This window comes from Malus domestica, chromosome 09 (genome assembly GCF_042453785.1).
Source record: "Malus domestica chromosome 09, GDT2T_hap1".
NCBI classification, from domain to species: Eukaryota; Viridiplantae; Streptophyta; class Magnoliopsida; order Rosales; family Rosaceae; genus Malus; species Malus domestica.
In genome coordinates this window covers 5261544-5367641 of record NC_091669.1, presented here as the reverse complement: position 1 = coordinate 5367641, position 106098 = coordinate 5261544, and the positions used below count along the sequence as shown (strand labels likewise).

Here is a 106098-nt window from a genome sequence, read left to right as displayed (position 1 = left end):
TTCATCATGGGTTGGACCATATACCAACAATCTCCCCCTCCAGTCCATGAGGGAGGAATTCCGATCATGACTCCAAGTTACCTGGAGTTCATCCCAACAGTAGCATGCCCAAAGGAAACCTCAGAAGTGCTCAACCAAAATAAACAAAAAACATCCAATATTGTCTTCTCTCTTCCTTCCTTCCATCTCTTAATCGCTTCTATGTACAACAGTTAAGGTTGAGCTAGGGTTGAGATTTTGGGTTCTATCACACACTATTATTCCTCGTAAAATCTCCCTCGAACATTCTCTCTCTCTCTCTCTCTCTCTCTCTCTCTCTCTCTCTCTTACGTGCCACCAAACTTTTGTTGCATGCATTTCCAATGCGGCAAGCATTGGAGAGATTTTTCAGTGTGACCGGTATACGGGATGGTACATCACGTGTTACTAAACAAATGGTAGGATATGTGTGCTAAAAAGTTAATAACTTAAAAAATAAAATTTCTCACAATTCCTATTAAAACACGTGGTATATTACTTGTGTTCCCGTCACAACTAAAAATTTCTCCAAGCATTGATCCTGTGGCAACAAGATCGTCATCTCCATATGTTAACCCCATCAATGCAGCTGAGTAGTACACATTCAGTGCCTCGCTTGTGCTCTCTTGATTACGCCCGTCCCAGAATTCAGTTAACCTCTCATGCCCATGAGTGTAACGTAAACATATCAAAGCATCTCAAACGTGGATAATTTGAGCTAGATTGCTTGCTTCCCAAGTTAATGTTGTGCCTTGACCCGTTTGTTAGTGCGGAAACGAGATTCAGATTACAACCTCACCAAATCACACTCAGTTCAATAGAATAAAATACAAGAAATAAAAACACCGAGTGACACGCCCCGACCCTGATATTCTCCGAATACCAGGACCGACACGTGCTGGCCGACACCCGGGGTGACGAAAGCCATTAATTGATACAAAAGCTAAGAATAAGAAATAAATACGGGTTATGAATTTAAAATACTATGAATTAATAATTTTAGGAACGTGCTCAGAGCATACAACTAAACCTAATCACTAAAAAGAATTAAGATATAATTGAATGAATAAAGAAGTAAGTCCTACATCGAGAGGATCCGAAGATGCTGCTGCGGAAGTGCCTTGACGCCGGGATTAGGTGCCTTGATTCTAAGTCCTGAATGGGGGCGCAAAACAAAGGTGAGTGGACCAAGTTTATGTATATAATAATAATAAAACAGTTATCAAGATACTAACCCCCACAATTTAAATAAATGAAAACTACTAGCATAATAAGTGATGGATTTAATAAAAATCTTAGCATGCCAAAAATATCTTAAAAGCCATATATCGCTGAAAAGCATCGCCGAAATCGAAATATCAAACGTCTCATAAATCGTCTCGTAAACGCGGTGTGCTGCTAGTAAGATCACCGAATAAATATAACTCCCGACCCAATGCCTGCACCTAAGTCTCTGCGCCCGTGGCCAGAGATAACTACCACCTGGCCCAATGCCTCTTCATGTCCCTCAGCCCGTAGCTAGGGATTATTTCTCCCGGCCTACATGCCAACACCAGTTCCTCGCCCCAGGCGGCATAGTGTCTACTAGGTACGCACAAATATTTACGCATCTCATAAATAACCACTTCATAGCATAGATTACCGATCATCGTCTACACTATAAAGAAGGGTTCAAAAACATGTTCTAGCATCCTATCGTCATCTATCAGATAGTCTACCAATTCATGGTTTTTATAGAAAATATGATATATATTAAAATATAGCTCAAAATAGGCTAACAATTAATTCCTCACCAAAACACGAGACAATAATCAATAAATTCAATAAACAGGATTGATATAAATCAATTCACAAAATTCGTAGGCATGCTAATCATTTATGCAATTACTATAAAATCATGTAATTTTAGAAGGGGTCCACTCACAGTACTTAGTTGCCAAAAGCTGCGCCACTAGCGAAGAAGGAAACGTCACAATAATTGCCCCTAAGCACAATAATATAATAAATAAATAAAAGGATTTTCTAAAAGATTTGGGCTTGAATTAAATAAAATAGGGGATTTGGGATTGGATGAGTTTAGGGTTTTCTAAGGTTTTAGGAACCTAAGATTTTGGGTTAAAAGGCTTTAGGGTGAGAATGGGGGTTTGGGCTTTAGCCCAAACACACACACACATACGGCATGCATGTGCATGCATAAGTACATACACACACACACACGGCCACAAAATCACAAAGGCCTTAAGGCCTAAAAAAAAAATAAAGAAAAATAGGGCTTTAAGCCCCTTTTAAAAGCCACCGGCCCAAGGCCATTTAAATAAGGCCCGAGGCCTTTCTTGGGGTTTTAAAATAAACTAACAAAAATAAAAGAAATGGGCTGGGGTTTAACGGGCTTAAGGCCCGAAGGGGAAAGGGGAAGGCCGGATGGCCTGGTGCCGAGGAAGAAGAAGGCCGGAGCTGCTACAGCTCCGGTCACCGGAAAACATGGGTTTGGGCTCCGATCTAAGTACAACCATGAAGAACAGGGAGAGAGGAAGAGGTTTCTACCTTCCAAAATCCGTGACTCGGTCGGAGGTGACCGGAAAAAGCTTCCAAAGTCCACAGTTCGCCGGAAAACGGGTGTGCTCACCCACAACGATTTACGAAGCAAAACCTACGTAGAAAGGGAAGGTTCAAGCTCCTAAAACACAACCAAGCAACAATCTAACAACGAGAATGAGAGATTCGACTTACTTAACGGAAAAAGAGGGAGGGAGGGAGTTCACCGGAGCTTTGCTCCGTGCCGTCGAACTGGCAGAAATAGAGAGTCCTGGGCTTATGGCGAGCCTCTCCTGAGGCTGATAGGGTCTTCGTGAGTCCAGGGGGAGAGAGATGCGAGAGGTTGAGGGAAAGAGGTTCGGGAGAATTGAGAGAGAGCTACGGGGAGAGATAGAGAAAAGAAGAGAGAGAGAGAGAGACCGGGAAAACACACAAAAAATAAAATAAAATAAAACAAGGTGGGCCCCACGGGCTCACCAATTAAGAATTAAAACTATTTTTAAAATAAAATGGGGTTGGGGTGTTTCACTGAGAAATTTACGAGGTTCAGCAAAAACATGCCTACGTCATCGGAGAGATATTGCTCTTCACTATAAGAATAACAGTACAAGTACACATGAGTTAAATCAACATAACTCAATCCCGAATCCCTTGCACACCCACTCATAGAATTTTTCCAAGAGTTTCACCCTACCCCAAGAGTTCTTTCACTAGAATACTTTTCACTCTAACTCTCTTGATTTTCTCTCAACACATGTTCAACCTTTCCCATGGGAGAGCCCGATGCTCCCCCCTTGGATGCTTCTATGATGCTTACTCTCTCACTTTCTAAGCATTACTAAATGCACAAATATTGCGTCTAGTTATAGGCATACACTAGCAACTATGCCAACAAACAAGAACAAAAAGTCTTAAGTTCACATGACATAATTATTACCTAGCCTACCTAGCATGCACCAAAGTCTATACCTAGTCTATAAAGTACGATTTTTCTCCATTTGTCATTTAATGCATAGAAGAGAAAACATGCACAATTGTGTGCAAGCAAACACAAAGTCAAGTCTTGCTTGCTTCCAACTTTGCTTGTGGCAGTCACCATATCTTCAATTGTTGTCAACACATGACTCATAATTACTCACAAATATATGAGCCAAACACAACAATCTCCACCTTGGCGAATACACCATGCAAAAATCCTTGCACCCATCACCAAAGCTCATTGGCCTTACGTACCAGCATACATACCCTGAATCAACCTCATTGGTCCTGTTCCGATTCAGTCACTGCCAATGCATGTGTAGTTGCTGCAAGCTAAAATTCACCATTTAGCTTCAGACAGGATCTCAACACACCCTCGTCTCTTCCAACATGTTTTCCTTTTCTTCATTGTCTGCAACCTGGAAATTCGTCAACGCGCCCGTTTCCAGCAACAACCCATCGAGCCAGACAAAATTCCCACATTTCCTCCTACCTCAGGACCATCTCATCACCTGTGAATCCCATAGCTCCACCTGCTGCAAAACCGCTACAACACTTGAGACTATAGATCACCAGGAGAAGTGTTGCTTCTAGTACCTAGAGGGCATACTCGAAGCCTTATGTCACAAACTTGCTACGACCCGACCTTGCACCGTAGCACTGTGGACCTTTGCCTCCGAAACCGGATTTGAACATGTTGTCTCTCTCAGATCCTCTTTCCAATTTTCTTCCACAATTCCAACCTTGAATAACTTAAGCAGTCTCGTGCCCACCATCATCCATGGTCTCCTTTGTGTATTATTCCACACCAAAGAAGTTTGCACCTGCTCCAAACTTACTGTATCTTTCCATGCAGTAAAGTTTCACAAGGTTCTCGTATGAATCTGAAAGTGAGGTAAGAAGAAAAATGCATTTTTCTTCTTCCTCAACATCAACTTTCACAGTTGATCCAAGCATCCCTGAACACGGCTTCCATTTCTTCAGGCTTCCATTACTCTCCTTTACCAAAAGTAAAATCGCCTCTCCCATTAAACTGCTCAACTGAAAATTCCATGGTGAACAACAAATCTGGACCTGTAACGAATCAAGCGCCCAACGATGCTCTGATACCAATTATTGTGCCTTGGCCCGTTTGTTAGTGAGGAAACGAGATTCATATTACGACCTCACCAAATCACACTCAGTTCAACAGAATAAAATATAAGAAATAAAGACACTGAGAAATTTACGAGGTTCAGCAAAACATGCCTACGTCATCGGAGAGATATTGCTCTTCACTATGAGAATAACAGTACAAGTACACATGAGTTAAATCAACATAACTCAATCCCGAATCCCTTGCACACCCACTCATAGAATTTTCCTAAGAACCTCACTCTACCCCAAGAGTTCTTTCACTATAATACTTTTCACTCTAACTCTCTTGATTTTCTCTCAACCCATGTTCAACCTTTCCCATGGGAGAGCCTGATGCTCCCCCCTTGGATGCTTCTATGATGCTTACTCTCTCACTTTCTAAGCATTACTAAATGCACAAATATTGCATCTAATTATAAGCATACACTAGTAACTATGCCAACAAACAAGACCAAAAAATCTTAAGTTCACATGACATAATTATTACCTAGCCTACCTAGCATGCACCAAAGTCTATACCTAGTCTATAAAGTACGACTTTTCTCCATTTGTCATTTAAAGCATAGAAGAGAAAACATGCACAATTGTGTGCAAGCAAACACAAAGCCAAGTCTTGCTTGCTTCCAACTTTGCTTGTGGCAGTCACCATGTCTTTAATTGTTGTCAATACATGACTCATAATTACTCACAAATGTATGAGCCAAACACAACAGTTAATGAAATCCATCGCCATTGAATAAGCTTGAGGTCTATACTTACTCCCCCATTCTGGATCAATCTTCGCGAGCACCGAAATGGCATAAACAAAGTACCCTAGATGAATTGAGAGAGCTAATTGATGAGTCAATTTCATATTATATATTTTACCTCGTTCTTAGTATGTTTTGGTAGAATTTTGATACTTTGCTTTATATTTTCAATGTACGACATTCGACTTCTTCTTGAGCAAAAAGTGGCCAAATGGATGAATTTTGGAGTGATTCCAATTGGAGGATGTTTGTGTGTCCCTTGGCTTGTTCGTGCAAAAATTTGAGATTTTTATCTAACATTTTTACGTAGTGCAGAAATGATTTCGGTATACGAATCCTCATTGACACCTCTGATTGAATGCCAAGTGATCCAAAAAGAACTTGGATTCAAAACCCACGAATTGCCGACAACGCCTACAAGATCACCATCAATGCTTTTGTACTTCAAATCATTCAAACCAGTTGCAGTACTTTCATCAACAGAGACAAGCTGCAGGTGGAGGGTATGAGCAAGCATATTATCAGATCCCCACACCCCTTCTTTTCCCACTTATACTCCAAACAAAACTGTTTTGTGAAAGCTCCATCGCCGGAAACCGGGTAGCAAGAACTGAACTTGTCCAGAAATGACTCGGATTTTGGATTAGAACTCGGCAACATAGCTATCCGGATGATCCCAGAAAACCCACCAGAAGTTACGAGTTTGTGTCGCTGGTAAGTTTCAAGTTGATTGTTGAGCAGGCATATAGAAGTCATGTTTGGCGTTTCTTTTTGGGCTGATTTGGTATTGCTATGCTTTGAAAAAATGCTGCTGTGAGAATAAGCGGTTGTGCATTGAGAATAAGCGGCTGTGCTGTGAGAATAAGCGGCTGTGAAATAAATCAGCAGAGTGTTTGGTAAACATTTTTGTAAAAGTGCTTTTGGAAAAAAAAGCAGTGGGTCTTTTTATTAAAGGAGCACTGTAGCTCCGTGTGTTTTGAAAAAAAAGCAAAAAGCAAGTTTTCCTTTGATATCAGCTTATTCTCATAGCAGCTTCCAAAATAAGCCTTTTTTTTTTCAGTTTACCAAACAATTAAAACCCTCACAACTTTTTTTCATGGGTGTTTTTTTTTAAGCACCTCACTCCCAAACCACCCCTTCATGTGGTGTCTATACAGCTTCTTCCGGAGCTTTTTAATTTTCCAATTGCCGGCAATTTTTGTTTCAATTTTTTTCATGCTCAACTTTGGTTCTACCATAAAACCGATTGAAAATATAAGAAATAATTCAACAATTATTTATTAGCACATATGAGTCCCTTATTTCTCCAAAGTGGGATTCACTGACAAACACCGTGAATTTCGGTGAAGATTTGTTTAGGTTTTCAACGAGAGATTGAAAGGAAGATGAAGCTAGGATTTCAGAGAATGCACAAGGATGAAAATGGAGTTCGTTGCTCCTTGGATCTCATTGGATTCGCGGCTACAAAGCGGTGTTAAACCAGAACACTACACTTGGATTCTTTAAACTTCTCTGGGATTAGGACCTGCAGCAATGCTTATACTTCAACAATAGCAGTGTTAGGAATCATGGAGGAGGACCAAGATTCAGAAGATGACTCAGATTCGGAAGATGACCCAGATTCGGAAGATGATCAAGATGACTTATCACAGAGTGAAGAGTTCTGGTTCTTTTTTTTAGTGGTATGCAATTTTTCTCTTAATAAGGTCTTGATTCTTGTCAGGCATTTAATTAACCCTACTGCTCATCTATGTAATGGAGTATATAGCGGCGAAGAATGGGTTAGGGTGGCGTTTGTAGGGCGATTCTCATCCGAGTCCTTGTTCAGGTTCTGTGGGTTTCTATTGGCTTTTGTGTTCGGTTCTGTTCATGCTGTGAAAGAAAAAACCTTGTAGTTCTCGATCTTCAAAATTTTAGAATTCGACTCCCCTTGTCGCGTCAATGTTTCTTGACATTAAAGTCATCAAAAATATGATATATGGTTTCAACAACAACAGGTAAATACAACGGGATCGAAATAGATAGAAAGCTTATAATTCAGTAGAAAAAACAGATGTATGTCAATCGAAACACAACAGTAAATACAACAGAGAAGGAAATCACAATCACAAATTGTAATGCAACCAAATTTAATGATAGTGCCTAGACCAGCAAATGTTATGTCCAAGTCCGAATTCCGCTGCTTCCTCTCCTCTGCTGTGGATCCACCACAAAAGATTCGTAAGCGAGTTACCATCATCGTAACCATTCAAGTTCCTTATCTTCCCCAAAGCGCCTTCTTTGTCATAAATCCCTTCCAAGGAATAGACAAATCCTTTCCATCCTTCTCCTACTCCCTCCCTACTCAAAGCCGGTAGTGTCCACTTCACAAGATCCCTAACAAAGCCAACATCTGAAAACAAGGCCTCAGTGATCGGCAATAGCGGTAGCAACTGAATTCCAAGCCTGCACTCTTTCCACTCCGGAGGAGCGAACCAAAGTCCGCTGTCCCTCTTGTTATTCCATAAAACTCCAACCAAACGATTTTCCCTTGTGAAATCCTCCTCATACATGTTACCCCCCTCTTTTACGTGCCACCACATTTGCGCTGCCCGAATCTCCAAAGCTGCAAGAATTGATCCTGTGGCCACAAGATGGGTGTCTCCATAAGCTAAGCCCAACAATGCAGCTGAATAGTAGGCATTCACTGCCTCACTCGTGCTCTCCTGATTACGACCATCTGCAAACTCAGTTAACCCGCCTGCCCACGAGTGTAATTTGTAAAAATCAAAGCACCGTAAGCGTGGATAATGCGAATGTGATCGCCTGCCTACCGTCAAATAATCAGCAGCAAGCGAATAAGCTTGAGCCCGATACTTCCTCCCCCAAGCAGGATCAATTTTCACAAGCACTGAAATCCCATAAACAAAGTACCCCAGATGATAATGGTGATCATTATAAATTCCAAACCCAAAATCTGCACCAGAATCGGTTGCTCCTTGTTTCGTGACAATGCCACCCCATTTCTTGTCATACAAGAAACCATTCCCCCCGAAAGTTCCAACCAGCCACGGCTCAATCGTTTCCTTCAGGAACTTCCTAATCGTCGGAATCACATCGAGATAATCCACCTCCTCTGCGATCAAAGCCAGCCTTGCCGCCCTTGCTATCAATTTTCCATAAAAGTACGAAGATGTTGTAGCTATCCCACTCGAATTCAGCTCCCCTACATCCTTAACTAGTGCAGAAACAACTTCAGCATACGAATCTTCTCCAACACCTCGACTCGAATGCCAGGTGATCGAAACAGGGTCGGGTTTCAGCGCCCACGAATCGCCAACAACGCCAACAAGATCCCCATCAATGCTCTTGAACTTGAAATCCTCCAAAACGGTGACGTCAGAATCCTCGCTGGAGAGAAGCTGGAGGTGCAGAGGATGAGCAAGCATGAGCAATTCGCCCCATCCTTTTTTCTCCCATTTGTACTCCAAAGCAAACGGCTTAGTGAAAACCGCTTCGCCGGAAACCGGGTAGCAAGAGCTGAACCGGTCGAGGATCGCCTCAAATTTCGGATCCGAATTGGGCAATATCGCAATCCGAACAATACCAGAAAACCCATTGGAGGTGATCAGTGACAGGCCGCTGGTTGTCAAATCGATCGGGGAAGAAGTGTATACAAGCCATGTCTGATTGCTATTGAGCTTGATGGTGTATTTGGTCTTTGAGCCGTTTGATGAACACGAGAGGATTGCGTGGATGGTGGAGATTGAAAGAGAGGTCGAGTTGGAAACAGAGCAGGTGATGAATGGGCTGCCGCGGACGAGGAAGAAGCTGAGGTTGGAGGAGGGGAAATCCAATGTGACGCTGAGGTCGTTGAAGGAGGAGATTTTGTGGGGTTGTGGGGAACCGGGGTTTTGAGCGGCGGAGATGGTGAGATCGGCGATGAAGATTTGGTATATGAAGGCGGAGGTGGAGAAGCGAGATGGGTACGAGATGGTTAGGGCGGCGGAGGAGGATTTGACGGCGTAGGGGTGGAAGTATTCGGGTTGGTCGCCGTTTTTAAGGACGAAATTTTGGAAGAAAGAGTTGGTGGGGAGAGGGGATGAGAGGAGGTTTGGGGAGAAGAAGTTTGACGGGTCGGGGAGGACGGTGGATTGGGTTTGGGGAAAGAGGAATGGGTCAGCGGTGGCGGGTGGCCGGAAAGTTTGTTGCGTCGGTGGCGACATGGTTTGGGATTCTTCTTCCGGAGGTGGTAATGATGGAAATGAAGATGGAGGGGGTGGTGGTTTATAGGGATTTTTCTTGGGTTTTACCAAGGTTTTGACTTTCCTTTTCACTTTTTTCAACATTGTATGGTATGATAGTAAGTTAAAGATTTAAATGATGAACGCGTAAGAAATAAATTTTAAATTAAAAATGTCGATAATAACGCAAACCTGAGCGAAGTTAAGTTGACTGTAGCATGTGTGTTTATTTATAACCAAAGTTTAGATCACTGTGCCGACAATATAGATTAGATCGAAAAATCCTTTGAATTAAAAAATTACAAGAAAATAAAAGGATTTTGGATGATTTGGTGGGAATTGGGTAGGAGCCAAGAGGAGGAAGGTAGGAGGAAATGGTGGGGTTTTTTCCTAGCAGTTAGTTACCAAACAAGAAGGAAGAACTTTAAATATATTGGGAAATTTGGAATCCGGATGGGGGACTTGGGAGGATTGCAAGATATCCAAATGTACTTTGATTTGAAGGAAGGGATACCCAAAATAAATATAGGATTTCAGAATACTTCATAGGCAAGCAAATATATGACTTGTTGGGTGGTTTTGAGCCTCGATTTTTGTTTGTTGTAAACTTTGCATAACTCCGAAAATTGTAATTCAAAAGTGAAAAGAATGTTCTCTTTTTTATTTTCTTGGGTAACAAAACTAAATGTACCGTCACGTTAATTCGCAAAAAAGACGATCATGGATAGAGCCAATGAAGGCTCACACAGGGCAGATGCTCTCACTCAAGTAATTCGTTTGTTTAGTTGCATACTACAATTATATAATATACATGGATTATCTTTAAAGAAAATATATGTATATAATATCCAACACATATTCATTCTACTTATACTTCATATCAAATATTATATGAGCAATAGTGCTCTTGTTCTGTCATATATTCAAACCGAAAAAACTCTCTCCCGCCTATCATGTACTTATATTTTTCTCATCACTTTGCCACTTTCCACTACTATATTGAAATTTTTGTAACATTAGAATTGTGATACATCATCATTTGAAACCATCTTTAATATCATATTGCGTATAACCATACTATAATAATGTTTTCTTAGTTGTTTTTTGTTGCCCCATTAGAAGAAATTTCTGACTCTGTTCTTGAAGATGATCAAGTGTCTAAGCTGCCTTGCACGAGAGTGGCAAATAAGAACACGACAATCTTACGTGGTTTAGTTACATTAAGAATGTTTGAAAAATAATTTCAGCACACATTCTCTCACTTTTTGCAAAATCTTATCTTTTTTCTAGCCATTGAACTCAAAGATTGATAAAGGTGAAAAAAAAATTGTATGCAAAAATCACTCGCTTTTCTCTGTCAATCAAATTATCAAAGAGTATAAATTCGGATAAAAGAAATACAACTAAACTAAAGTAATATTGTCTAATCAAAATGAGATTTTGGCTTACCAAAGACAAATTCAAACAAAATTATTATGACTAACTCATTCCGAACTCATTCCCGTTCAAGAGAAAAAAATTATAATAACATAGTGATTAGGCCATCTCCAACCGAAGGGTCCAGAGGGCCGAAAATAGCCCTAAAACCGTCTCTAACCGAGGGTTAGGCCAGAGGGCTCGGGAATTTTCATATAACTTCTATTTTTTCCTATAACTTCTATTTCACAAAATTTGTTTCATATTTTTTTTTTAAATTCCATTTTTTTCCTATAACTTCTATGTCACAAAATTTGTTTCATATTTTTTTTAAAATTCTATTTTTTTCCTATAAATTCCTAAGCCATTATACAACATTAAATTAAATTAAGTAACATGAAACAACATTAAACAATATGAAACAACATTAAATAACATTAACCAACATAAAAATTATACAACATGAAACTTAAACAACATTTTTAAATAATAAATTATGTTTGACCCTATGGCCCTTTGGCCCTCGGTTGAAGACGGTTTTTTGTGAAAGGTCTAAAACGAGCCTTCTGGCCCTCTGGACCTCGGTTTGAGACAGAGGCAAATATGACCATGCACTGTTCATTAAAATATTAATATCTTGAATAATCTTGAAGGGCCAGAGGGCTAAAACGAGCCATCTGGGCAACCATCGGTTGGAGATGGCCTTAGACTCATAGTTTCAACTTTCAAGTCCGACGGCCTATAAAGGAAAGATAAGGTACAAAATACATAATTATATTCTAGATAATGAAAGCAAAGGTGTGACAAATGACTTGATATATTTTTCATTAAATGATTAAAAATCAGAAGTATGAGTCAAGAAAACCCAAATTTGAAGCTATCCAGAAATTGACAAACTACTTTTTTTATTTTTTATTTTTAAGATTAGATTTTTGTTAGATTAAATATTAGAGATTGAACTCATATTCATGCAAAGACTCATCATCTTTCCACTATTGTTTATAATTGGCAAACTACTCCCAACCCGGTTCGTTTTCGGTTCAATTCTCAAAACACGCAAAGGTCCAAAAACCTTTCTTAGGGCTGGTTTGGTATTGTTGTGCTTTGAAAAAAAACTGCTTCTGTTGTACTGTGAGAATAAGCTAATTTTTACTGCTTCACGTTTTCAACTTTTTTTCACCTAAAGCTATGAAAATAAGCTGTTTTTAAGTGTTTACCAAACACCTTTTTGAGCTCAGCTTTTTTTTGATACCCACTTTTTATAAAAACACTTCAGTACCAAACCAGTACTTACAAGACAAACTCTCATGAGATGGTCTTGGTTTAATTGTATTTTTTATTTTTTTATTGTGTTAGTGGCTGGACTCGCCTGTGGAATTAAATTGGAAGCGGATTCTCTCAAGGGAACGGATCCCCTCATGAGCCTAGGAGGCTGAGCCTTTTGAGCAAATCACACATACGGTTGGATTTTGATCCGATGGCTATAATTATTATAACTTTTAGAGGGGCCTCATGTTTGTAGCCGTCGGATCAAAATCCAACGACCTGTGTGATTTGCTCAGGAGGCCTCCTAAGCTCAGGAGGGATCCGTTCCTTTCTCTCCAAATCTATTTCGTGAAAATCTTAGGAATTTTCACATTTTAACCGTTCAACGTACATCGTGCGATTAGTTTCTTATCATATACTATTTGTGTTTCATTTTAAATAAAAAAGTCAAATGATTTATAACTGCACGATATACGATGAATAATTAAGACATAAGGATCAATAGGATCTCCACAAAATAGATTCGGATGGAATTCAATTCCAATTAATTTATAAAAGAAGAGGCATACGTGGATTGAGAGTCCGGCGTAGCATTAACAATCGACGACTACCAGTGCGAGGGTTCGAAGCCTACACTCCAAACCAAGAGAAAAGAAAAAAGCAGAATATTCGAATTCGAAAACTCGGCGGCGAGGCATGAATAATGCAGTGGAGGAGGAGGTGGAAGTTGAACCTCCACTTGCGGTGCTATTGGCTCCAAAACGCGGGAAAACAACCAAGACCAAGCGAAAATCCCAACCAGCAACAACATCCAATCAGCAGAACCCAGAGCCGGAGCCAGTTCGAATCGAGCCGGAGCCTGTTCGAATTGAGCCGGAGCCGGTTGGAGTTGAGCCGGAGGGAGTTCGAATTGAGGCGGAGCCAGTTCGAATTGGGGAAGAAGGCTCGAGGAATGGGTCTACGGTTAGAGTTTCGATGTTCGACGACTCGGTGGAGAATCACTTCAGAGTTATGGACACCATTGCCAAACTCTGCGGCGAGGCGGAGGAGGATCGCGGCGTCGAAGACGGCGAGATTCAACCCTTATCGTCCTCAATTACTTTTCTAAGGTAATAACAAATTAAATCCCTATCTATTCATAGTGTTTTTGTTGCTCAATTTTGTAAAGAAACGTTTTTTTTCTTGTTTTGTTTGTTCATTGTAAAGAAACGTTTTTTTTTCTTGTTCTGATGATTGCAAAGAAACGTTTTTGTTGAAGGGAATGGGCAGATTTTAAGTACGAACCTCGAGATGTTCGATTTGCTTGTGGAGTTGGAAGTCCTGAGGGGGAGGATGTCGTCGGTGGGATAAACTTGCGGCAATTTTCTTCTGCAACAGTTCCTAAGGTTATATATTCGAATTTGAATTTATGGTCGGTTTGCCTGTAATAGTTTTGCAAAGGATGAGCTGTAGTGATGTCTCTCATTATCATATGAGGAAACAAAGTTGGCATTTGATCTAATTTGCGGTTTACATGTTAATGCAGAACGAGGCACTTTCTGGGGTCGCACAATCTCCGGAGTTGAGGTACGTGAATTGGCATTAGCAATGAGGCATTTTGTGATGATTTAGAGCTCGTTTGGATGTACTTCTTAAATAACTGAAAGCGCTTTTGGTAAAAATGTTTTTAGAACCAATCTTTAGTAAAAATGCAAGTAAATCTTGGAAAAACACTAAGTGCTTTTGGAACTCAAAAATATTTTCTCTAAAAGCGCTTTCAGTCATTTTAAAAGCACATCCAAACGAGTCCTTAGTTGTTTCGTGCTTGTGTTTTTGCATTTCATTCACTATTCTACTTATCAAATTTCTCGGAGATTGTTGCTTTTGTTGACCAAAAAATTCAAATTTAAACTTGATGTTAGTCTTGTATATTGGATTTTTGCTGCCACCTAAACAAGCACTGATATATATCTCCAAATGTCCTTTATACATTTTTGCAGCCAAGACTTTTTGATGTATGTTGGAGGGCCTGTTTGGGCGTTAGATTGGTGTCCTAGAGTTCATCAAAGTAGCGATGGTCATCCAAAATGCGAGGTACATGATCTTTTTGAGGCCCTTCCTTCTTTCATTCTTGTCAAAGTCTATTAATTTAAGGGTCTACAACTTTCGCTACTTCTCATAGAAGGAAATGTGATATGATAACTTTTGCTATTTACGAAGTTATTTTTGTAATATTTGACTTTAACATTCTTGATCATTAGTGGTTAGCTACTTCAACAGATTCCTTGAGAATGTTAAGGGCCTTAAATAGTGAACTCTGAAATATTAGTTTTGAGCAATGTAAGAAACTTCCCTTGACTAGTTTTCTCTCAAATGGACGAGAAGTCTCCTTTTAGGTGGTTCTTAGTATGGTTTTCCATCTTCTTGCTTTCTTGGGGTTCAGATTCTTATGTTTACGTCATTAAATTCACATTATTTTAATAATAATGCTAGTAAGTTTGCACATACACATACATTTGGCAATAGTTGTCTAACTTTGATGTTGGACCATAGTGATAATTCGTTTTCCTTTTTGTGAAAAGATACAACTAGATTTCAAATATTTATGCTACTTCTTGTGTTATTGTCAGTAACATCTGTAAAATTGGTGAGGTTTATACAAGTTAGTGAACTTTTATCATGTTAAAGTAGTTCTCGTCTTCTATTTTATGACAACGTTATCATCACCATACTTTGCAGTTTATTGCCGTAGCTGCTCATCCTCCTGGATCTTCTTATCACAAATTAGGCGAGCCACTGACTGGGAGAGGTGCCATTCAGATATGGTGTCTTTTAAATGCTGGTGTAAATAAGGAAGACGAACATTCAATAGCGGAAAAGCAAAAGCAGGGCCGTAAGAACAGTGGAGCTAGACAGGAAAATTCAACTGAACCAAAGAAGCCTTTAGGGAGGCCTAGAAAGAAGCCAATAGAAGAAAAATCAACTGAACCAAAGAGGCCTAGAGGAAGACCTAGAAAGAAGCCAATTGAAGAATCTGCTGACAAAGAGGCCACAGAAGAAAAATCAACTCGACCAAAGAGGCCTAGAGGAAGACCTAAAAAGTATGCAGTAGAAGATTATGTTGACAACTTGGATGAGAGCAATGATTATGTTGAGGTTCTTGCCATCGAATATCCAGAGGGATCACTAGAGTTGCCTTCTATGGATTGTGTTCCTGCAAATACTCATGTGCATGTTGTACAAGAAGATCATGGTAAAAAACGAAAGAGTTACAAACATGCAGCATCTGCATCTGATCCAGCTAGCAAATCACATGTTCAGAGGAGAAAATTGAATAATATGGAAAGTGCAGGGAGTAATAACAGTTATGCATGTCCACCGTTGTCAAATCAAGATGGGGAGAAAGGATCATTTGTTTCAGATCATCATACACAGCAGAATTATGGACAGGATCCTCATAACAGTATTACATGTCCACCGTTGTTGAATCAAGATGGGGAGAAAGGACCACTTGTTGATCATCATACACATCAGAATTCTGGACAGGATCCTCTTAATAGTTGTACATCCCCACCACTGTTGAATCAAGATGGGGAGAAGGGACCACCTGTTTCAGATCATCACACACAGCAGAATTCTGGACATGATCCTCAAACAAGCAAAAATGTTCAAAATAATGGTTACTCTGAAACTGGCTCAACCAGGTGTTCAGTTCCGACAGATGTAGCATTGCCACGAATTGTATTATGCCTGGCTCACCATGGAAAGGTTGCTTGGGATGTGAAATGGCGTCCTCTTAATGAACGTGATTCCAAAAGCAAGTATCGGATGGGCTATCTTGCTGTGCTGTCAGGAAATGGGTCTCTGGAAGTGTATGGCATCAACCTACTTGTTTATAAATGGTTCCTTTTTGTTTCTTACACTTTATGTCCTTTAACATTATTCTTTGTTTTGACCTCTTGATATCTATATCTATTAGATCTCTTCTCAAAAGATTTGCAGTCAAGATAATATTTGAGTGCACATGCAACATGCAATTTGCAGTTTCTTCCTTTTACATTAGTCCTCGACTAGCTAAATGACTTTGTGTTCTGCTATCTCATCATACTTATCCTGGACCTTTTTAAATGCAGGTGGGATGTTCCTCTTCCTCGTGCAATTGAAGTTATTTATTCTTCTTCATGTGGTGAGGGCACTGATCCTCGCTTTGTAAAATTAGCACCAGTTTTCAGATGCTCAATGTTGAAGTGTGGTGGTGAAAAGAGGTACATTGGAAGTATATTCCTCATTTTTTATAATAGTTTGGAAGTTTTCTTAGATTGCCATGTAATTTAGAGCATCATTTCCAAGTTTTTGACAACAATAAAATCATATCAGAATTTCCCCGGCTTATTTTGATTGATGTATGAGATTCCCATAGGCATGATATCATCAGTGGATAACTATTTCATTTGGTTTGTGCACTGAATTCATTTGCTGCATAATCTTGTATAATATGCATGGGTTTCTCACCGCATTCAGATGTCTCACTTGACCATGTTATGTGACGTATATGATTAACTGGAAATTTTAAATCCATTGCTTTGTTGAACAGCATCCCTCTTACTGTGGAATGGTCACCTTCACCACCTTATGATTACCTACTTGTTGGATGCCATGATGGAACGGTGATTTTCTTGCACCTCATTCTTTAATGTTTCTTTAATATATTTTCCTTGTAGACTTTTATCATGCTTTTGCATGGTTTCAAATAAGAATTCATGTTAACTGATGAAGGGTTTCCATAGAAGGATAAGTACTCAATGGGCAACCTTGTGGTTATTCTGCATTCTGATAGAAGGATACATGCTAAACATTTTGTGTATTTGTTTTTGAATTTGCTAGTTCCATCTCCTCCATCCCACTCAGCGTCCAGCTGGAAGGAGTCTCTTTCTTTAGTTACTTGTTCTTTTTTTTCTTGATAATATAACTAAAAGAAGTTTTCGATGTGTTCAGGTTGCTTTATGGAAGTTTTCAGCAAGTAATGCATCTCAAGGTATGGCTAACATGTGACTTTTAACTTTACTAATAAGTAAACTAAGAATGTTGGCTTCAATTCTCCACTTGTGCTCAGCAGATACAAGGCCTTTACTTTGCTTCAGTGCAGATACAAATCCAATTAGGGCACTTGCTTGGGCCCCGGCTGAAAGGTTAGCTATGTTGGAAATCAATTTGTATTTACTTCTTTATGTGGTACTTTACGGTCTTCTTTTGAAGTTCTGTGGGGCTATGTGTGTTGTAAGGGTTGTCTTGAATGTCACTAAATTATGATATAGGCATAGAGATTGCTATTTCAGGCTCTTATTTATTTATGTTATCAATTTTATATTTATTCGTTCAGATATGTGAAATGCAACTGTTTGTGAATTTCAGCAATTCAGAGGGTGCCCATCTTATAGCTACTGGTGGACATGGAGGCCTAAAATTTTGGGACCTGCGGTAAGTATCATGGCTTGTTTTTTATTACACTCATGTGTAGTTTCTCCTCCTTTACTGTTTGTTAAATGCTTGTGGTTTTTAGTGTAAATTGCATTTCATAGTAATGCATAACTTTTGGTTTTGCAGTGATCCATTCCGTCCGTTGTGGGACCTCGATCATTTACCAAGGTTCATATATAGTCTGAATTGGCTTCCAGATCCAAGGTACTCACAGTCTTGGTGTGAAACATAAGTGTAACTATCTGGTTGGTGTGCATATGTACACATGTATTATATACTTTTCAGTTTTAGTGGGTGTTGTGTTTTGTTTTTTTTAGGTGTGTTCTTTTATCCTTTGATGATGGAACAATGAAAGCTATCAGCTTGGTGAAGGCTGCATCCGATGACCCTGTAACAGGAAGGGTTGGGACAAAACAACCTGGCCTGCATAATCTCAGCTGTTTGCCTTTTGCTATCTGGAGTGTTCATGCCTCGCAATTAACAGGTCTTCCTAGTGCTTTTCTATCTGGAACGGTATTTCAGTTGATTACAAATGTGTGCGTATATGTATATTGATTATATCAGAGTTGACCTTATGGGTACATATCAGTATGGCCTAATGGCAAATGGCTCTACCGTCTGCAACCTGGTGCTAAGGTCAGTGCACTGAGAGAAGCATACTCAAAACGAAAAATGGCCTTATTTTTCTTTTTAAGGAAAAGAAAAGGAAATTTATATATGGTACCTGGATCTCTGAGGTTCAATAGTCTCATTGACTGCTGAATTTACATAAGCATACAGTACATAAGTAGATAGATACTATGTATTATCCGCTCATTTCTTCTATTTTTCCTTGTTTGGACCTATTCCTCACGCAACTCCGCCTATGTCTTACATGGCCGGTCCCAAGCCCGGATAAAGGAGGAGGGGGAGGGCGTCAGGTAGTCGACAGCCGGCACTCCATGATCACGTCGAATCCTTATGAAAATGAATCCAGAACAAAATCGCGCTAAAGCTAGGGCGTCACCCGTAAGTGGCGCGCTGTGTGGCCTGAGCACAGTGATAAGTGAGCAAGGGTCGCTGTATCTCCATCGGCACCCGGATGCAGTGTTAAATGAGCAAGGGGGCCATAGAAACTTCTTTTCGAACGACTCCACTCAAAGTTGTTTGGGAGCATATGCTCCTATCAACTTTACCCGGGACACACAAAAGAAGTACTTTGATCCTATTAGACGGGGGAGGGTGAAGAAGCTAGGACAGAAGGGTAGAGTTCAAGAGAGCAAAATGCGTTTAGGAACGTGGAATATAGGAACCTTAACGGGAAAATCTATGGAAGTAGTGGAAGTTATGGTGAGGAGAAGGATAAATATTATGTGCCTACAAGAAACTAAGTGGGTTGGTAGTAAGGCAAAGGATCTAGAAAACTCAGGGTTTAAACTTTGGTATTCGGGCACAAATAGAACGAGAAACGGTGTTGGCATCATCGTGGACAAGACCTTGGTACAAGATGTTGTAGATGTCAAGAGGGTAGGAGATAGAATCATGACAATCAAGATTGTAATAGGACAAGAACTTATCAATGTGATTAGTGCGTACGCACCTCAAGTAGGGTTGGATACGAGTTCGAAGGAGAAATTTTGGGAAGATCTTGGAGACTTGGTGCAAGGAATTGCTCAGACGGAGAAGTTATTTATAGGAGGAGATTTAAATGGACACGTGGGCAGGGAGACAGGCAACTATGGAGGTTTTCATGGTGGCCATGGTTTTGGGGAGAGAAACGAGGATGGGGAAGCTATCTTGGATTTTGCAATGGCATATGATCTCTTCTTAGCCAACACCTTCTTTAAGAAGAGAGAAGAACATGTGATCACCTACAAGAGTGGGTCGTCAAAAACACAAATAGATTTTCTTCTAATGAGGAAAGGGGATCGTATAACTTGTAAGGATTGCAAAGTTATACCAGGAGAGAGCGTGGCTAATCAACATCGCTTGTTGGTGATGGATGTACATATCAAAAGAGTAAGACAAAAGAACAAGACTTGGAAGTGCCCAAGGACTAGATGGTGGAATCTAAAAGAAGAAAAACAAGCCATTTTCAAAGAGAAGGTAATCACCCAATGTGTGTGGGATAGAGAGGGGGAAGCTAGCCAAATGTGGGATTCCATGGCTAGTTGTATCCGAAAAGTAGCAAAAGAGGTATTAGGAGAGTCCAAGGGCTTTGCCCCACACCAAAAGGAATCTTGGTGGTGGAATGAGGAGATACAAACAAAGGTGAAGGCTAAGAAGGAATGTTGTAAAGCCTTATACAAGGAGAGGACTGATGAAAATGGTGAAAGGTATAGAAAAGCGAAGCAAGAGGCGAAGAAAGCTGTCAGAGAAGCTAAGTTAGCGGCTTACGACGATATGTATAAACGACTAGATACCAAAGAAGGAGAGTTGGATATCTATAAACTATCTAGAGCAAGGGAAAAGAAGACAAGGGACCTAAACCAAGTGAGGTGCATCAAGGATGAGGATGGAAAGGTTCTTGCTACAGAGAACGCGGTTAAAGACAGATGGAGAGGTTATTTTCATAATCTTTTCAATGAAGGACATGAAATGAGTGCTTCTTTAGGGGAGTTGAGTAACTCAGAAGAGTGTAGAAACTACTCTTTTTATTGTCGAATCCGGAAGGAAGAAGTGGTTGTAGCTTTGAAGAAGATGAAGCATAAAAAAGCAATAGGCCCAGACGATATACCAATCGAAGTGTGGAAACTTTTGGGAGAGACAGGTATAACATGGCTCACTGACCTTTTCAATAGGATTTTGAAAACGAAGAAGATGCCAAATGAGTGGCGAATGAGCACTTTGGTGCCTATCTACAAGAATAAGGGCGACGTACAAAATTGCATGAACTATAGGGGTATTAAGCTAATGAGTCATACAATGAAGCTCTGGGAGAGAGTCATTGAGCATAGATTAAGGCAAGAGACACGGGTTTCGGACAACCAATTCGGGTTCATGCCAGGGCGCTCAACCATGGAGGCAATCTATCTCTTACGAAGATTGATGGAAAGATATAGAGATGGGAAAAAGGATTTACACATGGTCTTTATAGATTTGGAAAAAGCGTATGATAGGGTCCCAAGAGACATTCTTTGGAGGATTTTAGAGAAGAAAGGAGTACGAGTAGCATATATCCAAGCTATAAAGGATATGTATGAAGGAGCAAAGACTGCCGTAAGAACTCATGAAGGACAAACCGAAAGCTTTCCCATAACTGTAGGATTACATCAAGGCTCATCCTTAAGTCCTTACCTTTTTGCGTTGGTAATGGATGAGTTAACACGACATATTCAAGATGATATTCCTTGGTGTATGCTTTTCGCAGACGATATAGTGTTGATAGATGAAACTCAGGAAGGGGTAAATGCAAAGCTTAACCTTTGGAGAGAAGTGTTGGAATCTAAAGGTCTTCGCCTAAGCCGATCAAAGACAGAATATATGGAGTGCAAGTTCAGTGCAAATGGAGGCCAAAACGAGTTAGGGGTGAGGATCGGAGATCAAGAAATACCAAAGAGCGACCGTTTTCGTTACCTAGGATCTATCTTGCAAAAGAACGGAGAATTAGATGGAGATCTCAACCATAGAATACAAGCTGGATGGATGAAGTGGAAGAGTGCATCCGGCGTGTTGTGTGACCGCCGTATGCCACTGAAGCTCAAGGGAAAATTTTATAGGACGGCAATAAGGCCGGCGATGCTGTATGGCACAGAATGTTGGGCGGTGAAACATCAACACGTACACAAAATGGGTGTAGCGGAGATGAGGATGCTTCGTTGGATGTGTGGGCACACGAGAAAGGATAAGATTAGGAATGAGGGTATCCGGGGTAAAGTAGGAGTAGCCGAAATTGAAGGAAAGATGAGAGAAAATCGGTTACGGTGGTTTGGACATGTGCAAAGAAGGCCTACTGACGTTCCGATTAGAAGATGCGACTATGGGACAGAGGTGCAGGGCCGAAGGGGTAGAGGAAGACCTAGGAAAACTTTGGAAGAGACTCTAAGAAAAGACTTAGAGTACTTGGATCTAACGAAGGACATGACACAGGATCGAGCACAATGGCGTTTTAAGATTCATATAGCCGATCCCACTCAGTGACTTGGATTTTCCAAGTCTCCAACCGAGAAGTTTTCCTCATTCGGGAAATTAAGAGAACACTACCCCAACCTACATGCTCCACTCAGAAAGCTTCAACATACAAGCTTTAACAAAAGAAAATTCAAAGAACTTAGCGAAGAAGGCTTTGGTGTATTTAACACAATACGTTGAAATGAAGGAAAACTTATTTATTGATATCCCCGATAAGCTACAAATATGTACATATACATGAGTCAAAATAAGCACACAAGAGGGAGCCTTCACAAAGGTTGCTTAGGAGAAGTCTCAGCAGTCGGTAGAGCCCCAGAAAGAGAAGGCACCGGAGGGGGATAATTTGGAGCCTCAGTACTGGACAGAACCCTAGAAGGAGGAGGCATCAGAGGTTGATCATTTGGAGCTTCATTACGCGGTACAGCCCCAGAAGACGAAGGCAATAAATGCCTTTGGAACAAACCCACAAATCTCTGATGATCAAGTAAAACCTGACCATCAGTTTCCTTCATCTGGTCAAGCTTCCTCTTCATGTTTGTAGCATAGTCATGTGCGAGCCGGTGCAACTGTTTATTCTCATGCTTGAGCCCTCTAATCTCCTGTTTGAGACTCATCACTTCAGCCGCCAATGATTCAACTTGGCGGGTTCGAGCAAATAGGCGTTGGGCCATATTAGACACAGAACCTGCACACTGAACACTGAGAGCCAGCGAATCCTTAACAGCTAACTCATCAGACCGTTTGGAAAGTAGTCTGTTATCTTTGGGAGTGAGAAGGTTCCTGGCCACCACCGCAGCGGTCATATCATTCTTCATCACGGAATCCCCAACGGTAAGAGGACCAGTAGGGGAGACGAAGGATGGGCGCCATATGTTGTCTGGAGAAGGCGGGGCTGCCTCTTCAACAAGGTTCAAGTCAAAACGACGGTCGGAGGGGCCAGACATTTTCAAAGGTGTTGAAGAGAGAAGAGGTCGGACAAATCAAGATCTTAGAAGTGCAAGAATGAAGCTTCTACTGGTGGAGATTCAAGTGTGCTTTGGAACTTAATGCCAGCCCCTATAAAAATCTGCACTCGACGAAGCTTCAGAAATCGAAGAGGCGCCTGCTCAGAAATCGAAGAGGCGTTTGCTTTCTCAAAAGCTGGGCTGCTTAGAGATCACGAGGGTTGATCTCAGAAATCGAAGAGGCGTTTGCTTTCTCAAAAGTTGGGCTGCTCAAAGACCACGAAGGCCGATCTCAAAAATCGAAGAGGCGCTCGCTTTCTCAAAAGCTGGGCTCCCCAGAGACCACGAGGGCCGATATCAGAAATCGAAGAGGCACCTACTTTTCCAGCCTTTTCCAGCCTTGTCAGCACCTGTCACACGCACACTCAGTTTTGCGGAAATTATGGGCATTCTGTCAAAGACTTCTGGGGAAGTAGAAAACACATGAATCTTACTGTTCAATCACCCACTTCCCACACGCAACAATAGCTCATGGGTACCACAGATAACTTTGCCAAAGTTCTCTGCCAAAGTTGAGCACGTGAAGCTTGCAGCTCCCACTACATCGCTCTGACCAAGAAGGGTAAAAGAATAGCAAAGAAACAGCACTAACAAAGTTTAGACCCATAAATTTTGAAGGTCTAGCTACCATATTATTACCCACAAGGGTAAAGGAACAGTACCACTGCTGGATAATTGGAAAGTCCCTGTGTGTCAACCTCTGTGCTTCGTGGCAAGGTAGACTAGCAAACATGCCCAACCTTTACTCACATTCGAGAAAACACTCCCAATAAGATTGCTTGCTCCAAAATCGAAGAGGCACCGTCCTCCGAATCTCGAGAGCCAGACTCCCAACATGACTACTTTCTTAAAAATCGAAGAGAGGGTAAAGGAACAGTACCATTGCTGGATAATTGGAAAGTTCCTGTGTGTCAACCTCTGTGCTTCGTGGCAAGGTAGACTAGCAAATATGCCCAACCTTTACTCACATTCGAGAAAACACTCCCAACAAGATTGCTTGCTCCAAAATCGAAGAGGCACCGCCCTCCGAATCTCGAGAGCCAGACTCCCAACATGATTACTTTCTCAAAAATCGAAGAGACACTGCTCCCCGAATCTCGAGAGCCAGACCCCCAGCATGATTGCTTTCTCAAAAATCGATGAGGCATCGTTCTCTGAATCAATCGAAGAGGCGCTCGCTTTCTCAAAAGCTGGGCTGCTCAGAGACCACGAGGGCCGATCTCAGAAATCGAAGAGGCACCTACTTTTCTAGCCTTGTCAACACCTGTCACACGCACACTCAGCTTTGCAGAAATTATGGGCATTCTGTCGAAGACTTCTGGTGAAGTAGAAAGCACATGAATCTTACTGTTCAATCACCCACTTCCCACACGCAACAATAGCTCATGGGTACCACAAATAACTTTGCCAAAGTTCTCTGCCAAAGTTGAGCACGTGAAGCTTGCAGCTCCCACTACATCGCTCTGACCAAGAAAGGTAAAAGAATAGCAAAGAAACAGCACTAACAAAAGTTTAGACACATAAATTTTGAAGGTCTAGCTACCATATTATTACCCACAACTGTAAAGGAACAGTACCACTGCTGGATAATTGGAAAGTCCCTGTGTGTCAACCTCTGTGCTTCGTGGCAAGGTAGACTAGCAAACATGCCCAACCTTTACTCACATTCGAGAAAACACTCCCAATAAGATTGCTTGCTCCAAAATCGAAGAGGCACCGTCCTCCGAATCTCGAGAGCCAGACTCCCAACATGACTACTTTCTCAAAATCGAAGAGAGGGTAAAGGAACAGTACCATTGCTGGATAATTGGAAAGTCCCTGTGTGTCAACCTTTGTGCTTTGTGGCAAGGTAGACTAGCAAACATACCCAACCTATACTCACATTCGAGACAACACTCCTAACAAGATTGCTTGCTCCAAAATCGAAGAGGCACCACCCTCCGAATCTCGAGAGCCAGACTCCCAACATGATTACTTCCTCAAAAATCGAAGAGACACTGCTCTCCGAATCTCGAGAGTCATACCCCCAGCATGATTGCTTTCTCAAAAATCGAAGAGGCATCGTTCTCCGAATCTCGAGAGCCAGATACCACAGACCACTTTTTCAAAGTGCTCTGACAGAGTTAAAACATGTGAAACTGGCAGCTCTCACTACCGTGCTATGACCAAGCAGGGTAAAGGAATAGCATTACTACTTGTTGTTAGGGAGACTCCTATATATGTCGACCTCCATCCCCAACGGACAGGCAGACCTGCAAAAATGCTCAACCCTTCATCATATCTGAGAGGGCACTCCCAACGAAGCCTTTCGAAATATTCAGCTTTCTTTCCCCCCGATAATACCTCTGCAAACAAGCTATACTAGAGCAAGAATATCTCATATCATCAGGGTTAAAAGCAAGAGTATCCCATATCATGCTTTTTTCCTGTCTTTTCTTTTGGCCTTGTTTTTACCTGCAAGACAAGGAGAAAGAGAGCAATCAGTCAGCACTTGGAATCAAGCTTCCAGCCAGGAACTGACTGCCTGGAACCCCTTACCTGATTACTTACCTGGCATTGCTCTCGAGTACTCATCTTCAACATCTTATGTTTCCAGGGAAGATTCCGCATCTGCTTGAGGAACAGATAGGGCAAGTGCGAAGGATACAAGGAAGCATGTGGAGACAAGCGTAACAGCACACGTGCCGATACATTCATTACTCTGTCAAAAGCAAAAGTATCCCATATCAGCAGGGTGGAACGTACTCTAGATTTGATGGACTTGTTTTGACCCTCAAATTCTTCAGTCGGCCTTATACTCTGGAGGAAACCAGAAAACCCTCCAGCTCAGTTCAAGAATAAGCCTGTGGAAAGTTACTTCTTCAAAAGCAAAAGTATCTCATATCATCTCTTCTCATTTTTCTTCTCTTTATCCTTCATGCTGCTGCAAGATGGGGAGAAGGTGAACAATCAGTCGGAGCTCTGATTGCTTACCTTGTCTGTCACCTCTTTCAGCAGACCCCCTAGCTCGGCGACTTGGGGGACTCCTACTACATGGTTTGTATCGCGCTTGACCAAGCCTGAAACTACAAGTAAGCTTCAAGTGAAATTGATACATTACCTTGTGCATCTCCACCAGTTAAAGATACCACCCCTGGATGGAGGAAGAGTACTTCCAGAGAAGATGCCACATCTAACTATGAGACAGATAAGGCAAGTCAAGACGACACCACACTCCGATACTTAGAAGTTTCGTGATTACGAGATCATTCTCCCACAATATTTCCTAATGTCATTTGTACTAAATCATTCACTTGTACTCACTAAATGAGAGCTTGAACCTATGTACTTGTGTAAACCCTTCACAATTAATGAGAACTCTTCTATTCCGTGGACGTAGCCAATCTGGGTGAACCACGTACATCTTGTGTTTGCTTTCCTATCTCTATCCATTTATATACTTATCCACACTAATGACCGGAGCAATCTAGCGAAGATCACAAAAAGCGATCGTTTTCGCTACCTAGGATCTATCTTGCAAGAGAACGGAGAATTAGATGGAGATCTCAACCATAGAATACGAGCTGGATGGAAAGAGTGCATCCGGCGTGTTGTGTGACCGTCGTAGGCCACTGAAGCTCAAGGGAAAATTTTATAGGACGGCAATAAGGCTAGCGATGTTGTATGGCACAGAATGTTGGGTGGTGAAGCATCAACACGTACACAAAATGGGTGTAGCGGAGATGAGGATGCTTCGTGGGATGTGTGGGCACACGAGAAAGGATAAGATTGGGAATGAGGATATCCGAGGTAAAGTAGGAGTAGCCGAAATTGTAGGAAAGATGAGAGAAAATCGGCTCCGGTGATTTTGAACATGTGCAAAGAAGGCCGACTGACGCTCCGGTTCGAAGATGTGACTACGGGACAGAGGTTCAGGGCCGAAGGGGTAGAGGAAGACCTAGGACAACTTTGGAAGAGACTCTAAGAAAAGACTTAGAGTACTTGGATCTAACGGAGGACATGACACAAAACCGAGCGCAATGGCGTTCTAGGATTCATATAGCCGACCCCACTTAGTGGGAAAAGGCTTTGTTGTTGTTGTTGTTGTTGTTGGACCTATTCCTCACGCAATTGAAACTGCATAAGCGTTGGCTATCGAATTCTTAATTTTTTTGGGGAAGTGTTTCTGTGTCTGAAATTCCTATTCTCCCTTGATGCTTAGCCTCCTGTCTGCCAAGAATTTTAAATCATTGTCATTGACCATAAATTTCACACAGCGAGCATGCTACTCATATATCTGTGGCTGTGCATTGCTATTTTTTTTTAAATAAACTTTGTGAACAGGAAGAGTTGTCTGGATTGACATTTACAGCGGTGTGATTTCATGATTAATCTACTTTGTCCTATACTTCTGTGTAACTTCTGATTCCAGCTTTTTTTGAAATCTTCTAATTGGAGAACTCCCCTTTCAAATCTCAGGTATGGTTGCATATTGTGGTGCAGACGGAACTGTTCTTCGCTTCCAGGTGAGTTTCAACTTCTTCCATTGATATCCCTATATCAGACGTATTTTATCTTTCTTGTAGACACTTTTCAGTCGTGGAGGTAAATTCTTGAGTTATAGACGCTATTTGAGTGTGTCTAAAATTTTTAGTAACATCAGACCTGCGGTAAATTTTTTGTTTTTATTTTCATATCATCAGCTTACAACTAAATCTCTGGAGAAAGATCCTCGACGAAACCGAGCCCCACATTTTCTGTGTGTGTCATTGACAATGGAGGAATCTGCTGTAATCATCAATACTCCAGTATCAAATTCCCCTTTCCCACTGAAGGTAGCACGTAACAATGCCGAGTCAAACAAAGTGAAAACTACTAATGATAAGATGGCAAAAGATAACACATCTGAAGATCAAAGTTTAGGTAAAGCTTAGTCAATTACGGAACCCTCGACGTTCTCTTTAATCCCCTATGTTCGTAGTTCCATCTTTTGGAAATGTTCATCAAATTGTCTCTTTGTCGCAGCTCTTTGTTACGGTGATGATCCAGGTATTGAATTGGAAGGTGGGGGAGAAGTGGCACCTCTCAAAAGCAAAAAAACACAGAAATCCAAGTCCAGTACGAAAAAGCCAGATGATGACCAGGCATTGGTATGCATAGATGAAGAGCCGACTGCTGCACAGGAAGAAGAAACTGGGGTGGCTTCTCTCGACGGCAAAAAAACAAAGAAATCAAAGTCCAGTAAGAAAAATGCGGATGATGACCAAGCATTGGTATGCATGGATGAAGAGCCGACTAATCGAGAAGAAGAAACCGTGAAAGAGCCAGAAGTTTTTCCTGACAAGACAGTAGCAATGCATAGAGTGAGATGGAACATGAACAAGGGTAGTGAGAGATGGCTGTGTTATGGAGGGGCAGCCGGAATTATTCGGTGTCAAGAGATAGTTTTGTCCGACGTCGATAGGGCGTGGGCAGCAAAGAGATGAGAAGCCATGTTTCTTGTATATAGTTTTGTCTGTAAAAAGGAAAGGAGAGAACGAAATTAATCTATGAATTTTTGAGGTAGTTAATGCCATTTCTTCGAATGGTGCTTTTACCATCGATCCCCAAATGTTCACTGCAAAGCAGATTTCTCGTTGGAATAAGAAATTCAAACTTGGGGAGCTCTTTCAACATCTAAAAGAAAAATATCATTAGGCTAAGAGTTGGTACAGGCAATTTTAATTAGTCAGAGTTTTCGTTATGAAACTAATATTTTAGTTCCGTGCATGATAACTAATAGTTGACATTTTAGTCTTGATTTTGGACAACTATTTCGTCAATAGAAGTTTATTTTTATTTGGGAGAAAAACGTGAAGGAGAAAATGGGGGTAACTGATATTGTTATCTCGCTTGTGAGGTTTTGAAAAAAAAAAGGTAAAATTATTGTGTTTAATTTACCATATTGCCTAAAACTTTTATTTTAGTTATTTTTCTTTAGTTTCATTGACGGATTCATTTGGTATTTTCACTCTTTCAATTGACAAAGAAGGTATTTTCACCCAATTAGCAAACAGGCCAATTGGCAGTCATTTATTGGATAAAGGAATGCTAATTATCTTGCCATTTATTCTATCTTATTTGCCCATTTATTAAATGGAGAAGGTAAATAGAGAATGTAGCTAGCATTCATCACTTTTTAAACAAGTAACAAACATTCATTTGATGAGTGACGTCACTAAGATTGTGCATTGGTTACAAAAAAAAAAAAATCTCTTCATTCGTACATAAAGACATTAGAGCTTTATGTTCAATTCCTTTCATGACATCAGACAAAAAAAAGACGTTCTTATGACAAAAATTTGTCTATAATGACACCTTATCAATGGTACAAAAATTTGTCTATATTACGTCCACCCTACAAGCTCCCTAACAAATCCAACATCGGAAAACAAAGCTCCGGTGATCGGTAATATAGGCAAGACCTGAATTGCAAGCCGACACTCTCCAATCCGCTGTCCCTCTTGTTTGCCCGCAGCACTCCCACCACTCTATTAATCCTAGTGAAATCTCCCTCGTACATTTTCTCCTTCTCTTTTACGTGCCACCAAACTTTCGCTGCATGAATTTCCAATGCCGCATGCATTGATCCGGTGCCAATAAGATAGTCATCTCCATACGTTAACCCTATCAATGTAGCTGAATAAGTTGAAGTTCTATCATAATATGTATCGACAAAAGAATAACCCAATTATTTATAACACATATAAGATTTTTTTTTCTTCGATATGTTCACACTCAACACTGTGAAAACACATTGCTTCTGCCTTTTTTGTGTACATAGCACACTCGTGAAAAAATTTATGGATCTGCCACTGGAAGTGAGTGGAAGATGTTGAGGCTGGCGCACCATCATCAAAATTTGCTTTCTTTTAAATAATGTGTTTTATGCTTTTTTTGTTTTGTTTTTTGTTTGTTTTACATTTGAAGGAAAGTAAATTTTGGTGGTGGTGCGCGACTTGCTCCGTCATGTGAAATTATTAAGATCATGTTATTTGAACATCATATCACAAGGGTGATGTTGAGGCGACATTTGTATGAGAAATTAGTAACAACATGAAACATACATTTAGATTAGTAGTTGAGGTTGGTATTGGAGGCTTGGAGCACATGTATATGTTGGAGTTTATCGTAATAGCCAATACATGTTACAAATGTTTCAAAAATGCTGCGATTAGAATAAATTAAGATATTGGGGGAAACTAATATAATATATTCGTATACCGTTATTCAAAAGATGATTTTCCTTTCAAAGACCTTTTACATCAAATATATTTCTATGTTTGTTCGGATTAAAATCATAGTCAATAACGAACAACTGTATTTATATTTTTGATGTCTTGTCGATTATAGTGCTTTTGTTTGTTCTTGCACTATTGTGATTTTTTGGATGTCCATATTTTTGATATCTTAGAGCTTTTTCAATGGTGTTACATTGATTGTCATTTCTCAATATCCACTTAGTGATGCCCTCCAAGCAATATGGCTCCAAATCTTGTTTGGTCAATCCTAGGAAGATTTAAACAGCTGACTCTCCTGAACTTATACATGATTTCATTGTGCATTGACAGTTCTAGAATCTGCTTATCTGAGTTCGTCACAGGTTAAGCTATGTGTTATTATCGAATATGTGAGTTAATTTGGGCTTAAAATCATTTAATAAATGATAAGTAAATTTATTTTCAGTTACACATTCATTTGTACTCTCTCATATGACACACCCCGATCCTAGAATCAAGGCGTGCTGGCCGTCACGTGAGCGTGACGTAGCCAAAAGTGCGACATGGAAGCAAGATATAATAGAAATATGAAGGAATTTAAAACAACCACTAGCAGTAATAACCTACTAGCATAAAAGAGTGAGTTATAAAGTAAAACACACGAATTCAGAGCGTAGGTATCAAGTGCAGTCAAGTAGGACTATAATTAAAAGTACAACACCCGCATGTGAGTCCTACATGCAGAACGTCTGTCAGAACACCGAAAAAGACCTCGTGAGCCACCAACTGCTAACTAGAACCTGGATGGGCGCAAAACAAAGATGAGTGGGTCAGTAAAACCAAAGATTTTCCAAAACATTTCATTTAAAACATTTCTAATCCCTCACCGTAAAACTTGTATACTTTCCCAGAAATATAGTATATAAACATATAGATATATCACCAACAGCTCAAATCCCAATCCTTCAACGCTTTTCAGAAAGAATAAGCCATGCCATGCCAAAATATAATATGAATACATCAATATAAATCAGGTGAAATAATAAATCAACCGGAGACCCTACAGTGGTCCTGTACGGCTGATTCTATAGCTCAATATCCCACTCAGCCGGAGTCACCACAGTGACCTATACGGCCCTACTCTGCACGTCACTCGGAACTACGTAAGGTAGTCTGTACGATGAAAGGTGTAAGAATACGCTCTAGGGCTTCTCTCATCAATCATCGGCGCGCATAACTAAGGTCACCCACTAGTCGGAATTACACCTAGTGATCTATACGACTAGCATGTCGGAACCCTCACATGGTCTGTGCGACATTCACCTACTTGGATCCAAGGCGAGCGTGCGGTGTGGTGAATAATATAAGCACTAACACCTAGGGTGCAGGTTATGAGCTTCCAATGCAACTCACATAAAAGTAAATCGTATGAATAATGTAAAAACTCACCTGTGCGTCCACCGCGTCAATTCATATATATATGCATCAATTATCAATTCAAATATCTCATCGATTGCATGCATGGCATTTTAAAACATATTTTCATATAAATGCATTTTCTGGGAAAAACAGTAGTATATAGGTAATACGAAAACAAAACTGCCCACTCACTGGTAAGTCGATGGGTCGTAACCCCCGTGATGTCCCTGGATGCGCTCGTCCTCGGGATAGGTGTCACCTATATGCGAAACAACTATAAAAACGTTAATTAAAACACATAACCAACAATTCGAAATAACTTATCATACGGTGCTCAATTTGGGTATATGAATATACCACATCGACCTACTCGACGTCACGGACGTCGAGAAATTTTTAGAAAAAATTTTGGGCTTTTCACGCGCCCCCACGCGCCGTGGGTGGCACGGACCTACGCGCCCCCACGCGCGTCTTCTTCCTCAGCCAGTCGCCGGACTGGTTTTTCCGGTGGCTGGATTCCGGCGAATTTTGTAATTGCTTGTTCTCCTTCGTTTCTCAACCGTTTTCTTCGAATTTTATATCAAAATGAAGCCCTAAACATGTAGTTTCACGCTATACTACTTTAAGGCTCTAAAAATCACGAAATCTCATTCGAGAAATCCCACGAAAACCGGCCAAATTTGAACGTGGTGATCCCGACGTCCAAAATTTCCAAACGAACGTCCCCGAGCTTCCTTAGAACCTCACTAAGCTCACTGTGAGGTTGGATTGTCCTAAAAATCAACCAACACAAAGTTCATGAATAGTGCCACATTCGGTCCTCGAGTTTTCAACGTGAAAACGAAGGATTTCTTACCTGAAAATGGTATCTTTGAGTTCGTAGGACACTTACGAACACGATAATGCTAATCTCCACGTCGATCCATGAAGTTTCAGGGGTTTTTGACGTTGGTCCGTACGTTTCGAGAGGAAGAGAGAGAGAGAGTGTCGTGAGGGAAGAGAGAGAAGACACGGGGGAAGGAAAATGAGAAGTGTCCCGTGTGTGTGGGTGTGATCCATCCAAAAATAACAAGTCCAGCTCACATCCCTAGCCACACAAACATACATATCACTTTATTAAATCAAACTTAGTTCATTTCCAAAAACTTAGGAATGTATGTATTTAGACCAAAAATATATGTCTCACACACATACCTTAGTACCCGATAAGGGTATTTTCGTCATTTCACGCTCCCGATATGAAAATCTCGGGACGGGCTGTGACACATATCTTCTTCACCTCGATCTCATCCAGGTTATCTTCTTCTATCTCGTCTTCATCTTACAATTTTCTCATAAATTTTCGAATCAATCAGACACAATAAGTGCCCCAAGAACGACAACCACTCATCAACCAAAATGTGTTCGACAAATTCTTTGCTATACACTACAATGGGATTTTCAGACTTCTTTTTTCTCAGTTTATCTAATGAATATAAATATATTATTGCTAAGCAAATACTTTCAAATTCCATTACTTCTAATCCCATCATTACAACCTCTTTTCTATTTACAAACAAGAAACTTGAAAAACTTACCTGTGTTATATAGCAAATGAATAACTTCATGAACAAATAATTGTCATTGATATTTTCCTATGGATGCTTATGACATTGGGTTAACATCAAATTTTCTATAAAAAAAATGATATCAAAATATGAATAATATGTGCAAGTGGTCATTTACCATAGTGGTGGAAAAATGTTGAACCCTTAAGCCCTTGCATGATGGCGTGGGTTCAAACCCGTCGGTGACTAATCTTACCGCTAATCTAACAAAATATATCGATTAACAAAAAAAGAAAAAGAAAAAAAAATAATAATATGTAGGTCAACAGTTTATTAGTTGGTTAGTTCAATCCAATTATTTTATGTTTGGGGTTAGATCAATTAAGCTAGAACAGTGTGGTCGCTCCTTTCACCTATGTTTAGTTCCCGTCGCCGGAATTAGAGCCTCTGCACAATACAAAATCTGATGGCTCGGGCTCGATTGCAAGTTCGAGCTAGAAGCCCGTTTTGCTCTTGCCCATTCAATTGGGCTTTCTCAAACCCAATGGGCCTGAAGTTGCTCTAACAAAGTGGATCTCATCTTCATAAGTGTTGTTTGTAAGTTTAAGTTTCAATTCTGGACGTGTATCAATTTTACAAATGACTCATACCATATATAAAGTTACCATAAAAGGCTCAGTGATTTCTTAAGGAAAATCATTATTTGCTTTGGACACCCGTAGAGTTCTGAAACAAAAAAATTCATTATTTTTATTACAACTTATCACTTATGTTTCGCAATGTCTTCTGGAACTCAATATCAATGTCTTGAAATGCAAATTACACCCCTTAATATCTAAAACTCGATTTTCATCTCACTTTGTCACTTTCTGTCAGTTTTATTATGACATTTGTCAAGTCTCCGACGAGACATGAATAAGACCCTCTTACATGGTGACATATTTGCCACCTCATTGCCATAACAGGTTAAAACTATACGTAATATTGGAAATGGATCATCTTCAGATTCCTTTCGCTTAATCCATCAAATCAGGGAATCCGTGCCATTGAAAATTAATCCAACGATTACAAAAAGGGTCTTACTTTAAAAGTTATAATAACTTCAACTGTTAGATCAAATTTTAACTGTACGAATTCCTTGATTTGATGAATTATGAGGAATTTCCCGTAATATTTTAGAAATGTAAAAAAAAAGAAAAAAAACATTAAAGAATCACTTAAAAAAAATAAAAGAAGGAAATTAAAAATGAGATCCGGGGGCGAGACAAGTGCAGACGACCTGAAACTTGAGTACCCGGATCGCTCCCAACCCGCTTCGTTTTCGGGTCGGTTCTGAATCCCGGTACTGCCTTGCCTCGCCATCCAGATTCCAGAGAGATGGCAGGACTGCTAGCATGGGCAGCAGACGTAGTGGGAGGAGGTGGAGGGCAAGACAACGAAGAAGACATCCCACTGATATTCACTCAGGAGCAGCAGAAGTACGTCCTGGACTTGAATCGCAAAGCATCTTCTCTCAGCCGTTCGATCCATGATCTCCGGCTCAGACTCCCTCCTTCCGACATCTCCCAGCGCCTCCCTGATCTTCACGCCCACTCCCTCGCTTCCAACGCCGCCCTTGCTCTCCAATTGAACGCCCATTCCACCACCCGCGAACAGGTCCGGCTCGGTTCGTTTTAGTTCTCGAATTTCGATTGATTTTTCTTATCTGGGTTGTTGATTTTTGTTATGATTCTTATTGAATTTGGATGTTCTGATTCGAATTCGGTGGTTTTTGTATCTGGGTTTTTTGTTTGGATTGTAATTTTTGTGTACAACTTTGAATTGTTGCACATATTCTTCTAATTTTGAAACTTTCTTATCTGGGTTTATGTGATTGTTTATTTTTTGCTATGGCAGTCGTGTAGTTTAAGTTTTGAGTAATCGAAAAGGCGCTGTTTTTCTCTTTTAGTTTTCTTTCTTAATAGTTCCGATTTGTATTTGTCAACAGGCACAGTTGAGGGAGGTGACATTGCAGGAAGAGAATGCTGCATATGAAAGGGCAATATCGAATTGTGAAAGTAAAATACAGGAGAAAATTCAAGAAGCGGATTTGCTTAAGAGGAAGCTAATGGTGAGCCTTGAGTTTCCCACAACTTATTTTTGCACGATGCTCTTATTCATCATGTATTCTAGGCCTACACATGTATTATAATCTTGTATCTGATGACATTGAGTAATATCGTATTTTTGTTAATGGAAACCACACTTTTTCTGATTTTTTTATATTCTTGTTATCAGGAATTGGACGAGAATGAAAGGAATTTGAGATATGAACTTGAAAATGCACAAACTGCATTGGATGCCAGTCGATCTGGTCAATCAGATGAATCCACTGGTGACCCAAAGACGACTGTTGAAACTGAAAATGACATAGAAGCTTCAAAGAAGGCTGTAATTGAAAAGTTAGAGGAGAGGAAAAAAGAACTGGTCAGTCTCATCTTCCTTTTGATCTTACAGTTGTTTCATCTTCGTTCATTGCAGATGCGTTTGTAATTTGGATTTATTTTATCTCGATTGCTGAAAAGATGTTGTGATCTCTCAGAGTTCAATGGAAGCAGTAGTGAAAGATTTAGAGCAAAAATGGACAGAAATTCAAGATATTGCATTGAGTCAGCCTTCGCCAGGTAGATATAGTACATTAATCATCTGATTTGTTTTATATATAGTGTTTGTTTGCTGTTTGAATGCATTTATACTTTCAATTTACAATGGCCATTTAGTTATTTTTTGTTTAGATGTATTGTTGGTCATAGGAACATTCAAGCAAATAAGGTTTACACAAAATTAGAAACAGAAAAATGTTGAACAAGAAAATGGGGAACGGGTAAGAAATTTATGGTTAGTTGAGTTCTTTACTTCTGTTTTTGGGTCGACTTTATAAAAGTCAATCTTAGTTGTGCATATATTGCCTTTTGGAATCTCAGTGGTGCATATGGTGCAGCATGTGGCTCTTGTATAAACTCATTAACCGCTTCTCGGCTGAATTTTGCAAGTAAACTATCAGTCATTCTAGTTTGTATGACTAATTTGTAAGCAATTTATTTTGTGCAGTGCAAAGAGAGAAGATTTTGGATAAACAACTGCACAGCCTAATTGAGCAGCTAGAAGCAAAACAGGTATCCCCGTAACTTTTCAGTAGTATTTGAATTTTATTATTTCTCAGGTGTCATTTGTATTATTCTCTGTTCATACATGGTAAAAAATTTGTTCATTGTTATCTGAGTGTTTATAGGCACAAGCAGAAGGCCTGGTCAATGAAATTCATTTGAAAGAGATGGAGCTAGAAAGATTGAATGCGTTGTGGAGAAATCTTGAAAGTAGCAACATAGAAATGAATACTGCTAGAAATAGGTTTGGACGGAGTGCATCAGGAAAAGGACCTGCTTCGTCTGATTATATCCTTGACGCTCATCATAGAAATGCCGATGGCCGAGCAGAGAATCAGCAAAAGCTCATGCTGCTCAGGTCGGGTTTTGTGCTTTACATTTTAGCTTTGAACATCTTGGTCTTCATCAAGATCTCATTTTGAAGAGTGTTCCATGAAGACGCTATTAATATTTCCAAATTCTCTTTGTATCTTAAACCCAATATCTCTTGTATTGTAAAAGAGGGGGTGTGAAGAACTTTGTTGTATGAAATATTCTTTGTTTCAAATATTGAACGTATATAAATAAAGAAAGTTACTTTGTTTTACTAGTTATTTTGTAAGACTCAATTCTCTTGGAGTGATCTTTCATTTTCGTCCCTCAACTTTTTTGTTTTGTTTTCCGTGGTCCTCAAACTCACTCTCGCATGACATTTTGATCCTTTCCGTTAACTCCACTCATTTTTATAGCGGACACCAAAATCACCGGCAAAACATGTAGAGCAGTAGAAATCCAATTGAGGCATATTAGTCTGCTAATTTTGAATCCAGTATTCAGCAAATTTTATTAACCCGGTAATGCAACAAATTCATTGTGACGTTGTGGATTGATAGGCGCGTCTTCTTTCATAGCTGAGGAAGCAGAGAGCGAGCGAATAGAGAGCGAAAGAGAAAGAAGGCAGCCAAAGCTACCATGGAGGCTCACGCAGCACAACCAGCGAGCAGAGCCAACCCCCAACCATTACAGTCATGAGACGCGCGGGTGGATAGAAATGCCTATAGATGAGGTAGGTGAGGGTAGCTAGCCGGCAAGGGGAGTGTATGGTAGTCTATTTTTTGTTTATGAAAACGAGAAGGGCAATTGACTGCAAAAAAACCGTACTAAGAAAGAAATAGATAAGCTTCGATTAACAAAAAAACTTGGACTAGTAGAACTAAATTTGCGCGCTGCTAAACATAATCAAGCGTACTGCTGAATCATTACGTGAACCAAGCCCAAGGATGAAAGGTTTCTTCCTGTTATCAGGCATGCTCGCAAATAGCTTTCTCCAAGTTGCATCACCGTGGAAAAGCTTCACAAGCTTTTGAATATCATCGTCAAAGTTCCTCCATGTTGTTCAAACTTTCCAAGCATAGCACCATTTCTTCATATCTGCAACATCTTATGCAGCTGATTGAACATCGTCACTTGAACTCTCGGCAATTTCTGTCATTCTCTGAGTCATTATTTTCATCTTTTGAATCTGAGGGAAGCCTGCCTATTGCTGCTCGAAGAAGCATGGGATCATCATGCAGTTGCTCTAGTGAAGCCTGTGAGGATAATCTGATTCAGGTATTTGGGCAAATGTGGCTCTCTAGTGACAAATTTATGGTCATGTTGTTCCTGGGATGCGATTCCAATAGGTTTTACATATAGAGATGGAGGTTCAGGTGTATCTCCAAGGGCCTAATCTAGGCAAATTCATTTTGGTGCATGCCCTTGTATGGAAGAATCTTATATCCGCCTCTCCTTATGCGTAAATTCGGAATGAAGTCAATTCTGAAGTACGTGAATACGATATAGGGATTTTTTGTGGAACTTCAAGAGCATGTGTAAATGTGCCTCATAAGCCAACTGATTTGAAAGGACAGATGTTAAAATTTCTCCTTTTAAATATCAACACATGGTAATAGTAATGCACTAATTATATATGAGTAAACTGTCGATTTGCCCCCTGAACTATCACCCAACTTTCGATTTGCCCCCTGAACTTTTTAATTGGAAAATTAAGGACTTAAACTAATTTTTTTGGCCGATTTCCCCCTACCGTTAGTTTTTCATAAATTTCATCCAAATTAACGTTAACTCTTATCATGTGCAAACCACGTAACTCTCATTTGTGGACAAAAGCGTCATTTCACTAGACCTTCAGACAAAAAAACTATAGAATCACACATATTTGCATAGGTTTATATTTTAGAAATCTAAGGTTTTCAATTATTTTAAAGAATGAAGTGATCGAACTACCCACACATGTTGTGCATATGCTTCCATTTAACAGAAATTTGGATGGAATGAATGAAAAATTAACAGCAGGGGGCAAATCGGCCAAAAAAATTAGTTTAAGTCCTTAATTTTCCAATTAAAAAGTTCAGGGGGCAAATCGAAAGTTGGGTGATAGTTCAGGGGGCAAATCGACAGTTTACTCATTATATATTGAGAGTGGTCATTCTTTTACTATTTCAGAAGGCTGTGTTTGCCTGAATAGATTACTCAACATGTGAGTTAAGAAATTATTTTACATTTGCTCAACTTGCTAAATTCGTCAACTTAAGTTTTTACTCAAAACTGAAATAAGACTTTGCGTTGGTCAGTTCGTCCAACCTGAATCCCAATATTCCAATCACCAAAGTGGTAGAACGAATTCTAGACCTGTATCTCACACGACATGTTTTGGGTTCGATTTTTGCCGTTGGTGAATCACACAATGGTGGCCAGAGAAAGATGAAATGCCTCTGTAAGTTTTTCTAACCCCAAAAGGGTAGAATGCCATAGAAAAACTACAATCATTCAGCCTTACAGATGTGCTTTATCTCATGATCATATTATATCAACGCTAGTATATATCCATTAATATTATAAAACTTAAATTAATAACATCATCATCACGCTAAAAAATTAAAGTTTGTGTGTAAGAACAAATGGTGCGTTTGAGAATCATATTTCATGTAACACCGAAATTAATACTGTAATGAACAACAAAATTTCGCTGTCGTCCGATTGTCCATACGCTTTCGAAATATTAGGAAGTAAACTACTCACCTAAACTTAATACAAAAATATACCAGTAGCCAGCAAACACCAGCAAATTTTTGCAAGTACGTTGTCTTTTTCACCAATATAGTGCTAGCATAATCATAATAACTCAAATCTATGTATCTACCACATGCATCGAGCACTTTTTTATCATTATTAGTTATGAGGGCGTATCCGTAACACAATTTTTTTTTTACATAATCTTTGACCCATTTTTTTTTTGTGGGATCAACTTCGTAATGTATTTTAATAATTCGAACCATCTATCTTTAAGATATTCTTTGAAAGATCATCTCTAACAAAAATCACCTAAATCTGAAAACATATGAACGTTGGATTAAGGGGTTAGGGTTTATTTGTAGGACCATATTTGTCTATTTTTTTCATTAGAAATGAATGTATTAATGGTCTGGATTTGTTTAATTTTTTGCGAGGATGATTTAGGAATAATGTTCTATAAGATAGACGGTTTGGATCGTTAAAATATAATAAAAAGTGGGTCCCAAAACAACATGCCAACAATTATGTAAAAAAAAAGATGTCACGAATCTGCCCCATTAATTATATATAATCACATTGAAATAAACAAAATATAAATGTGTATAAAATATAAACAATGTGGACGTATAATGTTTCATCAAGCATTTTATTATAATTTACTTTTTTATGTTGCAATGACGATATCTCAAACTAACTATGGGATATTTAATATTTCTAGAGTAACATTCAAAGTGCACGGAACTTCTTCCCCCGTCAGGATGTTCTGTGCCCGGATTTCAACATATACAGCAAAATCTCATTCCACGTATCAATGGGCCCAGGCAAACACCAGTGAACACAGTCAGCAACAGTCATGTTCCGGTGAGGTGAGTGTCCGTAGAAGTTAGGATGTCCATCAGGCCTCAGCAACATAGCTTCAGTTGTATCCATTAACCTAAATTCAAGGCCTCTTTTCATACCTTTCTTTTCTGCTGCTTTTAGCTCCTCTACTTGTGCCAAATACATCTCCAAAATACGCCCAGCGAGCTTCATTTCTTCTTTGCAAAAAGGCCTTGTCCTCGCACAATTTCCTCCCTCGTTCCACGCCCCGTTTTCGAAGTGTGCCGGCGAAAACGTCCTCACAAATGTCACCCCCTTGTAGTTTTTGAGGTTCTGAAGGGTCCTGAATACCGTTTGGAATGCCTTATTGTAGCCGTAGTGCGTGAGAAAAGATTTCATGTTGTCTCGTCCGCACTTGTGACACCCTATAACGCGACCATTTTCGTAGTATATCAGCGGCAGGAAGAACCATTGGCCTGCTGAGACGATGACATAATCAAAATTTTCAACCTCAGTTTCCCAAGCCTTGTCTGGCTCGTCCAAGCCTTGTGTAGTAAGCAGGTCCATCTGGATATGGAATCCAATTCCCAGTAAATATTTGGCATTGGTCTTCGTTTTCGATGGTTTTTAATCCACTGGTAATGTTGCTGTTAGGAGATAGCAATGGAGAAGTTGTGCTGTTGTTTATGCAGAGAGGGATTGTGGTGAGCAGAAGAAAGGTGAGGGCTAGAAGAATACCTTTTTTGTAGGTGTTGTTTGGTTGTGTGTATTTTGCATTTGGCAGATCAATGGCTTGAAACTTCATGGTGGAGAATTGTGAGGCAAGATTATAGATTATTGGATTCTTGAAATATATTTATATATGGGTAATATGTCCAATAATAATGTGATAATTGAGGAAAATTAGCAAATAATTTGTTATGGTATGGGTTACCAACCAAATTATGAAGCAACTTTTCTTTTGGTGGGGCATCATTTTTCATAATTAAATACAACCTTGGACAAAAAATAGCAAAGCCACCTTACATATATAATTGCATACACATTATTTGGGGATAATTACCTTCTAAACAGGTGCATGTGCACTAAGTTTTTCATTACTTGATCATTATTGACCTTTTCAGAATTATTTTTTCTGGCGATATTATTTTTAAGGGACACTTTGGATGCGGTCCCTAGCTATCAACATTCTTTGATTGAAACCTTGTTAGTTTTTAGTTTTTGATTGAGGTCCCTGACATTAATGTAATAATGTAAGTTACTATATTTTTTTAATTCAAAATTCAAAATTGAAATTTGTAATTGTTTATATTAATGAGATTTTAAATAAAACCCATAATTTATGGGATTAAAAATAATAAAATATAAATTATACTCTCTATTATATTGTGTGTGTGTATATACATATATGTATGGGTACATTAACCAAAATTAACAAAAAAAGTTATTGTACCAACACATGGATACATTCTCAAATCAACGAAAAAGAATGTACCCATATAAGTTTAAACATGAATTAAAAAATTTGAATGGATTTTATATTAAAAAAAGGGTACATATTACATATAACAAATTGATATATTTGAGAATGGGTACATTTAAGATTTAAAAAATTGAAAAATTATATGAATGGGTACATTTAAGATTAAAAAATTGAGAATCTTTTTATATATAAAAAAAAACTAATAGGTACAAACTTAATTTAATTTAATTTTTTATTATTTTGGAAATGTTTGAATTGAAAATTAATTAGAAGTTTAATAGAGGTGTGAGTATTAAACCCTAAATTAATTACTAATTTTTATATTAAAAAATTATATAATAAACATGTAAATTCATGATCACATTAATGCTAGGGACTTGAATCAAAATTTAAAAACTAATAAGGTCTTAGTCAATGAACAGTAAAAACTAGGGACCGGATACTAATTTTTCCTATTTTTAATTACACTAATGTATTGTAAGAGATTTGAACTCAGGTGCAAAGAGCTGGTACACTATCCTAATTAACCAGCTTAAATCGCATCAGCTTCCTTGACCAGATCTATGGTAGCCTTACCTTGCTTGGCTCATAGTTGTGGCGGATCTCAATAGAAGTGGTAAAGTTGCATGTTGAGATGAGCCAATTGCTGGAGACGAGAAATAAGAGGATTTCGTTTCTCGGATTAGTGTAGGTCAGTGTAGGTTTCTTTGTACTGCATCAACCGGATAACATCTCGACTAGCGAGTGATGGAAACAACCGCTTGTGAGCTATGTGGTTTTGATGTAGCCTCACTTGTTAACGATGATTTGATGTGGTATCGTTTGTGTTGCGGTGACATTATTTGTGCTCTATAATTATGTTGCATCTGCCATCTTTGTGGCATATTTGTACCGGGGTGCTTGTGCTAGTGTGAGTGTGTGTGTGATTATGGTAGCCAATTAGAGAATTATCGTCATTGTTTATTTGTGTGAATTACCTTCTGATCAAATATTTGGTCACTGAAAATTGTATCCATATGCCGACCCTTGTAATTGCTAATGTTATCATTAGTAATGGAAAATCGCTCTTGTTTCATTTATAAAACAAACTCGCATCTGCTTCAGAATTAGCCAAAATGAATTTGATTCATTCATTCTTGGGATAAAATCTTGCCAACAATAATTGAGTGCATGTATACTTTGGCTTATTTCATATGGATGGTCATCAGGTACTTTGTGCCAGAAGTGATTGGAGTATGATGGCCAGGTCTGCAGTGGCTTGAGAGTGAAGTCAGAAATGATTGTAAAGTGGAAAGTTCTCAGATTAGGCTCGTGGTCTCCACTGTTCACATCGTCAATGTTTGGTTTGACAATAATGCAGCTTTGGCTACATGTCTATGGACTTTACTTATCATCGGGAACAAAATTATGCATAGCATAGTGACGGTAGTTTTCTTTGAAGTGTGATTTAATAGAGGTAAAACACTGTTATAACCCGAAACCACATTCTCGTTATCAAAGATTGAGTTATTAACTTATTTGCCACCAAGAGTTGCTTGGTTGCTATCGCATTTACCTTGACAGGCTGTCTATTCAAATCGTTTCTGAAGTGAATTGAGACGAACAATTAAAATGGGTATTCACTGTAGACAGGTAAACAGGGTGACCTAGTAATGTTGATATATGAAATTTACAATAGTGTAATACAATTGCACATTTTTTACCGATTAGTTGTGCACGACGTCCGTCCTTATTAAGTTAAAAGGACAAAATTTGTATCGATAATGTCAATAACGTGTAAATATAACAAGTTGATGGTTTGTTTATTTTGATATACATTGAAATGTTGTTTAACAGTATTATTGATGGGTTCTGATATTTTGTAAGCTGTGAATATGCTTGATCATGGCCACAGGTAGGTTGCAATTCCCAACTAGCCTCCTCTGGGCTCAGAAGGTTGAATAACTGTGGTTTGTCATCAGTTGTTTCCTTCTTTTTAAGGAAAAAAAAATATTGATGGTTTATCAACATAGTATGTCTTTTAAGAAAGAACCAACATCATCATGTCCTGAGAATTACATTTCTAACAATCATCAACAAACATGTCATATGATCTAAAAAAATTAGTTTAAAAAGTTAGTCTTCTTAACATTACCCTTATATAAGTATATACGTTGTGTGGAATAATCTCGCAAAGTAAAAGGACAATGATAGCCATTTAATGCTTTTCCAATTACAGAGAATCTAAAACTTGTGCAATATCCCTCTGTATACAAAACTACAACCAAATGGGACCAATAGCTTCAAAACAAATATATTCGTGGTTGAAAAAGTTGTGAGATAGAGGCCAGTAAAATCAATCTCATCACCTCTACTATCACCAACACCAAGTCCTTTTCATCCTCCATTGGAGTAAAGCATTAAACAGTTTTGTATAGCTCAGTACCTGAAAAAATGGGGCTGGATATAATTGCTATAATTGTTTAAGTTCTCTTTTAAAAAATAATAGGGTGAAGGGTAGGCTGTACGTTAAGCAATGGGGCAATTTTGCTGCCGGAGCAGCATGTTCATTAGAGATAAAGATAAAGCATGCATTCCTCTTTAAGACGATGAACTCATTCATCTACTTATAAGTTTATAAAGTGTATTTACCATAAAAACATTTAAAATCGGAATCACTCTATCTCTTAATATTTATTTGAAGATCATTCATACAAAAGATTATTCGAATGGAATATCATTTAATCATCTAAATGTATGAAATAAATTAACAGTTCATCATCAATATGCAACTTAGTATCTACACTGATGATTTAATAATACATGTAAAGAATACGCCAGGCAATGAATTAGCCATAGCAATATTATTTGCGGTGGCTTTTCACTGTGCTCTTTTCTGTCTTTTTCCGCCTAGTGATATTATTTGCAGGGGTTTTTCACCTAGTGATATTGTTTGCGGTGGTTTCACCCTGCTCTTTTCTTTCATTTTTCACCCTGCTCCTCTCTCCGTGTTGGTTCATGAAGATTATGAGAACACACTCTTTTACTTCACATGTGCCATGACCTATGTTCTTGTACCTTAAAGGAGTAAGATTCCCTCCTCTCGTATTTCCATCCCCTTCCCTCTCCTCCTCTTACATATTTTTTTTGTCTTATTGTCTTTATAAAAAATCAATATAAGATGTTGACATGGTTAAACTGTAACCGTTCAAATAGGAGAAGCGGGTGTTAGAATATAAGTATGAAACTAAATATTATAGCCGGTTGTAGTGTTTCAATTGACATAGAAAAGTCTTGTTAGAAAGCTAAAAATTATCCTAATTCTTGTAGGATTGTAATTCAGATATGATTTGGATTCATAGCTGGTATCCTATGGTGTTTCTAATAGGATCGAATTATTAGGATTGATCAATTATAAATAGTGGCCAATGCTCTCACAAAATACACGCTCAATATTGAACTAAGACCTATTGTTAGTTTGAGCACTTTTGATTTTGCAAGAGAGGAGAAGGTGCACTGTTTAGAAGTCTGGTTTGGCTTCTTTCTTCTACTGTTTTTACGGGTTAGTTTGTCATTGTATTTATTGAATTGTGATTTTAATACTTGTATAAATTTGTGATTCCTGAGCTTAATCTCTTAACTTATATTTATGATAAGTTTAAACTTATTTGTGGTATCAGAGCCTAAGATTGTTGCTCTTGAATTCAAATTGAAAGTTAAAAAAAAAAAAAAAAAAAAAAAGCAGCAAAAGACGTGATGGTAAATTAGCAGTGGTCAAGCTTAGTTTGTGAGATACTATGTAGGTTTTGAATTGAGTTTGTTATATGCATATCATGTTTGCCGCAATATAGGTTTGTAATATTTGTGATTGCTTGCCAAACGAATGATGGCTAAATGTTGAATTCAATTTGGTAAAATTGAACTATTAAGCTTCAGCAACTATTAATTTTTCTTCTGTGTGTTAGATTCCATGATGATGAATTTTTATAAGAATTAATCAAGGATTCATTGGGTAATTATGGAACGCGAGTACATAAGTTATTGTTTTTGTGGGTTTGATCGGTTTGGATTAATAAATTTGATTATAAAGATGTTCATAAAATATGCCTTTGTACAGACCAAATATAAGTAAGATTTTAGAAAGATGAAATCTTGGTTTGAAGACATTAATAAGTTTTTTGTTTTTCCAAGAGATATTAACGTTTACGGTTTGTCTTTTTGCTGGGAATTTGTGTTGACGGGATTCAGGCCATCACTTTGGTGATGATTTTGGTTCGGCGGGTCTGTAACAATGGCGATGTACTTCGATAATCTGCGATGATACGGGTCCACTGGAATTTGTTACACCCACCCCTAATTTAAATTGTATTTTCACTAAGTTTGAGATTATCTTGCTTTTAAAATTGTTTTTAGGTCTTAAATGGTGTGCCCAAGGGGCCCACCCCATGTTTTGTCCCCCGTTCCCTTTCCCTTTCTTTTATTTTTTTTCTTCTTTCTTCTGAAAAGTCTCTATTTCTCTCTTCTCCCTCACTCACCCTTACACTCTCTTGGCTCTCTCTAGCTCAGCCCCTCCAAGGGCTTTTCTTACCAACAAACATCACCACAACAACATCAACATCTCCATTAGCACCCTAGTGAGCTTAGAATCGAAGAAAGGACACCTCAAACCTTTCTCTTCCATTCGGCTGGTACTGTTCATCGTCTTTCCCGATGAGTTTATGGATTTTTCAACGTTGGTAAGCTTCTAGAAACCATTGGGATGTGTTTTAGGGTTAGATTGAAGCTTGTTTTAAGTTGTGTATACGTTTGAATTACAGAAAATTGCTCGGGAAAGCTTTTCCAAATTTTCCAGCGAGCACCGTCAATTTCGAGATAATTTCCGGCCAAACCACTGTGAGTTGGCCGGCGTGCAAGGTATCAATCTCTTCGTCTCGTCGAGTACTAAAGCTTTCCTTTTTTTCACTCAATTTCGTTGAGTATTGAAGAAGTTATACTCATTTGAATCTTACCCAGTTTCCGGCGACCTCCAAGGCTTTCAAGGTATTTTCCGGCCAAACCACAGTGAGTTAGATGTCATGTGAGGTACCATTATCTTCGTCTCTTCGAGGGCTACAACTGTCATTTTTGAATCACTTGATTTCGTTGAGTTTGGACAAAGTTATGGCCGTTTAAAGGTTGTGCATTTTCCAGCCGATTTTCGGCTCTCTCTCCCATTGGGTCCGGCGACCCACCAAACCCAAGCCCTTTCGGCCTTCCCTGCCGAGCCCAACCCTTTTGGTTGTGAGGCCTTTGGGCTGTGAGTGTGTGTGTGTGTGTGTGTGTGAGTGTGTGTGTGTTGTGTGTGGATTTGGGCTTAAGCCCAAACCACCCCTTTTGTACTTTTGTACCTAACATATCCAAAACCAAAACCCAATAGATCCTAACCTTATTTCAACCTAAACCTAAACCCTAATCCGGATTTCAAGCCTAAAACCCGTTAGACCTAATTTGACCGTTGACCCCCGGTCAACATTGACTTTTCGGGTTTTCGTTCGGGACCCTTTTTAGGGTAATTCGACATTCTGAATCTGTTTCCAACGTCCGTTTTTCCAAATTCAATTGTTATAATACACTTTTATTAATTGGACCATTTATGTGCTTAGGGGCAATATTTGTGACGTTTTCGTGGTTGCTAGTTGCGTGGCTCTTCGGCGGTGAAGTACTGTGAGTGTACCCCTTCAAAAACATGTTTTAATAATAGAAATGCATACATGAAAAGCATGATTTAATACTTATGTTTTATGAAGTACTTTATGAGATAACATGCTTACTGAGGCTAGATTGAATTATTACTATTTTTCCTATAACCCATGTTCTTATAGAATATCTGATGGATGACGATATGATATTTAGAACATGTTTAGAACACCTCTTTATAGTATAGATGATGGATGACTTTATACTATGAAGTTGTTTTTCAATATTGATATATTCAATGGTTTTGTACTTACCTAGTGGTCATTTCCGCTACAGGATGTAGGGATAGATTCCGGTCCGTCCTGGGCGACGGTTTGGTGTTGGCATAGGGCTTGGAGGGTGTTTCCTCTAGCATTTAAGACCAGGGACGGGGAGCCGGCATGGGGCCTAAAGTGTATTTTCCTCTGACTGTCTGCTCAGAGACGGGGAGCCGGCATGGGGCCTGGGGGTTATCGGACAATTCACTAGCGATTATTATATATACAAGTTATGATTTGAGATACTGCACATCATGCTAGGTTTCGGAAAACCTATGTTTTACATTATATGTGTTTTCATAAAATCTAGGGGTTAGTATGTTGATAACTGTTTTATTATATATATCAAATTGGTCCACTCGTGTTTGTTTTGCGCCCCCTTCAGGACTTATAATCGAGGCATACAATCTCAGCATCCAGGCACTTCCGCATCGGTATCTTCGAGGCCTCTCGGTGTAGGACCCACTCCTGTGTTCATTCAATTTTTATATTAATTCTTTTAGTATTCTAGTTAGATGTGTACTCTGAACACGTTCCTTAAATGCATTTTCCTTATTATTTACCATTTATAAGTTTTATCTATCCCTTGTTTTCAGCATTTGCACTCAATAAATGGCTTTCGTCACCCTCGGGTGTCGGCTAACACGTGCCTATCCTGGTATTCGGGGAATATCGGGGTTGGGGCGTGTCAGAATCTGTGGTGATGATAATCCACATGGATGGGTCTCGAGGATTGATGGATAATTTGTTTTGTTGATTTGTGGTCGGGTCAACAAATATGGGTCCGGTGATGCATTTAGGTAACTCAGTTCATTGTTTCATGCATGATTAATTTGTTCTCTTATATGCATGATTATAGTGTGATGAGTTAGAGCATGATGAATTAGGGCTTTCATAAGGTTTTATCTTGAATCCTTTTCTGCTAAACCTTTCTTCTCAGTTTCGAACATTTGTTATATCGTGTCATTTTGCTTGTAAAATTGAGTGTCGTGCATCAATTATATTTTGATGGATATTATATAATAAAAGTTATATTATATAATATCAAGGGGCTTCCAAGTATAAAGAAGCACAAACACAAATCTATTTTAATATATACATGGATGCATAATGTGTTGGTGCATGTATCTGAATGAACATATATATGTGAAATATGTTTTGGCTAGAATCATTATTGTGCATATATGGCGGATTTGTATACATTGGGTTTTATCTTATAATGATCTTATTTTTCATTAGTTGACCCAAATTAGATTTTGTGGCTATATATATTGATCGTAGCCTTAAAAATTTACTTGTATGATTATATAGGTCAAGCTATAAATTTTGAGAATTAGCTTGTGTCATCTATATGCAGGAATGAGAAACAAATTAGCTTATGTGACATGTTGTCCATATTTTTGTACAACACAAATTGACATTGCCGAATGCATATTGATTTAATTTATGAATTCATAAGAAAGCATGTGCTTATTGTATTGTGAAAATCATGGAGTTTAAGATGCATTCTTATTGTATAGGTGTATTTGTGATTTCATTTATGATGCATGCTTCCGCAATTATGTTTTGATTGAAATCTCAAATAGGGAGGAAAATGAATTTTGAGATTCCAAAAGAAATAGTGGTCTTGATTATCTCGTTTTAATCAAGACATATTGTTGTGATATATATCCAGACATTATCAAAATTTGGTTGATCTTGCTCGATGGATATTGAACTAGATATTGAATTAGTTAGGATCAAATTGAATGCAAAAATATTGTGCTTGCTATTTTGATTTTGATAATTGTTGAAACTGGTGATTTTGGGTTTATGTGAGATAAGTTTTTCCGAATGGATTGTGACTATCTTTTGATACATAGACTATTTGCATAATGGTTTAGGTGTATATTGACTAAACTAAGATTATGCAATTGGTGAGGAATTGGGAACCAATTGGTTCATATCTCTGGTTTCTTTATTGGTTGTGCAATACATTTTGCTTATACTTAAGTGGGAGAATCATATGTTTGAATGTAAGCATAAGGCTAAGAGTATTTAAGCTGGCCATTATAATTCATTTGGATGCTTGAAAACCAATTTATGGTTTTATTGAAGCAATTGGTTGAATTAGTTATCTTACTTAATTAGTTTAAGTAATGAGAAGTTTAGTGCTATTTGTTGGAGCTAAACTTGACTTGATATAGTGGGAGCAAACTATTTTATGTGTTTGTTCTGGTCAAGTAAAAACACATTTTTATATATACAAATTGGATGCATGTGATCATGGAATCTGTTTGCATATTGGTTGCAGCAATGTTTCTTTGATTCTACATTTTGAAATGTATAGATATAATGTATGTGATGTGAATTTCTTATGCGATGAGACTAAATGATCACATTGATCATTTCTATTAAAAGTTTGCGAAGCTGAAAATTTAGCGTAGTTCATGCTCAAGTGGGAGAATATAAGATATAAAGATATGAGCATGATAGTAAGTTGGTATTGATTTTTGACAGCTTGTATGATTCAAACTAGAATAGAAGGTCATATGATAAGAATGCTAAGGAACTGGATTGAAACTACACGAATTTGGTTTCCTATGTAGATTCTGATAAGTCATTCAGTGTATTGCAATGATTGTTAGTTAATGCAGTTGATATTAACTTGTACTTAACTTGGTTGTGTCAAGTATGGCCTAGATGAGTGGGAGCAAATTGGTTTGGTTTTGCTACACAACGTTCACATAATTACAAAGTGCAAATTAAGTATGTTGTGATTTTTGGGTTAATTCTATGATGTAATAGAAAAGATTATTAAGTTCCATACTTTAAAATGCATTGGTAAGTTGTATGTGAGGTTAAGCTTTTGCTATCCAAAAGATTTGGCGATCATTTCTATGAATATGAAAGACTGTGTGATTAATATGTTTCATACTCAAGTGGGAGAATGTTAGAATATGAGTATGAAACTGAATATTATAGCCAGTTGTAGTGTTTCAATTGACATAGAATAGTCTTGCTAGAAAGCTTAAAACTATCCTAATACTTGTAGGATTGTAATTCAGATATGATTTGGATTCATAGCTGGTATCCTATGGTGTTTCTAATAGGAGAATTATTAGGATTAATCAATTATAAATAGTGGCCACTGCTCTCACAAAATACACGCTCAATATTAAACTAAGACCTATTGTTAGTTTGAGTACTTTTGGTTTTGCAAGAGAGGAGAAGGTGCACTGTTTAGAAGTCTGGTTTGGCTTCTTCTTCTACTGTTTTTACGGGTTAGTTTGTCATTGTGTTTATCGAATTGTGATTTTAATACTTGTATAAATTTGTGATTCCTGAGCTTAATCTCTTAACTTATATTTATGATAAGTTTAGTCTTACAGAGGGAAGGAAAGAGAGATTAGGAGGGTAGAGAATCCTCATTTTTCTTCTGCAAAATGTGTGGTATGAACAATGATTTACGAGGGAGGACGAAAATGAGAGGTCGAAAAAGAGAGGTCGACGTTTAAAGAGCCTGGTTTTTGTTTTCTACCATAGCCGAAACTGGTATGTGTTCATTTGCATGGCAGAAACCACCCAGAAACCAAATGGAGAAAGAAGATTCAAGACCACAACTGCCATATCTCCTTTCCATTTATTGTAACTGAGGAGCTTGGCCCCAAAAAATGGCTAAGGAGGAGACTATATTTGATCAGCCTGATGCCCCTTTTGCTAAATAATAGCTCGATGAGCTCCATAGAATTAAGCCTAGTCATTGATTGAAGATTAGTTTTTGAGCAAATAATGCCATTTTTTAGCTTTTGACCTATTTAGCCTTCTCCATTGAAGATAACCTAAAAACTTCTCTATCTCTAGCTAGCAGGCTTGTAAATCCTGTTCTTTAAACCCTAGCTGAATTGTAGCAACGTGTATGTATTTCTAGTTACTCTTAGTTTCTTCTGTAATTATTACTTATATTTTAAATAATTTTGCATTAAAATATTTCATACAGGGTTCAGTTAACGACAATTTTCAAATTCATCGAATAATATATTTGATTGACCAAAAAAAAAATAATCAAATAATTTATTTGGTATGCATAAACACACATTTTTTTTTTGTACTTGCTGTTTGAATGCTTTTAATCGAATTCAACCTAGAATATTATACTTTTAATTTGGATCTATATTGCATGGTCTTAGGCACATTCATCAACCAAATCAATTTTCAGATAAGGAATTCGAAATACGCTAATTAAATTTTGCAAAAAAAAAAAAAAAGAAGGAAAATTTCTATGGAATTGAAATGTAATTTTAATAAAGTTCATTACATGCTTCGGCATTTAATAATTAATATGTCAAATGAAATAAAAAGCTTCTAGACAAACGAGTTCACATGAAGACACAATCCATTTTCTTTTTCTTCTTTGCCTGCATCTGAAGAAAAGGAGTCCGACTGCCAAGGGTTGTAGAGGCCGACGGCATAGAAGAGGGCATAGCATAACGACAGTCTCCAAATTCGGTTGGCGACACTAATTGAAGACCTCCAGATTTTCTTTTGTGAGGCTCATGGGTGTGTTGCGCTGATGGAAGCATACTTAGGGGTGGTTTGGGAGTGAGGTGCTTAAAAAAAAAGCACCTATGAAAAAAAGCTGTGAGGGTTTTAGGTGTTTGGTAAACTGAAAAAAAAGGCTTATTTTGGAAGCTGCTGTGAGAATAAGCTGAAATTAAAGGAAAAAGCTGAAGCTGCTATTTGTAGCTTTGAAAAACTAGCTTTTTTTTCAAAGCACACGGAGCTACAATGCTTTTTTAATGAAAAGACCCACTATCAAACTGTTTTTTTTTTCCAAAAGCACTTTTACAAAAAAGTTTATCAAACACTCTGCTAATTTATTTCACAGCCGCTTATTCTCACAGCACAGCCGCTTATTCTCACAACAGCTTTTTTTCAAAGCACAGCAATACCAAACCAGCCCTTAAACCTTCAAGAGTTTCATCCTTAAGAATTTACCTCAAGGTCTGAGAAGAGACAGAGAATCTCAGGGAGAAAGATGCATTTCTCTGGGGTTCTAGTCACTGACGCGAATGCCTTGTGGCATATGATGGCAACTATTGACAGCCTGCTGTCAAATGATCAGGGTGAAGATCAGCTTGTCGATGTGGTGCAAATGTTGGCACCGTTCACTGTGAATTTCACTTGTTGTCGAGGAGTCTGTTGCATCTACTATCACAAATATCTATTTATATATATTGAGTTAATTACTGGTCTCGCATTGAAATATGATCCATATGCATAAGTTTAAAAAACTATGTACAGATACACGATTGATCGACTGGTGTCGATAAGTGTGAGCAATGTGCAATCTTCTGAAGTCCGCTAAACCCCTTGTGATGTGCCCTCTTCTGTGCCGTCAGCCTCTACAACCCTTGGCAGACTCCTCTTCAGATCAGAGGAAGGAATAGAAGAGGAAAAATAAAAGGATTGTGCCACCATGTGATCTCGGTTGTCTAGCAAATCAAATTCGAGAAAGAATCTTTGCTCCCTCTTCCCTGCGTATGCTTTCTTCTTCACCGCCCCAATTTTTATTCCAGTTGAATTATTATTAGCATTTGATTTAAACGTTTCCATCGAATATAATGCAGATTTTTCACGGTTTTCCTTTGAATTTAATGTTCAAAACGTTCATTCGAATTTAATATCTTTTAAACTTAATTTGCCAAAATATTTTTATAACAAAAAATAACTAAAAAAGAGATAGAATCCTTCTTGCCTGCGCAAATTTATGAAAATATCAACAAAAAGGGGAACTAATAGATAAGGATTTCAAACTTAATCACCAAGTTTGCATCGTAAATTATGGGACTGGCTCCATAAATATAAATGTGAGATTGGACTCAATTTCATAGAGCAAACGGAACTAACATCTTTCATTCACGCATTTACTTACACATTCCTAAAACAAAAGGAAAAAGATATACGGAGCCTTTCTTACCACCAAAAGTGGTTTGATTCTTTAGATCCTTTTGGAGTATGTATTATTTCCCTAATTTGGCTCATGTCAGAGAGGCAGATCCATCCGCCAGCCTATATATTAGTCATGCATATGTACAAGAACCCCAAAAGTCTCAACCTAACAAAAACGCAAAACAAATTCTCAAAAACCCTAGCATTATACTTTAGGCCATGGGAAACAAAGCATCCCGCTGCGAGGAGTACTCAAACTCGAAAAGTAGTAGAGTTTCAGAGCGGGGAGAGGAGGAAGAAAACAAGCCTCATGAGGACTACTCAAACTTGAAAAGTAGTAGAGCCTCAGAGCTGGGAGAGGAGGAAGAAAACGAACCTCATGAGGAGTACTCAAACTCGAAAAGTAGTAGAGCTTTAGAGCGAGGAGAGGAGGAAGAAAACAAATCTCATGAGGAGTAAAACTCGAAAAGTAGTAGAGCTTCAGAGCCGGGAGAGGAGGAAGAAAACAAACCTCATGATCGAAACAGTGACAGAATTAGCAATCTTCCAGATGCTATATTACATCAGACAATTTCCTTGTTACCCATCAAAACCATTGCACAAACCAGTGTTTTATCTAGAAGATGGAGTTATCTATGGGCCTCCTATCCTGTCCTTGACTTCTCTGAGGTTTTTCCAATGCCCTATCCCAAATATTTGGTTAATGAGAAAATACTTGATCAGCAAATAAAGCAATGAAGTCCATAACCACAGCATTGCCCCGCCGCCATGACAACTCTAATATAAGGGTTTTTCGTGTTTTGGGCCATATGAGTTGTTCTGATTTGAATGAATTCATTGGTCGGGTGGTGAAGCATAGAGTTGAGGAACTTAGTCTTGAAATCTGGCCGAGAGATAATTGTGAAATTCCATATTGTTTAATTGAATGCGATTCTTTAAGAGCAAGTCCACCCTTGTGGATTGCTCAGGGGATAGGCACCAGGAAAGGGCCCGAGGCCCGGTGGACAACCCTCCAGCCTTGGAGAGCCCGAGTGAGGGTGGGAGCCCGAGCACAAGGGGGGTGGGGAATTGACAGGCCTGCAGCCCGAGGGCCATGCATTTTTTTATGTTTTTTTGTGTCAGCCCGAGGGCCTGCAACCCCATTTCCATGTTTTTTTTTATTTTGTATTATTTAAACAAACAAAAAAAACTAATATTTTATTACCTATTGCCAGGGGGAAGGCTCCAAGGGTGGAGATGCAAAAGATAATTACTGTTCATTAATGTCAGTTACTATTCATTAAAGGCAGTTACTGTTCAATAGGGTGAATTCAATAGTTGATTGCCAGGGGGGAGGGCTACAAGGGTGGAGTTGCTCTAAGGAGTCTCCAATTGGAAACGGGAGCTCTACAATATAGATGCATAGGGCGGCCAATTTTATTAAAACTTAGTTCTAAGAGTGGTCTCTGTTCCCTTCACTCATTGTCTCTAACCGGTGTGCATTTCTCGGATAGTGCTTTGGACGATGTGGATTTATTTACCAGTTCTTCATTCCCTTCTATTGAGAGATTGACTGTAGAATATTGTAAAAATATGAGTCATGATCTTATAGTTAGAAGTCCCAACCTCAAAGATGTACAAATATCCGGAATAGTGATAAACAGTTTGGACATCAGTGGGACGAGACTAGAGAATTTGAAGATCCAATACTGCAGGGCAATACGGCTCGACAATGTTGTGAGTTGGATAAAGATTTTTGCCTTGAACCTACGACTTCTTGATTGGGAAGTTAATAAAATCACCGAGAAAATTTTGATTGACATCTTTCCTCTTCTGACTATTGAGGGTAATTATGTAAATGAACTAGTTGGATAATACTTAGAGAGTTAGTTGGATATCTGTTCGTTTGGTTGAGGTGTGTAGTTAGTTAGTTGGAGAGTGATTGGTAGTGACACATGTAAATGAGTTGTATATATACAACTATCTTGTAAAATTATTCATTGAATGAAAAGATATTCTTTTCCAAACATGGTATCACCCGCCTCTGTCTAACGACTAGATTCTCTCTCTCTCTTTTTGCCTTTGCTGCTACGCTTCTTGCAAATCTTCATCACTAAGCTTCCACTTTCTTGAAGCTTCTTGCACCTGAAACCCTAATTTCTTCTGCAACCTTCAATAACACTGTCAATAATCTTGTTTCTGCATCATCCCAAGTTCAAAAGCTTATACTATCTGGCGGTCTTGAGGTTCACACATATACGTATATATGCATGCTTTCTATTTGTTTACTAGTTATGAGATTCTTGCATAATTTTGCTGGAGAATGCATGACAGGAACGTCGACCGTCACCCAAGTCCCACATTGGAGAAATACTTTCAATTTCCTATCTTTGGTTGTTCGTGTAGTACCAATGTGTGTGTGTGTTCATACCAGAGTCAGTTTCTTTTTATCTATAATCACATATGGATATTATATTGCACATCGGAAATTTCCGTACATGTAATATGTGGATTTATCTGTTTTGTTTGCAGGTCCTATCAAATATATATTTTGGAGGTGGTTTATGATATTCATTTATAAATCTTCAGACCTTGCATATTTGACACGTCCCGATCCCGATATTCTCCGAATACCAGGATAGGCACATGCTGGCCGACACCCAAAGGTGACGAAAGTCATTTATTGAGTGCAAATGCTGAAAACAAGGGATAGATAAAACTTAAAGATGTATAAGAATAAAGAATATGCATTTAAAGAATGTGTTCAGATCACACATCTAATCTAGAACACTAAAAAAATTAATGTAAAAATTGAATGAACAAAGGAGTGGGTCCTACACCGAAAGGACTCGGAGATGCCGACGCGGAAATGCCTGGATGCCGGGATTGTATGCCTCGTACGTTGTGTCGTAGTCCTCGTTTCTAAGACCTGAATGAGGGCGCAAAACAAAGGTGAGTGGACCAAGTTCATATATACAATAATAATAAAACAGTTATCAAGATACTAACCCCCACAGTTTATATAAAGAAAACAACTAGCATAATAAGTGATAGGTTTACTGAAAATCCTAGCATGCCAAAAACATCTCAAAAGACATATCGCATAAATCAAAATATCAATCGTCTCACAGATCGTCTCGTAAGCGCGGTGTGCTGCCAGTAAGATCACTGAATAAATATAACTCCCGGCCCTATGCCAGCACTGTGGTCTCTGCGCCCGTAGCCAGAGATTACCAACTCCCGGCCCAATGCTTGCTTTGTGTCCCTCAGCCCGTAGCTAGGGATTATTTATCTCGGCCTAACTGCCAACACCAGATCCTCGCCTCAGGTGGCATAGTATCCACTAGGTACGCACAAATGGTTACGCCTCTCATAAATAACCACTTCATAGTATAAAGTCATTCATCGTCTATACTATAAGAAAGGGTTTCTAAAACATGTTCTAGCATCCTATCGTCATCCATCAGATAGTCTACTAGTTCATGGTTTTTATAGAAAATACAATATATCAAACTATAGTTCAATATAGGCTAATAATTAATTCCTCACAAAAAACGAGATGATAAACAACATATTCCATAAACATGCTTAACATAAAATCAGTTCATAAACTCGTAAGGCATGCGTTTCATTTATGCAAATAAACTATAAAATTATGCAAATTTTAGAAGGGGTCCACTCACAGATACTCCGTAGCAGCAGAATTGTACGGAAAAGGATTAAGGAGGTCCCAACTAGAAACTTCACCTAAGCACAAAAAAAAATATACAATTTATCAAACTACCCAACTATAGAATTTCAAGAAATGGAAATGGGTCTTGGGTTTGGATCCGGATTAGGGTTTAGGTTTAGGTTAAATAGGGCTAGGACCTATTGGGTTTTGGGTTTGGATAGTTTAGGAACAAAGGGGTGGTTTGGGCTTGAGCCCAAACCCACACAACACACACACACACACACACGCTAGCACACACACATGCATGCATAACACACATGCACACATGCACAACACACATGCACACATGCACTCACATATGCGCACACAGCCACACCATACACACACATATGCACTCACATCATATACACATACACAAGCACTAAACACACACACACACCCATACACAACAACACACACACACACACACACACTCACACGGGTGCATAGTATACACATCACACACACACGGCACAACACACACATATACCATACACACACCCACGAACTTGTCGGAGTTCGACTGTTCACATTTCACCCTAGTCGAAACTGGGAAAAAAGTATAAACATGCATGCAAGAGTTAGAGCTCGAAATTATCTCCACATCACTCATAAACCTTGGATTAAACACTAAATGAGGCAGATGTTTCACCTGGAATCGACGGGGAAGACTCGAAGCTCACGGTTCAGTGAGTTCGAAACTCTGCCATGCGCAGATGATCCATGCAGAGCCACTGTTGAGATCCTCAAGCAACCCATTATCTATTTCTGGTGATTTTGTATTGAACCAAGTCGTAAGAGATGGTGTTGTGAGTGGTGATGCTCGAGAAATTAGAGAGAATGAGGGTGAGTTACAGAGAGCTTCATCGGGAGAGATGAGAGGGAGAAAGAGAGAAAGTTACGGGAGAGGTGAGGGAGAGGAGAGAGGGAACAATGTGTGTGTGTGTGTTAGAAATCAGAAAAACCAGGGAAAAACTAGGGACACAAAAACAAGGTGGGCCCCCTGGGCACACCTATTGAGTGCATTTTTGCTCACCACCATTTGGTGTGATGTATGCTCATCACCTTATTTATCACCATTAGATGAGTATGAATTTCGAGATTTGTGCATATCTACTACACGAATCTTGAAATTCAAAATCATCTAACGGTGATAAATAAGATGGTGAACATACACTACACTAAATGGTGGTGAGCAAAAATACTCCCACACCTATTAAGGCCTTAAAAAAACAATTTTTAAATAAAAACTCAAAATTACGTTTATAATTGGGGGTGGGGTTTTACAAAACATATGTGATCCATTCCCTTTGTAGCGAGGAAGAGCATTTCAATTCCCATCTCATTTGTCCTTTAAAAATTGGCACTATGCTACCCCAAAGTACAAAATTCATACATTGTATATTGACCCCTTTAGCAGTCTAATCTTTCGACATAGCACTCAGTTGTCTCATTTTTGTTTCTTGCAGTCGTATTGATGAAAGTGAATTAACAGATGTCACAGCGGTTGCTACCAAGCTACTCAGGAGAACAGTTTTACTGCAGTATCTAAAGCTACAATGTAAAGAAAGATGCAATTCTACTTGTGCTACATTTAACCGCACGAACTGCCTCTTAACGATTTTATATCATTCGAATTTTTAAATGATCTCAAGACACTATTTTTCATGCTACCAAAATGGTGGAAGAAGACTCGGGGCATAAAGAAGACTTGGAGCTATGGATTCCAGCATAGAATGTTCCTATCGATATGTCATGCCTCAAGACTATGTTTATAAGGGTATTAAAGAGATACGAAGTCGACATTGAAGTAGCAAAGTACATGCTGAAGTGCGCTCAGGCTTTGCATAAGATGATTATTTCTACTTGTGGTGATTTGTCTGCAAAGGAGTTATACAGGGAGTTTTTAATGGCTGAAAAGGGTTCTTCCTATACAGTCAAATTTATCTGATGCAATTTCAGGTTTACGACATCATTTTATATACGAAAGGCGCAGGTGGTTTAGTAATACTTAATATAGAGTTACATTCTGTAGCCACCAATAACATCTTGAACAAATTTTTAACACCAAAATACTCTGTAACAAATGAATAATCCATTGATCAAATACGTACCAACTTCGGTTAATTGCATCCATCAATTCGATCTTCTGTCTCTTGAAATCAGGCGCTTTTTCTCCTCAGCTGATCTCATACCCTCCATCTTCAACATCTCCAGCAAGAAATCGCTCCATGTATCAATCGGTCCCGGCAAGCACCAGTGCACACAGTCGTTATACAAAGTCACATTTTCATTTGGCCAGTGCCCGTATCTACTAGGATGACCATCTGGCCTTAATAACGTTGCTTGTGTTGTGTCCAATAGCCTGTATTTCAACCCGTTCTTTCTGCCTTCCTTTTCAGCTTTCCTATACTCCTCAATTTGGAGCATATAAAGCTCCAAATTTAAACCCTCCAACCGTGTCTCATTACTCTTATACGGCTTCGTTCGCAAACAATTTCCTCCTTCATTCCATATTCCATTTTCGAAATGTGACGGCGCAAAAGTCCTAACATATGTTATACCCTTATAATTTTCTAAGCTGTTGATGGCCTTAAAAGCTGTCCTAAAAGCCTTTCTATAGCCATAGTGCTTGCCTAGGTCAGGTACATTGTCTAGGAGGCAATAGTTGCACCCAGTAATCTTTCGATTTTCGTAGTACACCATCGGCCGGAAGAACCAATGCCCCGCAGAAAGTATGATGTAGTCGAATTCATTAATCTGGGTTGTCCATGCCTCGTCAAATTCGTCGAGGTAGAGCTCGAAAAGGCCGGTCTTGGTCGGACCGTCTGTGTATGTTGCTTCTTTGGTTTTGACCAAATGTGGTGTCCAAAATGTGGCCATAGTGAAGTTGTAGGATGTGTACTTCCAGCGGATGAATCTCTGATCTTCGGTAGTTGAAACATCTATTGGATATTCCACCTATTTTAAACACCAACCAACATTTATTTGTACAGATATGTGTTTAGCAAAAATTAACTTCTGTAGTGTTTAGCAAAAATTGGAAGTGCTTTAGTGTGAGTGATTATAAAACATCACACGATAAGTACTTCTTTCTTTGATACGACAGTAATTAATTACATTAGGGTTGAGAATAAATTGATATCAAACTTCCTATTTACGAGATTCGAACTTAAACTCTCTCCTCTCTCACCTGTTTGCGTCCAATGTAATTAATGTTAATTATATTTGAGACCAAAAGCTTTATTCTGTAGACGGTGAGGGTTAATCATTTGTGTTATGTATTGGGAAGTCGAGAGCCATGTGAAAGATATAGATATAATAGGTCATCAACATGCACAAGGTTTCGGATAACTAAATAATAATCCATATAATAACAGACACAGTAATAGACTAACACATGGGAAGCTAGATCAGTTAGATGACAGTTGTCTCAAGAAGTATGTCTGTGGGTTATTCGGTTGATCGAATATACGTCATGGGGCTCCACAGACAATTAGACATTATCTTGGATGCCCAAAAGCATTTTTGTTTTTTTATTCTTGTTTCGAACTGAGATTTTTACTTTATTTTATAGAAGCGATGTTAGAGGGAGAGAATCGAACCACACAAGGTCTTGTGTACATGAATATATGTTCTACACCGTTTAAACTACATGCTCTTTGTTATTAACTATGAATTTGAGAAGTGGAGCATTTACGTTTAAGACCTTTTTAACAAAAAGATAACTTAGTTATTCTAATTTAAAAGAAGAAATCGAACACAAGTGCAAAACGACGAACACGCTATATTGCTTAACTGACCTAAATTACAACTACGCATAGATTTTTTGGTGCTATAGCTTACTAGACAATTTAAGTGATGATTTATGCATGACCAGTCGGATCGGTGTATGCATGCTTTTATATTTTTATTCTTAGGAAGGAAAATATATAAAGCCTCCATGTTTCGATGCTTCATTGGATGTGTCAAATAATTTATTTTTTATTTTATTTTATTTTTTTAAGAATCCATGTGAAATATTACAAGACATACTCATTCGCACAAGGGATGGAAAAGATTCCTATCATGCATTTGCCTAGCTACTAGACAAGATATTGTGATAAACAATAACAAGGCTCCTATTATTTTTACCTAATCCCCTTTATCCTTCAATAACATAAAAGGCTTAGGTCAACTAACCTTGAAGATCTAAGTCTCGTGCATATTAGGACAAAATTATTTAACTAATCTAGAAGTGACAGCGCCAGTTGCTATGGGAAATTATATATATTTCAAGATCCAATCCTAATTATATACTTTCTCTCACCTTCTCCTTTTTCATGAGAAATTTTTTAGTGTGGGAATAATATGAAGCGAAACACTACATGTTATTATACAATTAGAAAGACATTTAAAAAAAATCTCTAATTATATAATAACATGTGATGTTATTATATGTATTTTGGACATATTGAAAAATCTCTCGTTTTCCTTTTAGTTTCCAAGTTTCAAATTCGATAATTAATGGAAAGGGATCATCTCTGGATCCCTTCCTCCTAATACATTAAATCAGGGAATTTGTGTCGTTGAAATTTGATCTAACGGCTGAAGTTATTATAACTTTTAAAGTGGGTCTCTGTTTGTAGTCGTTGGATCAAATTTCAATGACACGAATTCTCTGATTTGATAGATTAAGAGGAAGGAACCAGAGAGGTTCCCTTTCCATAATTAATTACCATGCATGTTCATTGAAGGGACCACAAAAACCTTTATCAGAAAAATCTTGGCTGTGAGTCTGTGACATATGTGTATGCTTTTAGCAAAAATACAGATTCTTCATGGTATATAGAGATATATTAAATTTGCACAATCATTACATAATAAACAGGATTTGTCTTTGTAGTGCAGTAGTAGTTCAACTTTTTATTTATTAAATTAGTAAATAAGGAAAAAAAAATTTATTCAAGGATAATGCTAGAGAAATTAACTATTGAGATCAAATTTTGTAAACCATATAACGTGGTTGTTGATGATTGAATTACTACTTAAGTACTGATTAACGTACTTATTTTATATTAATGACACATCACATAATTTGCAAATTAATTTGGTCGAACAAAATATCTCACCATAACATGCAAGACTTTTGTTAGTAGGAAAACAATAACCACACGCACTTTTTATATTCTTACACACCTTTTATTTGTTGTCATTAGATTGAATAAATCAAATAGAGACAACGAATAACATAATAATTAATTGTGTATGAACTAGTAATTAAGTATATCTATGTTGATTTACTAAGAAAACCAAAAGACCATATCATGGTGACATTAAACAATAAATAACAAACAAATATTAGATGGTAAGGGAGGAATATATAGAATAAAGGGCTAGGCATACGTACCCTTGAAAGGAGGCATATCATGGACTGCATTTGGTTTCTACCCACAGAGTCTCCAACAAATGCCATGGACTTCCCTCTAAGCAATTCCAGGAACTGAGCCGGGTTGAAAACGGGTAGCTCACAATCATCTGGCTTCCACTTCCACTTCATGAATTCAGTGTCTGGTCTTCCATACTTCATGCAGTTTTGGTGCTCATGGATTGCCCAACATGTTTTGTTTGTGTAGTAGGGAGCCTCTGGATTTGGAACCCATTCTCCAGTAAATATGTCACACTTTAAGTTGCTCGTTATAGAAGGCAAATCCTCCTCCTGAGCAGATGATGATGGAGAGGGGACTAGTGGGTTGGAATAAATAGTTTTTGACACAAATAAAGAGCGGCATATTGAAGGGTAATAGAGTGGGATGATTGTAAGAAGAAGTAGGGCACAGACTAGCAGTACAAATTTTTTTGGTGGCTTTTGTGGGCGTATTTTCCCAAAGAGAAGCTCATCAATGGCTTGGTGCTTCATTGGAGAGAGAGAGAGAGAGAGAGAGAGAGAGAGAGTTCTCTAAAGGCAGTGGGAAATGATGAGAGAGTACTGAAACATATAGGTGTGGAAAGTTTCAAAGATCACAACGAGGGAGGGTGGTTAGCGATTATTATCGAATTATTTATATTATATCGTACGTTGTGGCTGTGTTACAATGTGCATGATGCTACCCTTAACCAGATAGATCTCTTCTATCTACTAGCCTCTTTCATCTGGAGTATATGACCCTAGCACGTTTCAAGAGAATCATCGAGATATACAAATACATGTAATTTAAAACGAAAGTTTGAAAAAAAAAAAAAAAAAAAAAAAACCCTAAGGCTACAACTTCATATTTGAGAACCTGCCAAGGATGTAGTTGTAATTTAGTGGAAAAAGTGTATATATATTTATATATACATATATATAAGGATTAGGATTGAGAACACATATTTTTTACACATATTTTTACACACGTTCTTGTGGAATTCACTTCGTAATGCATTCAACGAATAATCTTTTATGTTTTATTTCAAAGACCATGTCCACCAAAAATCACTCAAATCCGAAACCATATGACTATATAATAATTTTAATGTTTCTTTATAGAACTGTATTCATCCATTTTTCTTTGCTATAAATGAATGTTTTAATGGTTTTAGATTTGTCGTAATGGTTTTGCAACGATGATCTATAAATGACGTACTAAAATATAAACGGTTCAAATTGTTGAAATATATTACGAAGTAGACCCTACAAAATGAATGTTGAAATTTGTGTTAAAAGAGTGTGTTCCCAAATTCTACCCATATATATTATTCCAAATTATTCAAATCTTTGAGATGGATGGCTATTATTTCAGTGTCATGTTTTAATATCGTGTCGATGCTAAAGTACAAATTAGTCTACATTGCAAGACTAGAAATAGCATTATTTGATCATCAAAATTATTTTATTAATGTTGATTGCAGCTCATGTGATCACAAATCCAAGATCCAGTGGTTCAAGAAGTTATAATATGATGCATGTGTGTACTATATATGTAGTATGTATGCTAAATTCACATCTTTGCCACTGTGACCGGAATGTTAAACCCAAGTGACCAGAGATGATGTGGTTGGTTTTTAGCATCATTTGAAAAGTTCTCTAATTGTGCATGGGAAATTACTTGGCATCAAACTATTGGCCGCCTGCCCAGGGACATGATCATACTGTCCCCATGGCATGCTCGAAAGTCACACATATTTGGTCTAAGCCTCATTAAAAAGAAATTATATGACTTAAAACTTTTATTTCTACTCAACGGATCACCATCTTAATCAAGCTTTTTACAACCAAAAAAAAAAAAAGGTTTAACTAACGAAAGCCTTTGCTGTTTAATAAAAAACGATATTTATGCATCAGTTCATTCAGCCAAATAATAGAGATAATGATATGATATGATCGATTGTATCATTGATGTACATGATTAGATTGCCTAATTAGACAATCATGGATAAAATACAAAACAGACACGTATACTTCGTTTCTATGTATACATTAAATCAGTTGGTATTACATTACCATCGTGAATATATATACACTTGATCTGACGCTAATTAACCTTGTATTAACATGGTGTTATATACTAATTAATTTATGATATATATATATATATATATATATGTATGTATGTATGTATGTATGTATGTATAGTGGTGGTTAAGCTGAAAAATTAGGTTGGGTTATAATCATAACCACCATGAAATCTTCTGCAAGACTGTGTCTCGGTGGCTCCACCAGTACTTCATTAACTTGGATTATTCATCATTTGAATTATACATGCCTCTAAATTATTTAAGTCAATTTTTCTTTATGTTAATCATCATATATAATTCCTACATTATTATCCTTCTAATTTGTTCCTTCTTTTCTTTCTTTATATTTATTATGGTTGTTACATGTATCTGCCAGGCCATCATCAATGTTGACTGAACATGATTTGGATGTTTAGCTATTTCACTTCAAATTATTGTTTAGTTAATATACAAGTGGTAGGTTAATTAAGGTGACTTCACCATCCACAAGATTTGAATCTAAAACTTTTCATTTCTAAGCAAAGAGGAATACCACCAGACCGTAGTACTGAGTGGCAAAAAAAACACAAAATGCTTTCATTGAGTGCCCATTATGTGGCTTAGCCGAACTTCCCCTCTTTCTAGAGTAAAAATATCGATGTACTAAAAAAAATAATTAAGGTGACTTCAAATTGTTGTTTAGTTAAAAATACCATTTTGAAACAACTTATTGGTCTTACAATGTTTCCTAAGCTGGATTGGGGCCTAAGCCAGCCTAAGCCAACATTTAGCTAAGGTGTTTTCAGCCCACTATAATACCCTGGTTTACCAGACTAATTTGTTTCAGGAGGTCAGCTCCAAGGTTTGCTACTATGCTAACAATGGATTTCTAAATGGTTTTGTATCGATTGCTCTTCGAGTTGTATATTTTGTAGCTACACAACTTATTGATCATGAATGTGTGTACAAGTGTATCAGCGGCTTCTAACTGTTGATGCACATGATGTTCATAATTAATTAATGACACTTTAACAATTCATCAACTGTATGTGAAGGACAGACCTTAACATTATTCTTGCAATAACATTAAGCTAGGTAGCAGTATGAAAATGACTGGGCCTTCCTCTTCTAAAACCATCTTCCAACACATTATCACGTACTAATCAAAAGCTTTCTATATATACATGGATTGGATCCTACATATTGCATAACCATTGATATGTGATCAAAAGTCAAAACCGGTATAACAAACCCTAACTTCAATCAAGCGAACAACTACTGGGATATTTATAACTTTGTTTATCCCCAAAATCGAATATGAATATTGGAATGAAACAAAAGTGTCATATAGAATATGAAATCCGAGCGACATAAAATACACGTAAAAGGTTCTGGTCGTGTAATTCTGAATTTTGGTGTTTGAGATTTTATGAGGATTCACACAACTTGCAATTTGTGGAGTGGATTGATGATTGAGATGCATAAGAAACATAAGATAATTGAAACTAGAGAAATGTTAAGCAGATTTTCTCAAAAGTAAGATTTTTCATGGACTCTCTGTCACCTCATGTTTTTCACACAACGTCTTATAATATTGGCACGAAAAATAACGTTAAACTGTAAAATGACAGAGAATCCATAAAAAATTCCATTTTGAGAGTCTCTTTCGCATCTCTCTTAAAGTTGCGTCCACTTTTACTAGCTTATGACCTATATGATGACATCTACCATTTAATGATTGACATTAAATTTCCGTGGAGGCAAAGAACTCGTACCTTTTTTGACAGATGCAATGCAACCATTCCACTTCAACTTCAAGATAATCTGGTGTTTTCAAGGCAATGTAAATCCCAAAAGGTAACCGTAGGAAAAAGTGGCTTAGTTTGGTCATTTTTTATGAGAACGATAGTTAGATATGCATGGCTAATATCTCTTGCAGTACGTGGTTGCATGGCTATCTGATAACTTGAGGTTCCCTTTGCACTGCATGTCAACCTCTAGCTAGGTATATATATACATCATCATTTTCCATCACTAATAAAACAATAGTAATTAGCTTAATTTGAATATTGAAGTTAAGGAATTTACCAACCTCACACTTTTGTCACTATCATACAATCCCATTTGGCTTAGAGACAATATATATTTAGACACTATCTCATTCTTTAAGGACAGACCTAACCACTCCCTTTAATCGGTGTTGTTTGGCCAACAAAAATGTCTTCTCTATTTACATAACAGTAATGCTAAAGGCACAATTTTTGTGTCAAGTTTATTTATCAAATAATGTGTTAGTAGACTTGTGAAAGCGTTACTTGTTACAAATTAACGAAACCCAAAGTGAGCCCAAACTTGAAATAAATATTCACATAATTTGATAATTGGTGAAAAAATAAACACATTATTTGTCAATTGTCACACATACATATTAGCTTTGATATGTGGCTATCAGATTGGCCAAGTTAGCCTTGTTTTTTGTTTTGGGGTTCTTTTTGTTTGAGAATCCCTTAAATTTAATCTAAGATGTCCTTTTTGAAATTTTTATATTCGTTTCATCTCAAAAAACAAAGTTTGGAGAAGAAATTTGATGTGTACGTAGAGTAACTTATTTCATAATTCTTTTTCCTTTTTTAAAACGGTAATTAATTTCATCATGTTTGCCCCCACTGAAACGATAAAGAAAAAGAAGGGCCCCTCAAAATATATAGAGCACAATAGCAATAGATTGGGATTAGATTCTGTTCGAAAAAGGATTAAGACTTTAAATTTATGACTGCTTTTATGGCCTTATCTTGGCACCAATTATTGGTAATTGATAAAGCTAAATCATAGTTGTACAAGAAAAAAACTCAGATGTTTTGATATCATATGAAATTATTAGATGATGGTTTGGTAAAATACAAGTAAATCCTATTTGTTTTCAAGGAAGATGGGAAACTTCTATGATTTATGCCACCTCCGAAATCATGTATATAACTCATATGTAAAAAACTAACTTTAACAGGAAAGTCAGAATTCACATTGCCTAGCTTCTATCTAATATGAAGACTGAAAAGGACACAATAACAAATAAAATTCAAAATATAAAATTTATATAGGTGTTTCTTACAAAAAAAGAAAGAAAGAAAAGAGAAATGACCCTTCGGTATTACAGATAATCTAGTTGTTCATGCAAACACCGTGTGTTTGATATGCGAAAATGATTTTTTGGGAAATAATTTATCGTGACTTTTCTCAGGAATTCCGAAATATATTTTATTTTAACCATGTTTGGTAAAGATAGAAAAGTAGATACAAAGTCTAGAGGCAGGTTACTACTTTTATGGGTATTTTATTTATTTTTTTTGTAAAAAGGAGGGGAACTGGTGGCAAACTCGATTTTTCACTCCTTTTGGGCTCAAGAGGCAATGGAGAACTTCACCATGTCCGTAGCCACAGTCAAGAAGACTTACCAGCTAAGAGCATCGAACTCGGGACCTCTATTTTTATGGGTACTTTAATCCATGTTAAAAATTTTGTGTTATTGGATTTACTCTACTTTCCCTATTTTCAACCTTATAATTAAATTTCTTGATTTATGTATTTTTACTCAAATTTTTTATTTGGATATTTAAATATGAAAGGGTAACCACTTTCATATAAAATAATTTAGAAAAATGTAAATGCCTATGTAAGTGTTCCCGGCCCCAGAATGAGTGGATAATCGTAACTTGCCACAAATTGTCTCCCTTTTTAGAAAAAAAAAAAACATATATGATAGGTTGATAAACAAAACATTTAACATATGATAGAAGTATATACAAAAATAAACAAAAAATAATCTACTTATTATCCATGAAAATAGTTCAAAGAAATTTTATCTATATATGATGATATATATAGTACCTACAACTAAATTAGTTAACACATTTAACTTGTGATGGAGGGTAGAAAAAAAATTGAGATACGAATTAGGAGCAAGAAAAAGGTGAAATAATATTTTTTTTTCTTCAGAAAGAGTACAATATTCATTAAAGATGGAATAATATGTACAAACAAATAGGATGGAGTGCTAATAATGAGCCTCGATAAAATTCTTGCCGAGGATTTCATCCCAATCAAAAAGAAAAAGAGCGTGCTCCAACAAAATTAATGTTAAATATTATCCTAAAAAATATATCAAATATTACATCTTGTGGTTTTCAAACTTAAAACATTTGACTATCTAAGACCATCTACAAACTTGGGATAAAAGCTAAATTATCCCCTCCAAACACTCTCCAACCCATGTTAAAATTTTAGGCAAAATGCTAAATATTATTTCTGGGCCAAATACCCCCCAGTTTTCCTCCGGGCTAAATCCCAAATGTTTATCGGAATTTAAATTTTTTTAGATTAAAATGTTCATAAAATTAATTTACAATAATCTACATATTTATTTAAAAAAAAATTGATTTAAGAAAAAAATTAGCCTAAATTTATTCTTTAATAATTCCGGGCTAAAATTTTAAGACAGAAGGGTTAGAGCAGAAAAGATGTTTCTAGACTAAAAGCTAAATTTTTCGGGCTAAAAAATTTAGCTTTTAGTCCAAGAGTTGAGATGGTCTATTAGGGCTGGTTGGCGTCAGGATCCTGAATTGAAGTCCAAAGCTCGAATCCCGAACCAATCCCTTTCGGGACGAGATTTCAAAATTCAAAACCCACCCAAATTTTGAAATTCCCAAAAGTTTTTTAGGATTTCGGTCCGTTCGGTTCGGGAAATAGATCAACTACGATGCAAGGGTGCTCCCCTCCCTTCATCGAAAAGAATTTCATATATATATATTGCTTCCTTCCTCCTCGGATAAGATTAATTGACTTGCATACCCAGAAATTTAAGTTATTCAAATTGACAAATCCAAACCAAATCCAATTCCAGAAATAATCAAAATTTCAGAAATCCCAATTTTCACAAACCCTAAAAATCAACCGCAGAAAAAAATAATTCGAGTCCTAGAAATCAAACCCTAGAAATTGTTGGCGGCGGCGCCCTAACGACACCTCTCCATGAATGCGGCGTCTCGTTGAACGAATTCTAGGCGAGGATTTGCGACGGTGAAACCGAGACCGAGAGACTTAGTCCAATTTGGACTTTCGAGAGAGAATCAAAGTGTGTGACTAGTGTGGGTGGTAGATTTGCAATTCAGGCCAGGGTTTGGATGGTGATTAGTTGAGAGAGAGATTTGGGTTTGGGCAGAGAAGAGCGAAGAAAGGTGGAGAAAGAGACAGAGTGAAGACAAGTGACTGAAGAGAGTTTTAATTATAAATGAACGGTTAAGATTAAATCTCAACCAAATCCAGCAATCTATAATAATTAGAATTGTATATTTAATAATATAATTTGATTATAAATTAATGTATATTATTTTTGGTTCGGGACGAGATTACCGAAAGAAGGCATATTGGATCTCAAATGTGACCTTCTGTTGTGAGAAAGACTTCAAAGCTGCATCAGTTACCTTGAGGGGGAATTGGATCCCATGGATCTATTTTGTAAGGATCATAGGGATTCTCATATCTTAATCATTTATTTTGTATCGTGCGGTTAGAAATCATTTGATTTTTTATTTAAATTTAAACATAAATAGTATCTAACGAAAAATGGCCACACGATGAACAGTTAGGATGTGGGGATCCCTAGGATCCCCATAAAGTGGATTCAGAGAGGATCCTCTTCCCCTTGAGGGTATTAACTATCACCATTCCATCTCCTTGTACCTCCATGGCCGAGCATGACCAGGGCCGGTCTAGAGATTTTTGAGGCCTGGGGTGACACCAAAAAATGTGCCATCACTTTATATTAGAAAATTATTTGTTTTCATATGTAAGACATAGATAAAATTATACTTAGAAACGCACTTCAAACTTAATAATTTAGAAATAAGGAAAAACTAATTTATTTTGTATTGTGAGAAGGAAACAAAAAAACTTTGGGTTTACAAGTAGATAGATATGAGTTTTGTTTTCCATCTGAACTTTTAAAGTGTTTTTGTATAAATAGTGAGGTGTTTTTTCTTATTTACTAACCTTGTCAATATGGGACTAAAAAATTAATGATATTTTTTAGTCCTTAATTGATATGTATAAGTAATAAATTGGTACTACATTAAACTTTTTGGTTACACGTTATATGTTTTGCAAATTAAGTCTAAAAATTTGTCAAAGTATTACTCTTTGTGGAAGATTAGACTTGAATTGGAACAAATGTTTAAAAATAACAACTCACATAGCTACTAGCTATTTATTAAAAATAAATTAACAACCAAACAAAAATTCGCAAAAATTGAAAGGAATAAACATGCACTTAGCATTTCGAACTTGTGACCTCTCGTTAATTTTAAACAACAAAAATCATTGATTCTAATTAAACTTCTTGATCATTTAGCCAAATTGTATATATTTATACTCTTATAAAAAATATTTGTAAAAATTGAAAAATAAATAAGCACATATGGTGTTTTGAACCAAGACCTTCTCATTAATTTCAAACAATAAAGCCACCAGTTCTAGTTAAACTTCTTTGTCATTGAACCAAATTTTGTAAATTTATACTCTTATAAAATATATACAAATATACAGCCCTAATAATTTTGGTGCCCCTAATTATTTTGGCTTCCGGACGATCGTCCTGCCCGTACTGTGCCTGGCCGGCCCTGAGCATGACACCTCCTGCGCAAAAAGGCCAGCAGCTCGCTCTGCCATGGTTGCTGCCATTTGTGCAGATTCCACACCCCGCATACGTGCAACCATAGCTACCACAAACACAGCTTGGTCATCACGGATCACAGCACCAACCCCCACCCCCCTGTGGCCCCTTTTTAAGAGGCCTTATTAGTCTATGTCGAATGAGAGCTCTCCCTCCGAAGCGAGGTAAATAGCCATCTTACCGGGGTTATGATGGGTGAAGGAAGCAATGTTCTGGTTGAGACTGTAATGTAAATGGTGGGGAACTACGGATTTTGACATATCCTCTATTCAAAGGGGCAAAATGAGTCTGGATATTTTGACGAAGCCTTCGAGTTCATCCCATGCACCATCGAAGTTATATTTAATCCAAAAATTGAGAAAAATAAACCTATAAATAAGGGATGACATTTATCACAATTTAATAAAAGATAATAAAAAAACTGTTGTGGATAATCAGTGAATGAACCACCAAAGTGAACTAAACCAAATAATGACTCACAAAATTTAACTTATATCACGTTTATTCAATTTTAAAAATTTGCAATAAATGATGGGAAAAGAAGGTGGAAATGCAGATCCTTTATAATGGGTTTCATTTTCCCACCTCATTTTCCGGCATTTATTACAATTTTTCCCCAGCCTGATTCAGTAAACATGGGAATGAAAGTGATTTCCCATCCCATGCTTTATTTCCCGCATACTAAATGCAACCTCAAAATTAAAAGAATCCACTTAAATTACTTAAACGTCCCAAAAATGAGATAAACAATAAAAACCAAGTCAACGCAAATGGCCATTTACCACAGCGATGGAAAGGTGTTGAGTCCTTGCATGACAGTGTTGGTTTGAACTCCGTCGATGATTAATTTAACATATAATCTATCATAATCTATCGTTTGACAAAAATAAATATAAAAACCAAGTCAACATATTTAAATACCACCTGAAAAGTGGAAAAGAATTTATGTATCATCAATTGTATAGCAATAAGAAATGGGTAAATTACACCGTAGCCCCTCAGGTTTTGAGGTCTATTACAACCCCATACAACAACTTTAAAACATTTCACTTTCATACCTCAAGTACTATTTTATTTCAATATAATACATCCGTTAGATTTTTCATCCATTAATCCGTTAAATGTTGACGTGGCTGCCACATTTGTGTCACGTGGTAAAAAAAATAATTTTTTAATTTTAAAAAATATTATAATAATTTACCCTTAAAAAAAATATATCTAAAACCTAGCAACCCATTCCCCCGATCCTCCTCCACTCTCCTCACTATCTCTCTCGAACCCCAAACCCCCCCAAAATCTCCAGATCCAAAACCCACACAATGCAACTCTGTTGGCGCCTTCCTCCTCACGCTCACACTCCTCCGACCTCTCCGACTACCTCACCTCCCTCTCCCTCCACATCACCTTGTTCGAAGCCTCCGAAATCTGACCTCGCCGTCAAAATCTTTAGATTTCAATGCGGCTGCGTCGCATTCAGGGTCTCTTGAATTAGGAGCTTCACGGTTTCGGTTTCCAGCGATAATAAGGGTGAGCGTTGCTGCAGAGATTTGGGTTTCCATTTCCTCCTCCTCGACGGGCTCTTCGATTCAAGGGCTTGGGGGTTTGAAATGGTTCAACTTAAAAAAAAAAAGGAATTTAAGATGGAAAATGGAGAGAACTCTGATATGGGTTTTTAAGATTGAGAACTCCGATGTTCCCAATCGCTGATGGAGACCACTCGGGCAAGCTAGTTGCTGCTGTCGCCGCCGACGATGGTAAGGTCAAAGTTGGGAGGCTCGGAGGGAGAAGATGGGTGGGGGAAGATAGGTTGGAGCAACGCCAGGAAAGCCAGAGGAGTTGCGTGGTTGGGAATTAAGGGAGAAACGGAGAAGTGAAGACGGAGGAGAATGAAGGGGGGTTGCGGGGGAGGGAGTGGGTCGGGGGGAAGATGGGTTATGGGTTTGAGTTTTTTTTTTTTTTTTTTAGGGTAAATTATTATAATATTTTTAGAAATAAAAAAAAAATTGCCACGTGGCACACAGTTGGCAGCCACATGGCACAAATGTGGCAGCCACGTCAGTATTTAACAGATTAATTGATGGAAAATCTAACGGATGTATGATATTGAAATAAAATAGTACTTGAGGTATTAAAGTGAAATGTTTTAAAGTTGTTGTATGGGGTTGTAATAGACCTCAAACCTGATGGGCTACTATGTAATTTACCCATAAGAAATATATAGTTGTATACAACCAGTTGTATATATAAACAGATTATACTACGTGATATGTATTTAAGTACCGCATAATAATTTTTTCCATACCTACTAAGATGTTATCCAAAAAGTGGTCAATATGAAGCTGAAATGCTTTTGTGAGCCTTCCCCTCAAAAGGGTGGACTGACATGACGAAACCACTTGTAATTAGACAGAAGTCAGAAGGGGGAGTTATAAGCGTATAAGGCTCATAAGTATTGCGGGGTAAGCCTACCAAGTTCTCTATAAACGCTTACATTGTGTGACTTCCAACCGTACGTTTAATTCATTCGTATTATCTCTCTCACCTTGTTACTTCCAGAGACTCTCTTCTTCATCAACTCCTCTCTTTGGTAGCTATGTCTCTCTAACTCTATCCAAGGCCTCAAACTTTTCTTTAAATTTTCACTCTCAAGTCTCAGCCTTTCAAGATTTTCCTTTGCCACAAGACAGGTTATGTTACTTTCTCCGTCTCGGATTTCGATTCCTTTTGCTGGGTTCTAGCTTGAATTGGGTTTGAAATCTGCAGCTTCAGTGGAGACGTGATGATGTTGGGACTGGATAGGTTGGTGGTGAACTTGAAATCCAAGTTGAGGTCTTTAAAGGTGAGTAAGAAACCTTACGACAAGATTGAAAAGAGTGAGAGCATGAGAGTTGAAATAAGGAGCAAGAAGGCCAGAAAGCTCATTGAAAAGACTTTGAAGGTCTCAGATTCTTCCAAGTCCAAAACTTTTGCTTTTTGATTGTATGTATTAATTGTATGTAATAGAAAAACCAAAGGTAATATACTTTAATTCTCTCTTGTTTTGAGTAATTTACCCTCCTCATGTAATAGAATAAAAGAGGATCATTGGGGGTCTTCTCTACTTGTTTTGGATAATTTGTCCTCTCTCTCTCTCTCTCTCTCTCTCTCTCACACACACACACACACACACACACACACACGCATACAGAGACACAAACAGTCTCTCACAACCATATCTAGAACATTGCCATGCATATCAAGAATACGAGGTGCGAATTCTTCCAAGATTACAACCTTTAGAGAGTATTAATATCCCACCATTTTTTCTTTTCCTTTTTATGTACACAAGCAACTAAAGCATTATGCATCCATATTCCACTCTTTGATGAACCTTGTGAGTTTTCTTTAGTGATTATAGATAGTAAAATCATGTTAGTAGACCAATTATATTTCTAGTGGGTAAATTGCCAATTTAGTTTTTCTTTCCTTTCTCATTTCATGGATTTAGTAACAATCATTGAACGTGAATTAACATTTTGAAAAAGTGCATAATGGATGAAGCAAGAATACACTAGCCAACTTGGTTAGATTTAGGTCTGCTGGTATTTTACTAAATCCCCAAAAGCACAAAGACGAAAAAAAATAAAAAATAAAAGTAAGAATTCATGTGAAAATTAGCATGGTTTTTAATGTATCCACTATCAATTTCAATTGTGGGATAATGTATGAAAGGTAGTTAAAATTGAGCAATTTCTTTCCATGCATTTTGTATGACCTTTTTTAATCCTCATGCATTTTGTGCATCTTCTTCTACAACCCACTATATGATTATAAGTACACAACACAATGTGGAAGAAATCCCATGTTATTATTTACATCATCTCCAACATGGAGCCACATGATAAAAAGCTTTAGTGTTTGGTAAAGTTTGGTATAATTTGTTCATTCTCTTTTCTACATATATGTTATTATCAAGGGGAGAGGGAAGGGGTCAAAACTATTACAAAGAGGAGTTTTGAACCTGCTGAGACACATGGATGAAAACTCAATACCAAATTCACTAAGATATTTGACCACATGTCTCTTTCTCCATATATAACCTGCTAGTCTAATAATAATACAAGTGATTAAGATTAAGAAGAACACAACATATGGATATTGGTTATAGAATGAGACGAAGGATAGAAGACAAGAGACCGAAAGTGAAGTCGTTTCGTCTTGGCGTGGCAAATTGTTTGCAGAAGAATTTAATTTGATGGTGGACATCATATGCATGCATTGTACGTTTCAATGGCGCCGAACATTATTATTTTCTGAAAAGCAACTCCACGTTATTTTCCCACTAACGTTGTCCACATATTACACAGAAAAAAGGTTCCGAAAAGTTTTGTTTTTCTTCTTCTTTTTCTGATTGGTGAATGAATGAATCATTGGACCACAAATCAATATGGATCATAAAAGTGATAAAATAAAACAGGAACTGAGGGAAAGAAACGTCACACTCCGGAAAATGTTTGATCAAATTTTGTGTTTTTGGTTTCCAAATTTCTGTAGTTGGAACATATATAAATGTATATATAGGGAACTTTAACGAAAAATTCCTAGTACTATTTACTTTAACGAAAAACTATATTTTTACACTAAAAAGTCAATCATAGTACTATTCACTTTACCCTTTATTTTGTCCTTATCGTTAAAACTCAAAATTTTCAAGTTATTTTCATTAATTTTCCTTAAGATGGGCTATGAGCATGTGAGGAAGAAATGAGGGGGAATATATAATAAAGGTTTTTAGCTAAAAGGGTTTATAAGATTGGTGTTCAATTTGGTTCCTGATAATAAAAATCGATAGAAGTGGTTTCTGTATTTATTCACCGTAGATCAATTTGATCAATTTGTGAAAAATCTATTAATATCTTTGTTAAGTGGAGAGGTTGGTTTGACAAAAATACCCCTTAAAAAGGGGTTACGTGGTCGTTCATGTGACAATTTAACGAAGATATTGACAGATTTTTTAGGAAAGAACCAAAATGATTTATAGTAGACAAACTCAGGAACCACTTCCACCAATTTTCATTGTCGGAATAAAAGTAAGAAATTATGTTAATCTCCACCGACCATGTTGGATAAAAAACCATAAATAAATTGCTTTTAGATTTTCTATTTAGTTATCCATCTATATGCTAATATAGAACGTCTAGTCTAGGGCCCGTTTGTTGTCACAGGATTGGCTTGGTTAGGATGACTCACAAGATTCTCCTTCTTCTCTGTCCAATTTAATTGTGGAAACTGGAAGGACTTGGACTGCTAACAATTTTCTTCTCATTTGAATATCAATTACAAACCGTGTCCGGTTGCCTGTATCACAAGTAGTAACAGAATATTTTTCCCAACCATATACAAAAATCGAAGAAAGTAGCGGAAGACCAGAATGGCCCCAAAAAAAACATGTTATTCAAGGTAGCAGATGATTGGAGATTCAGAGGAAATTTTGACAAATTTCGGACATCCTAACTACTACACTATTTCTGCGATAATCTTTTGGTTCGACGACTTGAGCTCATCTTCGAACAGGGTTTCCCCCTCCCGGTCCTCGAGGTGGTGGTGCCTCATATCCAGTTCCCCCGCGAGTAGGTGGTGTTGCAGAACCATAAGGCACATTGCCTGTGGGCACATGTCCTTGAGGACCGCCAGCAGCAGCTCTAGACTGTGCATCATAGTTGACACCCCGGGTTGGATCATAACCAGGCACTCTTTGCACTTCATAACCCGATCTCTGTATATCATATCCAGGTCTCTGTGCGTCATAAGCAGGTCCTCTCTGTGGATCATAAGCAGGTCCTCTTTGTGGATCATAAGCAGGTCCTCTCTGTGCATCATGAGCAGGTCCACCCGAAGGATCATAACCAGGCCCCCTCGGTGCGTCATAAACAGTCCTTCCAGGAGGTCCAGATTGAGCTCCAACTAATGGAGGGGTCTTGGCGGTGGCAGCACCGCCAGCGCCGGCAACAGCCGCAGCCGTAGCAGGAGGGAAGGTGGCACGTCCCTGCTATACAGAATACAGTGTAACAGTGCATAAGTTTTCATTATCTATCATCGCTCTAGAGGCAGTGAGGAAATTATTTTTCAACTGAAAACAAAACATTTTTAGCAGGACAGCACAACTTCTAAGAGTTTATCAGCAGCAATACTCAACGTCTTATAGGCCATACCTTCTTGATCATTTTTATGATCTACTAATTTTACTCATGTTATGTGCAACCGAAGATTCCAAACCAAAATTTATCAGTTTGGCTTTGAGATAGCTAAGGCAATGGATGTACAGAACTGAATTTTTATATTTGGTTTTTGTGACTAATTTGAAGTTGTCTTAGTGTTCCAATAGTAAGGGAGTGGTAAAACACAGTATGATTGTCACCTACCAACATATTCTTTTCCTGTAATCTACAGATACATTTAACTTTAATTTACTCTCTGGCCAGGAACACCTTTAGTGGAAAATGCAAGCACAAATAAAAGATTTTCAATGACCCCTGTAACAATTCTCGCATCCACCAATGATTCAGAAAATGAAAAACCGACCTTGAAGTATTTTTAGAAGGGCTTCAGTGTTATTGACAATGATTAACTATTTTTATAAGTATTCAAGAAAATAGTCTTGAGTTAAATTGTGTGGACAAATAAGACAATGATGTCACCAAAGCACACTATACTATTGCAATCAGCCAATCCCAGCTGAAACAACCGGGACTTCGACAACCCGGCACGGTACCATAATCTAGAATTTGAAGGAGAAAAGGAAAAGAATAAGATGAAAAGCTAACAAAAGTCAAGATGTGGAAGATGGCATACCTGTTGAACACCATAGCTATCTTCAAAACCATTTTGTCCTAAAGCCTGCCCAATAGCCTCGTTCTCATTATTTCCCGGGGTTCCATAATATGTGGCACCTACATTTCATTGCCAAAGATAAGCCATCCACAATGTATTTAAAGATCAAGGTAAACAATAAGCAAGGGTATCCAAATGACCTTGAATACAAAAGGAAGTAGATTTACCAGTTCTCCGATCAACATTAGAATTATTCAGTAACTCTGCTCGGAGCTTTTCCACCTCCCTAGCCATGGTAACATAGTTCTTCTCCATGCACTGAAGTGATTCAAGGTGGTTGCTGTATAATCTCTTTTCATAGTCATATGTATCCCTGCACAATCCAAACCAACAGAAAATGACGGTCGGTTTTTCATAACTGAAAATACACAATAAGCAATATAGTTTGAAGTTATGAAAAAAATAGAACATAAGCACGAACCTGCAGAGCTGATATTCCTGCCTCAGTCCATCAAGCTGTGCAACTAAAGCTGGAATCTGCTGTACATCCGCATGAGCCCTCTGAAGATCCTGCCCGAGTTGTTGCACTTTGGCAATCAGTTCTTGCCTTGAAACAACCAAGCTCTGGGCCTCGGCTCGAGCCTTCTGTAGCTCCGCCTTAACAGGCTCGGCTGACTTTAGGTCAGCTTCCATCTTGGCTATACTATCCACAAGGCTCCTCATCTGCTGTTCTCTCTCAGACTTGATAGCTCCTATCTGGGCATGTAATATCTGCAACTCATGTTGGGCACCCGCCAGCTCCTGCCTCAGGCTTCCGTGGGTGGCGGCGAGCCTCTGATTCTCCACCACAAGCCTCTGCATCTCCACATGCTGTGCAGCCAGCTTCTGCTCCATAACTTGTGGAGGAGGCAACATATCAAACGGAGGATAGGCGCCATGGGGCGGCCGTATGCCCGGGCCAAACGGGTCGGGTCCAGGAAGCGGCCGACGCATGTGAGAAGGCGGGATTCGACCTTTGCTTCCCATTTTTTTCCCCAATTCACCCTAACTTCCCTAACAATACACCAACTTTTTCTGCACAATCAAAACCACACAATGAGAATCACAAACAGATTGCTTTGAATTTATAAATTTGGGTTGCAAATTGGGTTTCTTTCCGTTTTCGATTTTGATTTCGAATCAGTTCAATGTCACGCCCAAAGTTTAGTTTCTGAATCAGACCTAAAAGTGTTTGGTTTCCGAGAAAATCTGGGGAAAGAAATGCAGACCAGTGGGAAAGTGATACTTACTTGATCAATGGTTGACAGAAAACTTGGTCTTCTGTGGCGAAATTTAAAGTGCTTTTCGTGCTCTGCCCTAGTGAGAGAGTAGAGAGGGATGTTTGGTTTTACGAAAGCAATGACAGAAAGAAAAGAAAGAAAAGAAGAAGATGAGAACTCCTTTGCAATTTTTTTTCCGGATGCTTGACCAACAAAAAATTAAAATAAAACAAAATAAAAAGCCTGCCCTAAGTTGAAGGGCCCAATTATTCATCCCAAAATTGTAAGACCATAGTCCAATGGGCTTCAAATGATTCCAACTATATATAAAGTGTGTGTCACTCACGTATCCATTTTTACTTCTTTTTGGCAGTCAGATCGAATGAATAGAAGAAGAGCAATGCACAAAAATTAATAAAGATGGGTGGGAGGTAAAAAAAGGTGTGCGAATATCATCACCCTATATAAAATTTTAGTTCTCGGCCAAATGTGGAGTAGGCCATTGACTAAGAGTCAGTTTGGGATTGTTGTGTTTTTACTAAAAATTGTTTATGATGTGCTTCAAGAATAATCAGTTGCAAAATGAAGTAGTTGAGCGTTTGATAAATTGTATTTTTGAAAGTGTTGTAAGTATGAAAAGCGGTGTAAAAGCGTTTGGTACATTTAATATAAAAGTGATATAATTGTGTATAATGATGTGGACATGATACTATAGGCGATGATAACGACAACGGTGGTTGTGCCAATAAAGAGGTGTGGTGGTTGGGCTAAAGAGGTGACAATGGTGGTAGGGGAGGCGACAATGGCGATGGTGGCTATGGTTGTGGTGTAAGAGGTTAGGGTTTGTAATGATAGGTGGTGGTGGTCATTTTCTTCTCCAAGGATAAAATGTGCCCATAATGGCTACTTAGTATTACAGTCTAGTGATATTCCTTTTCACTTGTAGGTGAGAGCTCGTAGGTTCGATTCATACCAAAGCCGAATTTTAACCATATTATTGCTACCCCATTGTGAGGCTAAGACAACCCCTCTTCCCATAGGTAGATAATATTGTTTATAATAATAATAATAATAATAATAATGAACGTATTATAGGAATTAAAAATATTCATTAAAGACTCAACTCTGCTTTTTATTAAAACAGGCTTAAAAAGCAACATACATGCTACTTTTAAAAACTATTGTCTGGAGGCTATTGCTTTAAAATAAGCATGATATTTAACTTTCATCTCATTTTTTTATTGTTTAAGCAGCCTTTGGTGAAAAAACAATACCAAACTGCACGCTATCTCGCCCCTTGCACTTAAACATCGAATTTCCGTCTTCATAAGTTAGATTAATTTTAAATTATACTTGGCAACGTTGATCAAGTCTGCTACTTTATTGAAAACAATACTGGAAGACTTCTAAAGTTTTAATTCTCGTCTAGTTTGATCAGATCCGGATACATATATTGAGAAAAGTTTGAGGTATTTTTGCGAGGGATGATAATTTGAGATTTGCCTTCTGTGTGATCCAGGTATAAGAATTCTGGTTGGAAGGCCTTCTTAGAGCAGTTCTACCGTGGGAAAGGCCCCCCCCGGGCTATCCACTATTTAATCTACCTAGTGAACAGTAATTGCCCTTAATGAACAATAATTACATTTTGAATCTCCACCCCTACACTTGAATAGCCCTGGCAACAGGTAAATAAAATAAAAATATTTTTTGCAATTGCTTGGAATTTCCAGTGCACCTCTCCACTCCCTCACGTCACTCCCTCTCTTTCCACTAATCTTTCTCACTTCTCTCCATTTTTCTCTGAAGTTCCTCTCTCTCTCTCTCTCTCTCTTTCTCTCTCTTTCTCTCTCTTTACACTTTCTCTTTCTCTAGAGCTTCGAGAGCTCTCACCCACTTTCCTCTTCGAAAATTAAACAAATCAAACTCCAAAACCATGAAACCTTAATCTCTGGGACTAAAGGATCCTTGCTATACCGTTGCATGCGTCATCGGACCATCACGGTGTAAACCACCATTGAAGCCGAGAGCTCCAAGATCTGAAACTCAAACCAAAGTGAGGTTCTCTATGCAAATCTTGTTTCATTATGTCTTAATGTTTCTTGGGACAAGATTTGTGGTGTTTTTCCAGTTCGAAACCAGATGTTTAACCCCCTGCAATTTCTCTAAAACCTTGCCCAATTTTTGGTCACATCCTTGGATCAAACTCCAGCAAGTTTGTAGGTTGAGATCCAACGGACGTCGAGGCAAAACAGAAGAAAAAACGTGGCTGACGTCAGGGCGACGTCAGCCTTGCATCAAACCCACTCCAGGCTCTTGGACTGGCAACTCTCTACCGGCCTCTCGCTCGGGCCTGCTCGGGCTCCCTTGCCAGCACACATTAGACTTGATTGCTCGGGCTCTCTAGCCCTGTTCACTCGCCTATCCCTCGGGCACCAGTATACGCTAGAGCTGCTCTTAGTGAACAGCCAGCCAAGGTTCATGTTTGAGCTCGACTACAAATTCATATTGCCTTCGCCCTTTTGCCCTTCTGAATGTTTACCTTTTCGTTGTATAAGTATCCCATCCACTTTAAGAAACCAAGCCAAACTGACACGAAGTTCGTTGTTTTGTGACACTAAATAGTTTGGTTTGTTATCATTTTTGTGAACATGCTGGACACCGGTTAAGTTTTCTGGTTTTTGCACTATGAAATGGCGATTGACATGCTGGTGTGGATGCATTGGTTTTTATCTGAATTAATGCCCTAGTCAACAAGGGCTGTTCAGCAGCCCAACTAGCATGATCCGCCAAAGAAACCAAACCAAACTGACATAAGTTGGTACTTTTGAGAAACTAAATATTTGGTTTGGTGAGGTCATCAGGTGTCTGATGACACGCCCGACCTTGATATTCCCCCAAACATCAAGGTAGGCACGTGCTGGCCGACACCTGTAGGTGACGAAGCCATATTAGAATGCATGAGGACAAGAAATAAATAAGACTTATAAATTTAAATATAATTAATATGCAATTAAGGAACGTGTTCAGAACATACAACTAATTCTATACACTAGAAAAGAAATAATATAAAATTGAATGGATAAAAGAATGGGTCCTACACCGAGAGAACTCGAAGGTGCTGATGCGGAAATGCCTTGACATCGAATTGTACGCCTCGATTCTAAGTCCTGAGGGGCGTAAAACAAACATGAGTAGACCAAGTTGATATATATATATATATATATAATTGAAACAGTTATCAACATACTAACCCCTACAGTTTTATGAAAACTAATAGCATAATATGTAATAGGTTTTCCAAAAACCCTAGCATGCCATAAAAACCTTCATAAAAACATATGTCGTATATAGTGTGCTAACTAGTGGTATCCGTATCACCCAAAGGCATATAGAACTCTTCCTTTAGAACACTTCATTCACAAGTATCAATCGCCCGTAGGCTCCTACAGACCCGAAAGTCAATATAAGTATCATCGCCCAAAGGCTCCTACAGCACTCTGCCCGAAGGTCAATATGTGATCACTAGATACACACAAAACCATTGAATATAATCTTTCCATATATAAGTACATATATCTAAAAATCATCTTCATAGCATATAGTCATCAATCATATATACTACAAAGAAGTGTAAAGAAAACATATTCATAAATAATATATAGTCATCCATCATATATGCTACAAAGAACATAAGTTCGATAAAATATGGTAATTCAAAATATTCTCAATAAGCATAATATCTCATAAAACATTTCATAAAATGTAATCATTAAAATCATGATTTTCATGTATGCATTTATACTATTAAAACATGCATTTTAGAAAGGGGGTCCACTCACAGATACTTTGCCGCCGAAGAGCTACGTAACTAGCGAAGACGAAAATGCCACAAATAATTGCTCCTAAGCACATAAAGGGTCCAATTAATAAAATTCTATTCAAACGATTGAATTTGGGAAAACAGACGTCAAAAACGGATCTAAGACATCAAAATTAGCCAATAAGGGATCTCGAACGAAACCAGAAAAAGTCAACGAAAAGCCAACGGTCAAAGGCAACGATCAATGTTAACCAAAGTCAACAGTCAGCATTGACCAAAGTCAATGGGTCTGGGTCGGTGAACCGGGTATAGGCTTGGGTTGGATTCGAGTTAGGCCTGAGCTTTGGGCTTGGGTTCTAAGGCCCAAAGACCTAGGGTCCAAGGGTTTTGGGTCAAAGGGCCTGGGCTTGAAAGCCCTGCCCAAAGCAAAAGGGTTTTGGGTTTTGGGCTTAGAGCCCACGTTCCACACGGCCCGAAGGCCTAATACAAAGGGTTTGGGGTTTTGGGGTTTAGCGGGCTAAGGGCCCTAGGTTTCTCGGCCCAAAGGCCTTGGTCATTTTGGGTTTTTAATAGAAAACAAATAAATATAAATAAATAAATAAATAAAATAGGTGGGTTGGGCTTAACGGGCTTGAGGCCCTAGTTCTACTTGGCCCAAAGGGCCTAGGTTCAACGGGCTTGGGTCACTCGACCTGTTTCTCGTCGAGGAAGAAGGCCGGAGCTTCCCGAGCTTCGTTCGCCGTTGTTTGGTCACCTTAACCTGCAATCTACTTACGAAATTGAAGGTAGAGGTGAGAGGGAAAAGTTGGTTACCTTCAGTTCGCTGTGAAAGGGTCGGAGGCGGCCGGAATCTAGCTTGAAGCTCACGGGGTTCGCCGGAGCTAGTTCTTTGTTTTGTCGAGCTTCACATAGGCTAGGGAGAGTGAGAGAGAGCCCACACGTCAATGCTGGTGATGGTGGTTCGTCACTGGCGATGTGGGTATGTAGATGGGTGCGTGTGAGTGTAGAGATCAGGGCAAGAGAGAGATCTGTGAGAGGGAGAGGGTACTAAGCTAAGAGAGAGACTCGAGGGAGGGGAAAGAGAGAAGAAGTGGAAGGGAGAGTTGAGGGTTTACCACGTGGCATGCTGAGAGGGAAGGAGAATCTAAAAGGGAGGGTCCTGATTGGTTAAGGATAGGGGACTAAAATGTAACTTTCATATACTTTTAGGGTAACTGTGAAATTACATTAAACTTTTGGGGGTGGGGTTTCACATCTGATTTATTCACTATACCTGTTTTAGATCCTTTTGCTGAGGCAAATTCTGAGGATTCTGGTGCTGGGACAGAAGAGTATGTACACATTCGTATACAGCAAAGAAACGGTAGAAAAAGCCTGACAACCGTGATAAACAAAAGAATGTATCTACCTTCCTAGTCCAGGTAGTCACTCCTCCACATAACATTGATGTTAAACGTTATATAGGTTAGAATGATAAGATTATCGATCTGCTTGGTTGGTCGTTTCAAGTACTACAGGCTGGCATTGTGCAGGACCATATCAAGATTCATGGTTTCTAAGCTGCTGCGTCCAAGTCTCTCCACAATTCCATCTACCTTTGGAAACCTTGCTATTTGAATATTATTTCGTCTGAGTTTGATATGCGCACTGTGATTTGAGTTTGTTATAATTTTCTAAAACTTGTGTAATTCGTCGCGGTTATGGAATGTATGACAAATTCTATTCTTGATTTTGAAAATTTCATAACTTCGTACTTCATAGCATTGGAAATTTACATCCTTCATATGAACCGTAAAGAGAATACATGCGAGGATCGATACACTGTTGCTACAGACAGATGAACAGTAAAGAGAATACATATGAGGATCCACCCTTTTTTTTTTCATTAAGAATCTTAATCGAAACCTTATTCCCATTTACATCGAATCTTATCGGTGTGCCTAAAATCGGATCTCCAAACAAAGCTTCCATCCATTCTCTTCAAAGAGAAGCTCTCCACCAACACATAACACCCAAACTTCCTCCACCGAGTTGCACTTGTAATCTCTTCTGCCTTCTCTACTCTCACATCCATTTCATCACCCCCACTAACCCACCCTCCTGCCTCCAAAACCCATCTCATATTCTGAACAATTGCGGAGCTCAAACCTACACTGACCACTTTCTTGCTGTATGGGTTATGGGCTTTGTACCAGGTGAACCCTGTTCGTCCGTTCCTACAATCCTTCACGGCTTGCATAGCAGATACCATAGCCACTTCCCTTTGCACATCTACGCTCACATTCACAACGTTCCCTTCACGGTTAACGTTCCCACAAGAGTATATCTCTTCCCACCATTGCTCAAAAGTCACTCTGTAGTACTTCGACTTCTTCATCTGCTGTCTTATGGTTGCTCTCTCTCTTACAAACACAAATGGACAGTACCAGTTCCCCACAGTGCTAGTACGCGAGCGCTTTTGAAAGATGGTAACATTGAAGTCCGGAAGACGTGAACGGAGCGAGGCGTCAAGGCCTAAAGCTTCACCTAGTTGTGAACGATACATACTCGAGCTGCGAACTTTCCATCCTTTTTTCTTGAGGAATTTTGGGGGAACGCCGTCGGGAGCTACAGCCCTTGCGAAAAACCCACCACCTTCGAAGCGATGAATCTTAACTTGTTGGTATATGTCTCTAAAATTTAAAACCCTTGGTTTCTTGTCTCCCAAGAAGTCGTTAAAGCAGCACTTCACGGTGTCCCTCTCTCTAGCACATCTGTAAGCTTTCCTGCAAGATCATACAAAATAATTTATCTTCCACTTAACAAACAAATATTTTCTACGCTAGAGCAGCGTGCTCTCTCTGCTCCGAAGTTCCAATCCCCACGCAGTATATCACTCAAATAAAAAGGAAAACCAATTATATATAATTGTGAAACCGAAGCATACCCTTTGTGCCTGCCACTTGCTTTGATGACATAGTAGCAATGAGACGACAGAGGCTGATCAAGAACCGGGATGAACCAGACCTTAGTCTTCGTGGCCTCTTGGAACTCCGACGTGTAAACGATGGTCAGTATCTTGTCCTGTGGGAACGGCAGTTTCGATACCTTTCTGCGCTTGCATAGGCCCCAGCAAGACGCGTCGTGTGCTTCTGCATCTTCATCTGTAATCACCATGAAACCTGAATGTGGAGCATCGGGTGGATGAAGGGAAAGGGTGCTTGGCGATTTCCTGTACATGGAAAGAGGCCTTGTCACATACATCTTTGTGTATGGGTGTGAATTTCGAGTGTACGTTTTCAAATTTAATCGACTTTTTTTCTTATGAATTAAGAAAAGAAGCGGAAGGTGTGTAAGAGATTATCTGATAATATTAAGTAAAGAAAATTAAAGTAAAAGAAAGAAACTTTATAATCCACTTTCTTTTGTGACATGTATTTTTCATACAACTCACTTTAAATTTTGGTGCTTTCGATACTTGCAGAGATGAAAGGAGTCAAAAAGGAAAAACTTTGGGACCAACTTATTCTAAGGGTCATGATTTTCACAATTTCGTTTTCTATTTGATAGATTGCTGATATTGACCTTAAAATGAAATGGTAGGTACAACTAGTCGAGTCTTGCTCTCCTAATATCTTCATGTGAGGACCAAATGCATATTTTTCACAAGATTATATTAATTTAGATCTGTATTATATTAGTTTAGATCCAAAGACTTAAAATATTTGTCAACTTAATAAAACCTAACCAACTAATTAAAATATATGAACTATTAGAAAACTAATTTTCTTGTTTTGCTCTATTAAGTTGTCAAATATTTTAAGTCTTTAACTCTAAACTAATATAATTTTGTAGCTAATATGAATTTGATCCACCCAAGTCATCAAAATGAGGACCTTAGGATAGAAGGACTGACGGCTAGTTTGTGAACAGCTATCTTCTCCACTCTCCTCTTTTTTCAATCCAAAGACTTAAAAACCAGAAACAAACGCATATGGAGAGAAAAGTGGAGTGTGAAAATCATTTCCCCACTGTTCATTGTGACTTATTTTCGTAAACAACACAAGGAGCTTTCGAAATCCAAACTGTAACCATTTTCCAATTAAGATAAACCTTATTAGGGCAACAATTAGTGCTAAATATGGAAGTATAACTTTCCGACTAGAGCAGCTCATGCATTTAGCTCAGGATACTCCTTATTATTCCCATCATCTCCCCACCGGGGAGACGCCCAAGGCATCATCCCCTTGCTGCTGCTATCTCGTTAAACTCAAAAACTGAATCGCCGCTGAAAGCTTGAGGCTGTTTGATTCTCTCCCCTTGTTCACATCTTCTGTTAGATTTTCACCATCTTTGACAGTTGCAAGAGGAAATGGATCAAGAAAGCCTCCCAAAATGGTTTTCTCACCTCTGACGCTCACAAAATCTTTCAACGAACATATTGTGAATGGAACCGGCTCAAAGCTGTGGTCTCCATATTCAACTGGGGTAGAGTGGTCTCCAGTGACGCAAAGAAAGTACTCGAAATTTCCAGTTGACTCGGCCTCCCAAAGGAGCCTGGCCAGCTGCCCTATCGCTCGATCTACAGCTTCCATTGCTTTAACTTTGAAGAGGGTTGCCTTGTCGTGACCCGCATCATCAATAGCCTGCGATGCAAAACAAAACAGAGATTTCATTTACCACTAGTGAAAGTGAACTACTTGATCAATGTTTTGAGGTCTAAGTAAAAATCCGCCATTCATCGAGTAAGATTGCATGTGAGTCGTGGCATGGTAGGAAAAAAAAAAAAAAAAAAAACTAGAACCTGAGAACATCATTGACCTTAACGTGAAGGAACCTAAAATCATAGCCATCTGGTTGGCCTGGTTTGTGCTTATCTTCCCCCAGTACAAACACATTGGGGCAAGACTTCAAAGGAAGAGTGCCTTAGCTGTCGCATTTGCTTTGGAGGTTAGAAGTGTTCGGTAGTCTCCGGTAGCTCCAGGAGCTTCCAGGATATCAATGCCAAGAGAAAAGCCCAGTCCAGCAATGATTTTTGTGGGAGCTACCATGCCAGGTCGTAAACCGTGTTTCTTCTCAACATGGAATTAAATATCGATATTATCAGCGAAATATCGCCGATAATATCGTTTTTTTCCAATAGCGATATTTTCAGAGTATTCCAATTGATTATCGTGATAATATCGCGATATTATCGATAATATCGATAATATCGCTCTCTCTCTCCGTCGTCGGAATCGGAACGGCAGCCGAGCTCCGTCGTCGCAGCTGCCAAGATCTGCGTCTCTCTCTGCCAAGATCTGCGCCTCTCACAGGTGGTGATGGTGCTCGCCTGAGTGTGCGCCACGGTGGAGGTCACGGTGTCGTCCGCCATTCTCGCAGAGGCGGGAGAGAGAAGACTGATGATGTGTGGTCACGGCAAGATGGTGCTGCTCGAGTCACGGTGGAGGTCACGACAAGATGGTGCTGCTCGAGTCACGGTGTCGTCCTCGAGCTGCTCGAGTCGAGCAGATGGTGCTGCTGTTGTGTGTGTGTGTGGTCACGGCAAGAGAGGGAGAGAGGTAAGAGGATTTTGAGAGAGAGAGAGAGAGACAGTGCAGAGAAGAGAGAGAGAGGGTCGAAGTGAGTGAGAGAAGGAAATGGCTTGGTCCCTGGTGTAGAAGTGGGATGTGTGTGTGTGTGTTATTGAAGTGTGTGTCTGTGCGTGTGTGTGTGTAGAAGTGGGATGTGTGTGTGTGTGTTATTGAAGTGTGTGTCTGTGCGTGTGTGTGTGTTATTGAAGTGTGTATCGTGGGGTGTGTGTGTGTGTTATCCGAGAGAAGAAAAAAAAAATCCAAACCTGCTTTCAAAATATCCAGCCCATGTGTCAGTCCGTGTGTGTTATCCGAGAGAAAAAAAAAGGCAATGTATAAAGTGTAAAATATTGTACTAATTCATTATATATAAATGATTATGGTGTGTTTAAATTTCTTTCATTAATTACTACATATTTTCTACACTCATAATGTTTGCCAGCTCGCTATATAATCAACTTGATAATGTTAAATCCATCATGCAATGCATTTCCTTCCAATTTTTTGTGATAAACTAATAGATAATTGACTAAATAGACATCCTGCAAAGTTTCAATAAAAATTTCCAAGTTTTTCTTACAATTTCCGTGGTTTCCTTGTAATTTTTATCGATATCGATATTATCCCGATATTTCCATCGATATTTCCGTATTTTCGGACTACCGATATTTCCGATATTACCGATATTTTCTTCCTTGCTTCTCAAGGGGAGGAACCTGAAATTTGTGATTTAGAAATAAAGAAATATGGACACAAATGTAAACTTAGAAGCGTAAGCATAAGGGTTGAGGTTGTTAAAGTACAACACCAGCCCAAAGAGCCCAAAGATAATGGATTCAGCCCATACACAAAGAAAGATTCATGCACATGCTAGAGAATTCTAGCAAAGTTCAAGTTGGTGGAAGAGTCTTGAAGAATGGTGAGGATTCCACCAACTTACAAGATTAGTGTAGATAATTCTAGCTTAGGAATGTAGTGGAATTATCTAGATATCTCTAGCATGATGTTTCCATGCTTCTCCAAGGTTCCATCCATGCCTATATAAGAAGAAGACATCCACACCATTTGTATCAACCAACCAATCAAGAAGTAAGAGAGCTAAGAATCAAGAGATGGCTAAGTAAGAGAGTAAGAAGCAAGAGTAGTCTTGTAGGAGTGTGAGTGGTCTAAAGTTTGTCTCTAGAAAGTGAGCGAGTGTCATAACTTCTAAAGTGTGTCCTTGAGATTGTGTGTTGTAATATTTTGTGAGTGTAATACAAATAGTTTGTTTACTTGTTTTGTCTTTCTAACACTTGTGTTAGAGTTGTGTACTCTAATTTTTCTTCAACAGAGGTCTTGTAAGACCAGCATCTCTCTTAGGCTCAAGGTTATATTTCCTTGGATAAATCAAGTGAGGTTTGAGACAACAAACCTCAATCCGAATACCGCAACCTCGTAAATAGACAAGATCAGCTATGTTCTTCCCTTCAGCTGCCCGCTTTGCATTCAGTGGCTGAGCAACGAGAATACGTGATATTTCCTTGGATAACTCGTTAACACTTTAGCTGTGTGCCTTGCTTCACTCGTCAGTGCCGTCTAGACCTTCAGCTTGCAAAAGTAAACGGTTGTCCTTCAATGGGTCTGTTCCTGATATATTCCCACTTAGCCTTGGTCATTTTGCAACCACTCCGCATCTATGTTCCGTTGCATACCTGTACCAAATGATTCTTTGTCAGTCTGAATCTACTGCATAATAAAAATTTCAAGGATAAGCATTAGAAAGCGTTAAGGTCTTCGATGATTTAGATACATAATCCAATTTCGCATAACGCAAGTGTATTTATAGAAGCATATAAACAAGAAGCCTACAGCATTTATAATAAACTTTTGCACCTGACTCTGACTTCATATTCGGGAAAAGACTGCAGCTTCATTCCATCAAGTGCTGCACACAGTATGGGTCCTTGTTCCTCAAAGTGTCTGTCTGCCCTCCAACTGATGACTATTCCAGTTTTTTCATCCAAGTTTGCAAAATTAGAGTAAAGAACAACAAAATAGCAATGAGCATTATGGGGAACAGCCTGGTCTTCCAGAAATAACAGAACCGAAGGAAAATGTTGAAAGTTTTGAAACTGCTCATCCAGGATCATGATGTGAAAACGATTATAACATCGATACCATTTTACAAAGAAACAAATAAAATCCTCACCTTACATGCAATATCACCAGGCAACATTGCCAAACCAGCACCCATGGACTCAAACGCGCCTCGGCCACGGTAATAAACCCTAGGGTCATAACCCAACAGAGAAAGGTGAGCTGTATCGCTTCCACAACCCAAACCAACTTCGACAGTGTCCATCAGGCCGTTAACTCCAGCGGATGCAATGGCGTCCAAATTGGGTACTTTGGCTGCCTGAAGAGGAGTCTTAAATCCAAACCTTGGTATTGACACGTCTCCCACACCATCAATCAACACAAATATGCCACTCTCTCCTTTTTGGCCGCTGAGAATGACCCATGTCTACTAATATGCTACATACTCGTTTTACACTAAGGGAAAGATTTGGCAATGTACAAGGAACAAAGTAAAAGAGCTTTCGATTTGTTTATTTCCTCCCTCTTTCGTTGCAGTCCAATTTTGCTAAAGACCAGAACCACTAGAAGTTCTCACCCCTGCAACCAAATATATTAGAAGAAGCACCATTACAAAATTTTCCACACACCCTGACTGAAAAATTGGATACGGCATGGTATTCACTACTAACAAGTTAGCTCTAAATATATCGAGGTTCGAAAATGTTCTGACAAATTGAGGTAATATTTGGGCAAGCAAATTAATATTTCAGCAATCTTCACAATTTAACAGAAATTCTAGCAAAACTTAACCTAAAGATAAATATGATGAGCTTGGCGCAATAAAAATGTTGATTCTTTGTGACCAAAAGGTCATGGTTCAAGTCCTAGAAACAAAGAAGAGTAAGTTGTACAATGTTCCTCCGAGCCGGGACCTTATTGGCTTGGAGTCGCTTTTTTTTTTAAACTAAAGATAAAATAAAGCAATTGGTCTCTCCAAATACGACCAGAGCTTCAAAAATTAACAAAAAGCAGTTAAGAAATACCATTTCCTATCGATCCAAAGCTCTAATCCTAACCAAAAAATGATTAATAAATCAATTGCCCAAGAGAACGAAGCAGCCACCCATTACCGAGTAGACGGAGGCCCAATCACAAAAATGGTTGAACAAGGCTTTGCGACGTTGTTGAAACCATTGCCAGACAAAGAAGATGGCGAATAAGGAGGCACCGAATCGGAATCCGAGAACGTCGTCTTTGTCATTGGCGGTGGACTAAGAGGCCCGACCTGATTTAGACACCGAGCCATTAACAGTGAACTCATAACGATAGGAAATGGAATAGTGAGTATCTGAGCATACAATAATTCTAGGAAAACTAAATTTTTAAATCAAATTTGTAAATCAAATGTTGTGGCACATCATCAATTGAAAATAAATACATTAATCAACACGAGTAATAATCGAATCATCAACAACCACATTATTTGATTTACAAAATTTGGTTTAAAATTTTGGTCTCCCTTAACATTACCCACTTAGCATAATATTTCAAAAAACGAAAATATACTCTTATTATATATTTATATCAACATTTGTATGTTTCTCCAATGGATGTGAGACTCATCTGTTAGTAAGCCGCACTTGTTGGGATGGGTATGGTTTGGATTGGTTCGGTGCGGTTTTACATAAAACCGAAACCATTTTGGTTTGCTTTGATTAGGTTTTAAGTGATTTTAATTTCAGTTTCAAAATTTGCAAACTAAATATTTTATGCCATTAATACAATCCAATCCAATAGGGTTCAAATTGCCACTGAAATCCAAATAATATTCTAAACTGTACACCAGTTTAAACCAGATCCATCGTGATTCAGCGACTTCATTGCAATCTCAAAGGGATTCATAATCTGGAAAAGTTCTAAACAAAACTGCAAAAGCAACATTAATTACATGATTTTACAGAGTTTTCTTGCCCAAGGCCGGTGGACATATGTGTAAAGTTCTAGTGAATGACAATGAGTGTTGGTTGATATTACTTGGATGATAGTTAACTTTTTTTTTTGGGGGGAAACCTCAACGGTACGAGGGAAATTTAATTGATAACGAAAAAAAAAGTTACACCTAGTCAGGGGGGACATAAACCTTAGCCTTCATAAAATAGAGATAACAAAAACAACACATGAAAAAGAAGGGGGGACATAAACCATACCCTTCTAGAAATGAAAACAAGAGAGACAAAGAAAAGAGGAAGGGACATAAAACCTAACCCTCTGAAACCAAACCTAAATGTCTAAACCTGCAAAACAAGTTGAGCAACACCACAAAGTTAGGGAAAAAAAAAAGAAAGTAAGACAAACCTGGATGCCAAGATGCACATTAATTTGAGAAGCGGTAACCAGGCAAGCCAACATAGTCCAAAAAAATGCAGCACGAGTCGCTGGCGGACGATAATCACGCCAAGTTAAAGTTGGAGAAGACAAGCCCATGCTAGCAAAATTGTCCGCAACAAAATTTCCCTCCCGATATATGTGAGATGAGTATAAAGTCATTTTCTGGATGCGGTCTAAACAAATGGACCATTGCGTATGAAGAGGCCATGGAGGATCAAAATCAGACGATTGAAGAGCAAAAATAACACTAGCGCTGTCACTTTCCAACCAAAGACAATGCCAACTCAATTGATAAGCAAACTCTACACCAATAATAATTGCAGATAATTCTGTAAAAAAAAAGAGTTGCAATAACCAATCCATTGGCAGAAACCACTAAGAAAATGACCATGACAATTCCTGAAAACTCCTCCACAAGCAGCAGGACCGGGATTTCCTTTAGGTAAACCATCTGTATTAAGTTTAATCCAAGGAAACCAAGGAGGAGACCAAAAGACATGAAGAATAGTAGGTTCCTTGCGAGAGATAGGTCGGATCCCCATTGAAGAGATGATTCGAGTGTCAAAACTCTGAGAGTAACCAGGAATAAACTTTCCACCATGAACAATCGCAGAATTGATAGACATGCAAAGACGATGAAAACTGAGTGGTCAGCCATAAAAAATAAACTTATTTCGAGCCTTCCAAATAGCTGCAATAATAGAAAGACCCGCAAAAATCCAAAGATTGTGCAACTGCTGGGAAAAGGGCTTACGCACATAGATATCCCAAAAACCATCCAAAGAATTTGAAGGAGGCAAAAAGGTACCAAAATGGCAAGCTAACCACCTCCAAAGCTGCCTAGATATCTAACAGCCGAAGAAAAGATGAGCAATAGATTCTTCAGAATTATGACATAAACAACAAATGGATGCCAAGGAAATACCACGTCGTTGAAGCGCACCCTCGGTAGGAAGTTTATCATGAAAAAGCCGCCAAGCCAAAATAGATAGCCGTGGTGGAATAAAAAGATGCCAAATAACCTTAGCCCAAGCACAGTCACTACGTTTCCTTTGAATAAGCTGATAATCAGAAGAAAAGGAAAACTTCCCGGTAGGTGAGGGCTCCCAAATCAATTTATCATCCTCGACATTTAAGGGCAAATGTGGATGTAAAATTTGTTGCACCACAGAAGGGAATAAATTTATAAAATAATCTGGGAAAGACCAATTTTGTGTTTCAATAACATCTGAAACCCGAGGAAGAACCTTAGGTGAAATGACCGAAGATAAACAAGGGCTAATAATAGATTCATCCAACCATTTGTCAAACTAAAAGGAAACGGACTTCCCATCACCAATAATCCAACGACTATTATTATTCAGAATAGGTAGAGCACGCTTCAAACCATGCCACACAGAAGATCGTAAATAGATATTTTGTTTTTTGGAAGGCGAAAAAGGAAAATGCTGACGAGCAAAAGAACCCCACATAGAAGATGATTGAAAAGCATTTCATCCGAAACTAAGCAAAGCTGTCAAGTTCAAGGAAGCTAAATCACGAAGACCAAGCCCACCTTCATTTTTAGGTCCACACACCATGCTCCAATCAACAGTTACCAACTTCTGGGAAGCTAAATCCCCTGACCAAATAAAATTCCTTGCGTAAGCAGAAAGATGTTTTAAAAGGCAAGATGGCAATTGATAAACTGAGAAACTATGGAGGAACAAGCTTTGATAAACAGACTGCACTAATTGAAGTCGTCCAGCCATTAAGAGAAGTTTTCCTTTCCAACATGAGAGGCGGGCTTTAGCCTTGTCAACCAAAGCTTGAAAGTGAATTCTCCTTGGCTTATCACAAAAAATGGGTACCCTAAGATAAGTGAAAGGAACAACACCCAAACGAAAGCCAAGGTGTCTCAATACATGCACTCTATGATGAACAGATGAGGAGCCGAGATAAAAAAGTACTCTTAGTTGCATTAACAAGTTGCCCTGATGCACAACCATACTTATCCAAGAAATTTCGAAGAGATCGAACATTCCCACGATAAAAAATGAAAAGATCATCATCATATAACACATGAGTAGGAGGGCAACAACCTCGTGTGGCTAAAAATAGTAGTAATTTGTCTAGTAGAGAAAAGCGAAGATAAACCTCTGCTTAGAGCTTCATCCACTAGACAGAAAAGAAGAGGAGAAAGATGATCACCCTGACGTACCCCATGGGAGCAAGAGAAAAACCCATGCGGTGTTCCATTTACCAAAATTGAAAGGTGAGCTAATTGTAATAAAACATGTACCCAATCCACAAAGATGTGTGAAAAACCAAAGCTAGAAAGCATATGGAGGAGAAACTTCCAATTCAAAGTATCAAAAGCTTTAGCAATGTCGACTTTTATACCTACTTTACCACCAAAAGCCTTTTTGTCCATAAAATTAAACCCTTCTGAAACTAGCCCAATACAATCAGAAATACGTCTACCTTTTAAAAATGTTGTTTGCTGAGGAGAAATAATGCGAGTGGCAATTGGGCCGAGGCAATCAACAAGAATCTTTGGAATAATTTCGAATAGAAAATTAGTAAGAGCAATGGGCCGATACAGAGCAATAGTGGCAGCCCCATCAACTGACACGACCCGATCTCGATATTCCTCGAATACCAGGATAGACACGTGCTGGCCAACACCCTAGAGTGACGAAAGCCATTAATTAATACAAAAGCTAAGAATAAGAAGTAAATTAGGGTTATGAAATTAAAATACCATGAATTACTAATTTAGGAACGGGTTCAGAGCATACAACTAACTAGAGTTCTAAAAGAATTAATGTAAAATTGAATAAATAAGAGGATGTGGGTCCTATACCAAGATGACTCAACTATGCCAATGCGAAAACGTTGACATCAGGATCGCATGCCTCGATTCTAAATCCTGAAAGGGGGCGCAAAATAAGGGTGAGTGGACCAAGTTATATATACATACATAATACGAAAATAGTTGTGAACATACTAACCCCCAAGTTTTAATAATGAAAACTACTAGCATAATAAGTGATAGGTTTACTGAAAACCTTAGCATGCCATAAACATCTCAAAAGACATATCGCAGAAAAACATCGCGGAAACCAAAGCATCAATAGTCTCACAGATCGTCTCGTAAGTACGGTGTGCTGCTAGAAAGATCACTGAATAAATATAACTCCCGGCCCAATGCTTGCTCCGTGTCCCTCAGCCCGTAGGGCCTATCTGCCAACACCAGATCCTCGCCCCAGGCGGCATAGTGGCCACTAGGTACGCACAAATAGTTACGCCTCTAAAAAATAACCACTTCATAGTATAAAGTCATCTATCATCTATACTATAAAGAGGGGTTTCGAAAACATGTTCTAGCATCCTATCGTCATCCATCAGATAGTCTACTAGTTCATGGTTTTTATAGAAAATACGATATATCAAAATACAGCTCAATATAGGCCAACAATTAATTCCTCACCAAAAACAAGACAATAAACAACATATTCCATAAACATGCTTAACATAAATCAAATCATAAACTCGTAAGGCATGCTATTCATTTATGCAATTAAACTATGAAATCATGTAAATTTTAGAAGGGGTCCACTCACAGTATTTAGCCGCCAAAGAGCCACGCAAACTAGCAACCACGAAAACGTCACAAATATTGCCCCTAAGCACATAAATGGTCCAATTAATAAAAATATGTTATAACAATTGAATTTGGGAAAACGGATGTCAGAAACAAGTTCAGGACGTCGAACTACCCTAAGAAGGGTCCCGATTAATTTTGTAAAAGTCGATAGAATATTCCTAGAATATTCCCTGACATAATATTTGAATATTCCCTGATGGAATATTCCCTAACGGAATATTTCCCATAAAGGGTTTTGACCGGTTAGGGTTAAGGATTTGAAAGGTTAAAGGGTTTAGGGTTTTGGATAAGGCCCAAAGGCCTTAGTTTAATAAATAAAATAAAAACAATTTAAAATAAAGGGTTCTTAGGTTAGGTTGAATGGCCCAAAGGCCTTTGGGTTTCTAACAGAAAATAAACAAATAAAATAAATAACAAAATAAAAAGATTGGGTTGCCCTAAGGTTTTGGGCTTAGGTTCAACGACCCGAAGGCCTGGTTCGAAAGGGCTTTGGGGCTTGAAAGCCCAACTCGAGTTCCAATGCTTTAAACGTTCATAACTTTGTCAAAACTCAACAAAATTGAATGATTCAATAACGAAAGTTGTAGCCCTCGATGATACGAAGAGAATGGTACCTTGCACGACATCTCTCGATGATACGAAGAGAATGGTACCTTGCACGACATCTAACTCGCCGTGGTTTAGTCGAAAAACTCCTCGAAATTCACTGAGGTCGCCGGAAACTGGATAAGATTCAATTGGATATAACTTCTTCAATACTCAACGAAATTGGGTGAAACAAAATGGAAAGTTATAGTACTCAGCGAGACAAAGAGATTGATATATTGCACGCCTGCCAACTCACTGTGGTTTAGCCGGAAATTATCTCGAAAGTCGCCGGAGGCGTCGGGGGAGACTTGGGTGTTCTCTGGGTGTCCCGGAGCTTCATCGAGACGTGGGAGATAGAGAAGAAAGTTCCATAGGTGATGGTGGTGTCGTAGTTAGGTAGTTGTGGTGGTGGGTGTGTGTGTGTGGGTGCTCACGGTGATAGAGAGGGAGAGAGATGAGTGGGTTTCGAGAGAGAGAATGGAGTGTGCAGAGAAGGAGAAAAGAAAGAAGAAAGGGTCACGGGGGACAAAATCAAAGGGTGGGCCCCTTGGGCACACTAATTAAGACCTAAAAACAATTTTAAAAGTAAGATAATCACAAACTTAGTGAAAATACAATTTAAATTAGAGGTGGGTATAACATCAACTTTAGGGATAAGCACCACAAAGTTGCAATTAGCATTCGGATAAAGCCAACCACGTTTAAAAAAATCTTGTACAAAAGCAATAACATCCAAACCAACAATATACCAGCAAGACTGATAAAAGGAACCAGGAAAACCATCAAGTCTCGGAGCACTTGAGGGATCCATAGAAAAAATAGCACTTCTAATTCTTCAACTGAAGGTAAACAAGAAAGAGAAAATATTTCCTCTTCACTAACCATAGGTGTAATTACACCACAAACATCCTCAATTCCAGTTGGTACGAACGGAGAATTATATAAAGACCGATAAAAGTTTACCACATGATCAACAATAGCAGTATGAGAAGAAAGTACATTATCACCATCCAAAAGAATAAAAATCCTAGAAGAAGAATGCCTACCTCAAGCATAAGCATGGAAAAAAGCAGTATTATGATCACCCTCAGTAAGCCATTTAACTCGGGCACAATCACGCCAGAAAGCTTATTGTATACGAAGAGCATTGAGGATAGCTGTCTTAGCCACAACTTCCTCATTAAATCTCTCTTTAGAATTCCCATCAGAAGAAATAATATTATGGATATGATGAAGTTTTTCCTTAGCAATATTGACATTTCTATGGACATCGCCAAAAATATTAGAGTTCCAATCACGAGGCAACGCTTAAGGGCTTTAAGCTTTTCCAATATAACAAACATGGGACACCCATATGCAACAGTTGGCTGCCAACACTTAGCAACCAAATCAGAGAATCCTAAATGTAATGTCCACATGGATTGAAACCAGAAAGGTCGTGGTCTTCCAAGAAAAATAGCAGAAGCAGAGAAAACTAGACAATTATGATCAGAAACAACCATGGGCAAAGCTAAACAACTGGTATAAGACCAAGATTGTAACCAATGTGTGTCACAAAAAGAGCGGTCAAGAAGCCTCTCCTTGTAACCACGAACACTCCAACCATTAGTCCAAGTATAAAAAGCACCAATAGTTCCATATGAGTAAAGTCACAAAGCTCAGTAGTACTGCGAAAGTCCTCGCATGAAGTTCGAACAGGTAAGTGACCACCTATTTGTTCATGTGCTCCAAGAATAGCATTAAAGTCACCAATTGCCATCCACAGTACTATAGTATTAAAACAAATATTTAAGAGATTGCACCATAAAGCACGATGAAGAGTCGAAGTAGTAGCCGCATAGACAATAGTAAACTGAGAAAGAACACCATCATAAGAAGCTTGAAAAGTAACTTGTTGCCCTAAAGAAGAAATCACAATAGGAGAACAATAACTCGTAGAATGTAAAACCCAAATATTATGCATTAAATCACCCTAGTTATTAATAGCAAGCAAAGATAGACCTAATGAATTCCAATAAACAGAAGGAATAGAATCAAAAGTAACCATAGGTCCAGATATGCAAACCAAGTTGGGATGATGGGAATGACAAACATTAGAAAGCTCAGTACGCGTATCAGAATTCCTAATACCGCGAATATTCCAATAAACTAACTTCATTTGGAGGTAGAGATAACTTGTCTTCCTGCCCTCGTAACATAGGGTTCTTCTTGCCTACATACGTCAACTTTTTGGTTTTTTTTTTTTTTTTTTCTGTTTCTTCTGCTGAGGTTTACTAAGAACTAGGGTAAAGTCATTGGAGACCTTCCCTGCATCCACAACATTGATCTCATTCCTCAGACCAAAACCAGGTGGAACATCTCCATCAACATTAGAATCAATATGGGCAATATTATTTTCTTCAGTAGGCTCATCATCGGTCTCCCTTGAAAGAGTGTCATTCAAGTTACAGGAACGGGTATCATCAATATTATTGGTTGGTTGTAACTCTAGAAGCTGTCTATCAGAATTTGTCTCTAACTGACCATGAAGATCTGCCGACGAATCAATAACCTTGTCAGCCAACACACTTAACTCGGTATTCACAACACTCATTAATATTTGATTTGCAAAATCGTTAACTTGTTCAACATGCCATTGCTTAAGAGAGCTACAAGGTGGGACCTTCATATCATTATTAAGTCCAAGAGAACGCTCATTATGAATAATTTCGACTGAAGGAGAACGTTCCTTGTGTATAGTATCACCCTAAGGAGAAACAATCTTAGTAAATGGTTTTGGACGATAAACCTGACGAGTTGGTGAGCGTCCGCGACGGCAAGCCTCAATATCTGGTTGCATCCCATCTGAATGATTGCCCTTTAAATGCCTACATTTGTTTGTATAATGGCCAATTACACCATAATTTCCACAAGTTGGAGGCAAATTCTCATAAATAATATCAACAAAGAAACCATGTTGTTCCCGCTCAACCATAATAGATGAAGGCAAATCAGAGAAATATCCACATTCACCAGAATTGTAGCATAATAACCATATAACTTTTCATGTGTAGCATGATCCAACTGAAGTGGGGTACCCACCCTATGAGCAATTTCCATAAGAATGCGATGGTGCCAATACTCTTGACTTAACCTATATATTTTGATCCATACCTGTGCATAAGTTTGGGGAAGGACGTCACCAGGCTTGAAGTCCGGTTGCCATTGGGACAACCTAAAAAGACCAAATTGAAGTGTGCAGGTTCCACCACCCCACACTCTTCTCATATCTTCTTTGGTGGAAAAATGAAGATCAAAATATCCTCTGCCTAGAGGCACTAGTTTCCAAGAATTCTAAAGCTTCCATAAAGAAGCCAAGGCACTCTTGAGAAACTTAGTCTTCATCGTCATCGTTCCTTTTTTTAACAAAAGTCTACCAATGAGGTTTGTTCTGCATGAGCGTAATTGTTCTTGATAAAGGTTCTCACTAATCTTGACATAAGTCACATCGCCTCGAACAGTAGGAATAGGAAGTTGACTAAAATTAACTGAAGTTTCTGCATCACTTGTGACAATGGAAGCAAAGGTCCTTGCTTTTGGGGATTGTCCGAATAATGAACCAATGGCAATATTCAATTTTGAGGAAGTAGCAAAGTCAAGAAAGCCCCATAGGCATAGGGCAGTGGGTGACTTGTCGATGAAAACCAATCAACCTAAAACAAAATGCATTTCAAAAGAATATTAAAAACTTAAATATAAAATTAGAAATTAACCTGTTGAAAAGTGTGTAGACGTGGGCAACAATGGAAGTCTTCTCTAAAGGAGAGCCCAAGTCTCCTATTGGTGCAGCAAGTCTGCAGGTGCAGACGACCCCTTCAAATTGCAGAGCTTAAAACCCCAATTTCAGCAACAAGTTACTGCTACGACAGCAGAACGCAAAGACCCAATACCCACTTCGGTGCGGAACGCAAAGACCCAATACCCACTTCGGTGAGGAACGCAAGGACTCAATACCCAGATCGGCGCTGGGACGCTGAGATGACACCGGCAGTGACACCGACAAACCCTAGAAACGTGAACCCGTCGGCGCGTTCATTTCGTCTTTTCGCAGGCGTGTTCTTTTTCTAAAGCGCATGCCTAGTTCAAGAAAACTGAAGTTCTTGAATGACTGTTAATACAAGTGGTATAGTTGATGTTTACTTCGTGAGGACTACGGAGTCTTAACTCCATGCCGCTAACTTAAAGAAATCCTGATAAGGATTGAATGCAAAGATATTAAATCATAATAGGACTCATTCATTATTAAGATGATAAGGATATACAGCTGTTAATAGGCTGGTTGTGTAACCCTAGTGTCATGACCAAAAAATGTATCGTGACAACGTCGTGAATCTTAAAAACGCTCGAGAGTTGTATGCTCCATTCTTAGAACATGACAATTCTTCTGTGTCTTTACGATACACAAGGCCTCTAAAATTAATATCAAAATAAATATCAGAGTTCAAGTAAAATCCATAACATTCAAACCATTTCATAAGCAACCTTTTTACAACAGAAATCCCAAAAGTTCAGTTTACAAAAGCCAAAGGAGTGATAGGTTTAGATAAATATATACAGAAGCAAAAGAGGCTATACATATACAGTTTTCATTGAAACCAGAAAATCAATATTTACATTTCAAAAGCTAATTTTCTGACTCGAAGCTTTGAGGTTTACAAGCTACAACCCCACACCTTAGTCCAACTCTTCTATTATTTCTCGCACAACACCTGAAAATGTAGGGGTGAGCATCACATACAATCATTTGCCCCCCCTCGGGAGGCACCCTAGCTAGGTTTGAAAATAGATATACCCTTGTACTATGTATAAAGGAAATAATTTGCACAACAAAATGTTTTGGCATGAGTTAAAATTATTTCATGCTCAAAATTAACTATAGTGGGATCCCTGCATTCTTCTTGTCCTGACAACCGAACACGCGGCCAACTACCATACCTAAAATAAATTCTCAAGTAATATCAACACGAGGTAGGGTAGTGAGAGTGTCCACTTACAACCTATACCACATAGACACAAGTACCCTTTCCCCTTACGGTTAATGATACGAGTTCGTTTGTATAGGACCCTCCAGAGGTTTAGGGGATCGAAGCCCAGGATAGTCACACAGCCCCCTTCACTCTCAGGTCGTCATTACAATTTAGAATAACATAAATCACATGCTAGAAAAATAAAACTCCTTTTCCTAACATGCAGTTCTAACAACAACAAAATCCAATGCATAGCTTGCACACATCCATATTTACATACATAATACATATCGAAAACCACTAACCAGGGTGTGAGTCCCCTACCTGATATTCCAAGCTTTAGGTACTAACTCTTTCCACAATTGTTCACTCTTATCTCTTGATCTTGCTTAAGCCAAGAAAGTGCCTAATTTGAAAAAGAAAATATCAATACACAATTTGCATGCACCAACATAAACTAACACGTCTCAATTCCATCTGCACAGTGCATGTACATCCCCAAAATAACCAAATCCAAAATTTATTCACATGAATCACAGTTTAATCAACATTTCCATGAAATCCATTCAGGAGCCATATATCAAATGCCATCTAACAACCAATGCACAATTGAATTCCATAACTCCAAATCAAGTAAAATTTTACCTCTGTCTTCTTCAACAATATTGTTCGACCAGCCTTGAGACTTCCAAAACTCTCAATTCAACCATATAGCACTTCAAACATGAATTTTTTCAAAGTTATTAACATGAAATCCCCAACCAAAATATAATTTCAAATCTGCAAATAAGCTTTGAACTCTTACCTTCGTTCGTAGAGCTCGACGTTGTGATCATATAGGCAAAAACGGATTGCAGTTCTGATGTCTAGAAATTAACCTACACATTTTTCTTTCTTCGACACCTAAAGAGAACCCATGGCTGTTTCTTTTCCTTTCTGCCTTTTTGGAAACAGTTCACCGAAACACCAAAAGATGAAGGGATCATCCTACACACACGTGTTCTCCATTCCTTTTGTCACATAACCTATTCATACAGTAAGGGAGCTATTGAGTAGTGGGAGTAGAAGACTGACCTGCATCTCATCCATGGCGTCGAATACAAGTAGGTGTTCTTGAGATAAATTTCTGTTATGTGCGGTATTATACTCGGCATGAATTGAATGTATTGTAATCCTAGTACCTAGTTGATATAGTTCTGACTAATAAGTTTCATTGAACTGCTTACGTACAATATGGTACCACTTACATATAAGTACTCAAACAAGAAAAACAGCAAGCAATACTAATTCGAGGGTCTGCAAGCCTGGAACAACCAGATCAAATCCAGAAAAAGCCCCGAGGACCAAATTAAAAGCTCCACAAATATAAAAACCAAAGAAAAAACCTTTTTAAGTTTTGCCGTAGGGTCCAGTTTCGGTGCGGTTTCATATGTTCAAAACAGAAAATAAACCTTTTTTCAAACTGCAGTTCGGTTTCAAACTAAAACAGTTTCAAAATGGCAAAACCGAATTGTTCAGTGCGGTCGAATTTTGTTCGTGTTTTAATTTCAGTTTTCGGTTCCAAGTATTGGAAAATATTAGTATTTATGTTTATTTTAATATTTAGGTTTTGCTTGTTAGTTTAGAAATTGAGCTTAGTCCATCCAAGTTAGTGTTTCTTAAGTGTTCTCTATAGATATAATTTGTAATTTAGTATGATAAATGAGTTAGTCAAGAGGCCGTTACTCTCTCTTCGTGCCTCTCTCTCTCTTCCACCTCCATCTCTTCCAGGAGCTGCGTGCCGGATTTGAAACTGCACCCAACCGTGTGTAAATTTTCGGTTCGGCTCCCGGTTTTAGGGGTCCAGCTTTCTTTTCCATCTCCGATGGCAAAACCAGGCTCAGTCAAAGTTATTGAGGTTCGTGGAGTAGCTCCGAAACCAAGCTTGCCGCCGAACTCCGCCCACCCGGAGGATCTGTCTCTTCCTCTAACATTCTTTGACCTCCGCTGGCTAAGGTTCCCACCCCCTCAACACCTTTTCTTCTACAACATGCCTTCATTCGACACATCACACTTCTTCGATTCCGTACTTCCGAAACTCAAAACCTCGCTTTCTGCCACCCTCCAACACTTTGTACCTCTAGCGGGAAACCTCATCTGGCTTCTAGACTCCCCCAAACCCCTTCTCAGTTATATCAAAGGCGACGCAGTTTCGCTCACAATCGCCGAGTCTGATGCTGATTTCCACCGTCTAATATCGAGCAACAATTTTGACATTGAAGCCAAAGAATACCATCCTCTTGTGCCCCAATTGGCAGCGTCTCATGACAAAGCTGCTGTGCTGGCATTGCAAATAACCGTCTTTCCCAAAGACGGCTTTTCGATTGGATCAGCCATGCACCATGCCGCCTGTGATGGCTTATCTGCCATCTCGTTTTTTAAATTTTGGGGTCACTTTTGCAAACATGGAGAAGGAGGAGGACTGCCACCTTTGCCAAGTCACAACAAAAAGGTCATAAAGGACCCTTCCGGGCTCCAAGCAATCTACTCAAACGAGTGGTTAAGACTGGGTGGTCCAAACAACAGAAGCTTAATGCTTTTGGAGGCTCGAGGTCCAGGAGACGGAATTCGAGGCACCTTCGAATTCACACGCGCGAAAATCGAAATGTTAAGGCGGGTGATGAGGATTATGATGGCAAAGAAGAAGGAACAAGCTGATCATTCAAAACTACTGCATTTGTCGACATATTTGCTAACATGCGCCTATACATGGGTTTGCTTACTCTGGGCTGAGGAGATCAAGACAGAGAAAGTATTATTCATGATTAGACCCTCCTCTACTACCAACCTATTTCGGGAATTGCAGGACATCGAGCTGTTGCAGAAACAAAACGCCTATTGGGAGAAGATGGACTGTTAGTGGCCTTGAATGCAATTAGTGAAGTGATAAAAAGTTTGGATAAGACCCTTTTGGAGGAGGCAGAGACTTGGGTCTCAAGAATCTTCAATGCAGTACTGCAGCCTTGTTCTTGCTTCGAATGTCGAGTTTAAGAAAGATCAACCAAAAAACAAAGAATCACAAAATAAAAATAGGAACACAAAAGGAACATACTATCAATTGAATTGTTTTGAGTATCAATATTTGAAATTAAAAATCTTTTGCCATGTGGCCCTTCTTTCCACAGTTGTAGTACTTGCCCTCAAGCCTTTTATTATTTTGGGACTGACCACAGTTGCCATGATATTTTGGAACTCCCCCTACTTGAGAACTTCCTCCTCCTTGATGACCTTTCGCCTCATCATCATTTCTTTTAGGTCCACTAACAACATGCTTCTTGAAGCTGCTTTTACTTTTATTAGTGTAGAGTGCTTCCTCCTTACCTTTTGACGAGACCCCTCCACTTGCTTAGTCAAAGCTTCTTGATCGGCAAACAAATTTTCAAACTCAACAAGTGATAAATGGATCGGCCATCCTTGCACAGTGGCAACAAAGCCTTGGTATTCGGTCTCAACCCATGGAAAAATATTCCTTTTATCCTGGACTCTAAAATGGATGCAATAGGTTCTAACTTAAAAAATTAACGGCATATAGACTTTACCTTGTGGAAATATTGAGC

The 106098-nt window shown here is 38.4% G+C and overlaps 8 protein-coding genes, 4 long non-coding RNA genes and 2 pseudogenes across 14 annotated transcripts; 3 read left to right on the top strand and 11 right to left on the bottom strand.

Annotated features, from left to right (window-relative positions):
- Positions 1 to 992: 992 nt before the first annotated feature.
- Positions 993 to 2004, bottom strand: LOC139187954 (uncharacterized). Its single transcript, XR_011570994.1, has 2 exons — positions 1943 to 2004; positions 993 to 1173 (listed from the first exon to the last, which is right to left on the bottom strand). It is a non-coding gene; the product is annotated as an uncharacterized lncRNA (long non-coding RNA).
- Positions 2005 to 7435: 5431 nt separating this feature from the next.
- On the bottom strand, positions 7436 to 10042 carry LOC103442486 (glucan endo-1,3-beta-D-glucosidase). The gene has a single exon (XM_008381278.4). The coding sequence runs from the start codon at positions 9743 to 9745 to the stop codon at positions 7547 to 7549; it is 2199 nt and encodes a 732-aa protein (XP_008379500.3). The 5' UTR covers positions 9746 to 10042; the 3' UTR covers positions 7436 to 7546.
- Positions 10043 to 12903: 2861 nt separating this feature from the next.
- LOC103442485 (uncharacterized) lies at positions 12904 to 28539 on the top strand. 2 transcript variants are annotated; one of them, XM_008381275.3, is made up of 15 exons: positions 12904 to 13431; positions 13581 to 13707; positions 13848 to 13888; positions 14302 to 14395; positions 15041 to 16173; positions 16435 to 16566; positions 16896 to 16968; positions 17297 to 17336; positions 17418 to 17490; positions 17714 to 17779; positions 17906 to 17983; positions 18097 to 18263; positions 27352 to 27398; positions 27576 to 27795; positions 27898 to 28539. In XM_008381275.3, exons 1-15 carry the CDS (start codon positions 13019 to 13021, stop codon positions 28356 to 28358), a joined length of 3165 nt encoding a protein of 1054 aa, XP_008379497.1. In that variant the 5' UTR covers positions 12904 to 13018; the 3' UTR covers positions 28359 to 28539. The 2 variants fall into 2 exon arrangements, with proteins under 2 accessions (XP_008379497.1, XP_008379495.1); XM_008381273.4 differs by having other exon boundaries at positions 12906 to 13431; positions 17415 to 17490.
- A 2101-nt stretch (positions 28540 to 30640) lies between these two features.
- On the bottom strand, positions 30641 to 32406 carry LOC139187946 (uncharacterized). Its single transcript, XR_011570987.1, has 3 exons — positions 31908 to 32406; positions 31743 to 31809; positions 30641 to 30931 (listed from the first exon to the last, which is right to left on the bottom strand). It is a non-coding gene; the product is annotated as an uncharacterized lncRNA (long non-coding RNA).
- Positions 32407 to 34301: 1895 nt separating this feature from the next.
- On the top strand, positions 34302 to 36836 carry LOC103442484 (uncharacterized). The gene is made up of 6 exons (XM_008381272.4): positions 34302 to 34753; positions 35085 to 35207; positions 35375 to 35563; positions 35679 to 35760; positions 36188 to 36252; positions 36369 to 36836. Exons 1-6 carry the CDS (start codon positions 34475 to 34477, stop codon positions 36663 to 36665), a joined length of 1035 nt encoding a protein of 344 aa, XP_008379494.2. The 5' UTR covers positions 34302 to 34474; the 3' UTR covers positions 36666 to 36836.
- A 3214-nt stretch (positions 36837 to 40050) lies between these two features.
- On the bottom strand, positions 40051 to 40683 carry LOC103409265 (protein trichome birefringence-like 19). Its single transcript, XM_029107908.2, has one exon. It carries the CDS (start codon positions 40681 to 40683, stop codon positions 40051 to 40053), a length of 633 nt encoding a protein of 210 aa, XP_028963741.1.
- Positions 40684 to 56175: 15492 nt separating this feature from the next.
- Positions 56176 to 57981, bottom strand: LOC139187952 (uncharacterized). Its single transcript, XR_011570992.1, has 3 exons — positions 57846 to 57981; positions 57165 to 57228; positions 56176 to 56410 (listed from the first exon to the last, which is right to left on the bottom strand). It is a non-coding gene; the product is annotated as an uncharacterized lncRNA (long non-coding RNA).
- Positions 57982 to 59149: 1168 nt separating this feature from the next.
- LOC103421548 (protein trichome birefringence-like 19) lies at positions 59150 to 63342 on the bottom strand. Its single transcript, XM_008359591.4, has 2 exons — positions 62583 to 63342; positions 59150 to 60154 (listed from the first exon to the last, which is right to left on the bottom strand). Exons 1-2 carry the CDS (start codon positions 63090 to 63092, stop codon positions 59330 to 59332), a joined length of 1335 nt encoding a protein of 444 aa, XP_008357813.2. The 5' UTR covers positions 63093 to 63342; the 3' UTR covers positions 59150 to 59329.
- A 2316-nt stretch (positions 63343 to 65658) lies between these two features.
- Positions 65659 to 66556, bottom strand: LOC139187953 (uncharacterized). Its single transcript, XR_011570993.1, has 2 exons — positions 66424 to 66556; positions 65659 to 65844 (listed from the first exon to the last, which is right to left on the bottom strand). It is a non-coding gene; the product is annotated as an uncharacterized lncRNA (long non-coding RNA).
- A 10094-nt stretch (positions 66557 to 76650) lies between these two features.
- LOC103442480 (protein FLX-like 2) lies at positions 76651 to 79676 on the bottom strand. Of its 2 annotated transcripts, none has more exons than XM_008381268.4 (5): positions 79472 to 79676; positions 78664 to 79256; positions 78410 to 78555; positions 78204 to 78301; positions 76651 to 77400 (listed from the first exon to the last, which is right to left on the bottom strand). In XM_008381268.4, the coding sequence occupies exons 2-5, from the start codon at positions 79206 to 79208 to the stop codon at positions 76912 to 76914; spliced, it is 1278 nt and encodes a 425-aa protein (XP_008379490.2). In that variant the 5' UTR covers positions 79209 to 79256; positions 79472 to 79676; the 3' UTR covers positions 76651 to 76911. The 2 variants fall into 2 exon arrangements, with proteins under 2 accessions (XP_008379490.2, XP_008379491.2); XM_008381269.4 differs by having other exon boundaries at positions 76651 to 77397; positions 79472 to 79651.
- A 5314-nt stretch (positions 79677 to 84990) lies between these two features.
- LOC103442481 (uncharacterized) lies at positions 84991 to 88985 on the bottom strand. The gene is made up of 3 exons (XM_008381270.4): positions 88062 to 88985; positions 86188 to 87886; positions 84991 to 86026 (listed from the first exon to the last, which is right to left on the bottom strand). Exons 2-3 carry the CDS (start codon positions 86502 to 86504, stop codon positions 85168 to 85170), a joined length of 1176 nt encoding a protein of 391 aa, XP_008379492.1. The 5' UTR covers positions 86505 to 87886; positions 88062 to 88985; the 3' UTR covers positions 84991 to 85167.
- On the bottom strand, positions 87497 to 88614 carry LOC139198540 (uncharacterized). The gene is made up of 2 exons (XM_070827427.1): positions 88573 to 88614; positions 87497 to 87886 (listed from the first exon to the last, which is right to left on the bottom strand). Exons 1-2 carry the CDS (start codon positions 88612 to 88614, stop codon positions 87497 to 87499), a joined length of 432 nt encoding a protein of 143 aa, XP_070683528.1.
- A 1005-nt stretch (positions 88986 to 89990) lies between the features above and the next one.
- Positions 89991 to 90945, bottom strand: LOC103442865 (uncharacterized; annotated as a pseudogene).
- A 13305-nt stretch (positions 90946 to 104250) lies between these two features.
- Positions 104251 to 105558, top strand: LOC103421661 (uncharacterized; annotated as a pseudogene).
- The last annotated feature ends 540 nt before the right edge of the window (positions 105559 to 106098 follow it).

What these genes read in the sequence shown, in the direction of transcription:
- LOC103442486 (XM_008381278.4), bottom strand. Translation starts at nt 9,745, where the DNA reads ATGTTGAAAAAAGTGAAAAGGAAAGTCAAAACCTTGGTAAAACCCAAG.
- LOC103442485 (XM_008381273.4), top strand. Translation starts at nt 13,019, where the DNA reads ATGAATAATGCAGTGGAGGAGGAGGTGGAAGTTGAACCTCCACTTGCG. An exon ending in TTGGATGCCATGATGGAACG is followed by an intron (nt 16,969 to 17,296) that starts GTGATTTTCTTG and finishes CGATGTGTTCAG; the next exon opens with GTTGCTTTATGGAAGTTTTC. An exon ending in AGCAAGTAATGCATCTCAAG is followed by an intron (nt 17,337 to 17,414) that starts GTATGGCTAACA and finishes ACTTGTGCTCAG; the next exon opens with CAGATACAAGGCCTTTACTT.
- LOC103442484 (XM_008381272.4), top strand. Translation starts at nt 34,475, where the DNA reads ATGGCAGGACTGCTAGCATGGGCAGCAGACGTAGTGGGAGGAGGTGGA. An exon ending in TGCTTAAGAGGAAGCTAATG is followed by an intron (nt 35,208 to 35,374) that starts GTGAGCCTTGAG and finishes TCTTGTTATCAG; the next exon opens with GAATTGGACGAGAATGAAAG. An exon ending in AGGAGAGGAAAAAAGAACTG is followed by an intron (nt 35,564 to 35,678) that starts GTCAGTCTCATC and finishes GTGATCTCTCAG; the next exon opens with AGTTCAATGGAAGCAGTAGT.
- LOC103409265 (XM_029107908.2), bottom strand. Translation starts at nt 40,683, where the DNA reads ATGGACCTGCTTACTACACAAGGCTTGGACGAGCCAGACAAGGCTTGG.
- LOC103421548 (XM_008359591.4), bottom strand. Translation starts at nt 63,092, where the DNA reads ATGAAGCACCAAGCCATTGATGAGCTTCTCTTTGGGAAAATACGCCCA. An exon ending in TGATATGCCTCCTTTCAAGG is followed by an intron (nt 60,155 to 62,582) that starts GTACGTATGCCT and finishes TGTTTAAAATAG; the next exon opens with GTGGAATATCCAATAGATGT.
- LOC103442480 (XM_008381268.4), bottom strand. Translation starts at nt 79,208, where the DNA reads ATGGGAAGCAAAGGTCGAATCCCGCCTTCTCACATGCGTCGGCCGCTT. An exon ending in CAGGAATATCAGCTCTGCAG is followed by an intron (nt 78,556 to 78,663) that starts GTTCGTGCTTAT and finishes TGGATTGTGCAG; the next exon opens with GGATACATATGACTATGAAA. An exon ending in TAATGTTGATCGGAGAACTG is followed by an intron (nt 78,302 to 78,409) that starts GTAAATCTACTT and finishes AATGAAATGTAG; the next exon opens with GTGCCACATATTATGGAACC.
- LOC103442481 (XM_008381270.4), bottom strand. Translation starts at nt 86,504, where the DNA reads ATGTATGTGACAAGGCCTCTTTCCATGTACAGGAAATCGCCAAGCACC. An exon ending in GCAAGTGGCAGGCACAAAGG is followed by an intron (nt 86,027 to 86,187) that starts GTATGCTTCGGT and finishes ATGATCTTGCAG; the next exon opens with GAAAGCTTACAGATGTGCTA.
- LOC139198540 (XM_070827427.1), bottom strand. Translation starts at nt 88,614, where the DNA reads ATGGCGGACGACACCGTGACCTCCACCGTGGCGCACACTCAG. An exon ending in CCACCGTGGCGCACACTCAG is followed by an intron (nt 87,887 to 88,572) that starts GCGAGCACCATC and finishes TTTGCATCGCAG; the next exon opens with GCTATTGATGATGCGGGTCA.